Source organism: Patiria miniata, unplaced genomic scaffold (genome assembly GCF_015706575.1).
Source record: "Patiria miniata isolate m_02_andy unplaced genomic scaffold, ASM1570657v1 HiC_scaffold_30, whole genome shotgun sequence".
Classification (NCBI taxonomy): domain Eukaryota; kingdom Metazoa; phylum Echinodermata; class Asteroidea; order Valvatida; family Asterinidae; genus Patiria; species Patiria miniata.
The window spans coordinates 3,447,366-3,585,035 of NW_024037070.1; the positions used below are offsets into that span (position 1 = coordinate 3,447,366).

Genomic DNA, 137,670 nt, shown 5'->3' on the forward strand with positions numbered 1-137,670 from the left:
TGCTGGCACTGGTCGATATCGACTAGGATCAGTGAGCCACACTCAGTGACAAACCTGATTTTTTCGTATCCTGTATTCATTCCGTTGAAAAGGTTTTTTTTTTTATACATAGCCTACTGTTCTTTTTTGGAACAGATCAGGCATAATAATTGAGGCATAAAAAGACCTACCCGCATTAAATCTCTGCGCACTCGCAGTAGTGCGGTCAGGGCTTTGATTGCCTCGCTGAACGACTAAAGACCACTAGAGACGACAGACGGTCTCAGTAAGGAATTCCAATGTTGTTAGGAAAGGAGCAAACTTGAGCTGCAATTTTACCCAACACGTGTACCAGAAATACGTTGGTCGTTGCATGAAGCTTTCCTGAGGTGTGATGACCATGGAGATTGGGGTGCTTTTCCGTTGGATGGTGTGGGTCTTCCTTGCGGTAGTCTGTTTGCCTGCCTCAACGCAAGCCTACAATATCCTATTCATTTCAGGGCTGGGTGGGCCAGGAAGTCATTTCTACACGGGCTCCGTCATTGCTGAGACCCTGGTTAAGAGGGGACACAAAGTCACTTTCGTCATCAGTGATGCCTTCGGCTACCGTGCCAACAGCAGCCTGGCCGAACTCTTCGATTTCGAGGTGTACCCTTCAACGGTCAGCCGGAGCCAAATGCGCGAGGGCCTGGTCGCTTTCGGTGAAACGAGTCTGAGGGGCGAGCAGAGCTCGACCTGGGCCTGGCTCAAGCTGTGGATGTCCGGCGCGCTCAAAGCTGAAGGCACCGGTCGGATTCTGAACACCGCCAAATCATTCGGCATCAATGAGTTCTTTGCCGGTGAGTGTGACTCTGCCCTCTCTGATAATGCCATGATGGAGCGGCTCCGATCTGCAAAATTCGACATCGTCGTCGGCGACATCATGTACCCTTGTTTCATCCTGATCGCGCAGAAGTTAAACCTCCGCTACGTGAACGTCATGAACGGTATCATCATGCCGATGGCACACGGCCGGCTGGCGGGCATTCCCAGCAATCCGGCCTACATACCTGGAGCTCTGACGAAGTTCACGGATGATATGAATGTCTTGCAGCGCTGCCTGAACGTCTTCGCCTATAGCCTAAACGCCTTCCTGTACGACAACTTCTGTCTAGGGCCGTTCGATCGTCTCAAAACTAAGTACGGAATTCGACCGGAGATGAGCACGTACGAGTCACTGGGTCGGTCCGAGCTATGGATGATGAACACCGACTTCGCTGCAGACTATCCACGGTCGCTGACTCCCAATGTCGTACTCATTGGCGGGCTGACAACAGCACCAGCTAAACCACTGGATAAGGTAAGCCTTTAGCCAATCTCTTGGACTTGCTAACCCTAACCCTGCTGAATCCATCAGGATCCAACTATCTCATAAACCCGTTGGAGCCTGTTGGATTGAGCAGTAAACCCCTTGTACAAGCGTACAGGTACATTTTCAGAGTCGGATATTTGTTGGGTACTGATAAATGACGCCAAGTTGGACTCTGTTGGATCTAGCAGACAACTAAAAATTAGGCACAGTTGGATTCTGTTGGATTGTGCCGTTGGACTCTGTTGGATTTAGCAGGGTAGTCCTGAGGAACCCTTAGCAGGAAACTAATCTTATAACCACCGACCATGTTTTAGCAGGATAAAAATACGCCTATTTTATAATGTTTATACAGGCCTTTAGGTGACAGGTTCGCTGTTACTTTTGGGATAAAAGATTCGTGGGAAGTATTCCAAAGTAATTTGAATGGGTAATTACATTTAACATTCAATTTCGATAACAATCTCTTGCTAAGGACTTGGAGGAATTCATGGAGGGATCGGGCGAGCATGGTGTCGTCATCTTCACTCTGAGTTCCTACTTCAGCACCCTGGACGCCAGCCGGTCCGATGACCTGGCGGCAGCCCTGGCCCGGCTGCCTCAGAGGGTGGTGTGGAAATACGAGGGGGAACCTCCCGCTTCCCTGGGCAACAACTCCAAACTGGTCAACTGGTTACCGCTGAATGACTTACTCGGTAAGTCATGCAAGCTTGGAGTTCAAAAGTATGGGAATTAAAAATGGTGCGGGTACGGCGGACGTATGTGCCTATTGGAAAAAGTCGCCTGATAATTTAAATCACCATTTTACGCGGTTATTAATCGGGTGCGTTGTCGGCCGGCATTAGTGTGCATTGGATAGGTGGGGTCTGCTTAATGGTGAAGTAATCGACAACTTTTTCCGAGCCGCATAATTATGCCTATCCCGTACGCGCTTAGTCTGTATATCGCTTCTTTTTCCAGGGTCTGTATTCGAAAATGGTGTTGGTTACGATTACGTGCGCAGTTCGGAAAAGTTGTTTGTGCATATTATAGGCCTACATGCATAACCATTTGCAGTTTGTGCATTTTTCCCCTTTTTCGTTTGAATAAAAATATGTTAGGTACATGAAAACTAACCGGTTGATTTTTTTTTTACCTCACTGGAAATACACAATTTGAGAAAACAGGGCAAACTTGATACACAATGTGTTTTTTTACTCGTAGATTCCGTTGCCAGAACTTCCATTATTCAACAGGTTTGTTATTTAAGACCTAGGGCCTATGTGACGTTGAGGCCCCTGTTGAAGGGAACTCCTCGCATATCGTTATGAAAAAAAATTGCACACCGGCACACGTGACTTTTTAAAACCACCTTCAAGGATTGTTTTCTCCCAAACGACACCATTTCTGGCGGAATGCCTACAGAGTTTTTATTATCAGTCCTACCTTCACTTCCATCAAGGTTTTTCTCATTAAAATCAGTTCCGGGCATGTAGTTATCAATGTTTCTATACATGTATTATTTTGCTGGCTATTTCGCAGGGCACACAATGCAGGCAATGTCAACTCGCGTTAGAACGTCGAGGTGTACATATGCGGGTTTGGTCAAATAACCAGACAAAAAAGCGATAATCACAGCAAGGTTTTTTCCCGACTGTTATACCGTACCCGCACAATTTCTGAGGGTCCCTAATATTATCGTGGGTAAGGGAGATTCATGCGGTCCTTTTAAGTATTTTTTTTGGGAGTGTGGACAGGTAAAATATTTGCACAAGGCCCATCATCTCACAGTGTTTTGAGAAAACATTGCCGACAGTGGCCTTGCACCAAATCACTTACTATTTCGTTCAGTGTTCTGCATGTTGTACCGTCTGGAGGCTTTCAAGGCCGCTCGAGAAAATGACGCGTTTTGAAGGAAACTTGATATGCAAAACTCTTACTAGTATTTCACTAATATTATCTATTTCATGTGTTGAAACCACGGATTCTTAAAAAGCCTGAAGAAATCGTGTTAAGAAAGACCACGAAAAAAACTGAAAATAGGCCTATTGTCAAACCAACTTCAACGCGTTGATCTGGGTGGTATTCGAACTCAGCTCAGAGGCGCAAGGGAAGGAAAACTGTAATATTGTGCCTGATTGACTCTGCATATACAAGAAGAATTGGTTTTAAGGTTTGTTGGTATGATTTTCTAAGGTCATCCTAAGACGAGAGCTCTGATCAGTCACGGGGGTTTGAATGGCGTGTTTGAGGCCATCTACCACGGCGTTCCGATCGTCGGGGTGCCGCTGGTCGGTGACCAGTTCGACATTCTCGCTCGGATCGAGCCTCGAGGATTCGCCAAGAAAGTCGACATCGACACGATGACTGGTCAGATATTCCACGACGCCATTGTCGAAGTCTTACAGGATAAACGGTGAGGCAATCGTAGGCATTTTATTGAACGTGAGGGTGCAGTAGTTTGATTTACGAAGGGTGATTGTCAAAATGTTCTCTCCAAAGTTCGAAACTCTGTATAATTTGAAGGTATGACGCCATTCAGTTGCCAGTACATAGCCACAATTTCAGAAGTAAATTACGGACAGAATTTACTGAGATTTGATAATACCGCGGGTAACAGTCAATATTGTTTCATTGCAATTAATACAGTCGTAGCCGCCGAGCGAGGGGGTGGGGGGGGGGGGCAGGGGGGGGGGGGCTGAAAGACTTAAGTGTTAATACGACATCGGTCGGGGGGCGCTGGGGGGGGGGGGCTGGAACATTTCATGGGGGGCGTCATGTACGTCACGGCGTCAGGTAGATCAATGATAATTTTTTTAGAAACTCAAAATCTCAGTGGGGGGCAACTGGGGGGGGGGGGGCAACAAGGTTTCATGGGGGGGACAGCCCCCCCCCCCCCCCCCCCCGCCCCTGTAAACTCGAGTGGGCCAACTCGGTGACAATTATTCTGGATTTCGTCCATTTTTGATATAAACAGGTACAAAGAGAGCGCCACCAAGTGGTCCCGAATCTTCCGAGACCAGCCGAACACTCCCAGGGACCGAGCAGCCAACTGGGTGGAGCACGTCACCAAATATAGCGGTGGTTATCTTCGCCCCAAGTCGCTGGATTTGAACTTTTTCCAGCTGCACTCTCTCGACGTCTTGCTCTTTCTTGGGGTCGTCGGCTTCTTGTTTGCCTACGCGTTTTATTTCGTCACGAGGATGATATGTCGTTTGATATGTTGTCGTGGCAACGCAAAGAGCGGGAAAGAGAAAAGCGAATAGAAAGCGATTTTTAGAAAAAAAACCAAAAAACGAAACCGAGTCACTGACAAACATGGGCCAGTGGGACGAGCTGGCTGTGTGATCAAGGAGGAGAATCTGTGATTGAATCATAGAGCAAGGACTTGAATACATACACCAACTACAGTGGGATGGAGCGACCCGCAATTCTCCAATATTCCAACCACTTAGGCCCAAAAAAAAGTCTCCGGTTTCTGGTATGGAGCTTGCCCAAAAAGTGGTGCGGCGACGCGGCTTTTTTTTTTTTGTTTACCTGTTTTTTTTTTTTTGGCTTCAAATGTCGGCTGATGACTGCAAATGGTGCCCGACTAAACTTAGTGCAAATATATGGGAGTCCAGAGAGGCCACATAAAGCTTATTCTCGATCATAACCCCATCTAAAAACACGTTAAAATTGTGCAGCAGCAGGATTCCAGTCAAACCAGTGAGTTTGGCGGTTTTGAGACATCATCTTGTATTGAAAAAAAAAACTTTTTCATTTTGCCGACGCGCATGGCTACGGCGACGCGCGCGCATACCAGAAACTGGAGACTTTTTTTTTTTGGCCTTATAAATGTATATTTGGATTTATATCACCGTGTGTCGTCTTCAGTACAGAGGCTTATACTCGAAAACCTTCGCATGCAACTAAGGCCTAACGCCGCCTGTTAATTAAGGGTTACTTTGTGGTATTGCAAATATTTTGGTGCATAAGAGGTCTCTTTGTTTTTCCAGTCTGTAGTTGATAGTTAGGGTGCTAGTCTTATCTTAAGAATTTTCTTAATGAAATATCTGTCTTGTGTCATTGTATCATTCAAGTTCACGGTTCAATTATTGTATTTAATATTTCATAAAATCTGGAGATATATATAATTTAAAAATAAAACTTTTAAAATTGGGTGGAATACACTCATCATTAATGTCCATTCATTACCAATCTATGATGTACTTGCTCTTTAAAATACAAAGGATTTTATCCCAATCAGTCTCTGACATCAGAACCCAGACATCAATAAGTACATGCACAGGGTAAGTAAAAAAAAAAAATCAAATCAAAGGGCGAGTAAAAAATAACGAAACACAAATGTCGGGACCATTGTTTTAGTGAAGTTCTGCATGTAGCACTTTCAAATCTAGGGTATGAAAGCCCAATTCATAAGCTTTCTTTTAGTACAAGAATCATTCAAATCACTCATGTACTTTTCAAGTTACGGAATTTTAAACGCAAACACCATTTTAAAGTTCTGTCGACGGATCACAAAAAAGGTGTGTTCTTTCAGCAAAACGAAAACATTTCACACACATTTGAGCAAGGCAATTTGGAGTAAGGAAGACAAGTTACCAATTTTAAAATCTGAAAACTGCCCAAAATCTCAAATCTGTCACTGTCTTCCCAAAAGAATACACAGAAAACCTCAGTTATTCATGATTTTAGAGCTTGAACCATTGTTTAAATATCTGCAATTTATGACCACAATAATTTAGATCCATCGATCACGTAGACACAAAAACAATTTAACACACAATTATTTGGTTTTACTGTTTTTGCTTTGAAACCTTATCACATTTAAAACCACGCCTCAAAACGATCTTCAATCTGACCACTTTCAGCAAAACGAAAACATTTCACACACATTTGAGCAAGGCAATTTGGAGTAAGGAAGACAAGTTACCAATTTTAAAATCTGAAAACTGCCCAAAATCTCAAATCTGTCACTGTCTTCCCTAAAGAATACACAGAAAACCTCAGTTATTCATGATTTTAGAGCTTGAACCATTGTTTAAATATCTGCAATTTATGACCACAATAATTTAGATCCATCGATCACGTAGACACAAAAACAATTTAACACATAAACAATTATTTGGTTTTACTGTTTTTGCTTTGAAACCTCATTAAGCATCTCCCGAAATGGGCTCTAAAGTTATCACATTTAAAACCACGCCTCAAAACGATCTTCAATCTGACCACTTCCCAAAACATAATCAAAACTGGCATGGGATTACCTGATTTCGCCATGGGAGTTTTTAATTTCGTAATATTGGGCCAAAATCTGGATGCTTCCATTTGATTTAGGAAATTACTGGCCTCGAAATAATTACGAAGCTAGGGATGAAGCCCCAGCTGAAGCTGAAAGCCAAGGTTTCAAAACCGCCTTCATGTATCCCTACACACCAGAGATCCGTGCAGCCTAAGACCGGAAATCGGGTCCTTTGCCTTGCAGCAATTCCTTGAGCCCTTTGAAGTGGTTAATTCTGAAGATGTCCCCATTCTTGGTGTAGTAATCGGAGACGTCTTGGGAGACTTTGTCACTGGCTTCGGCCAGTTCCCTGCCCGTTGCCTCAGCTATCATCTGGAGAAGGAAGCGGTCAAAAAATGTAAAACATCACTCGTCTGAATTGATGCAAATTGCATTTTGCTCTACTGCTCCCTGCCAATTGCACTTTTAAACAGATAAAGAATATGATGGTTGAACATACACAGTCATGTGGTTGCTAAGGCAAAGCGTCTGCCGTTGTTAAGCAAAGCTAATCCGATTACCTACTTGGACGCTAAGCAGAGCAGTGAAATTCATGCACCACAAAAAACATGGCCTTTTGAACGTTGTGTTTCTCAGAAAATATGCACAGTATGATTGAATAGTTAAATTATAAAGGAAGAAGAAATTCTTAGCTTCATGTCAGTGAAAAAAGTGCCGTCATCGATGCCGAAACGTCAATACTGGTTACTGATATAGCTGACCTTCATGTTTGGAAGAAATCGTTCGAAAACTTCCCCAAATCTCTGTATTTATGTCAATTTCTAGGAGTTTCTCAAATTTTTGATTTCACGAGTAGTTGAACACTTATATCATCTAAGTATACTCCGAAGTTCAGCTTAATCTGTTGTTGTAAACGCTAGTGTTACAATTTGAAACATCTCCATGGAAAATTTTGACGATTATTTCTGCTGACCCAAGTCACGTGCATATTAGGCGCTACGGTTGACCGATTTCGGCCAAGCCACACAATATCGTATTGTAGATTAGCATATTCATAAGCGTCACTCGGCGTGTTTTGGCGTGGGTCTCTGTATCGACCAATGGAAGCCGGCAAAAAGGGGGTGATATTTATCAATTAATAACACGTGAAAGAGGCTTTTCTCAAAAATTTTACTGCACACCATAATAGATGGGAACCTTATTAATTTTCGTGAGGCTTGAAAAGATTGACAGCTATTGCAAACGTCAGTGTTACAACTTTCAATGACACACGTAGCCAGGCTGATTTTTCCAATTTCAACGAAAAGTAACGAACGCACCACAACGATTTTTAGCACATACTTGGATCATCATAAGGGAAATAAACCCCGAAAGTTGCATGAAGATACGGTCTTCCAAATGGTAGAAATTAATTTTCAAAGATTTTGTCCGCCAACGTGAACATGTGTGTGCACATGTAGTTTCATTCAAAATGAAGTATTACGTAACCTTTAGAAATCGCCCTTCGCAACCACATGACTGTACACGCAGGTGTTGTCCTATCATTTTGAATAGGGGGGATCAAACTCAAAATTGCAAACAGAAATAATGGGTAGAACTTTGCCAGACAATCTTTCGGGGGTGGGAGAATGATGCTTGTTCTGACAAAAGCGACAATGGCGGGGGGGGGGGGGGGGGGGGGGGGGGGGGGGTACACCCCTACACTCCCCTCTTCCAACGACCATCTGTTCGAACATCAAAAAATGACAGCTTATTTAACGTTAAATATCAGAAACAAGCTTCAATCCCTTTGCTCCTGTAGCATACTTTGAGTAAGAAGCCACAAACTTTAAATAGGAAGATTTCTATAGCGTTCACGGGCTGATTTTCTCGTAGATGTGTTAAGGGACTAAACTGCATGGCTAAGTACATAATTGTTTGAAGCTATTGAGGTAGAACTGCGCTCGTGAACATCATGCGCATGTTCTAAAAATTACGGCATACACGCACATTTGCATCCTATTCCTAATTGCTTGGAGGACAATAAGTACAGGCATAAGTACAATCGTGGCTTATGGTGCAACTTCGGTAATAGCGTATGATTGACGACACTGGATTCTTCGTTAGTGCTCTTTGAGAGTGTAATAAAGCCGAGACGCAATGACAATCACACTGTGCCTGCTCTCATGGGAGCTTGAGCTTGCTGGCTCTCATCCCCATCTATAGCTCCCACAAGAAAGCGCTCATATAAACAAAGCATGATGTTATTTATCCTTCTCACCTGGAACATGGCAGCCCTCTCAAAATAGTAGAGGTTATCGAAGACGACAGCTGCTGATTTGCCAGCCGCGACGAGGCCATGGTTGCCCATGACCATGACTTCCTTGCCGGCCATGTTCTGTGCCAATCTCTCGCTCTCATCTCCCATGTCTCCTGTGCCAGCATAGTCCTCGTCATATCCAATCTTGCCATAAAACCTCATGGAGCTTTGGTGAACCATTTTGAGCCGTGGGTTTTTCAGGCAACCTACGTTTCAACAATGGTAGGTAATGTTTATCCACAGTTCTAAGTTCGTCACAAGTTAGACCACAAGTCCATCACAAGTTGGATCTCAAGTCAATCACAAGTCATATCACAAATCAATCACAAGCTAGGACAGAAGAATGATCAATCACAAAAGAATACTTTTGTCATCTGAATAGCTTGTGTATTGCCTTGAAACCGAAAGACTTGTGACTGACTACAACTCGGTCATAACTTATTAAAAATAATCAAAATGGACCCCCGACTCCAAACAAACCACGAGGGTTATTTAACAGGTAAATACTTTCATAGATAAAAAAAAAATGACAGGAGGATTTGAATCTGTGACCAACTGAAATATGACACCCTTGCTCTTACACGGGCCTGTTTTTTGTGTGAAAAGCATCCTCTCTGAGTATTTCCCACTCACACTGTATCACGATTATGGTGTGTGACCTTGCTACACAACATTAAGATAAATGACTACCTCTACTGCATACTCAAACTTTGAGCTGGATAGCTGTAGTAAGTGAAAATTGAATGTTTCCATTGTCTAATTTTGACGAGGGCGAAGCCATGGATGCTGTACATGTATATGTTGACTTCAACACACCCGACCATTTTTAACAAATCCTGGACGCAACTCAGCCATCCCCTTTCAAAAACCTAAGTATCGACCTCTCTAATCCCGGTACATACCGTTATTTCGTTTTACCGTTTTGGATTTCCTCAAAAACAAAAACAGTAAACAAACCATTGACTGTTTTTCGTTTTACAATTTTGTAAAACGGTCAAATGGTATTAAGTGACACAAAAAAATTACCTTTTTGTTGTTTTTCAAATTGTTAAAAGCAATAAACGGCTAGTTGCTTTAATTTTAGAGTGTTGTTTTACAAAAACATAACAATGACAAAACGGTCAATAGTCTTGTCGACCAATTTTTTTGATCCAGGTTCGGCAATTAAGCAATGCACCTTGGAATGTTAATGTGTCCTGGCCTTGGGATCGAGTCAATGCCTGGGACCCAAATTGCCCTCCTTACATTTATGTCGTTCTCACGACAGAATTTGCAAATAGTGGCTATTGAAGAGCCGCGCCGAACTCCAATTTCCTTAAAAATATATGCAACTTCTTTATACGTCTTACCATTCTGTATCCATTGTGAAATTTCCTCCTTGAAATTTTCCAGCGCCATTTTTGCTTGCAACTCTTTAGCCCCGCCACCAACTGAATCGCAGTAGATGGGGGTCAGGGTCACGCCAGGAATCACACCACGCTATAATTGTGACGAGGTAACACTTCTTCAGGCGCGGCATGGTTCCCCTCCACCCCCGTTTCCCAACGCCACAAAATGCACTACGGACTGTTAGGCCCTAACTATGAAAAAAAAAAATAGTCTGTATTCAATACTGACAGTGCAGTAGAGGTACGTGCTATGCATGAGCTACTCTCAACTTATCACCCAGAAGGGACTCTTAACAGCTTGTTTTCCAAAGAAGAACAACTAGGTCACAGATGTGGTGATCACCACAGATGTAAACTGTTCCTCGATACCCAAACATTGACTTACTTAGTGCTGTCGCGTACGGTGGATGAGCATGCATGACACAGTCTATAGTCTTCTCCATGGCACGGTGGATAGCGGTGTGTATCCAGACCGCACTGTCTTCCGCTATTCCCTCCCCTTCAACCACCTTCTTGCTGTGAATGTCCACTCCTACCAGGCAACTCGCCGTCACCTGCAGGCAACAAAAGGACTTCACTTTTACTGGATGTGAGACAGGTGAATGTAAAGCCTGAGCATTCCCCTCAATACCAGGAAATGTCTTAGAAGGAACACACTATAGCAAGCTCGAGAGGACCAGAGGTGAAGAAACAATTTATATGGGATCTGGTCAGGACCTAGATGGTTGTGGATTGGGTTGTCAAAAAGCCATATTTTTTGGAGCTACTAATAAATAAATGGAAAAGGAAGACACGATGAGTCCCCTGGTCCTGAAAGGATGGGGCTTCTATTTTCCATTGAGGTTTATGGCTTTCTTAGATGTTCCTGCATACCTTCCAAGAGGTAGGGATTGTCACTTTACAATTGTTAAGTCCATACCCCACGTACAAATGAATAAGAATGATTTTTTATTTGCACCTAGAAGAGGACCAAAAATACCACCCTGGGATCTTACGAAATACTGACATAAAGAGAGGCGCTTTTGAGAGTACATTTGATAGGTGCATAACTGGGTAGTTTGTAAGTTGTGGTCGAGTAAATCCGAGTCAAATCAAAGTCAATCATAGACCAAATCACAAGGTCGCAAGTAAGAAGTCATTGAAAAGCTTACAACTTGACTTGAGACTCAATGACTTGTGAGTGACTTGTGGAATTTCAGTGTATATGGTGACGTACTTGACTTCAACTCTGGTTTTTTAGTTATTTCATAATTTCAAAGGTTCATAACCACCTGACTCCAGTGTTTGCCATAGGGGATGAGCAGCATGACCTCTCCCTTGCCATTGCGAGCTGGCCCCCTCAACGTCAGATGGTTGCATACCCCTTCTCCCATCCCATAGTAGTCCAGACCGCGGTAGCAAGCGGCAAGATCCTCCCTAGCCTGCTGGTTGGCTAGCTGGTGGTCGCCTCCTACTGTACACAGTGAGCGACTTGGAGAAAAAAAAACAGAAAAAAATTCTGTCTATCACAATGCACAAGTTTTTAAGGGGGGGGGGGGGGTGGTGGGTTGTTGTTTTAGGATCAGATCTAGCAGGTTCATTCTTAAAGGCAAATTTTGTCTCCCAGAATGAACCTGGTTTAAGATAGGGGTTGGTAAGGTTTGGGGTGGGTAACGTCCGGGGTGGGAAAGTGGATACATGTAGGCCTCAAGGAGATGGGTGGGGGTGCCTACAAGGAACCGGTTCCAGACTCAAGAGATTATGAAATTGGGTACCTGGGGCTGTAACAAATAATCCAGTATTGCCCTTTTCCCAAACAAAACTTCTAATCTAAAAATAAAAGGCAAATTGGGAAAAAAATCCATACTGGATCACCACTTTACCTGCCGCCAAACACATCAATTTTGATTTCACCCAAGAGGAATCCAGGAAGCTGTGTAAATGCGAAAAAAAATTAGGCAAAATGTGTTTTTAGAGCACATTTTGGATGCCCACGTCGTGCAGAACTAAGTTGAAGCAGCCGGTCAAAACTGATTGAAGTGTCTGGAAGACAGCGGTACATCATGATCATACGCATGACATTGACAACCATGACAACGCATGAGCCAGCCAATGATAGTGCAATACGTCATTATGAATATTTATATTCTCATGAATATTTAGTTATTTCAATGGATGCTTCAAATACGTCCAAAGATTGATTATTGCAACAGCGATCGTGCGCGGCCTAGCGGCTAAGAGTCTCATGTATCAAGCAAGAGTCCGAGGTTCGAATCTCGATGAAGTAAGTGACTGATTAATAAATAGGAATAAAGAAAAGGAGAGGGTGAGAGTAGAGGAGGGAATAACCATAAAGGATGCAACTTTTGGCGCTTGAAAATTAATTGAAAAAAAGTGGTGATCCAGTACGAAATTTTTTCCGGCAAATTTTATAACGCATTATTTTAGGCCTACCCGAACCGGCTATATGGGGGTCTTACACTTAGAGGCACTATTATAACATTACTAGTTCGAACATTGCATTTGCACATGAATTAATGGCTCCATATACTTAAGGCGAAGTAAAAAAAAAAACATGTTTAGCGTCCCCGCCCGCTTCCTTTTTAGAGGCCGCCTCCTTTTTTTTTTTTTTTTTTTTTTTTTTTTTAAAGACAAAAATTGATAAATTTTAACGATCTCTGACGAAAGAAATCGTATTTTTAGACATTTATACCGTGTATAAAGCTGTGGAAATAGCCAATTAGCACGTGCGTCTGCACGAGAGTCTATCATACATTCACCCCGTGTGAAATATTAACTGGTTCTCTACGTCTCAGAACTCAGGACTAGCGTGTCGGGCGGCCATTTTGAAAAGAAAAAAAAAAAAAAAAAGGGCCTCCTCCTTCCTTTTTGTCAAAGAGGCAGGACGCTAAACATGTTTTTTTTTTTATTTTGCCTAATGTGCAGCTGTCACGCCCCAACTATCGCATCGGTCCCAACTATAGTTGGGCCTGTCCCAACTGTAGTTCCACAGTTGGGCTGGCCCAACTATAGTTGGGCCTGTCCCAACTATAGTTGGGACGGTCCCAACTGTAAGTTCCACTGTTGGGCTGGCCCATCTATAGTTGGGCCACTCCGATCTTTTTATTTTGCGGTGTCCCAACTATAGTTGACATTGATGTACAACTGTAAAACGTTCCCTACAGCTCTGATACATGTCTGACTTTACTGGGGACCACTGAAATTAGTTATTGATGGGGCGAATCTATAGTTGGGCCACTCCAATCTTTTTATTTTGCGGTCCCAACTATAGTGTACATTGTTGTACGATTATAAAACATTCCCTACAACTCTAATACACATCTGACTTTACTTGGGACCAATGAAATTATCTATGGGTGGGGACCATCTGTAGTTGGGCCACCGCAATATTTTTATTTGGCGGTCCCAACTATAGTTTACATGATGTACGACGACTATAAAACATTCCCTACAGCTCTGTTACATACTGTCCGACTTTACTTGGGACCTTTGACATTAGCTATGGGTGGGGCCCATCTATAGTTGGCCGGCCATGGCAATCTTTGAATTTTGCAAAATGTTGCTGGACAATCAACCCAGCAGCTGGACAACTCATCCAACTAGGCAGTACCACGTGACCGGCCAGCCTTGCGGCATGCATGCACGACCAATACACGGTGCCAGCGCCGCGGAACATTTAATCCAACAAGATCTATCAAGCATGAAGCATCCGGCGCAACTCCAGTCCTAACTATAGTTGGGCCGACCCAACTGCCGCACTATAGTTGGGACAGTCCCAACTATAGTTGGGACCGATGCGATAGTTGGGGCGTGACACAACCACTTGGGTGATTACGCACAACACAGAATACAGTTTACACAGCACTATGACTTAGCTAGACATGGGTGCATGTCTGTGCCGTTCCCTACTACAAATATCGAAGTAGCCTAGCTACGATGTAATTCTACTTTTCTAGAACTAGAATTTAAGTACAATGGGCCTGTATGCATGCATGGTATGGGGCCATGTTGCGCCTATGAATGATCCTATGATAAAATCAAGGACATATTTTAATTGAAGTCGACTCATCACACAGTGCACACTAGGCCTATTACATAACGTTGGAACCTCGAATGGCAATGTTTGAGACTGTGTCGTGATACGAACCGGCAATGACACTTGGCAGTTTTCGTTGTGACTGACTTTCCAGGGACGAGGGAGCTCGAGGCAGCCAACAATCTCCTAGCACTGGAAGAAACGACGGACATCATGTTTGTGTTGTAATTTTACAAGTCAAGCGTCTGGTCTCCAGGTACGCCTCCGAAGATCTAGACATGGAGCTATAAACAGGATGACCGTAAGGTCATGGCCAAATTCTGCTAAATGGACTTCAAAAATGTCAAAAATCTGTCAGATTGATCAAAAATCTGCCAAATTCCCAAGAATTACTCGAAATACGCTATAAACACTTAAAATCACATGTTGTAGTATTGCCTTAATATTAAGGTTCAAATTAAATTATAAACAATCTATAGTCACATAAAGATGTTATGAAATTTTGAAATTTCAGACAAAACACGGTTGCGTCACGACGAAGTCCGGTTAATTATCTCAGTGAACCTCGGCACCTAGACTAGCCCGACTGCGTCTGGCCGTACAGTAGTGTACTATCGCAAGCTCTGTACGCTTGCGATAGTACTGTACGGCCAGACGCAGTCGGGCTAGTCTAGACCAGCCAAACTGTAACATTTATGCAAGGGTTTGTTTGAAAAAGATTGAAGCTATTTTTAAACAAAATATCATTTTTATCAAATTTGCTATGTTTTTCTGTCAGATAACCATTTTTGCAGAATTCTGCCAGAAATCTTCCAAAAAAATCCATTGTCAAATTTTCTGTCAAACTCGTTTTTTTAACAAAAAATCTGTCAAAGTTAGCCGAAAATCGGCTAAAACGGTCACATAACTATAAAAAGATAACGACCACTATGGCGTGTCAAACGTTGCAAAATTCAATGTTACCACATATATGTTAAATGTTCAATAATTGTGTGTTATCTTTTACATTTATGTGTAATATTCAGTATATTGAACATCGCACATATATTGTAAAACATCGCACACATATATTACGTGCGGGCAACTGCAAGAAAACAGCGTTCCGTTTTCCTGCAGCAAAATTTCCGGAAAAGTTTTTTCATTCCGTAAAATAAACAGACCCTTAACATGAGTTTGGACATGTGTACATGGTTGTGGGTGAAATAACAATATGTACTTAGATGTATTATATTATGTGTAGGTGTTTGGGCCGATGTGGTTGATTGTAATCACGCTAATTAGGATAATTAATATTTGCATTTACGGAAAGTCCGTAAAATTACGTACAGAATATTTCACTTTACGGAGTCCGTAAATTTACGGGCATTTTTAAAAGTGTACTTGCAAAAAAAAACAAGATTCGCCAAAACATATACATAAAAAAACCCAAGATTCACCAAACATTTACTTGCAAAAAACAAAACTCGCCAAAATATACATCCAAAAAACAAGATTCACCAAACATATACTTGCAAAAGAGCAATTTATACATTCGATGGCCTTTCGTAGATGACGTCTGGCCTGGCTGGATCATATCCCGGCGCGATTTTTTTTTTGGGGGGGGGGGGGGGGGAGGGGGGGGGCGGTGGGGGGTAATGTTTTAATTAAGTCATACATATGGAAAATAATGTATTTTCATTTTCCTGTCTTTAATAATCACAGTGATTATTAATATATTATATAGCCATTATTTTTTCATGCGTCTAAATTTTATTAGAAAATGTGTCGTTTGGCCGGTAAATTAGGAGGATAATCCTGTCCAGCAGACTGGATTATTTGTTGTATACAACAAAACAATTACAAGGAATATTGATATTGAAATAAGTTGCACTTGTGATTCAAGAAAGTTCAATAATCATGTTTGACTTTTATGGGACCTTTTACCAAAATGTTACTTAGGCGCATATGACTAATAAACAAACCGTCTGCTTTCATCGACTCGCATTTTGGCTTCATGAAGAGATTTTTGACCAGACACTGAAGATTCATCACATCTTTCTGCACCTGTTATGGTTCGGATTCCTATTGCATTGGACATAAAAAGCTTTCATGTGATTCCAGAGTAAGATATTAGGCCGGAGCCGAAACGGAGCCAAGGTTTGGGAAACCCCGAGCCTACCCTTCCTCCAAGCTCCATCAGTGGCCGGCACTGCGTGTGACGACGGCTACCATTTTTGTTCATAACTAAACCTTCTTGGGCCACTCCATATTGTTACACTAAAATAAATGATCCGTATCTAATGATGTGCAGGGATTCCGTGTCTGCACAACGCAAGGGGAAATAATCACCTGTTGGAGAAAGCGAACTAAGTGCGAACAAAATTCGTTCAAAATGCAAACAGTGTTTAATTAAATGTGTTTGGTAAACATTATTAAACACGTTTTATTTAAAAAAAAAAGTCCGCGTTTACTTGTTTTACATCTGTTTTAAAGCTTTCCAATCAATTTTATTTCGTTTCCTTTTTTTCAACACGGCGCCCATAAAGTCTTTCTTCCTTTGTGGCAATAGCCTATCTTGTTTTCGAACAAAATGAACTCAAACCATAATCCCTACACAATTTCAACAAATGAGGCGACAGGACTTGAGACAATTATATTAATTTTATTCATACTAGTAATTACAAGCCATAAGATTTCAGTAGTAATGTAACTTAGGAAATAAAACCTGTTTCCCAATATAGCCGGTGTATTAATTACGTTCTCATCAATACAGTATAGAATGTGATTTGATTTTAAAAGATATAGTTATAAGCAGAATGAAAATAGTTATTATGAATTTTTGATGTGACCAGAGTTAAGGTCGGCGATTTTGAGGATAAGTATAAATATTCTTTTTAAATGATGGCCAAAGCATTCATCGCCACACAAAGCCCTCCATTCTGATCATACCAACAGAATATTAAGGGTGTAAACCTTCACAAAATAATAGGAAACACCTGTCCAAGCATTATTGGTAACCACCATGATCAATGTAGGTACATGCGCACGTGTCGTGTGAAAGTGGACGATTACTTATTGTTAAAAATTTTTGCAAATGTGAACTCGAAGGAATAAGAGTGGTGGGTGGTGAGTAGGAGCGAACTCCTTTGCCCTAGCAGGCCTCTTTTTGAGGTTCTAGGATCTGTAGTCTGGTTGCCTCCGTTCCAGCAGTTTCTTGATGCCCAAAAAGTGTTTGTCCCAGAATTTGGCCCCGTGCGTGTCAAAGTAACGGGCAACCTTCTGCGCCACCTCGTCAGATGCTTCAAATGGCTTCATGCCGGTAGCTGCTGCCATCACCTGAAAGATGAATTGATCAAAGATGAAGCAAAGTTTCGGATTCACTCTCTCCTATTATTATTATCATAGACTCGATTCAAGGTGGACTTCTACCCGCGAGCCCTGGAGGCCAACACAGCATTATAGGACTAAAGCGTATTTTAGGGCTAAAGCGTATTTTACGGCAAAACATCATAGACTTGAGCCACGACCATCCTCAACGCAATAATCACTTTTTGGGTTTCTGAGCGTCGCGGATCGATCGGAGTTATAGCTGACAAATAGCCTTCAGCGAAAATATTGGCTTCATCCTGGCTTAAGCTCCATTTTCTCGCGCACTTAAGAATCATTTACGTATCTTTAATGTTCTTATCAAAATGAATCGCGCTTAACTTATAGGCCGCTAAATGATAATTGAAGCACAACAATGACCTACAACTTTGGAGTCACCCAAGCCAGGTGCCTGATCTCTTGACGCCTAAACCGGAGGTCATGTCAAAATTCTGGAAAGAGCTTCTTACCAATTAGAAACCATTGCATAGGGGGGCCTATATACCTGTAGTTTGGCAGCTTTCTCCAGATAGTACATGCTATCAAACACGTAGGCCACTGAGTGTCCAACTCCCAACACACCGTGGTTGCCCATGATCAGGAAGTCTTTGTCGCCCAGGTTGCGCGCCAGCCTCGTGCTCTCCGCCTCTCCTTCGTGGGCCGTGCCGCCGTATGCCCGGTCGTACGCCACCTTACCGTGGAACCGCATGCAGTGCTGGTGGACGTTTCGTAGTTCTGACTCTTGCAGGCAACCTGTTTTGAAAATGAGGATGATAATATTGGGCAGTTTTGGAAATGAAAATGGCTTAATTGGCGCAGTAAAACTAAGGAAGCTATAGTGATGGAAAGCGACTAGATGTCGCGATATTTCAAAATGTCAGACTCTCAACAATGATCAAATGGCAACTCTACCATACTTCGTTGGCCAAAGTAAACTTTAAGCCAATCACAGCATAGCAGTCAGCCACGGATAGAAAAGCAAAGAGAGAAGCTATTTGCGACCACGTGAGCAGAAAATCGATCGAAGTGGAAAGCCGACTGTTGAGAAACGGTCAAGACTTACTAAGCAGCATTGTGTAGAACTGATGTGTATGCATGATGCAGTTGACGGTGTCGCCTTTGCTCTTGTAGATGGCCGTATGGATGTTAGCTGCGCTGGGTTCTACATCACCATCCCCCTCCATCACTTGTCCGGTCGCGATATTCACGCCTATCAAACAGCTCGCCGTCACCTGCAAAATAAAACGGGGCCTGAAGGGTTACATGGACACTGCGTTTTCTATTTGCGTTTCTGCAGATATAATTAGTACATGTATTAACAGTAAGTAAAGTCTGTCACGAGCCAATATGGCCCATCAGGCCGGCGTTTATTTCCGGTTTCAGCATGAAACGACTAAGAATATTTCTATTCCTCCTGGACGGGATGCTAGTCCATCGCAGGTTGCTTCCAAGTTATAATGCCGGTACACATTTATACTCCATGGGTGGAGAGAGGCAAGTGGGATGAAGTAGCTTGCCCAAGGACACAATATATGGCCAGCGGCTGGATTAGAACCCCTGACCCTCAGATCATGAGTCACGAACCCAACCGCTAGGCCACACTCCTCGACAAATATGAAGGGAGCACTTAAAATCGGTCATCATTAATTTCCAGATGGTTCAATTTAGTTTTTGTTTTTCTTCACCAAAATTTGAGTGCTTGGGAGGGGTACATAGGGTTATATACAGGGGGACTCTATTATAGTGGTCGTACCTCACTCCAATGCAAGCCGTAAGGTATCAGTAGCATCATATCCCCACTGCCGCTCCGGGACGGTGCTCTGGTCGTCAGATGGGTGCATATCCCCTCCCCCATCCCGTAGAAGTCTAGTCCGCGATACGCTGCTGCCAGGTCTTCTCTGGCTTGTTGGTTGGCGGCGGTCGAGTGAGCTGAACTTGTAGCCAGAGACCGGCTTAAATATCAGGACACATTTGGGCAGGACCAAAAAATATATGAAACATTTTTTTTAAAGCTCTGGCAGGAGCTTTTTCATGTCACTTGGTGGTCGGTCGGTCTGTCTGTCCCCAAAAATTGACCAAAAGTATGGTGTTCCATATGTGCCATGGCGTCGCATTTTTCGGCGTCGCGTTTTTAAGCTCTGGCAGGGATCATATTGATCGATTTCATGCAAGACTTCTTGCAACACGGCCAGAGCTTATTGTGCACTCGCACTGGTTACAAATCACATACATTTTTTTAACCAGAATTTGTAACAACATAGCGGCACTTTCTGAATGCCAAATTCTTTTCAATTAGTGATGCAATACGTTAATTCAGGCCAACAGCATAGACAAAATCAGTCTAGACGGAACATTTACTGTTTTCTTGGCAAGGTTCTGAGCATGTTTCTTTGCAGTGAAGAGAATGGAATTATCTTTAGTTTTTAGAGAGAGAAGGCATGATACATGGACATTGTCATAAACAAAATGAAGTTTTAGCAGTATAAATAAAAACAAAGTGAAAATGGTTATTACAATTGAAAAATCAAGTCACTGAATGTCAGTACTCATAAATTACATTTTAAACATGGCAATATAAAATGGTTTGATTTTCACATATAATATTGTCATTCAGTACTGGACCAAAAAACCTGATTTTTTTTTATTGAAAACGTAATTTTTAACAGGAACACAAAACCATACCATGCCAGCAGGTTTTTGCCGTGTAGCCCGGCACAGGGCCGCAAAATCCGGCGCACTGCAGCCAGCGCCATCGTGCCCAAACAAATGTGAACAATTAATTAAGTGATAAAAAAAAAATCAAAATTTTCGGACGAATTGGACTTAATAAACACGGGTTACACAGCACGTGATTTGGGGTCAAGGATGCAAAAAGTTGATCTGGTTGAGTGGATCGGGGTTGATAAACCTTCGTATCAAGCTGTACTGTCATATCACGCGATTTCTGCATTTAATCTAAATATAGGCATACAGTCCCTTGTTGACTATGGTGTCTTTTGTGTAAACACCACCACTGAGCCTTGTCAACAAAATCATACATGCAGGTATACACCGAACGATTGTCAACTAAACAGCCATCAATGCAAGATAGGATTTGTTATCATAAATACTCACAAATTGGGCACAAAGTACAGATATAAATGTTTTTTTTCTTCAGAAAATCTTTATTTCAACCCCCTGCTTGCAGGCCAATGATAAGTTATGTATACCATACACAGACAATAAAATACATGTATAAGAACTAATCAAATTCCATGTGTACATTTGAGGACTGTTTTTGGATAGAACATCATTTTTGTTTGCTCGTTGGTGTATGAGTAGAGAATTTACAAAAAAAATATGTACTCCATCATATTCAGTGAATATGAGCAATATAACAAGTGTTTTCTTCAGTTGAACAAGTGCTCAAATCAATTATCTTACCAGCCTTGATTTATCCAATTCAATACACTTTTTCATGGGAAAAGGGTTAAAAAAGAAAGAAAAGCATGTCAAGAATATATGATTTCGTAAGGGAAACATTGGGCCTTTGAAATGAAATTCATAGACCTTTGTGAAGTTCTTGAAAGAGGTTCGTCACAGTGACTGACACTAAAAATGGAAGTGGTTTTTAAATTAAAATGGAGATTTTAACTCAAGTTTTAGTCTGTAAGCACTGACTGGAATCCCCAAAACTCTACTAGATCATAACCAGTAGTGATTTTGAATTATTATATGTCATGTCGCTCTTTTGCTGAAACCCAATGGCCAGCTTGCTGTCCTGTGACTGACTGAGTCACCGACTGACTGAATGAGTCAACGAGTAAAAATTATGTCTTAAACCGAGTCTTTTGGGTACATCCCAAGTAGGCAGGCCTAGTCTTGTAGTTCTGAATGAGAGCAACAAAAAGTAAGCTCTCAAAAACAACAAAAGAATTCTTAAATTCATTGGATGCATCCCTCTGCTGTCCCTGCCCCTCCCTTGTGCTATAAGTACTGCTTGGCCATTGCTCTCAGGAATTTACAAGCTCTCTTCTGGGCTGCCGCGCTCAGAATATTCTCGGGATTACTGGTATTGAGTTCTGCTGCACTCAGTGCTTGAATCTGTAATAAAAAAAATGTACAAATAATGATTTTCAATAAACTGCAAGGCAGAAATGTATTTAAAATACTCACAAGTCAACCACGAGTCTTCCAATTTCTAGCCAACTGATAAGCTAGTCTTACTAAATGTGACATGGCGATCTGCTGTCAATGTACATCCTTTACCACTTGTGAAATACTCAAATTGATTTGATTTGTGATGGACTTGGCAACAACTCTACAAGGTTTATATTTATAAGATGTATCCTATCAGAGAGATCCCTGCCTGGTGTTGCTACTGTAACTCGTGGACAATCCCTACCCACATGTTATTCATTATTTCAAGGCCTTTGACTAGTGCCTTCAAAACACATAATTGATGAATGGGAGAGAGCCAACATGACATCATTTTTTTCCGACGACAATTGGGCAATGATTCATAGTTTACATTTTTTTTTGAAATTTGAGTCTCCGCTGTATTTTGAATGGGCTAGCCTTCAAGGACATATGCATGCCTCCATGGTTGAGCACACAGTGCCCATATCTGGTGTCAGTGTAAATATTTAAATAAGTCAAACCTGCTTCAGATTAACTCTTTCAGTGCCAAACTCGTACATGTACAAGGTATATTTGTTAGTACAAAAGCGCCAACCTCGTAGATGTACGAGGTAATGTTCGTACTTAAAACTGCCAAACCTCGTACATGTACGAGGTAGAGTAAATATGTTATCAAAAGGGGGCGCTCTCGCTCTTTCTAATGGTACCATTTTCATGCATGTACGACCTGTATTTATTTTTTCATTCGAGTTCTTGCAAGAGGGCGCAGCACTAAATCTCGTATTTTCTGCAAAAAGTGCGGAATTCCCCTGTGTTCAGGCCAGTGTTTCAGGGTGTATCACTATGTTTGTGACTACTTTTGACTTTCCAATATATCAAGGATATACCAGAGAGCAACAACAACAAATTTAGTGAGTAAAACTTATTTACTTTTTTTTTTACAGAATTTCGAACAATTAACAAAAATGCTCGAAGTTGGGAACTTTTAGGGTTAAACTTTTCAAATTTCGCGGGCACTGAAAGAGTTAAATAAGGAAAATGATGTGCTAGTCGGTCTCAGACCATGTCTGAACAAAAGCAGCATTTTGACTTCTGTGTTGTACTTACAATAAATAAGATATTCTTGATAATGTTTCTTCACAAACTTGTTAGGAAACAAACATTTAAAAGGACTACAGATACATACTGCTTTCTGCTTCTTTTCCTGCTCATTCCTCTTGTTGTGGAGGTCTGATCCAGAGACAGTTAAGGAGTTCTTGTACAAGCACAACAGAGGTGGATACAGGATTTTTCAAAGACGTTGGCTTATATGTGTTGAAGTCGGTTCGGATTATTTCAAAGGGGAGGGTGAGTGACTAACGGCTGCTGAAGTACTGTAGGAATTTTTCAAGGGGTACTGTCATGTTAATAATATTGGCTTCTTGTATAGTGCTCATGTCCGTCACAAAGTGACGCTCCTGGTGCTCCAATATTACCCTGGCTTTAGCACGGCTGCATTTACGGCGCTCAAGCATTGAAGGAATTTCTGCCTAATAGGTACCCATTTACTACACCTGGGTGGAGAGAGGCAATTGTAGTAAAGTGCCTTGCCCATGCGCACAAGCACCATGTTCCCTGTCAGGATTCGAACCCATGTACCATGGCACACGAGTCAAACACCATTGGAACACAGCACCCCACATGTTGAAGTGACCAACATAATATTGTATGACATCATTTCACGAAAGGAAATATGAGATTTTTAAGATTATGTTTGAGCCTTCCTACCCAACTTCCTAAGCCCACCTTTATGAAGTGAGGTATTTTTGGACTAATGCTTGTGCACTCTTGATTAATATTGAAAGGCTAGTCTTTAGGAAGTTGGGGTAAATTGTTAGCATGGGACCATAAAACCGGGACCCAATTTCATAAAAACTTTACTCACAAAATGTTTTCCACTAAGTACAGTTCAACTGACAAACAGTCATTTGAAAAAACATCACAAAAAGGATACATATGAGGTATTCTAGTAGCGTCACGTCCCAGATGCAGTCATATAATGCGTCACCAGCATCGTAACTACAGACATTAATAAAATATGACCAAAAAGAAAGAACAGGGTGGATATTTTAGAATGAAATGCCAGAAATATTGAATTTGTATTAATATTTATATATTTAAACATATTATCCCATATGACATTTCACTCAATTTATATGAATTTATATATACATGTAACTTACAAAAACATATTTTCCAAAAGTGCTTTTCACACAATCCACAAAAATAGCCCCCCTCCCTTTTTTAGGGGTAAATATTAGTCCACTTTTTTCTCTGACAAACACGTTAAACAGTTGGAAAATGTCTAATATTTTACCATAAATTTTATCCTCTTGCCAAGGTCACAAAACTATGTCAGTTAAAGGGAAAAACCCAAATCACTCTCATTGAAAATCATTCTGATGCAACTTTCATCGAGAGTCCAACAAAAGTTGGAGTAAACGCATTCCTGCCTACCATGACTTCTCCTGCAGTGCCTTGAATGCCGTGGTATAATCTACTGGCTGCAGCAGTTGGCACAGCAGTGCCACCTGGGTGTAGCACTGCAGGTGATTACAGCATTTGATCAGGCGACGGTAGACCAAGTCAGGCCAGACGTCGCGGGGAACCGGTACCTCAAAGAGACCGGTCAGGATGCTGGCAGACTGCAGGTAGAACTGTAAGGCCGAGGCATACTGGCTGTTGGCTGGGGGAGATGAACCAACAATGAACAAGTTATAAGAATGTTTGGGTTTGAATCCAGCTGGACGTTATACGATGTGTCCCGGAGCAAGTCACTTTATTTTGTATTTTTTTAAAAGAAAACGTTTCATCAGAGTGCATTATTCAGATACAAACAACTCAGGATATGTTTACAATGTTACACTTCAACACCAAGCCAGACTAGAACCCAGACTCACCATAGTGGTAATCCGCCTGTGTCCTGAGCCAAGATGACTGACCGGGATTAATAGCGATCACATGACTGATCAGCTGACCCATGACCATGGCAACAGAGTCTATGTTGATGGAACTCACACTGTAAAAACAAATGGGGGGGGGGGGGGGGAGGGGACAAACACAAACAAGTAAAAGAATGGGTGAGATTTCCAATGCAAGTCTTTACTGTAACAATTTTTTTTATCAATGCTTCAGTTTATTTTGACTTATCTTTCCACACAGTTTTTTGGTCGCAAAAAAAAAATAGGAAAAACATGAATACAAAAGTAAAACATGCCTGCTAACCCAAAGTTAAACCCCCATCCCCCTTTCCTGAGCTAAATCTGGATCCACCCCTGGTACATACACTTCGCCTACCCTAGTCATGCACCTGGGTAACCAGACTAACAAAATTCATCTAATACGAGTTCCAAAAAGTTGACCTGGGCCCTTGGGTGGATGGAATCCCTCCAATGAGAGCCCAAAGAAATTTGAGATCACTGGTTCCCCCAGAAGGGGCGAGGCATGGGAGGAGAGGAGCAAAAACCTACTTGGTGATAGTTGTGGGCCACAGCTGCGCGTGCTCATGGGACAGCTCGTTCATGGAGTCATCTTTCAAGATGTTATGAAGTTTGACAATACATGACAGCATTACGGTCAGACACAGGGAGAATCGCAGCTGCTTCAGGAACTGGAGAAAATCAGACCTGTTACATAAAAAAGTATAAAATTCAGATACTTTTTCAACCTTCTGCATACACTATCGACCTTCTGCATTTTATCAACACATATATAAACTGATGATACATTTTAAGTATTGAGCTCTCAACACAAACTATTATTTCAAACAAACTATTTTAATACTTCCATAAATGTGACCGGCTCCACAAAAAAGGGTATTAAGTCGCGCTGAGCATTATTGTGTAATGGCCCACCCAACAATGATGAGAGGGTGAAAATTTTGTCAAAATGTGATTTTCATTTTTTTATCATGAATGACATCTTTAAAACCTACAGTTTTAGGTTTCTTTCACAGAAATGTTGATTTTGATGAACAAAGTGTAAAAAACAACCATTTTGTGTGCATCGTTCTGTTGTTCTACAACAAAGCCAGCTATTTCAAAGCCTGTTTTCTCAGTTGTGTAATTTGAACTCCAAGGAAGTAATTAATATGCAAATACGTCATATCTCCAGATTGGGAGGGGCTATGGAGCTCTATTATATACCAAATGAAAGCTTACATTGTGGGCTTTCCAACCATGTATATAACTCAATTTCACTTGTTTTGCGACATAACACCCTTTTTTGTGGAGCCGGTCACAAATGTTCCTCGTTTAGGAAGCTGCAATCACTCAAAGGGTAAGAAAAAAAGCAGTTATGCACAAAACCATGGAGAACATGTTGCCTTTAACCAGTTCGCATTGGAGGCCGTGTTAACAAGTTTCAAAATGCTCTTATTTTAACCAGAATTAACTTCCTTGGCTGAAATTCGGATTTAATATCCCTTTTCTAAAACTCTTCCATTTGCGACAGATCAACCCACCTTGGAAATTCCTAGTTTTTGAATAAAATCCATATATCTATTTCGTGAAAACCTTGTGGACACGTATTCATCTATAGAAATTGCCCTGTGGAGGTGATCTTTTGTTCCCTATTGTGTGCACGTCTCCAGAGGGCACGGTATATCAGATCGCTAATCCCTCATGTCTTTTGTACACACACACACACACGTGTAAATGCCGGCAATTGTGGACGCCCCATTGTCCCTAATCCTCTTTCCTTTGTTTGTACTCGTAACTTTATAGCGTCAGCTTTCATTGGTTTTGTACACGATTTGAGATCGTGGACGTTCGGTCAATCGTGGACGTATTGTTTGCGCCCCAATTCTTTTGTCCTAGGTCCACGATTGCCGGTGTTTACATACTCACCCCCGCACACACGTATTCTGTGAAGTCTGTAGGCGGACCGTGTGTTGATCTTGAATTGGCTGCTTTGCACGGCCTATTGTTTTACAATTTAAGCTCCATCGCACACCCCGGAGTGTTGAAAAATATGAGGTTTCGGCAAGAAATATCGTACAAATACTGTTGAAATGACTCTTGCGAATCAGTATTTGTAGCGTGTGGCTGTATATCAGAAGTTGGCTGCTCTATTTTTGCCTTTTTCGAAAATCGAACTTTTCCTCAATTTTCCCGAAGTGGTTATACAAGCAAATACTGAATACTGTTCAGCAGCTGAGAACGACAGTTTGCACAGAAAATGTAAACTCATGCAAGACGTGTCTTCACCCATTAATCCCTGTACCGCCCAACACCACCCTGCCTGTTACTCCCTGAACTGCCCAAAACCAGACCAGCAATACCAGGAAATAAATACAATGTAATACAATGTAATACAATGTAATGTTAATGGTTAACCCACCTGAGCATGATAGCCAGCATAGATTCCCTCTGTACGGTCCCGGCCGGCTTACCAGAGCTGCTTCTCTTGACCTGCTTATTACTGGAGCTGAATATCTGCAAGGTGGCATTCCAGAGACATGCGGAGGACTTGGTGGCATCCTTGCGCATGGAGAGATCATGGCAGGCCGTGGCAATCACCTTACCCAACTGACAAAGAAAGGGGTTGGTAGGAACAAGGGTCAACATGTTAGTACCTGGGACAATATCTTGTAGCGGCTTTATGTTAAATTGTTTTCATGTTTTTGTTCATATTTTTACTGTATCTTGGGCAATATACAAACAACTAAATGCACATAATTACAGAAATTATGGAACATAGAAATCTTTTGTTCTATTGTAATCAACCATCTGTACCCCTGTCGCATTTTTATACACACTCTTTCACACACAAAAATTGACTTCCAAACAGATCCCAAGCAACAATTACTGAAAAGTGTTCTGAGATTCGGTTCCCCTTTTGAAAGGCAAGACAATTCTTGCAGAGAAAGTTGACGTCGCGTTGAAGCATTTGCTATTTATAACGTGAGAACAAGATCTATGGCTTACTATTGAGTACGAAGTACCGATGAAATCTGCACCCATGGCATCCACCCAGTTTCCGGAGTTGAGCAGGTGTATGATGCACTGATCTAGAATCTTATCTCTAGGTGTAATGTCTCGCTCTGCATGACGAAATGTAAAAGATTTGGAATGTTAACTCTTTTAAAGCTAATAGATTAAAAGTAAAACATGCATTTCCCCGGGGTTTTTTTTTGGGGGGGGGGGGGGTAGGGGGTAATTGAACACCAGTTGACCCAAGGGGATGCTGTTCAAACATGTAAATCAATCAATCAATCTTGCACCATGTCCCGAAGGACGTTTGCTCCGCCAATTTTCGCTCTCCACTCCTGCCTATCTTGCGCTCTATGGTGTACCAGGTAGAAGATGCTGTTAAAGCTATAGTCCATCATTTGCAGCTATCCAAAAAGTGGCTGGCGTCATTATTGTTGAAAAACATACTTGGTTGAAAGATAGTAAGGGAACTAAACTCCCTGTGAAATTATTCTTTCTGGCAAGCTGTCATTTTGAAGTAATCAACGAAAGAAGGCCTTTCCAACGGTGCTTCTTAAGACGCACCGTAGGAACATTTAAATTAGTAGTTCGTTTTGTTATTCGGCGAAGCGCGCGCAATCATTGGCACGACGCACACGCGCGCCCTGCTGCTATAATTCGTCGGATCGCTGCGCAACATCGCGTAGCTGCAATCAGCTCAGCGAGAACGTGTCTCGGATGCTGAATTCAGGCGCAATTCAAAACATGATTCAGCAACTTTTGATTTGAAATTGAGATCCTAGAATGCTGTTTTTCCTCGGAATATACAGCTGAAGCTGAGCTGAAACTTCATTAGGTTAGTTGTTCAGTACCCTTCTTTAGATTTTGAGCACTTTTGTTGCTTCAAACGAACAAAATGCACAAATTACAAATGATGGACATTTTAACCATGATGTCATTTTCCCATCTCTTCCTTGGCCTACCCCGTCTATTTTTCCCAGTGGCTGTTTCTAGCAGGATGTGTTTTGGAACTCTGCTGTTTTCCATTCTCACTATGTGGCCAAACCAGGCAAGTCGGGTTTTGTAGATATGTAATTAAAGGTGATTAACTCTGGTGAGTTACCATCAGCTGAAATTCTCCTCCACACCTCGTCATTTAGCACCTTGTCTTGCCAAGAGATGTTCAGGGTTTTGCCATAAGAGTGCATCTGGAAGGCTTCTAATTTCTAATTTGTTTTGAGGTTTACCCCTACTCCCTGCAGTATATACCATTTAATTTACATCAAAAGGTTGGCAAAGAAGCAAAATCCTTAGAGCGATTTTACATGGTTGGAAAAATATTGTGAAGATTTATCCTAGCTTGAAACTTCTGTGAAATTCAGTCACGGTTCTAGTCCACAATTACACACTCCTCACCGCTTTTGGCACTGGCCAGACACGACTGGATCCTTTGTGGCACTGTGGGCTTCCCTGGTTCTACCTGCCGGGTACCAGCTTCCCCGCTCAGCAGCTCAATATACAGGATCTCGTGCAGCAGGGCCTTTTGTAACTTGAAGGAGGTGTCGCGCACCAGGGCGTGGGCCGTCTCCAGCAAGGATTTGGCAGCAGCATAATTCTACATTTTGAAAGGCGGCCAACAAGTAAATGATGAAGTGATGACATGTCAACCCTAAAATGTGGGAAATTTGGCATTTTTTTTTCCATTCTCACACTCTAAGTCTTTCTGAATGGGATTTTGGTTGTTTCAAAGGTAAGTCACGTTTTAGAAAAAAACATCTGTGCTTTTTCAATGCTATTTCTGCTAAATCAAAAAAAACCAAACATTTCTCATGGCACTGCGTACCGATAACAAAACTTCAGTGGGGAATTCGCTCAAAAATAGGGACATGGCAATTAATCTTCATACACAAATACATTACATGTGTCTCCATCATAAATTAGCACAAGTGTTTGCTACAGTAGGTACAACTTTGCATTTGATTGTTTAAGCAGCACCGTGACAGTGGGCAAAGGCGTATTGACAAACACAAAAAGAACCCTAGACGAAGACACATCTTACCTTGATTTCTGTGCAATGTTGAGCTTTGACCAGCAGCAAGAATAGCATATCCTGTGTCTTCTTGTTCCCCATGCCATCTAGGATGAAGGCGTAACTTTTCTCGATCTGCCACTGTTGAAAGACACCAAATTATTTTTACCCAATTATCAGCCACTTAGCAATCGGGGCTAGGAAGAGAACTCAAAGAACAATCATGACATTCTAAGCAGTGGCATTGTACTTTATTGTAACAAATTTCCCCTCATTTTCGTAACAGAGTCCCTGCATGTGTGGAGCCCAGGAACCCAGTTCATAAGAAGTGCCCCAGTCACTGTTAGCTAGCAAGCCTGAAGAGACCCGAAGAGAGAGGACAATGAGAAGAAATTACAGTCTTGGAGGTGGGAGGAAAAACCCAGAATGATGATCTAGGGAAAACCCTCGGAATCAGGCAGGGACTGAAAACCCAATCCACATGTTGGCCCAGGCGGGACATCAAACTCGGGTCACAGCAGTGGACGGTGAGGAAAGTACCGCTATGCCAACCTGACTCCCCCTTTTGATTAATGTTTGGTGACTAGTGATTAACTTGCGACGAGCCCCGATTGACTGGTGATGAACTTGTGATTACTTTCTGTTGATTTCTTATGAGATGGATTTGTGACTTCACTATTTTGAATGATGTGATGCTTATTTGTACTAGTGCAGTCCCCTGTTCAAAAAGTGCCTGTTGGAACTGGCAAATTGCTTGGCCTCCAGTAGACCCACAAACGTGGCGGTATAGACATGATAGAGTGCAGTGCTCGTATAACAGCAAGTCATATCTACATCTCACCGTTGCCTGATCGTGCCCTTCAAAGAATGGTCGAGGCCCACCTCACCGTTGCGCGATCATCCCCTTCAAAGAACGGTCAAGCCCATACAGCCAACCACCATTTGCACATATGTTAACCAATACCCGTGGCGCGGTATAGAGTGCCTGTTCAAAATGTGCAGGCGTGTGTGGCGTGGTCTGTATATACACGTTTATATGGTGATGGCCTCCGAAAATGTTGGGTTTTTTCAGCTTCTTTGAGAACATCCAAACAACTTCAAACTTGACACTGCACATCCTTGGGTGCTGAGCAATACACTAATGATGTGCATCGGGTCGGGTTGACCAGGGCAAACCGGCCCGAAACATTAGAGATATAAACCGAATCCGAACCGAAACCGATCTTAACTCCTCAAACCAACCCGACCCGACCCGACCCGACAAAAAATAAGGTAAAACCAACCTGAACCGACCCGACCCGAAATTTTTTTTTTTTAAATGAATACCTGACTTGGACAAAGTGATCCCTTTTTTTGTGCCTGTCCTTACCCACGTGGCATGAATTCTTTTGCAAAACCATCGTCTCTCTCTCTTTCTGTCATACTCAGTGTAACTCTGCTTATTGAAAAAACGCATGGTCACCATGCGGTATCATGAAAACTGTTACAATCCATCTACTTCACCGTCAGTCCCGATTCGACTGGAGAAATTAATACCGTAGGAACTTGATAGTGCGCTCAGTGGCCACACCACACAATGGGCTGCAGTCACAATGACTGTCAATAATATTGCATCACCTGAATTTCTCAACTGTTTCAGTTTATTTTGGTTCATTTCCGTTTTTTTCCGACCCGAAAATGTAAATGCAAAACCAAAACCGACCCGACCCGACTGAAAAGATGAACAAACCGACCCGACCCGACCCGAAGTCGGTTTCGGGTCGGTTTCGGGTCGGGTTTGCACATCATTACAATACACCTGCCTATTGTCAACTTCATGCAGTGCCCAGTTCTTGAGATAATCAATATACAGACAGACAGACAGACACATAGAGATTCCTGGAATTATAGTAAGATGGTGGAACTTGTGATGACTTGTGGTGGTATCTGACTTATGATGAATTGGGTTTTTTTCACAAACCTTGCTGCAGATGTTGGAGTAACGTTTCCCAGGCCCCAAGCGGTGCAGCTGGGTTAGTATACTCTCCAGCTCTGAGTGACTGTTGGTAAGGAGTAGACGCTGTTCCAGATTGCCTAACTGCAGAGCCATGTTGTCTGAATGACAAAATTGAATATAAAATGAGAAACACCCAAAAAGTATTGCTGCTATTGTGAATTTTCTGCAGACTCAAAGTTGGTTCAATTACCTCTGCTTCGAATATATAATAAGATTGTATGTTCCTTTGCTGTAATAATAACATTTGTTGTGTTGATTATTTTGTGTATCTTGGCAATTTAAAAAAAATATTGCAAACTGAACCAAAAATCATTGCTTTCCCTACCAAAAAGGGTGGGGGGATTCACTCAATTTTGTTTAAAAATCACGAAAGCCCAAATGCATTCTCTAGTAAACTGTACAAATGTCCAAAGCAGAAAAATTGCCATCTTGAAGCAGAAACCAAACCTGTTTGTGAAGATGACCCGATCTCCATGGCAACAATCTCCTCTGTGGTTGCTCTTTGGCACAGTGCCAATAATTCATCATCCGTCAGCGTGTCTTGCAGTGACTTTCCAAGAAACTTGGAGACTCTGTCGTCAGTGCACAAACCCCTGGAATATAATGTTTTAATAAATCTCATTCAGAAATTGCAGGAAGACATCTTTCTTTCGATGAAATACTTATAAGAGGGGAATAAGCACCGCCATCTTTATTACAAAAATAGTTAGAGCAAGAGTCAATCATTTGCAGCTATCCAAAAAGTAACTGGTGTAATTATTGTTGAAAAACATACTTGGTTGAAAGATAGTAAGAGGACTAAACTCCCTGTGAAATTGTTCTTTCTGGCATGCTGTCATTTCAAAGAAATCAACGAAAGAAGGCCTTTCCAACAACGCGTCTTAAGAAGCACTGTTGGATATTTCCGTTTAGTAGTTCGTGTTTTTATTCGGTGAAGCGCGCGCAAGCATTGGCACGACGCACACGCGCGGGTGGTTGCTTTAATTTGTCCGATCGGTGCGCAACATTTGCGTAGCTGCAATCGGCTCAGTGAGAACGTGTCTCGGACGCTGAATTCAGGCCCAATTCAAAACATGATTCAGCAAGTTTTGATTTGAAATCGAGATCATAGAATGCTGTTTTTCTCGGAATATACAGCTGAAGCTGAGCTGAAACTTCATCAGGTTAGTTGTTCAGCACCCTTCTTCAGATATTGAGCACTTTTGTTGCTTCAAACGAACAAAATGCACAAATTACAAATGATGGACTATACCTTTAAGACAACTTTTGTGTTTGAAATGAACTGTCATTCCATTCATCAAGAAACTCAAATACATACATACCTCAGTAATGTTTTGATGTTGGTCTTATTCCGTTCTTTCTGCTGTTGAAATTCTCTTTTAATAAACTGTAATCAAAATGACACATTTAGAAACAACTTGTCAATTTCAGCCACATATTAAAAATTAAATTGTCCATTGAATTGTGCTACTCAGTCATGACTCAAGTCAATGGCAACCTCACCTTTTCATCTCCTTTTCATTCACCTTTTGGACTGATGCTCGTACATTGTATGGTAAAGTATTGCTCGTATTGGTTATACATCATAATCCATTTCATGTATTTCCCCGATTTTTGGCAACACTTCTTGGTTTTTCTCTTACGCATCTGGTGGTATGCTCTTCAGGAGCGTTTGTAAAAATCTCTTCAATGTCCAGTTTGCTTCCAAATTTTAAAATTGGAAATGTTTATGAGCAGGTAAAGATAAGATTAAAAAAGAAAAAGAAAAGAAAAAGGGAACCTATTTAGTTTTTATCAGAATGTTGTCATATTTTTTAATTTTTATTTTTTTGTTTGTGTGTAAATCTCAAAACGATTCAAAAATTTAATTTATCCGTTTTACTGTTTGTATTGGTTATACATCATAATCCATTTCATATATTTCCCGATTTTTGGAAAAACTTCTTGGTTTTTCTCTTACGCATCTGGTGGTATGCTTTTTAGGAGTGTTTGCAAAAATCTCTTTAGGGTCGAGTTTGCCTCCAAATTTAAAAATTGGAAATATTTATGAGCAGGCAAAGATAAAAAAGGGATTAACCTTGATAATTTTTAGCAGTATTTTTATTGCTGTTTTAGCGTGTAACTGTTTATACATATATATATTAAGGTATTTCTTATCCTTGTGTATTTTTATATCCTAGTGTATTATTAATGTTTGTATGTTTAATGTTCGTTTTAATGGATGGGTTCGTTTTTATCGTCTTGGGACTGAATGCCTGTAGGCAATAGTGATTAGGGTCACTTTCTAAGTTCCAGTCATCATGTTTTGTATTGGATTTTTTTGTTGCGATGACAAATAAAAAAATAATAAAAAAGGAAGAAGTAATCGCAAGTCAATCTTATGTTATCCAGTCCCAAGCCAAGCTATTTGAAGGAGCTATGACGACGGCACTCAATTGTCATTGTTTATCCCCTGTTACTGAATAAGGGGGGGGGGGAATTGTGTTTGGTTGGCTTAAACCAAGTATATATAAAACCGGCTAGGGGCCTGGACGCAGATAATAGACCATTATCATGTTGCGGCCATATTGATTTTTTCCCCATTCATATCAACGTAACCAAAGCGAGGCTGGAAGGAAAATTAGTCAAGCACATATTTATTCCCATTCATAAATACATTTCAGTCAAAAATTCACAAATTTCCAAAGATTTTGTTAACAATTTTACTTCATGTTTTGTGAAGCACCCCTCTGGGCATGTCTATGGTATGTGCCTCGCTTGTTTAGTGCTAAAAGTCTTCTTTTATGGAAATTGGCGTGCGTGGAATACATCCTGCGCAATGTGGCGCGGAACCCAGCAGTGCTTTACCAGCGGTTTAAAACCACCCACATGACGGGCTCACAACCAATATGAATTGGTAAACAATCTCAGGTATTTATGAATTGCAACTGACTGGAATATAATACTGCCTTAACCAATAAGCATCAAGTCTAAATGTGATTTCCCAACGCTCGGCTTTGTCTATGGCTACCGCTTAGATGTGTAGGCCTGTGTCTTGGGGAACTCTGGTCCAAAATAGGTCCGTGTTCTGCTCTGGGAAAATGAAATATTGGGCCATAGTTTTTAAAACTGCCCTAAAGAGTACTGCCTATTACTGCCTACACCATCCAGATCGGCCCGAGCACTCCATGGGTTCACGTATTCATCATGGAATTAGTACAATGTAATAGTATTGTGATTCTGTAAGTGAGAGACATTCGCTCGTACCTCCGCCCTGCAAACAGGACGCTGGGATACTCTGATGAATTCACGTTCTGATTGGTTGGCTTTTGCGTGATCAGTGACCTGCGCGTCATCAAGGTCATGACTCAGCAAGGTTTGATACGGCCGTTAAGACTGATTCATTCATTACTTTTTTATTCCAGTTTAGAGATGTTTTTTTTGTTGTTGAAAAGTGTAATAATGTAGGAAATTCTGTAAAACTTATCTGTGTTGTAAATTTACAATTCCCGTCACTTGCTCAGGCTCCGTTTCGAATCACGAACGGTCGGATTGCATCATGTGATGCTCAAAATTTGTCCACATGGTCCGCAATGAAACAGAAATCACATCCGGTACAGAATGTGCGCATTTCTATGGGAAGTTTTCGGATAGCATTTGCGCACATTGTCTAACTGCAGTCTTGAACAGCTGCAGCCAGATGCTTTATACATAGGTCATAGGCCACTTCCTTCACAAGATTCTGTGAAGCTCATCAGAGTATCCCAGCGTCCTGTTTGCAGGGCAGGGGGTACGAGCGAATGAGAGACAAAGCCAAAGCTGGATTTGAACCCAAGGTTTTACAACACCCTTGTCTGAATGACGTGACTACGGCTGCCAATAACACACTTGTCTAAGAGAAGTGGCTTCAGCCGTTAAAGCGTATGTGTAATAGGAAGCCGTAGCCAAGTATTCTGGACGCGGCTTCTCTTACCATTCCTAGGGCCTCCAGATTCTTGTCTGTCGCCCTCCGGAGGATACTGAGGTGCTGTGGGACCAACGTCAGCCCTTCCTTAAACCTCCGGATGACATGGAGTGCCACGACTTGAAAGGCAGTCTGGCTGTCCACGCTGGGCTGAGACGAGAGGACCAGGTTGAGGAGATGGTCCCGGTAAGACATGGGGGTCTCCAATCGACGATTGTCCTCCTCAAGAAGTTCAATGGTGCCCTACAAAAAGATACACAAGGAGATTCACCGAGTTGTAAATATTAATCAATAATTGAATTAATTAGTATTTATCTATCTGTTTCTGGTGCTTGCACTGTTGGATGCGGTTGAAATAAATATGACACTTTCGATCTCAGGCTGTGCTCTGTGGTCATATATGGGTCGATGTGGCCGGCAGCCATAGGCGCCTTTTCGTGCCAGCGGCCCGACCACGTTGTAGCCGCGTCCTTCGCAATTCAGCATACCAGCTGCGAGTAAGGATGATTAGCCTCCCAAGTTATTATTATTATTATTATTACTATTATTATAACAATCAATATAAACAATTTTGATTCCATGTAAGGTTTTAAAGAATTTCCATAAACTGTTGGGGAAAATGTAGTTTGGTTCATGGTGACGGTTCCTTTAGCTTGTAGTCTTTGTGGTTGCCTCCACATTGCCCGCCTGAAATTTGTCTCGTGTGACCCTAACTGATACGTGATGACTTCTTGGGACTAGTGATGACTAGTGCTTTGGATAAGGTAGAGTTTGTAAGAACCACCCCAACCCTTCAAAATCCAACTGCATGTTTTGTTGGAATCTGTTGGAGTACTGCACTAGTAAACTGATTATGCTTTCCATCGGGCCATGCATATACCACCATAATCAGAGTCCACCAGTTTGGGTGTTGAGTTTACCATAATGGTGTTGGATTTTGCAAGATTGAGGATGGTTCCTAGTAAATCACTCAAGGGGGTTAGGGTTAGTCTTGGTTATAAACATGGGCATTTAGTACCTTCATTCCCATCTGTCTGGATCTCTCTATTTGTTGTAGCAGGTGGCCTTGTGGGATCTCTTGGAGCGACGGCCATTCTCGCTGACCCCCGCCGCAAGCCGCTAGGTATCCCTGCAGGGCCGAGGCATCGATATCGCTGAATACTGATCCTGAGAGCTGGGGTTAGATAAAAGCAACAAAGATAATTTGATATTTTATAATCTTATGTCCCAATAGCATTGTCAGTGAGGTGGGTTGCCAATAGTAAACAAGGTACCACACTCGCTCCAGGAACTGCAGATGCGAGAGAGCTAATCGTGAGCATCCTTAGTTGTAAAATGTTCATCCAAACTGCGGTGTCAACTCAATGAATTAAGCCAAACGGTTCTAAATGCCATGCTTCTGCCATACTAAATTTTTAAAAAGTTAAATAAATTGAGTTTGGTTCAGCAGTGGTACAGCGGAACGTCACTATACCGAACACCGCTATACTGAACATTCCACTATACCAAACATCTTTCTTGGCTCCCAATTTGTGTGTACAAAACGTACCAAACATTTTGTTGTAAAATAAAAACTGAAGAGAGACAAGCCACCCATTGCTGTATGTAGTAAGCTCAAAATTGTGCAATTACGTAATTCAATAGTTGGCACGCATTGAAAGTCGTCTTTCAATGCGTGCAGGGTGAAGTTCTGAAGGGCGCTATTTATTGAAAAGTGAGTACCGGAGCACCGGCAGCTTAAAATCGCTTAGCCCCATAAATGTGGCCTATTTACTGGACTACCTCTGTAAATAAAGGCCACACTTCCACCATGTACAAAAACATGTAGAACTTTGTCAAATTATGATTTTCACATTTAGGCTTAGTTTGAAGTTTAATTTTTCTTTAGAAGCATACTCACCCTCTTTATAGGCTAATCAGAATGTGCTGCCTTTTTCAGATGTCTAATTTTTGAGAAATTTCAGGTTGAAATTTTGATACGCAAATGTGTTGAAACGAATCTGTAAATTTCACAAAAAACAGACATCTGAAAAAGGCAGCACTTTCCGATTAGCCTATAAAGAGGGTGAGTATGCTTTTAAGGCAAAAATAAACTACAAACTAAGCCTAAATGTGAAAATCACAATTTGCCAAAGTTCTACATGTTTTTGTACATGGTGGAAGTGTGGCCTTTATTTACGGAGGTAGTCAAGTAAATTGGCACATTTATGGGGCTAAAACGATCACTATTACGAACAATTTCTATGGATCCCGCAATGTTCGTTATAGCGGTGTTCCACTGTATAGCATTTCGTATTGGCTTTAACCTTGTAGCGCCCGAAATCGTCCTGCACATTACTTCCTGTACTGCCAGGAATAAGCACAATGTAATACAATGAAATACAAGGTAGTATGAGGGCTAATGGGTTTAAACATTTCAAAGCCACAGCTTAGAGTTAAATTGTAACTTTCAGGTGCAGCTGTACCGAGACCTAGTCTTGATCTCTTACCGAGGGCAGTAGCAGGGCAACTCTGCTGAACATCTCCACGGCCCTGGGAAGAATCCGCTGGTGAAAATAAAAACTGCCGAGGTCGTAACACAAGAGGCAAAGAAACTGCTCCTTGGTGAGGACAGGCAGGGGATCCTTGGACTGTGAAGCTGCTTCCTGATTGGTTGGGGGAGAAGTGGTCGCTGCGTTGCCATTGGTCGGAGGGGTGTCTGTGGGCGGGGCTTCTTGGACTTTGGGAGGCGGGGCCTCCTGGAAAGTCTGCATGGCCGGTACTGAGATGTCTCGGTTGATTGGTAGGCATCGTTCCAAAAAGCTGACCGATTCTTGTAAGGTGTCTTTGACCTATGGTTGAATCAAAATGCAGATAGTGTTTTAATGGAATACTACAAACAAATTACAACAAAATATTTATAATGATTGCAAAATTATTTATAACACATACATATGAACAAAAATGAATTTACAATGTTTATACAATACAAATGAGTACTGATTTATATATTTATAATTCATTCATTTAACTGCAAATTAATATTTGCAATCTATGATTGCAACTCTGGTTTTGGAATAGATTAAATATAATCTGTGTATCATTTATACTGATAAAGGCTCTGTGTAGAAATGTAGACAGTTTTTTTGAGAAAACAGAAATTAGAAAAGTTTCTTAATCTTACTGTTTTGATGACCATATCATTGATGCCAGCAACATTCAAGTTGGACCTGGAAGACACAAAAACAAAATCATAACAAGAATGATTAACTAGACTTATGTTTGCGGACAAACACAGGGCTGTTTCGGTAATTTTTTTGTGACATGTGACATGCGACATATAAACTTTCAAGTATAAGTTCCATCCAGGAAGGATGTGTAGTTCTGTTCATAATCACTGGTGGCATATAATAATGTGATTACATTCTCATAGGGCTTTGAATTATGATGTCACATGTGACGTGATGACGTCATGATGACGTCACATCAATTTTCATCTATAACTATATTTTTGTTTGTAAATAACAACTTAGCCATAGGACACTAAACAAAAATCTTAAGTAGCATAGAGTGGGATGGGGGGGGGGGGGGGGGGGGGGCTGGGGATTGGGGGGGGGGGCAACAGGACTGCTGAAATATTCACACCCACTAACTTGGTGCACATCCAAGATTGACTATTAAGACTTGTTCCTCTTAACCCCATGCGTACGGGAAGCGGTCATGGTAGCGGCCGCTAATCCTCATTGGAATGCAGTTGCCAGCTGTGGTATGCCGTGGCACACGGCTAGTGGGTAGTTCCCCAGCTGCTGCTTTTGTGCAGTCCCGCTACCACACAAAGGCTGTGCAGTCATGCGGGCCACTTGCTCTATGTGTGGAGGAATGTCCCCATTACACCCCGTCCTTAAGGGGTTAACACAAAGAGATTAATTCACATGGTGCTACCGCAAACTTATCTTGTCTCAGTATCTTTCCACCATGCAAACTTTCAAATCTCATCACACCAGCACCTGTAATACATTGTATTTATGCCCTGAAAAAAATCAATCCATAAAACCATAGAGAGCTCGGGCAGTTTGGGTTGGTACAAGGAGTAACAGGCAGGACAGTTTGGGGCGGGGCAGTTTGGGGTGGTACAAGGAGTAACAGGCAGGACAGTTTGGGGCGGGGCAGTTTGGGGTGGTACAAGGAGTAACAGGCAGGACAGTTTGGGGCGGGGCAGTATGGGGTGGTACAAGGAGTAACAGGCAGGACAGTTTGGGGCGGGGCAGTATGGGGTGGTACAAGGAGTAACAGGCAGGACAGTTTGGGGCGGGGCAGTTTGGGGTGGTACAAGGAGTAACAGGCAGGACAGTTTGGGGCGGTACCGGGCTTGATGGTTTCATAAAAACTGAACTATAACCACTTTGATTTGATGGATTTAATTAAAGGACTCTTGTTGGTTAGGGTCAACTCTTTTGCATTCATCACTAGAATTTTTTCCAACACCAAATAGCACTCTTTTGCTGTATCTACGTTATTTCCCAATACTCACCCGTTTGGGAGAATTGCAACTGCTGACTTAGCAGGCCTGGAGTGTGCACTGTCGAGCAATGTACGAATACACCTGTTGTATATACACATTGAACAAAAAATACAAAAAGGCAATATAGAAATTTTGACACAACAGGCACATGTGTGTAAGTGTTAACCACTTGGCGTTGGGATTATTTTTGCTGAAAATTTCGAATTTTTGAAAAAGAAAAAATATAAGGCCAAAAAAAAAAATTGTCGCTCTCTGGTCAGCGCGCACGTCGATTTTAATCATGCGCGTCAATCCTTTTTTTTCCAAAATGTTCCGCAGTAGCTCTAACAGCGCCCTCTATTGCCACACCTCCTCAAATTGTTTTTACCAAAGAGCACCAAGGAATTGGAAATTGCACCAAGGCAAATGATCGAGGGCACCAAGGCAAATTATGGAGGGTACCAATGTACATGAAAACACCAAAAAAAGCAAAATAGTACCCACCTTGTCTGTACAATCCAAGCTTGAAAAAAAAGCAAAAAAAACAAAAACAAAAAAAGCCGCGTCGCCGTATCTATTCCGGAACTTTGTTCTGACCAGAGACCGAGTATTTTTTTTTTTTGGCCTAACAGCCAACTTTTTGATATACAGCCAAATGCCACAAATACTGATTCGCAAGAGTCATTTCAACAGTATATGTACGATATTTCTTACCGCAACCTCTTGTTTTTCAACACTCCGGGGTGTGCCCACAGAGCGTAAATTGTACCCCAACACGCCGTGCACAGTGGCCTTGTTCAAGTTCAACACATGGTCCGCCTCCACAGACTTCTCGGACTTTGTGTGTGTGTACAAAACAAATGGGGGATAAGTGTGTTTAGACGTCATCTGGAGGCAAGTCGAGGCACGCTGGACGTTTTAACCCGTCAGCCATGCCTGTGTATAAAAACAGCCAGATTGTGTTGACACGTCATCCAACGCGAACTGGTTAACAGCCTTTACAACAAGCCAGTGTTTTAGTTGTTTGCATCGCTAGTTGGTCACAAGTCCCTTCACAAGTAAATCACGAGTCTGTTCATGAGTTCGGTCACAAATGATAGGAGATGATTATGAATGGTAACAAAGGAATCTGTCATAGTCCATGTCATAGTTCATTTGAATAGCTTGCGACTTGACCGAAGACTGAATGACTTGTAATGGCCATTTGTGACAACTAAGGACGAACTTGACCACATGAATCCCGGGACATACCGTTATTTCATTTTACCGTTTTGCATTTCCTCAAAACAAAAACAGTATAAAACAAACCATTGACCGTTTTGTCGTTTTACAGTTTTGTAAAATGGTCAAACGGTATTAAGATAAATACGGTTTCTCTGTTTTATAAGTTTAATAAAATTCATTACAGCATAACGATGGATGATTTTTGTTTTACAGTTTTACACAAATAACTTTGAAAAACAGCAAAACGGTCAGTATAGAATACAGACCTTTTTTTTCAGTGTCATAGTGAACAGTCCGTGGTGCATTTTGTGGTGCTGGGCAAGGGGGATGGAGGGGGACCATGCTTTACATGAAAAAGTGTTACCTCGGCATAATACGTGGTGTGATGATTCCTGGCGTGACCCTGACCCCCTTCTCACGCGATTCAGTTGGTGGGGCTTAAGAGTTGCTTTTTGACATTACTTTTTACAATGGATACAGGATGGTAATACGATTGAAGAAGTTGCAGATATTTGAAGGAAATTGGAGTTCGGCGCGGCTCTTCAATAGCCAGTTCGAAAACTGTGTCGTGAGAACGAAATGTGAGGAGGGTAATTTGGGTCCCAGGCAATGACTCGATCCCATGAGGACGCATTAACATTCCTAGGTGCATTGCTTAATTGCCTAACCTAAATAAAAAAATGGTCGACAGGACTATTGACCGTTTTTCATTGTCATGTTCTTGTAAAACAACACTCTGAAATGAAGCAACTAACCGTTTATCGCTTTCAACAATTAAGAAATTTACAAAACTGTAAAACGAAAAAAACGGTCAACGGTGCGTTTACTGTTTTTGTTTTTGAGGAAATCAAAAACGGTAAAACGAAATAACGGTATGTCCCGGGATTCACATGGCTGTCACAAACCTACCATCTGTTATAGACTGCCAAAGCTACCAGCACCGAATCACTGAGACTGCAGACGTCCGTACCGGGTTGGATGTTCAGATTGGGAGGCGAGACCGACTCCACAAAATCCTTGAGAACCTTGTGCACCATGAAGAGGGGCATGCTGTTACCGGGAAGAGAAAAAAAACCCACAAAAATAGAAGGATGCATCTCAACGATGTGACTCAGTTGGCACTTGCACCATTTTGAAAGACCTTCTTTGGAATCAAGTTAGCACAGTGGTACTTTCTTGACTTCTTCCTCTGAGACCCACTTCTTGCCGTATCTTGTTGGCTTTCCCTAGATAGTTTTATCTTGGGTTTTTCTCCCATCTCTAAAAATCAACAATTCTCAATGTATCTTCTCTCCACGTTTCTTCAAGAATGTTTGACAGAAATTTCATTAAGAAATACTAAGAATAATTATTGTGCAGAGATTTGTTATTATTTCTAAAAACGGGAACAGTCAATTTCTTACTCCTTCTGCAGTCTGGTGATATTCCAGTTGAGATGCGCAGCAACCTGCAATGCCAGGCTCTTCAGCGAGGTGGCCTTGCGTTTCTGCTGCTCCGACTCCTCCTCCCCTTGGGTTTTAATGGACTGGTCCACAAACTGTACCAAGAGCTGTGTGGCGGTTGGTTCTATTAACAAATATAGGTGGGAGAAATAAAAACGCTGCCCAGTGAAGGAGAAGCTAGAACAAATTGTGAAATTCAAGAGAACCTGATGTTTCGAATCCTTGGCAAAATTTTCCCTCAAATCAAGTATCTGGTTTCACTCAATCCAGACACTAACACCTTATTCATACTGGCAATGTAGCGTCGCGCTGAACTGAATCATTCTGGAAATTTAACAGAATAAAGTATGAAGAGTTTGACATTTGAAACAGGTACGAACGTCTATGTTGACAAATTGACATCATTTTACTTTTGTTAAAGATTACAGAGTAAATTTTCACAACTTTCCAAAGAATTTGCACACAACCTCCAAAATGGCATCAGGGAACAACATTCTTGCCCTGGCTGGAAGCACGCCATACCTGGATTCTCCTGGGCTAGGTGTTTCGGGAGCAGACTAGCATCCAAGAGAAACTCGAACCAGAGAGTGGGGACCGGCGTCCTGGGTCGAGCTGTGATCTGCTGCTGGTCCATGGCCATGTTACTCATCTCGGCTCAGACCAGTAATGAAGCCTTGAAGGATCCTTAAAAAAATGTACACTTGAAGTTGAATTTGGAATGGACTGCATAGAGTACAGACCATTCCAAGGTAAGGCCTACTGCCACCCTTGTGATCATGTGCCTAGGATGTGGTAATCTCAGCTCGGGGGGAATTTCAGTGTAATCCATCCAATCATGCCCATCATGAGGACGGATACATTAGCATGACATTAGCACGATGGGGTGTATTTTTAGTGAAAATGGTGAAATGGTCGCAAGGATGGTGATCTATGCACAAGTAACCCCCATAAATAATGTCAAATTCTGTTCCTATGACATTTTGGCATGTTAGAAAGTAGCTCTACTGAGTGGAGCGTTGAACTACGGTACCCTCTGCATCTGCATCAATACTGCTCAACACTCCTTGTTGCATTGCAGTTGGAGTAAACCGAGCAGGGAGGGTACCGTAGTTCAACGCTCCACTCAGTAGAGCTAATTGGTAAGTTGTAGGTACGGTACTGGTACTGTGGTAGGAAGTTCGATTTTTTCTTCTTTTTATTTTCTTTAACCAGCAACAGCATGACCAGGTAGCTTAAGCAGCTTCCATTATTTCCATAGTGGATATCAAGTGGAAAAAAACCCAGTCATAATTTCAAATTCAGGGAATGCAACTTTTCAGGAAATTCAGCAAGCATCAGCGCGAGCGCTGTGTAGCTCTTTGCATTGCCAGTGCCTCCAGGCCAGACGGGTCGCACTAAACAGCGTCAACACAGCGTCAACACAGCGTCAACACATGACAGAAGCGTCAACACACCGTCAACACATCCAAAACACATTCTGAATTGACAAAAAGGGCATATAATTGTGAAACATATAATAAAAGAGAATTTCCATTGGATTGAGTTTCCATTTCGTTGTTAAAAATATCGTATTTTCACGCGAAAAAAATGACCTTAACTTGCACGGCCGTTGTCCGCCATCTTGACTTCGCACAAAGCTTGGACTACACCATTTCAAGTAGGGGTGTGTAGGTAATGACATTATCTTGTCATAAACAACAGAGGGCGCCTTGCTGCAGACTAGACAGAGGGATACCAGATCTGTGTGAGGACTAAGGATCGGAGGAGTGGTAGATCATTATTTTGTGAGTTGTGTTTATGTTTTGGTCTTTGCAGATATTTTTAACACTGGCGACCCCGGCCGCGTCCCTCTCTGTTGGTTTATTGTACAACGCTATCACCCTTTAGAATAATGGTATGGTCCGCGCTGCCACTGAGGCAACATGGCGGGTGTTCGGCAGCCGATTTCGGAGCGGCACGGAGAGCCAATTTTCTTGAACTAAAAATCGCGATTTTCAGACGTTTAACCTATTGATTTTAAGCACAAATCTTGTTTCTGTCCATACTGTATGGGTTACATACTGCTTTTGTCAATTTTAATGCATTTTGGATGTGTTGACGCTGTGTTGACGCTGTGTTGACGCTTTGGAGTGTGTTGACGCTGTGTTGACGCTGTTTAGTATGACCGGGCCAGACGGCTGCAGTCCATGTCAGGCAGTCATGGCACTGGCAGTGTGTTGTCAATCACAACTATTTTGCGCATGTTACTTCAGCACGTTAAATCAGGCCACTGCACTGGTTACATAGTTTCATCAAACGTCAACTTGATAGATTCAGTGACTCTACGATCGAATTCAGGTGAAGGGTCCGATTAATTCATCGACTTAATAAACGAATCGCTATAGAATCTTCCCTTTTTACCCTCTCAAGTCTCATTACAACAAGGCTTACCTTTCGCGAAGATCGCTCGCCGGCGCGGCACCGCGCTCAAGCGTGATAGCGCCCTCAAGAGTTGAACATTTTCGCAGAAATAGTTGATGTCTGTTGCCGGGCGGTTGCTACTCCTTTTTGGAAAAAAAATGTCCGTTTTCAGACATAACCAACAGTTGTCAAACTACCTTGCCTCACACAAGAGTGGCACTCATACCGGAGGACATAACACCAACAATCGGTAGAGCTTGTTTGCGAAGGCTGTTTTGTAGTTTGTACAAGATCATGTTCATCACCGAACTTCACAATTGCCTAATTGCAATTGCGTAATGTCTATTTACTCTGATGAACAAGAAGCAAAGCATGCATTTTATCACAAGCTGGCTATGAGTATGGCCTATACTATAGTATGGGGCAATGAACCAGTCAAAGTATAAATTAGGCCCTACTTTCCAAAATTAAGTACATAGCATATTTTTTATTATTAGAATAGAAATAGTCCGAGTAACTTGGACCCAACTTATCGCCTTTTGACGTTTTGTAACATTTGGACATGGTCTGGCGATAGTCGCCAGACCATGTCCAAATGTTAAAAAAGGCGATAAGTTGGGTCCAACATGTCCAAGTTACTCGGACTAGAATAGAAATATAATTAATTTGGAAATAAAATTCAGATTTTGAAACTGCACGTCTTTAGAAATTAAAGAAGACATAATCTGGAATTTTTTTTCAAGGACGTAGGCCTACCATTATCCGAGTAACTTGGACCCAACTTATCGCCTTTTTAACATTCAGACATGGTCTGGCGATAGTCCATGTCCGAATGTTAAAAAAGGTGATAAGTTGGGTCCAAGTTACTCGGACTAGGCCTACCAGTCGAGTCATCATGACCACAGGAACAATTGTGATTGGTCAGTGTTGGTGGTGTGAGCTTGAAATCCTGATTCTGATTGGCCAATATTGGCAGGGTCATTATGCATTTATTCATGAGTAATGAAATTGGTATCTGAAAAGGGATTCCCCAAACTTTTTTCAGTCTGAGGGATTTATGATTTTTGACATAATCATATTTTTTAATTACAAACACCATGATGTGTGAACAGACGATCATTAAATTCTTGATATGTAATGAAGAGGAATCAAATGACAGTTGTAACTGGTTCACTGCCCATAGGTTTGTACGCAAATTGCCTGGTTTGTTTTTTCGCTTGTACCCCTGCCCTGCAAACAGGGCACTGGGAAGGGCAGATGAGCTTCACAGAATCTTGTGAAGGAAGTGGGGATGGCATTCTGCGTAATTTATCATGACCTGCATGTATGTATAAAGCATCTGGCTGCAGCTGTAGACGGCCGTTAGCCAATGTGCGCAAATACTATCCAAAAAGGATGTGATTTCTTTTCATTGCGGACCATGTGGACAAAATTTTGAGCGTTGAATCATATGCATTTCGTCGGCCCTTCATGAATTCGAAACGGAGCCTGAGCAACTGACGGGAGTTGAAAATTTACAAAACAGATAAGTTTTACAGATTTTCCTACATTATTATGCTTTTCAACCAAAAAAAGGCGCCGCTTTTATGAATGGGAATAAAAGAGTGATGAATGACTCGGTCTTAACGGCCGTTTCAATCCTTGCAGGGTCATGGTCGTGATGACTTGTAGGTCACAGGTCACGCAAAATCTATCCAATCAGAGTTTTAATTCGTCGGCCCTTCCCAGCGTCCAGTTTGCAGGGCGGGGGTACGAGCGAAGGTTTGTTTGTCATTAATACCCAAGATGCATTGTGTATATCAAAAAGGTTTAATGTGGTTGCTGTAAGTGTTTAATAGGCCTACTGCATTTATCTTCCAACAGGTACATGTATATTTTTTAATCCGTGACATTTGCTGTTTTTGTAAGAGAAGTTTTAATATTTGGCATTCAGGTTAAATAATGAAGAATTCTACTCAACAATTTCAACAGGACAATATTCTTCAGATACTGAGATAGGCTATCATCAGTTTTTCTTTATCATTTATTTCTGCATGCAGTCTTGAACCACGCACCACAGATCAGATGAGAACACTTCAATTACATGACAGTAAGAGTCACGCTCAGCAGAGGCACCAGACTGATGCATCTCCAAGGAAGTCATCAGCAGCGAGTGGATCTTCTAAATCCAGAGGGGTGAATGCTGTGAAGGGAAGGAGTGCAATTGGGTCAGGAAGGAGAAGAGCAAATGTTGATGAGTATGTATTGCTGTCTGTAAAAGAACTCCAGCCGTCCATAATAACGATCGTCACATGCAAAGTTAAACCGGCATGCTTTGCAACTTTTGACTGGCGTGTGTAAAACTTTATCAGAGAGTTTCGATTTTTGAATATTTGAAAATTCGGTGAAATGCAGTCTGAATAATCGAATACTAAATTAATCGAAAATTGACATTCCTTGCATGGGTGTGAAATCTCAGCTTTAAAGCCGATCTCAGCTTTTTTTTGTTTTGGATTTCAGCTTTTTTTTTTCATCTTTTTCCCTCACTTGCTGTGTACAAAAGTATAGGAGATTTCCAAAGTTTAGCTTTTTTACACCTTTTTCCAGCTGTTTTCAGCTATTTGTAACAGTGGTCACTCACACCCCTGTCCTTGGTTGTGTAAATTGTCTACTGGGATTCTTACAAAAATTCTTCCTTTTAATTTTCTGATAAAATTGAAAAAGTATCGTAGCCCCAAATTGGCAATTACTAACCCTCAATTAGGTTGTATTGAGAAAAGGTGGCATCAGGACATTTTCCCCCCCCCAACATATTTGCAACTACTAACCCTCAGTTAGGTTGTATTGAGAAAAGGTGGCGTCAGGATAATGCATTCTACCCACCTTTGTGGGTTTGTTTTTTTACAGTCTACCTGATGAAGTTCTGCTGAAGGTGTTTGGCTTCCTGCCAGCTGACAGCCTGGTGACCTGTGACTGTGTCTGCAAGCGGTGGCACCAGTTAGCCAATGACGAGTCAGTATTTTACAAAATTCAAATATGTCATGGGAGAATATCTTGAGGCCCTTCCCAGGGATGATGGTCTGCAGTGCAGCTGAAAGTTTCAACCTTGTTCACGCAGCAGCATTCAATTTGGAGTCAATACCTCTAGGGAATTTGCAAGTCTGTGTCTTTCCAGATTGAAATCTTAGTTCAGAAAATTACTAAGCGTAGAAATGTTTTTGTAGTAAGCACCAATAGTTAGCGGATAGATTTTCATGTGGCATGTACATGTATTATTAATTGTGACTGAATCTCAGCTTATTTGCTCAGCAGTAATATTTGCTGCACAGTATCAGGCTCGATACCTTGACCAAGATTGAAAATGAAAAATTAGAGCTGTATGTCTGTTTGAAAACAGAACACAGGGCTTTTTTGCATTTTATAAATGTTTATGTTTTGTTGGTCCTTTTGCAGACACTTTTTAGAGTGTTTAAAACAGTAAAAGGTTTTTCACAATTCTTTTAATAATTCCAAAAATAAAGCTGACGAAAAATAAAGAAGAAACTAGGGAGAAAAAAAATCAGAACAAAAACAAAGGCTTTTTTGCAAATTTTCGAATTTTTAAAGCTAAAAATTGTGCATGAAGGAGTGTTTTCAGACTGAAATGTTTTGAAAATTCCATAAATTTGGAACACGTACAAATGCATTTTAATGCCATTAGGAATACATACCGGTTCACTCCCAGAAAGCATCAAATTATACATGATGGATATGTAGCTTGATTTTATCAGGATCAAGCCTCTCTTAGTGAACAGTGGAAGATTTCAGTTTTATGGAAAGAACTGTATGCTCATCATACCAGCTATGGAGACCAGATTTACTGTGCTGCCTAAAGCAGTCAATATTTGTATGTTAAGCCTTGCCTTGTCTGTTTGTGTCTTCATGTAGCTCACTATGGGAGAGACTGTATCGTTCCTATGCTGCCAGCAAGAGTGAGCTGGCAGAACGTCGGCTCCAATCTGCTAAATCCTCTGACCCCAAGTCCAGCTGGAAAGCCAAATGCATTCACAAGTAAGTGTTCTTGTCGTCAATCATAGAGGAGACTAGCTGTGATCGAATTTTGCATTGGTGGAATGTTAGACATTTTTTAGAGAATTTCCTCTTTTCACATCTTATTGATGGACAGTTGTTCTTGAATTGTGGGGGAGGACCTTAGATTCTCCCCACCCCTAACGGTGTTCATTGTTGTCTGTTAATGTTTAATTGGTCTTGTTTGGGCAGGTGTATAGAAAGACAGGTGTATTTTTGGAGGGGTGTATGGGTAATAGTGGGGGAGGACCCCAGTTCTTTTCACCACAAATGGTGTTAAGTGATGTCTTTGATGTCTACTTATTAATTGGTCTTGTTTGGACAGGTGTATAGAAAGACGCAATGCGAGGATCAAGACGCTCCTTAGCAAGTCCAGTCCCTATACCCACCTGCCAGCTAACACAGACAAAGCAATACAGTAAGTATGTCATCAATTAATGTCAGCTACATTCAATCAGTGGCGTACTTAAGGGGAACTAGGTGGGTTTTAACAACTATCAAAATGCTTTTTGATAGGCTTGGGAATTTCTCTGTGCCAGAATTAGAGAGAAAAAAAATCAATTTCAAACACAGACCCGAACATAATCCATATTTTTATGCGGGTCAATTCTGTTGAAGTTTATTAAATTTTCTGAAAAAAAAGTGACAGTTGTGAAGATGAGCGATCTCCAAAGATCAGCGCACCAGGAGAGCTGGTAGATCTGTTTTGTCTATGAAAACTGTGACTTCGGAATAAATTCTTCAGCCAAGGGAGACTGGAAGTCAATTCCAAACAGAATCTCGACTTTTTGAGTTAAAACAATTCCCAGAATATTTGAGTTGTGCAAGCCTACTCTCTAAACAGACCCAGTGATCCCTATAAATTCTCTCGCCTTGCAGAAAACTCGGCATTGGCTGGGAGCTGGTTCTGAGAGACAACGACAAGGCTGACCACTCCTTCGCTCAGTCAGACGGTTACCACTTACCCACCTCCAGCACTGTCAGGTGGTACCACCTGCAGTTTCCACCAATCAGGAGCCTGAGATGCCTGTCAATCATCGCCAAGGCACCTGTGTTCTTCAAGAAGGATGGCAGTGCAGCAGATAACAGGTGAGGTGTAGGATATGGACCACGTTCACAAGTACACCCCTCCTCATTTACGAAGAGGAGAGGCCACTGAGTGAGACTCTGGAGTGCATTGCTGATGGTGTCTGATGCACAAGCAAAGATGCTATGTATTTTGCACATTCAAAATAAAATCAGTCCTGCATTCAAACATGCAATCTTCAGAATACACTTAGTTCTGACGCTCTACCTAGTGAGTTATCCATCCCTGTAGTTAGCACCCAAAGTGTCATTTTCTCTGTTAAGAAAACTTCTCCAAAGCTATGTAACCCATGCTGACTCTGTGGTCATTAGCCTATTTGAGATATGGCAAACACAATAGACAAAACAGATCAGCGCATCAGGAGAGGTGGTAGATCTGTTTTGTCTATAAAAACTGTGACTTCGGAACAAATTCTTCAGCCAAGGGAGACTGGAAGTCAATTCCAAACAGAATCTCGACTTTTTGAGTTGAAATAATTCCCAGAATGTTTGAGTTGTGCAAGCCTACTCTCTCCAAAGCTATGTAACCCATGCTGACTCTGTGGCCATTAGCCTACTTGAGATATGGCAAACACAATAGAAGGGCATTGGTTGATTTGGGTCAAGTTTTTTGTATTTACCCAAACTAAACAGCGCCCCCATGTTGTGTCCGCCATACTTCAAATAGGCTAATGGACAAGCCAAACAGTATCATGATGGGAAATAGTAGATTGGAGAAATCTCTCACAAAGTTTTGAATAATCCACTGAACCATCAAATGAATCTTAGTAGGTTTACAATATTTGATAAATAGAAGAAATGACTGAAATTGGACTTGACCCATGACCTCTGAAATATGTTACATTGAGAATTGTTTATTCTTATTAAGGTTTGAAAAACTTAGAATTTCTTTGTGTTTTCTTACAGTCCATGTCAAAGATCTCTCCTTGCTCAACATGACCTACACTTGGGTAAACTGTCCACCAATCATCAACCAGTTGCCCATGATGACCTCATTGACCTCAGGGTCATAGGTCAGAGTATTCTTGTGGCCTCTTGGAAGGTTTGTGTTCCATAATGAATGTTTACAAAGGTGTTGATTTTCATTGAAATGATGATTCTGAACAATGATCTAAGAAAGTGATCCAGTTTATCGTGATGAGTCTGGTTAAAGGAGGCTTCTTGTGAAATCATAGGCCAAGTTCACAGAGCTGTCCAGCTTAGAAATGAGCCATGCACAGAAACAAAGTTTGAAGACAAAATGTTGTTGTTAATAATGCTCCAAGTTGTTTGTGAACTACATTTTCATCCTTTATTTCATTGCATGAAAATTGCAGATAGCAGATTTTGTTGCACCTAGACTTATGTACAAATCGTCAGCAACACCACGAAGTAACACCCACGTACATACCAGTAAAAACTAGCGATCAGAGAAAACGGCATCTAAAGTTGAACGCCTTCTAAAACAACACTTTGCGTGAAAACAGCAGAGTATTTTCAGTTGGGTTTCTTGTTGTGAACACTTGATTAACAATTTATTAAATCTGCTATTTTTCACCCGTTTGTGTATTAAATCAACAAGAAATAAGAGAAAAATGGTGAGTGTTAGTTCCTGAAACCGAAGAAACTGTACAATGAAACACTCTTCAATGTATACAACACGAGGAAAGTGCAACTTCAGGTCAGCGCGCGCGCGCTCATACAAGGAGAGTGTTACTTCGTGAAAACGTTTTTGCTTACATTTGAGCAGAGTGCGCGCCATGCATTGCAATGATAAATGGAACTTGAGTGCTACTTCGTGAAAACGAAAAGCGTCACTTTTGCGCAAAGGTTGCCATGGATAATTAGCGTAAATATTAAAGTAAAGCTCTTGAAGCTTTGAAACTTGATGCAGTGGTAGGCCTTGATGAATAATGTTCAAAAATGTAAAAAAACCTGAAAATCGAAAAAAATATGGTTTAACACGTAGAGTGTTACTTCGTGGTGTCGGTGACGAAATATCTGCTGTATTTATTTCAATGTGAAAAATTGTAAAATGTTTGAATTTCAAAGCTGGCTTATTGTTGATATGATAGGATGGAGGAGAATTGGCATTTATTTCAGCTAGCCTACACAACCATGGCTTGGTACACAGATGCACACAAGGATCCCTTAACAGGTAAACATTGTATTTTAGTTTTCTTTTTGACTTGATGGCCAGCAAAAAAATAAAATGTTGTTGAACAATTGTAGATTCATAAATTTTCCATTCAATAGCAGAGGGTGCAATTAAACACAAAAACCGCCCAGGCAAATTGAACTGTTTATTCTGAACCTTAAAATGAGCTTTCGTTTACAAGTTGTCAAATTCTGTGACAAAGTAATTGGAAGAATATGACAACTCCAAATTTATAGTGCTTATTTATTTTTGTCTGAGTATGTTCCGTGTCAATTTCACATTTTATTAGCAATGTCATAGTGGCTGCAGATATTATTATTATTATTATTTTATTATTAATCATTTCTGGTAATGAAACCAAGGATTCCTCAAAAGCGCCCTAGGCACTGTAGCTCGCAAGCCTGAAGAAACCTGTGGAGAGAAGACAATGAGAAGAAATTACAGTTTTAGAGGTGGGAGGAAAAGCCCAGAAGAATATTCTGAGGAAAACCCACGGAATCAGGTAGGGACTGAAAACCCAATCCACATGTTGGCCCAGGCGGGATTCGAACCCGAGTCACAGCGGTGGAAGGCGGGGAAAGTACCACTACGCCAACCTGACTCCCCCAAGTGTAATCATGTATGTTTTAGCCACGTGACAAACTTTGTATTTCTTTTTTTTAAACAGGCCCTATATAGTACCATCTCACAAGCCCAAACCTGATGACATAGACCCACAATACGGTAAGCATGGTATGCCCCCCTCCCCCCCCCCCCCACCCGAAATGATATTTTTCTAGTAGCATTGATTTTAAAAAGTAAAAGTGCAGTTGGATTGGGAAATTGTTAGTATGCATTAGATGCACGTTGCGTACTATGTACTGTACATGTATAACTATAAATTACTCGCTGTTTCAAAACCAATTTTTCTGTTCAACTTTTAACAATTAAAAAAAAATGGTTTAATTTTACAGTATGATGCAAATTCAGATATGTAAGCAAAGCGAGGCTAAAGATTACGTCACAAATGTGTGTATTGCGCAGATCCTCAAACTAAATGTGATTTTGGACCGTATCACTGTAAATCTGATCTTGACCATAACCGTCTCTGTAACTTTTTGTAAAACATTTGATTCCATGAAATGATGATCATGTACTTTTGTGTGGTTGTTTTCTAGGCCTACATGATTACACTTGTGTAGTAGAACTACGCAACCAGCGCAGTGTGTTGTGGGGACAACAGTTCAAAAATGTCCACTGCGTCAAGCAACAAAAAGGTGGAGAAATACATTTCAATGCAAGATTTTTTGTTGTTAATTTAAATAGTTATACATTTTGGATTTAAACTGCTCAAAAGTTGTTGCTTTTATTTTTGTTATTATAAGATGGAATCTGTTTTATTTGGTTTATTGGTGTTCTTATCTTCACGCCTACGTTTTCAGTAATTCGAAAGAAAAATTGATCTGGGGCACTTTGTGTTAAAAAGCAAAGGATTGTACTAGACCAGAAACACTAAATTAATCTCCCCAAAAAATTAACTTAAGTTAAAAGCTAATAAATTATCTGATGAAAATGGAATGTCAAATCGAATTAAGAAACACGAACACTTGAATTTTTAAATTTAATTTTGCAGTAGTACTGATTATCACAATAATATGTTTTAATTGAGAATAAATGGTTGATCTTTTCTCCATATTTGTCAGAGGAAGGATTTGCCAGGTTAACGCCAGTCCAGCCAGATGTCATCAGCGATCATTCCTATGCGTCGAAAAAGCTGCAGTTGCCATGGAAATCAGATTTATTCAAAGGCATAGTGCAAGTATGTATTGATCTGTCTGAGTGGAAGTTTAGTCCAAACCCTCCCTCTCAGTTTAAAAAAAACCCTCAGTATGAGAAAGAAAACCATGATGGTATACCTGAAAGTTTTGAAAAGCATTTTTAGGTGCGTGGAAAGGGCTTCCCTTTCGTGCTTTTTTCCTGGGGGGGGGAGGGCAGCTCGGCGGAAGTTTATGGGACAGAGAAAACCAAGTTGACTGATTATTTGTGCATCAAACACGCTACTTTCTTTTGGAAAGTCTTGAACAAACAAAAAATATTTTCTCAGCTAGGTGTTTTATGCAGTGCTTACTGTTGTACAGTTGTAATTGTAGATTAGAATTAAACAAAATTTAAAATTCATGTTAGAGATGGATAAAGTTTTTACAAAGATGTCTGTCCTGGAATCATTTTGGAGAAAAAAATATATCAGTTTTGTTTATCTCTGATCATATTTCCAGGATTTCTGTATCCTTGATGTGACTATCCACGATGAATTCTTGAAGCCCTTCTGGTGCCTTAGGTAAGGAAAACCTTTTTATCGTGGTGATATTTTGGCTCCCCTACTGACGAATCCAGGCACATGATCAATGTACCCTCACGAGGCCCCCTTCAATGGAGAAACTATTGTACATACTATTGTACAAAGCAACTGCCCCGTGGCGGATTATCTGAACAATAGCTAGCACCATGCTTTCACCATTGATGGGGGCCTTCGTGATAGAATTGGTAGCTTGCCAGGATTGGCCTATAACGACAACTCATTGCTTCTTTAAAAGGGCCCATACAATGTAATTTTTGGTAATGCAATCCTGGGAAATACACCTTTGTGTCCTATTTAACCTCATTTTCAATGTTTGTTTTGCTATTTCCAAGGGTATTTTGGTGCCCGTTTTTCTGCTTGTGCCAATTTTCATATTCATGAGCAAATGTGTGATGTCATTTCAGGCAGAAACCCCAATGTCCAAGCTATTTCAGCACCAAAAGTTGGCAGAATTTTTAATGTTTTGCTGTTGTAAATTTTCTTTTCTTTGGTGATTGGTTTTTGTTGCAGTACATGGCAGTAGGCCAGTGAGCAAACTTGTCTCACAAATATATTCAATAAGCAATTTCTTTGGTTCAGAAAACAGAAACTAGAAACCCCTAAACTGAACAGTGTCTTCCTGAAATGACATCACAACAAAAGCGCCCTCGGTTTTCTTGAAAAGCATGGACAATTTGTAATGTTTAAAGAAGTGCACTCTTCAATAAAATTCACAAAAAAGGCATGTCAAATTGTTTTCATACATTCAAGAGGAATAGAAAGTTGCACAAAATTATGTTCCTTAAAACATTTACTTCATGGGCCCTTTAACTGTAGTTAGACCATTCAAAACACCTCAAAATCTGGGTGCTGGCAAATTGGAGGAAAAAATGCTGGACCTTTTAAAATCCTCCAGAATTTATTGTTACTGCACTGCCACACCTTTCATTTCCTTTCGAAAGGTATTGAAATGCAACTTACTGAAATTGCCCACAGAGTTGCTTCACCTTTGGAAAAGTCCCAAAGTTCCAGCACTATTTCACCTTTCAAAACCCTTTTAGTCAGGCAAATTTAAAATGTTTTGAAAGGTCTGATAATTCTCTTTGCCAACTGCACTGGGCATAGCAGGGTACTTAAAGGACAAACTGTACAGTTTTGTCCCCTCACTCGTTTAGCTGCCTGGACACTCTTTTTTTACCGAAAGGATTACTTTAAGATCACAATTCTCTTCTTTGAGGTTTTAGTTATTGTAAATGCTGAGAAAAATGTCCAATTTGTTCCAATTGTTTTGTTCACAGTTGCCCAGTTAAGGTTGCGAAAGCAGTAGATTCCATAGGTGAGTTGTGAATGGGGTGTTTTCTTTCTTTTTTTGGAATAGTTTTTTTTTAAGAGTACTTAAATGGCTCTAAATTATTAGATGGTTATAATTTTTGTTGTTGTAAATTCTACAGAATGGAATAAAATCACTTTCGTGTGCAAATACCCTTAACGATGTCTTTTTGACCCAAAAAAGGGAATTTTTTTTGGGGGGGGAGACCTAAAACAACACCTACAGGATTTTTACTCTAATAATACATTATGTGTTTTTGTTTTTAACTTTCTAGTATTACACTATTTTTATGTTAGTTTTGTGTATATTCCCAAGGGGATTTTCCCTTCTGTCTACAAAAAAATCAGTTTATCATTTAGACTAAATAAACAAACAATGAGTTCTGTTCATATTTTTGCAGTGAACTACAGCTATGATGGTGAAGCCTATGTAATAAGTCACAGTGGAGAGAAAGGCAGTGTCAAAATCAACTTAATTTGGGTGGGTCTAAAACAAAGAGTTCAGTGTACATGTATAGCTTTACAATAGAGGACAGACACACAAAGGGAGAACAAAAGATCCTTTCAGTCCTCGAACGTTGGCTCTTTTGTTGAAAACGGTCCTCGATCATACAGCTATGCGCTTAGTCTATGGGAGAGTGTTATTTTAACAGTACAAAGGGAAACACAAAGCATTGTCCTCAGGCGTATAGAAATTCACAACTGTGTGTTTGTGTCAATTGTTATATTTGAGTGTTTCTCTTTGGATGTACGAGTAGCTGCCCAAAGTTACTTGCTCATCCTAACGAAGGCTACGGTGTCTGGTGTTCACACATGCACTGCACTGGCTCTTTTTGTACATCATGAGGCTACACAAAGAAAAAAGAGGAACTTACAAGCAAGCAAAGGGGGTTCAAACACCCCCCCCCCCCCAATGCCCCTACTCCTACCACCAGGGTACAGACCTGACAAGTTACCCTTGTGTGCATTCCTTTTGCAGGATCACAGCAAGGAGCAGTACGCAGTCACTGGAGTCTTCCTGGATATTTCACTGGAAGCAATCAATGCCTGGTTCTCTACTAACTACTGACCAGTAGAAACCAAGAGAGTTGTTGTCTTAGTCAGTCACAAGTCAAATCACAAAACAATCACAAGTCAAACACAATACAAATCAAAAGTCAAAAGACAAGTCAAATCACAAGTCAATCACAAGTTAATCACAAGTCAATCCCCAGTCAATCACAAGTCAAATCACAAGTTAATCACCAGTCAATCACAAGTCAATCACAAGTCCATCACAAGTCAATCACAAGTTAATCACCAGTCAATCACAAGTCAATCACAAGTTAAATCACAAGTCAAATCACAAGTCAAATCACAGGTCAATCACAAGTCCAAACACAAGTCCAATCACGAAACCACAAGTCAATCACAAGTCAAATCACGAGTCACATCACAAGTCAAATCACAAGTCAGTCCCAAGTCAATCATAAGACAATCACAAGTCAAATCACAAGTCAAATCACAAGTAAGGTCACGAATAATGAGGGAAGACCAATCCCAAAGAACTACCATTGTCACAATTCATCTCAGTTGCCTGTCCCTTGACTACAGACTTGATAACTCATGATTGTCTTGTAATGATGGATTGTAAGGACTTGATTACAGATCTGGCTGCTACCCGCTAAAAAGACAAAGAGAAAACTACCTCAGCCGAACTGATTGACTTAGAAATCTTTTCTTATATTTTCCCTTTTACTACCTTTAGAATCTTTTTTTTGGGGGGGGGGGGCTAAGAGGTGCAAGTCAGCTTTTTGTTTTGTATGATTTTTTTAGGCAATATAGACCTGTCTGGCTCCTTGACTAGCAAATTCTATCCCAAGAAAGAATCAGTAGAAACAGACCATTCAGTACAACAAAATCTTGGACAACAAATTGTTTTTATTCAGTTTCTGTTTTTATATTAAAAAAATATTTGTAATGTAAATTTTGCTTTTACTGTTTTCAGAAACATTATTTTTTATTATTTATATTATAAAAAGTATCTGTAGCGAGTGCCTTTCATGTTTTACTATCTACAATAAAATTGGATACATTATCTAGAAAATAATTTCTCACCAAATGTTAAAAGGCTGATTCAGGCAAGATTAAATCACGAGTGCCTTACTGGATGTGAAATTAATCACAAATGTTAGTATTAACTAAAAAACTAATTGTACTCCAAGTCATGGGCGTCGCGGGGGGGGGGGGGGGGCAAGGAGGAAATAAAAAAGAAGGAAAAAAAAGGAAAAAAAAGGAAAAAGAGGTGCGAAGCCATAATTATTGCTGTTAATTTGATGGGGGGGGGGGTAGGGAAAATGCTCCCCTGCTCACGCTCGGAAAAATGATAAATTGAGAATAGAATGAAAAAGTTAAGGAATTTGGGGGACAAATTTACTTTGCCCCCCCCCGGAAAAAAATCCTGGTGACGCCCATGCTCCAAGTATGTAGCTGATATAAGAACAAACTATATCACTTGATTTTGTTGGCAAGTTTTATCGTCATATTCCCCTTTACTATCTACATGTAAATATTCAGTTTCTTTAAGTACAGGACCGGCCTGTCACTACGGAAGGCTAAAAAGTGTACACCTATACCGCTCGCAACAAATTGTCAAAATATGCAACCAAAAACCATCAAATGGTCTGAAAGCTGTGCAATGATATGGGACTTGTAGCAATCACTGATGTAGTCACGACACTTTCCGAGACCTTTCGACCTTTCATACTTTTGATCAATTTATCTTTAAAAAAATATAGAATTCTATATTTTTATTAGTATGAAAGAATACTGATTATTTGAGTCAACACCCGTCAGGTAAACATAAAAAGGTTTTTTTTCGGAGCCAAAATCAGTGTTATCATTTCGAGAACCATGCTTGTTTTTCATAAGAATGATTTTCTTTTTGCGTCGGGTGATGTAAATCCAATTAGGTTTTGCCCTTCACCGACGTATGAACACTGTATACTCGGTGTGTTACCTCCCGAGTGAAAGTTGGGAAAAATCACTCGGGTGGGACTCGAACCCACGACCTCCATGCTTGTTTTTGTTAATTCAATGATACATGTACTTTGAAATCCTACTTTAACATTGACAAAGCCAACTTCAAGCCGATTTGAATATTGAAAAGGAAAGCAGCAAGGCCTTGAACTCGTCAGTTCATGTTTAATACTGAAATGAAAGTTGTGTTTAGTGTCGCAGATAGGTGATGGGATTGTTCATTTGATGATACAAGCATGTAATTTGGTACACATTCAGAGTATGTCATGATAAAGATATTTTGCTACAGGGCCGTCGCAGATTTGTCCTTTGAAAAAAATATATAGAATAACAAGCAATGGTAGCCATACTGAACATTTTGAAAATTGCTTGTTTTTTTACGTATATTTATTCAAAGGACAAATCTGCGATGGCTCTATAGCCAAATATCTTTCTTAAGACATACGCTTTTATCATCAAAGTGAACACCCCTCCCCGAAAAATATTTCCCCTGCCCCACTAGTAAGCGTTTGTGTGGTGTCTCGTAAAATGTCTCAACTACTGTCTAAGTCTTTAGTCTTTATAATCAAACTCATCATTTATGTTAATCGTCCGCAGCATCTATTCTTCGTCTCCTTGTCCTCCTTCTGATCCTTTGCTGGGTCAGTTAAGATCCGCATCCCGCACGTCTTGAACTCCAGGTCTGGCGTCTGCATGAGCTTCCTTGCTAGAGTTTTGCAAATACAGAAAACTCAAATCGCAAAACAATTTTGGATAATGATAATGTAAGCCTACCGGTACGTGGCACGTTCTTGTTTTTCAGCTTAGAGCCTTCACAAGTTGTATCTCCAATTGACCAATACTGATATAAACATATAGGTGTGATGAACATAAATTTAATATGATTTGTATTATTTTGTGGTTGTATTTTGTGCACTTTTGTTTGTTTTATTGAATGAATTTCATGTGGCAATTCTAACATCATAAACGTGAAATAAGATTTTGAATTTGGTTTTGGCTCACCAAGTCCTAATAAGTTACAACTTGGACTACTTAGTTACTAATCATTAAATTCCTGGGTTTAAATTTGTGCAAGTCAGATCATCCTTATCAGTTTTCTGACCCCTAACCAACTTCAGTTAGGTAAGTTGAATCATCAAGACCTGGAGAGAATGCATGCAGCCAATTTAACGTCACTGACTTTTACAGTTAAAATCTTGTGGTACAGTCGATATGTAGCAACTTTATGACTTGGAACTTGCATGAGCTTTCATAATCAACTACATTCATTAGAAACATAAAGTAGGTCTGGTAGCTATATATATCTATTCTACCTTATTACCTCCGTCAAGCGTTGGTTAGTTTGTTGGTTGTTTGGTTGGTTTGTCTGTTAACAAGATAGCTCAAAAAGTTATGGACGGGAAAATGTTCATGAATTTCTTTTTAGGGGTGCTCCTTGGTACAAGTACAAATCGATTAGATTTTGGAAGTGTTCCGAATCTGGGTCTGGATCCTGGATTCTTTTTAAGGATTCTTCACCAATTATGCGGGTACTTCTTTTGGGTGAACCGACAATATGGCGGGGAATTGTTTAGCCTTGGCAGAGGTTTGCGCTCTCTGAGTGCTTTCTACTTAACTGATGCGGCTATTCAAATGATTGGTTTATACGTTTGCGAGTCTGATTTGAGAGATAATCTGCATTTAATTTATTCAAAGTCCTGCTTTGTCAGAGGCAGGTCTACGCAAAACAGAGAATCGCAAATTTAGGACTACCCCGACACGGGACGGGTTCATTATCATACTCGGCGCAAAAGTGGACGCTTTTTTCATGCATGACGTCACAGCAAGTAGAAAGCTTCTTATTAGTCAAAGCTTGAGCACACTTTTTGAACTCCGGTTAATTTCGCTGCAAAAGTTTTGCAACGGCAACTTATTCACCTTCACGTGTGTAGTATTTTAATCAACCTTGTCATCGAATTGCCAAAGTAATTACCTGTCTGTAATTTAGACATCAAATTTACGAGCGACTCCATAAAATACAGAGCGAGTTTTAGTGAGTCAAAGTACCCGAGTTGGAGTCATGTTATCACTGACCCCAGTGTTACAAATTGAATTAATCATAAATTGAAATAAAAGGGAAAGTATTTATCTGTCTGTATATTAATTTTGACCTTTGATTATTGACGTACAGACAGATATTAATGCCTTGTTATCGAATGAAAAGATAACAACTGTCATAAGTATCGTGAATCATTTTCACTGGTACTTTTAGACTTCCCATTGCAATCCTTTTTTTAACGGGAAGAGTAAAAAAAAATACAGGGTGTGCGTTCTTTCAGCAAAACGAAAACAATATTCATACACATCCCTATGTGATTTGTTTTCCTTTTGCTGAAAGAACACTTACCTTTTTGTGATCCGTGGACTGAAAGTTGTAAACGATGGTTAGTGTTTAAAATTCCGTAACTTGAAAATTACATAAGTGATTTGAATGATTCTTGTATTAACAGAAAGCTTATGAATTGGGCTTTCATATCCTAGATTTTGAAACTGCCACATGCAGAACTTCACTAAAACAATGGTCCAGACATTTGGATTTCGCTTTTTTTTTTTTAATCACCCTGTACAACAAAGTCGTGTTGTGTTTAAATTGTCCTCAATTTACTGAACTATAAGTTGACTTGAATTTCGTTTCTGATTTGATTTTATTGTTTTTGATCGTTTTTGGTTTTTCTTTTTAGGCTGTTTGTTGTTACTGAACTTGATTTTCTCTTACGGTTTATTTTGTTTATGTTCAGTCCTATTTCCCCTGATAATTTCGGATCCGTAAAGAACGTACACTGTAAAAAAATTTGCCCGTAATTTTACGGTAAAAACACTGTCAAACGGGTTGCCAACAAAAGACCGTAAAATTACGGTCAGTTACGGGTTTCCAAAAATGACGGTGACCGTAATTTTAACGCGAATTTCCCGTAAATTTAACGGCAATTTGCCGTTAAGTAATGGAATACAAAGTGGGTGGCGTCAGAGCTGAGTGTAGGGGTAGGGAGGGGGGTAGGTTCCAGTTGCAGCAGCTGGGAGTGGGGTATGCATACGTCTTGCAGCTTGTCTTTTACACGCATAGTGGTTTTCAAATCACTTAAGGTGAAATTATCTTTAAGTTGTAATTTTCATTTACAACTTTTTACCGATCCCACAGAAAGGGGTCAACCTATTGCTGGTCATCACCGCAGGATTAGCTGCTTGACTCTTCAAATTTCGCAATACCAAAGCTTTGACGTCCCAATGATCAGCACGTAGCGAACGTTGCGTGAGTGCACACGAATCACAGCTTTAAAAACTAGGCGGTTGTGAGGGTTTGAAAGGGGAGGGGTTTTGAAAAGTTACGAATACAAACCATTGTGAATCCCAGCCTGCGTCAGGGCACCAAGTTTTACTGGAAATGCACGTAGCACGTTCTTTCTTGTGACGGTTCGAGCAATAACGGTTCTAAACCGTAAACAATACGGGAAATGGACAGTGTTTTTACGGGTTTTGTTTACAGTGTATAGAAAACGGCTTTCACGTGCTGCGTTTCTTTCGTTTTGAAAAAAAAGGTTGTCCTCACATAGTTCCTTGAAGAATTCGAAGACATTGCTTCCGGTCTTGGCGCTGACCTCCATAAAGATGGCATCGTGTTTCTGCGCAAACTCCATGCCCTCCTGCGCAGTGACCTGTCGTTGGTCGTCGCCTATGTCGCTCTTGTTCCCGAGCACAGCCAGGGCGACGTTCTCTGGCGCGCCACGCTGGGCCGACCGCACCCAGTACTTGTCCAAAACTTGGAAAGAATGCTGGACGGGGATAAGAAACGGTATTAAGCACTTATATGACCTGTTTACTAATAAATTCATAATTATGCACACATGCGCATAAATGGGCCTGGCAGCAAGAGGCGAAAGTGGTCCATTAAAAACGTACAGGGCTACTAACATTCGGGTCATTTTCTCTCAATTTGTCCAAGATTTGTCGCTTCTTTTTCTTTAGCAACGCCCCTTAAATCGCCATAGGCATTACTTCCTGCATGGCCTAAAAGCTAAGTGTTTTTTGGGGGGCACAGAATAAAAACTTCAAAAGTTGCTATAAAAGAAGGAAATCAGCGGGGCTCCTTTCCGTGTGCTTCGAGGTACCCATCCACCAAATCTCGGGCCGAATGGCGGTGCTGGATGTGGATGAGTCATAAGAAAATAATAAGTTATTCAAATGAATTGAGATTCAAAAGGCTTTCCATGGTCATTGTTTATTGACTCTGACCATTATACTTGTGACTTGAGCTGTGTAAATAATGCTCCAGACTGCAAGTTACAAACCTGCCGCTACCTTTGTGTGTGAAAAAAAGTCACAGAAACTGCTTTGATTCGAAACCTGAACACTTACCGAGTTAGTGATGTCGTACACTAAGACCATAGCACTTGCTCGCCTAAAGAATCCCCGTGCTAGCGAGCGATACTGTAGTGGAAAACAAAGCAAACATCTGGTAATGTGAGTGGTGGTGTGTGGACGGCGGAGGGATATCGAGTGAAACGAAGAAAGCCGGTCCACAGTGTTTGCGCACACCTGCCCACAGTGTTCGTGCACACCGCTGGTGACCTCATATCTTTGAGTTCTCTTTGGATTTATTTTGTTTAAGCAATGATCCGGGGTCAAACACTTCCACGTAAATGTAAGTGCATTTGCAAAGGTGGTAAGCTACCCACAGTTCTTTGCGTTTCCGGTACTCAGGGTTTTTTGGGTGTTTTTTTTTAGAGACGTTTGCAGTACGTAGGGCGATGGGTATAATGAGCTATCTCACACTCGGCGTGGGGTACTTTTGTCCTTTCTGTAACTTCCCCATTCAAATCCGTAACATGCGTTGGAATCCTAAGGAAACATACCCGTTCCTGCCCGGCTGTGTCCCACAAGTTGAATACGTGCTCGACGTCATCCACAAGTAAAGACTTTTCCATGAATGCATATCTGAAAAGATGAAAATAATAATAAACCACAACCCCCCGCGTATGACTGAATCACCGGTCTGTTCTCCATTTCGTGTTTTGTAAATGTTCGTCTGTGAAGAAATAATTTGGATATAAATACTAATACGAAATATGTACCTGTAGACTGAACATACATACATACGTAGTAAGACTTACATACATACATACATAGCATCATTTTTGCGAACATCAGTTTACAACCGCTCTAAAGAAAATGCACAAACCGTTTTTTTTTTAAGAGGGGAAAGGTGTCTTCGTTTTCTTTTTGAACACCCAGTTTTGGCGAAGGCACATAAAAGTCGCGTTTGCGCATGCATGGGACTTATAGTTTGTTTTTAAATATAGTTACCGTTAGTATAAGATTGCATTGTGGCTATTCTACTGTGCGTCCGCGCTTGGATTAATTTCGACCCTCAATCATTCGCTAAGTAAAACTGACAATGTAATTCTTCCGTGAACCAGTTATCCCTGTAAAACTTACAATCGACCATAAAAAAACTTGCAGTCGAACGTCGACAATTCAGGAGGTTTACCGGCTGTTCACACTGGAGTTAATTTGACTAAATTGACAACAGTTTCCGTTAGTTTTATTTAAAGGGCCATGCGATGAATTTTTCTTCGGAACAAATTTTGTGCAACTCTCTACTCCTCTTTAATGCACGAAGGGATGCTCATTGGCTCACTGCCGTGTACGAACCACCGAGGAAAAGAATATTTATTACAGCAAAATATTAACAATTCTGGCAACTTTTTGTGCTGAAATAGCTGTAACATTTAGGTTTCTGCCCGGAATGACATCATAGGTTTGCACATGAATATGGAAATTCGCATAAGCATCAAAACCAAAAAGGCACCAAAATACCCTTCAAAATGGCAAAACGAAAATTGAAAACAAGGTTAAAGGGAATGTACATCATTTGCTTTTGCTGCAATTTTCAGAAATAAATGGATTTGGAGGATTAGTATGTTATAGCAAGTATTGTTACACTGACTTGTTTCACGTTTTGGGTTCGTAGATGATGGAAAACTAAGAAAACCAATCATATTCTTGTAGTCTGGTTCCCTGACGCCACTTAAGATGAACGGGAGCAATTTATAGAATTTGTGGAATTGTAAGATCATGAGAATCAGTCTAGCAGGCTTGTAGTCTTCACAGGTGTGTAATCAATTGCATTTAAACTCAATTGAACTTACCCTATTGTTGGTATGGTTCCAGTAAATCTATCTTGGTGAAATCTGAAGGCAACGCACGACTTCCCCACGCCAGTATCCTGTCATAATGTATTCGGTTACTCTTATCACAAACCGGCCAGTAAGTTTTGTTTCTGAAACTTTATTTTAAAATAAACACTCATCAAATAATTATAACTAATAATTAATGGGTCAGGGATGACTATTATTCACCTTAAATACCAAACGGGGAAAAAAGGAATAATATTCAACCTATATACAGTTTTGGTGTGCTTCTGGGCGAAATATTGTGTGTACAAAAAATGACCCATCGGGATATTTAAATTTAACCGTTCTTTGTTTTTTCTTCTTGGAACTAATTATGTTACCGATGCGTTTTTATGCTAATTATGCAGCCAATGCGTGCTTCTTTGTGGGGCATTAACAAAAGCTAGTTGGGTACACTTTATTAATATGAACTGAAAGTTTGAACCATCGCTTGTGGTGTTGTGTTGTCAGTCGTTATAATCACAATCGACCTTCAAGTTATGCGCAGGTACTGTATACATGAACGCGGAAATTAATAATCCCACATTGGGAATGCTGAAACAATAATGTGCACATTATGCGAAAGCCTCACGTGAAAGTACAAGTACCACAGCTTACGATATACAGTTACTATAAAGTGGATAGACGGAATGAGATTCAGGGAATTCACCGAATCATATATCATTCAGTGTAAAAAAGAAGAAAAGAAGAAGAGGAAAAGAATACTCACCCCTACAAAGCAGACCTTCCATGTGCATCTGGTCGCCATGATGTGTGCTCAGACTAGACCGAACTATACCCGGACAGCGAGCTGACAGACTTTTTTCCCTGCTGTTGAAACTAGAAACTACTCCTCTCGGCATAGTAATTTATTAAAACATGAAGTTGTCATAGTTCATTCAAAGCCTCTTCAAACAGTCCAGAATACTTTAATAAGTTTTGTTTGGCTTTTCACTGTGGTTTTGCGCAAAAGGTTTTACGCATAATGCAGTGGAGTGATCAGCCACTATACGGCTATTATGTACCATGTATTATATGCTTTTGATGTACGCTTGAAACAATACAACAACTGGCTGATGCAAAAAAAACAGGAAATTTACCAGGGGAGAAAAAATAGGATCATCAGACAAGGAAGTAAAAATGCTGTCGCATGGTATCAAGAGGACAACGTAATACAGGAAGTTGACCGCATTTAAATACCGGTAAGAGAAGTGAGGTAGGCTACATAATATCTTCTGTTGTGCATGTATACGGGTCAAGTTTGCCAGGCTGGTCTTTTGTCACCGAAAATACTTTCATTTGCGTTTCAAACTAATGAAATGAGTCACCCTGCGTGGCTGGCGTGTCGTGCCATTGATGTTTGTTTGAGGAAATGCTTGTGCACATTGTTCCTTTGGATAAAAACTAGCGGAGTTCAGCTTTTTTAGGGAACCGAATGATATGAGGTATTATACGGTATCTCAACTCGTGCTGAGACTATCAGAGTTTCGCACCATAATTAAGCCACGATTTATGTGTCTCGCATAGTTCAAAATGAAAAGTTTATTTAATCGATCAGTTATATGGGGCTTGAAGACAAATTCTTTTTTTGGGGGGGGGTGCTTGTTTTTCCTTCACTCGAAGAAATTTGGTTGTCATTCCTGAGAAGGCTTTAACATTGACCGTCAAAATTCAGGATACATTACTTGCAATTAAATCTTTACTTTTTAATTCAAAATACTTTGGTTAGAGTAGGGGCGTGGCTTACTTAAAATTTTTGGGAGGGGGTTTCCTGCAATCCCACTGTTATTGTACTTTTGTCTTTGGTACATGGGGTTCAAAATTCATCTTTTTTGGGTCTCCATTTTTGGGGCAGGGTATGGGATGTAGTTATTTTAGGTGGAATGAATGTTTATGTTGGGCACCTTTTGTATTTTTTTATAGCCCAGTACGATTATTTTTGTATGTTAATGTATTGAAGATGTGTCGAGAAACCTTTTATAACGAAGCTAAGTTTTGCATATTAGCATTATATGTTACACTTACGACCCAGCAAGCTGCTCGGTCCAGTAGTTAACAGTAAACAGGAGGTCGTGGGTTTGAGTCCCATCCGACTATCATTTTAATATTGTTGACAGTGGAGGGGCAAACATTTGCATGGAGCGACGTCATGTCGAATAGAAACTTTGCTCAATCGCTAAAAAAAGTCCATTTGCACAGGTGACTTATACTCACGTTACCCGTCTATCACAGGTTGGACTTTCCACCTGTAATTGTTCAGAAATTGTTTTCCGCCGGAATAAGGACAAGATCAAAGTTTGCACGTCCACCATTGCGCCGTGTGCAAAGATCTCTGCACACTGCTAGACAGGTGGATAGTACCTATGCATGCGCTGCCGTTTCTTTGTTGCCAGTTAAAAAAAACAAATATTACGGTTTTGTTGCAGCATGTAACGTTAGTTCCCTGCAATCATTGCCTGCAACAGGAATTGTTCGCAGGCTTTCAACCAAAAACATACTGAGTGAAAGGAGTACGTGTACCTAAATATGACTGTCTCAAGTTCATAGCTCTGATTGTTGTTCCAAACTTGACGAAGAAGTTGAAGCTGCAAAGTGCAGCGGGTATTTCCAGACGGTGGAAGTGATCAGGTTTAGGAGACACCAGCTGTGGATTTGGTCGGAAAGGCGGGAAAATGCCGATCGGTCCGGGGAATGCCATCAAAATCTGCCTGGTTGGGGTGAGTACGTTTTATACACACAATAGACTGACGATGCAGTATGTGGGACGTGGTTCATAGTTCATACATCATGCATGGAACTGACTGACACGCTTGTCACGAAATATATTTGTTCACGGTAATATGTCCATGCATCTACAATGTACCGTCATGTACATACACCAGCCGTGTAGTCAGTAACGTTCATCATAATGCTCCAAACTGGTTTTCAATCACTGAAGATTCACAATAGTAGAGAACAGAAAATTGTTCAGTATCCACTTTCAATAAATCTTGGAAACTATACAACTTCTCAATGATGATGTTGGTGTTTTGCCAGTTCACTGTCTAAAAGGCGCTTTACGTAATCGTGCTGCCCAATGTTCAGCTCAATCGTACTTTTCAGTGTCTTCTGCGGGTTTGTCCATGACAACTTTTCATGAACTGGTATAGAAACAAATTGCAAAACTCTTACAGAAAAATGCGGATTTTGCGTGACCCGAAGTTATGAACCGTCCGGCGTTACAGTCAATCACGAGTCAATAACAGGCCCGTCGAAATTCAAACACAAGACAGTCACAAGTATAAGTCAGTCGCAAGTACTAATTCAATCACAAGTTAATCACAAGTCATGCAGCAAGTCTATCACATTTGATCATTTTTCTTCAAATAAACCACAAAGGCAAACTGACTAGTTGCAGTATAATCCTTTTTTTTTTTCAAAGTTGAACAGAGAAATTGACTGGAGCAGGGTTTGAACCTTCGACCTACGGATTGCCGTTCCGGTGCCCTACTAACTGAGCTTTCCAGCCCCATGCAGTTTGTCAATGTCTTTGTTCAAGGGGCGCTGTAGCCAGGGATCACACCCAAAGTCATGATGCTGGCAACATTATCAAAGATGGATATAAGGACTCGGCTACTATACTCCAGTGTAGTTTTTTTCTTGAGTCATCTTGATCTTTTCTTTATCTTCCATGATCCAGAGTTCTACAGTGGGGAAGTCATGTATCGCTGAGAGGCTAGTTCACGATGAATTCCTCGAACAAACCAAATCGACCATTGGGTGAGTCTTGTGAAATGTTCAGTCTGGATATAGTTTAACTTCCCGAGAAAGAGTTAGAAGATCTACTCGATCTACGACAGTTTGACTCAGTCTATGTAAACAGAGAAGTGTCAGTTTTGTCAGGAAACAGAACGTTGTTATGTGCCGTTACAAATTGAAAGTGTGTGGTTACAAGTTTTGTATATAAACACACATTGAAACCACTATGATTTTTTTCATTGCCCTTGAAAAAACCCGGAAATGTACAATACACATAATTGTCACAATATTTGAACTGAATATAATATATGAACTTCTCTGTGCTTGCTTCGTTGTCATGCACGCATCCTAGATTAATATCCTAATTTCTTCTTTTACTGTTTTTCCGTTTTTGCTGGTTTCATTTGCACAGGAGTGCTTATTCAAAAACAGACTTGACTGTGAACGGAGAAACCGTCAAATTGAATCTATGGGACACAGCCGGACAAGAAAGGGTGGGTACATAATATCAGTGGCGCACCCAAGGGGAGGGAGCCCGGGGGGGGGGGGGCTTGAGCCCCACCCAAAAGTCGTTATTTTAAAAAAAAGAAAATTGGGGGGGGGGGTGTTTCACTTTAGTCCCACGGTTTGACAGTGGTGATATGTATGTGGCCTATTTTCGAGTAGTATAATAGGGGTGTAAATGGCGCGACCAACGTCAAAAAATAGTCCGCCCCTCACCACACCCCCACACCCACCTCCCCCTCTCGCCCCCATACAAAAACATTTTTCTGCGGCCAAACATTTTGGACATTATTTTTTTGAAAAAATATTAAACTTCTACACAAAAATTGAAACATATATATATATGGGAGCCCCCAAACCTAATCCTGGGCCGGTGCGTTCCTTCAAAAGTAAAAGATGTGAAATAAACAATCGAAACGAAATTAACTAATTAACTTCAACACTTTATAATTTTATTGTTATTATTCAATTCAAACTCACATTTATTTCCATACCAGATAAAAAATATCAGCAGAGAAAACATGAATAAGTAAACGGAATTGTCGAAAAGTTCTAAGAAGCATGCCAAACTATAGGTATGGAGGCATCTTAAGCCTAGGCTTGTGACGAGATGCCTTGGACGGACTAACACATTTTTTTCCATACCAAATAAAAATATTAGCAGAGAAAACATAAATAAGTAAACGGAATTGTCGAACTGAAGTTTTAAGAAGCATGCAAAACTATATGTATGGAGGCATCTTCTATAGAAGCCTAGGCTTCTGACGAGATGCCTTGGACGGACTAACACATTTTTTTTCCATACCAAATAAAAGTATTAGCAGAGAAAACATGAATAAGAAAACAGAATTGTCGAACTGAAGTTTTAAGAAGCATGCAAAACTATATAGAAGCCTAGGCTTGTGACGAGATGCCTTGGACGGACTAACAGATTTTTTTCAATACCAAATGGTATGGAAAATGGTATAAATTTCTTTTATAGGCATGTTTGAATCGACCACGGATGAGAGCGATTTAATAGATTCGTCAACTTTTAAATGGAACTAAGACTTATTGGAACTCTTTTATTGTGCTTATGGATACGTAATCTCTGTCATAACGTAAATTTCTTTGTGACACAGTTTCGAGCCTTGGCACCACTTTACTACAGAGATGCATCCGCCATTGTCCTAGTCTATGACATCACTAACGAAGTAAGTGTGACTTGAAATAGAAGTATAAGGCTAAATCTGGTTGGTTTTAGTCATCTTTTAATTCTTTTCAATTTGGGGTGTAATTATCCAATAACTTCTCACTGACATTTCCCTCCAAAGATGATCACCCACAAAATAATGGTGATTAAATGCAGGGTGAGTCAAAAAGAAAGACACCGAATTAGAAACAAATATTTAAAAAAATATGTGACTCGCTCCATTTCATAAAAACAACACAGGGATAAAGTGCACGGTATTGACAGTAACTGCAACAATTCACGTCATTTGTATACTCTATTCCCAAGATATGTATATTTTAATTTAGAAAAATATCACCAAATTAAGCTGTCCACCACTGATTATTTTCCGTTCTAAGAGCTAATGAGTACTCATAATAAATACAACGAAACATTGACGTTTTCCCACTTCCACAAACGAACGAAAACTTGCGAAGGAAACCAGACAATAATTGCCATCCTTATTTCAGAAAGAAAGTTGACTTGTTCCTTATAATCAAAACACAACATCTGACCGTAAAAATAATGTTTCAGTCTGGACTCAAATGATTAAAATCTCATAAGTATGCCATATAATTGAGCAAAGTTTTCTCACAAATTTTTCATTGAGCAAATTTTGGTTCACAATTTGAACAGAAAACCATAGACTTAACAGTGAATTTGGAACAAACTATGTTCCCAAGTAAAATTCCCTCGTTTTTGTTACTTCAGAGTTGCAAGCCTGTAATTTGGTAAAATATTATCTGCGGTTTACCTTGGACATGGGATTCTGTGGCCCATGCTTTTAAGGGTTTGTGAAAAACGAAATAAAAGGACCAACTCCTGCAATGACCTGGCTCTGAACCGGACTTTGAACTTTTCTAAAAAATGTGGATGCAATTGGAGCCGAAATTCGCTCTACAGGGTGAGTCACAAACAAAATGACCTGGATCAATGTTTTTTGTTTCTTCAACAGCAAAAGAGCATGTTCTTCCACTCATCTGGAAAAAAAAGATTACTGAAATCGATCCATGCTATCAGAAGATATGCGTGCTTTACAAAAAAAACCCCGTTTCTATAGCTGTCCATGGAATCATGAATGAAATATTTAAAGCTATTGAGCTAAGTGAGAACTGAGAATTACAGCTGACACACAGACATTCAAATACTGTCATGCACAGAAGCAATAACGAGTCACCAAATAAAAGAAAAAAATATCGAAATTTCTGGCAAATTTTGAAGTTGTTATAGTGGTATACAATTAGGCCTACAGTTTCTGCCTGAAATGACATTTTTGCTCCTGAATATGCGAATTTGAATTAGCATCAAGCATGGGGGTGCTGTGGTCCAATATTACGGTGGTCGATTTGTGTGCCGTGATACATGAGTTTGTATCCTGACCGTGGGAACATGGTGCTTGTGCTCTTGAGCAAGGCACTTTACCATTATTGCTTCGTCCTTTGGATGGGACGTAAAGCTGTAGGCCCCGTGTGTTGTGAAATCCACGTTAAAGAACGCAGTGTTTCTGGCAGTGGCTGCAATATGCGCCGCAGCACCTTGTCAACCCTTATAAGGTGCTACATAATGGGTCTCATATTTTCTCATTTATCAATTTACCTTTCTTTGATAATAGACATAATTTCCAGCGCCTTGAATACCTAATTGTTGGTAGATACGTGCGCTATATAAGACTCCGTTATTGTTATTATCAAAACCAAAATGAAAATAGAAAAAAAGGTTAAATGGTATTTAACAAGGAATGCATTGAAACAATCACTTGACATACCCTTTAAGAAGACTGCATGTATAACAAGAGGCAAGTTTCATTCCTGATATTACTAGCCTGTAACCGTCTATCTTCATTTTCGTCCCCTATAACTGAAAATCCCCACTTTTGTCCAACACCAGCAATCCTTCCACAGTCTTCGGACGGTCTGGTTGCCTTCTATACGAGCGTGTACCAAGCCAGACGTGGCGCTTGCCGTAGTAGGCAACAAACTGGACCTTGAAGAGACAGACCGAGTCATCTCGGCCGAGCTGGCGCGAGGTTACGCTGATATACTGGAAGCCGTCTTCTTAGAAACGAGCGCCAAGACGGGGCACAACGTGGAGAGAATATTCACTGAACTAGGTAAGTGAAATTTGGCCAAAGAATACCATTTTTTTTTTTAGAGGAGGGACTCTACAACTGAGCATATACTTCACGCATGCTACCTCTAAACCTAGCGCGACTGAGGTGTGCTCCTCTGCAAGATCCTCCTTGTCATATTCACGTCCATTGTTTCATTTTGCAACAGTTATGAAGATCAGAGCATCCAAACAGACATCAAGCCACCAGGCGACCAAGGTGGAGGAGGAACAAACGAACATCATCAAGCTACCGGGGAGCACAGAGCACAACAGCCTGACCGACCGGGGCCCAGAACCGAATGGCCACGGTGTCACCTCGGACGGTCAACATGCTGAGAAACACAAGTCAACCTGTAAATGCAACTGACATCAGCCTTTGTTCGATTCAGTTTTCAATTAAAATCATTTTACTCATTTCGACGTCCTCATAAGTCCTCGCAAGCCATCACGAGTCCCTCACAGGTCCCCACAAGTCTTCCCAAGTCCATCATAAGTCCTCACAAGTCGTCACAGGTCTTCTCAAGTCATCACAAGTCCTCATAAAAGTCCTCATAAGTCTTCCCAAGTCCCCCACAACGATCCTCACAAGTCGTCACATGTCCGCACAGGTCCCTCACAAGTCGTCACAGGTCTTCTCAAGTCCATCACAAGTCCTCAAGAAAGTCCTCACAAGTCCCCCCCACAAGGCCTTACAAGTCCTCACAAGTTCTCACAAGTCCTTACAGCTTCACAAGTCCTCACAAGTTCTCACATGTCCCTCACAAGTCTTCACAAGTCTTCCAAGTCCTTACAAGTCCTCACAAGTCCTCACCTCACAAGTCCTCAAAACAGTTTTCAAGTGACATGTGACAAAGGCATTCCACTGTTACTTGTGACTGGAATTGTTGGACTCGACTGCAAAGCTGTTAATGGAAATGCACCGTTTCCACTGACCGTCTTTTTGTAAAAAGTTCGTGCTAGTGATCCACCGTTCCATTGCGGTACAATTCTTCCGCGCTTCCGCATACGATACAACTGTACAGATATGATTAATTAAGGAGTGCAGATATTGAGAGGGAACGTGAAAAGAGAATTCATTGTTTTTGTATAAAAGTCTAAAATAAGTGTGAATTTCTCTACGAGGCCATTCCGGCGTGCAATTCGTTTTTATGCAACTCAGTATAGACCATAATGCGCATGCCTGAAACATCACCTGATACGGAATAAGTTCTTATGGCTAATATTCCACGACAGTCAGCGTGGTCTCGCTGTGCTTTAAATAGCTGATCTGAATGCTGGAGGACCCAGGTCCAACTCCTGGAGGGATTTTACATTTTAATTTTATTCCCTATAGTGTGTTTAAACAACTTGTGATGATCTTCAGCCTTTTCTTCTCATTCTGGACTCCAGGGGATTTTTGTTTAAAGGAAAGTTAAGTCCGAGACATATTCCGTTACCAACTGACGCATGCGCATTATGGTCATTAACTATACTTGGCTGCATAAAAAAGAATTGCTTCCGGTGTAGGATGACATTTGGACTGTATTAATTAACACGGACTCCTTGGTTGTATTTTGCATGCCTTAGTGAAGATAATTAGGCCTACAACAGTGCCAGATCGCGTGTGAGGGGAGACCAGATTACACGGGAGTCCAAATTTAACAAGACATTGGATATTCCATACAATGCCCGAGTTTGATGGGCCTTATTCACGAGTAGGCCATTTTGTCGAATTCCCTGAATGTATTTCTTTAATTGTTAACTGTGTAATGGGATGGGCACCTTATTTTACTGTCTTTTTTTGTGTTAATATGGCTTTAAACATTAGAGAATGGTTAATTACAAATGTTCAATTATTCATTGAAGCAGACTGGAATTTATAATAAAGGAACTTGCTTTCATTTCTCTTCACAAGTTCCACAAATTAACATTTTACCTAACTTTCAATTCAATATGGCCGACTCGTGTATAAGGCCCATTGATGGTAGAGCCTGATGCTCATGGCAGCATATATGAGGTGTGTACGTTTGCTCCAAACGGATACGCATGCGTAGACCTCTTGGGCAGGCATTACATTCACTGTGTGGACTTCCGAACAAAAGAGGTCCACATAAACCAGGTAGAGGCGACGTTGTGTGGACTTGGTCGAGTCCACACAGTGTTTCCCCATTTCTGGAAAACAGGTTAAGAGGCATTTTTGGGAAAGGTTTATCCGTGGCAAAATGAAGAGAAACACTAAAGGGAATCATAGAAAAAAATTGGGTTGAAAGTCTTTTCACAGTGAAAGTAAAATGAGGTTTTTTTCAGAGCTTTTTCTTAACTACACGAAAGCAAGGGAATGTCCACACTAGGTATGTATTACGTAAACATGCATGTGTGTGCATTCAATGTTACTGAATTTGAATTTTTAGGGCTGCTCAATTGTCTGAGGGCCTTCTTGTGTATAATCTTAGACACTTTCACCCCTGAATTCCACGATGACTGTGAAGTTCTTTTAAGATTGTGTTTGTAATTGTCGGCCAGTCAGTTGGTATAGATTGACTGGTTTGTTGCGTTGTTTTGTGCAAGTTTGGTTGTTTCTGAATTGGTGATTTGCTGTATAGTAAAAAAGGTAATAATTTATGAAAACTCAAAGTTGACAAACATTCTGTCAGTAGCCTACATCGGCGAATATGTACTGCAGCTCTGTATCTCAATATAAATTAAATATAATTTTTAAAATAATTTTTGTATTGCTGTACAAACGCATTATTAGGATTCTGAAATAATTTTTTGTAAAGTCCGTGCAGAGTGTTACAAAAATGCAATATAAATAATGTTCATTGTGCCAAGCTGTATATCTTGCAGCCACCACGCCGTTGTTTTTATAGTTGAGTGTCACTGATTATACCGCTAGGCATTTCTTGTAAAAGTTTTTGCTTATACACGGTAATATTAAGATAATGAACATGTAAATTTAGAGCTAAATATGTGACTGTTATATATTGACTCTATTGTGACTGTATGTAATGAAGATGACAACTGTAGATTATGTATTGCAATTGGGTTTTTTGGGTCGAGTAAAAGTAGAAAAAAATAAAGTAAACATTGGCGGGTTATTACATTTTATGTCAGCTGAGCATATTTTTTTAACGTCTTGCCACTATCCGCTCCGTTTACAAGTACCCCCTCACCGGCAAAGAAAGTACAGTTGGGGATGACCGACCGACGCCATCTTTAACCTGACTGCAATTTGGCTGCGGAGCGCGGCCACTGCGTGTACATAGTACAAATCCCCTGGTGTACGTGCGTGACACACAAGGAACGATGGCGCGTCAACCAGCTGAATGTCCCGCCTATGGGCCGTCGTTCAGGTAAAAGGGCGCCCTTTAGTTGACGCACGGAGCCTATAAGGCAACACATCCTTCCTCATGCCGTACAAGTGTTTTGGGAATGTTTTCAAACCTCGCTTCTTTGTTATTTCAAAATGGCGTCATTCATCGGTTCGTTGTCAAAATAGCGGTGTGCATGCGCTTCATATTCTGTGACAGTGTTTTTTTCGGGGGGGGGCGTGACGGGGGTGGGGGGTGGGCAACGTTTCAAAGGGGTTTCCAATGGCGGTTCCGCAACAAATGCGCCCAAATCTGCAAGGGCCGATAGACCGTCATCCGATTTCAGAAATATGGACCGAAGGGGGGGGGGGGGGGGTGATTTTGGGGTGGAAAGGAGCTGGAATCCATTTAAGTCCCGTTGGGGGCGCCCTACAGCAAGGCAGCCACAAACGGAGGTGTTGTTTTCAGGCCAGATATCGAACTCAGAGACATTTTTTCTCCCAATTTTTAAAATGAAATATGAATTATCCATCCTTCCTCATGCCGTACAAGTGGTTTTGGGAAAATTTTGTGGGCCATGAACTAGAGGGTTTGTAAAAAAAATGGGTGGAAGCCGTGCACAGGACGGTGATCGAGCTCGTAGTTCCGTTCAATTTGGATGAAATTGGGGCCCTACAAGCGCTCTATTTTGCAATGGAGTGCAATTGAATTCGTCAATGTTCAATCGATTTCATGAATGTTTCGACCAAATTCAGGCATTGGAAGATCTGGCTGTAAAGAGCTTTGTGAACAAGCTTCTATCGTCCTACTCTAAGTTTTCTGAAAGATATGAAAATAATTATGACTACATATTGCTTTTCATAAGTATTGGCCTACTTTTTTTGCATGAAATTAATTGAGAGAATACATTGTGCGATGCATGCATGAACCATGTCTAACTAATATACAAGCTCACCCCAACAAGTTAGATCATTTGATGGCATTTTTAAAACCGTTCGACATTTTCATCCCCAACCAAATCTACCGCAAGGTGCTCCAGCACACGTCCACCTTTATACAATGTCCGCAGGAAATTGCAGCTTCAACTTCTAATTAGGCTAAGCGAACCATGCATGCAGCATAGACCTGTCATACTTGCACGTATCGTGTTTGGGGGTTGAAAGTCCACTGGCAATTCTGGTTTTCCCCTTCTATGTAATGATTGAATCAGGAACTAACGTATACATTCAACAAACTTGACACTTTTGTATACTGACAACAAAGAAACCACAGGTCACACACAGCTGGTGAACCAGGATCGCAGTGTGATTAAATGAATTATTTGCAGACGTGACAATGGCGTCCATTTAAACGCGGCTATTTTCCTGGTTCCGGCGTCGAGCCCTATAGCTCACCGAATTGGATACTAGTAAAATTCACTCCAAAGTAATCACTTCCTCTTATAACTTGCTACCGCTGCGTGTATCCTCCCGGCAAGGGTATCACGCAGCAAAACCGAAATGTCATGCCGTGAAGTTCCCACTCCAGAATTCTGCGAATCAAAACAGAATGATTTCAGCCAGCATAATGTAGGCCTATAAAACAGGTAGAGTTAAATGTTCATTATGTATCCAACACTTGTCAGAAACCATTTTCTCCTTGTGTCACATGTTCTCATGCAGGAGCAGCCGTCGGTCGAGTTGGCTGGAAAGGAGGTATGGCAGTCGGATCAGGAAATGCTATCAAAATCTGCCTGGTTGGGGTGAGTTGCATATTTACACAATTAGACAAATAACTCACATCTGGTCCTCAGTCACGGGAGATTACATGAAATAGAGACTGGGTCATAACATAACATGAAGTAGTGCACTTTCTGTAAAAAGGGGATGACGTAATCGGGCTGCTCACAATGTGTTCTTTTGGGGTTTCTCTTTGACAACTTCATATATCACGGGAAAAACAATTACCAAAGTGGCGCAAAAAGGGCCCATCATGTAATTTAATTTGTTTTAATGCCATCCTTGAAAATACAGCTTTGTGTCCCATTTATCCTTATTTTCAATTTTCATTTTGCCATTTTTAAGCGCATTTTGGTGCCTTCTTGGTTTTTAGGCTAATGCAAATTTCCATATTCATGAGCAAAAGTGTGATGTCATTTCAGGCAGAAACCTCAATGATACAGGTATTTTAGCACCGAAATATGCCGGAATGTCGGATATTTCGCTGTCGTAAATTGTCTTTTCTTTGGCGATTTGTTGTTGTTTCGGTACATGATAGTAAGCTAATGAGCAAATTTTTCTCACGAATGTTTTTCAATGAGCAAATTTTGGGTTCACAATTTTCAACGGAAAATCTATAAAGTTAACAGTGTCTTCCTGAAATGACATCATAGCAACAGCCCCCTCACTTGTCAGGTGTTAAAGATGCATACATTTAAAAGAAGCTGTAAGTAAAGTTCATGGACCCTAAATTTAAGCTTCATTTGATTCGTGCTCCGTACAGAGTTGTAATCGTGAGTCAAAAGTTGATGACATGTCAAATGACAAGTCGCAACAGTCAATATCAGCCACAAGTCGATCAAACCAATCAAAAGTGAAATCACGTGGTGGTTGTATATGTCAATCTCAAGTCAATCGCAATAATTCAATCTAACACAAATCAATCTCACCTCAGCCCCAAGTCAAATCAAAAACCAAATCACAAATCATACAGTGACACAAATCAATCACAACTTCAGTCAGTTACAAGTCCAATGACAAGTTAGTGACAACTTCTCTAGCTCTATCTGAACCTCTGACAAATCCATCACATTCACAGCAGGTCAATCACAAGGCAAATCCCAAGTAACACAGTGACAAACTCGAGTCACAAGGAGAAATGCGTTTGTCATAGATCACAGAATAGCTTGTGACTTGACTTGAGATGAAATGACTTGTGATTGACCAGTGACTTACTGGCTAGGACTCCTACAAGGCTTGTGATCACCTCTGAGTATTTGAGATATCTCTTGCTCACCGCAATGGAACATGTCACCTCATTGTTGTTTTCTTTCAGAACTCTCGAGTGGGCAAGTCATGTATCGCGGAGAGGCTAGTTCATGATATTTTCCATGAAAAGACACAATCCACCATGATTGGGTGAGCGTTGAGCAATTTCCAATTTTTAACGATTAAAAGGAATTATTACAAAAGGTAAACGATATTAATGTGTAGTTGTTGTAATAATTATGGAATTAATATGAATGGATTAAGTATGCAGTGACGTCGCTACGTGGGGCGTGCCTAACATCCCCCCAGCGGATGTCCGTCTCTCCCCCACAGGTGGACTCCGTTTAAAATCGTAAATAGGACAGAAACATATATCATTTGGCTCCAGTTTCTCCCCTTCCCACTTGAAAAATATGTGCACCCCAGGTGCCCTCCAGAAGTTTAACCCTAGCTACGCCACTAATTATAAGGACTATATTTTGAAATGATATAGCCATGTCAGTAGAAAAGTTACATTATAAAACCCACTTGGTGGGGAAAAATAAGCTCCTTTACATACAAGGCATGATCAAGTATAACGAAGCATAAAATTTCATAATCAAGTACAGTAGACCTATATTCTTCCAATATTGAAACATTATCGCTATCATCCCATGATTCAAGGACCAATACTCCTCAGAGAGGAGACGAGAAAAGATAGGACATCCCATTTCAAAAAAATGAGGAAGAAACTGGGAGGCTTTTTTTTATTCCGAGGAAAACAAAGGAACCATTTATGGGCAAATATTTCCCCATATATTACGAGAATTCTGTACACCCTCCAGAGGGACATTTTCGGGGGGATATCCTGTATACCTCAGCGTATGTGAACAGAGAAATGCAAAGTGATTTTGGAGACGTGAAGTTTTTGTGTTAAGTGAACAGAATATCGAAGAATGATCATGAATGCACTGCCAAGTTTTGTATATGATACATTTTATAGAATGTAGTACATTGTACTGTGAGTTTTTTTTTTTTTTTTTTTCTTACACTTAAGCGTTTGCAGAGCACCGTAATTTTACAATTTGCATACTTTTACAGCGCTCTTAAAAATATTAATTTTACTGAATTTGCTTTGAAATCATAGTCTTTAGACCAAGATAATCGTCTCTATTTCACCCATTTTTAATTGCATTGCGACAGGAGGGCCTTTCTACACAAAGCGCTTACGGTGGAGGGGGAAACCGTCAAAGTGAATATATGGGACACTGCCGGGGAAGAAAAGGTGAACACAACAAAATATTCAAATTTAAGAAATTTGTGAATGCAATAAATTGAGGCGACATTTATGAACAATTAACACAAACCTTTAGGTCGTTACCTAGTGGGGAGTGTGGCCTAGTCGTTAGGGCTGGTGACTCATGATCAGAGGGTCAGGGTTTCGAATCCAGCTGCTGGTCATAAATTGTGTCCTTGGGCAAGCCACTTCACCCCTACTCCACCCAGGGGCATGGCTACCGGCATTAGCTGGGGAGTAAACCTGCGATGGACTAGCATCCCAAACTGGGGGAGTAGAAATATTCTTAGTCGTTTCATGCTACTGAATCCGGAGATAAACACCTGATTACATTGGCTCGTTGTGACAGACTGTACTTACTTGCTTACTTTTTGGTCGTTACAGTGTCTTTAGAACACTGATTTCTTTCTGTTAATTATCCAAAAGTCAAGATTGTTTATTGGGTGCATCGATCCCTTTTCTCTGTGACAGTTTCACTCATTGGCACCAATGTACTATCGGTATGCATCCGCCATGGTTCTCGTATACGACATCACTGACACGGTAAGTTTCAATCTGAAGAAACAATTTGTCTCTTACATTTAATCAAAAATTAGAAATTAGTCAGACAAAAACAGATACAAAAGAACGAAATGCAGCGTCGCCAAGACGCTAACAATTTAACCTTGGCAGTGAACCAACTTGAGAGACCCTACACTGACCAGTCTTCTTCTACCAGCTAAGTCACAAAAGCTGTCGAAAGACCAAGCAAGCAACAACCATAAGATCAATTTTTGGAAAAGTTACCTCGGATACATTGAGTTGACAGCCTGTCAATTAAAGAGAAGTGGTTTTTAAAAGATTCAGAACCAGGAGATTCTTTGAGACAATTCATAAGATGGAAATTTGCGTCGGGGTGATGTAAATCAATATAAGTTTTGTCCTTCACCGACGTATAAACTCTATACTCGGTGTGTTACCACCCCCCCCCCCCCCCCCGAGTGAAAGAGAGAAAAAACAATCAATCGGGTGGGACTCGAACCCATGACCTCCTGCTTGATCTAGTCCAAACGTCTTACCACTTGACAACCGAGCTTGTGGGATCGGTTGGCTGGTTCGAGTTTGATACAGTCATTAATTTTGTGGAAACATTTCTCAAGTTGCACTCTCCAACACGCCCCAGCTTGCGTTAGATTTGTCCAAATTTCTCAGAAATGCAATTTTGCAGTCATGTTTAGAGCTGGGTCATTTCTGTGTTGCAAAGCTTTTTGAGAGCATTGGGAACAAGACTTGGTCAGCGTAGCAATCTATCCTAGGCCAAGAGGCCATATTAGGAGTGAATATGAGGGGGCGTTCCAACGGCGTCTACCCGATGTTCCCCAATACCTATTTTCCCCAAAAATCCTTAGGGTAAGGGTTAAGGTTGTGGTTAGGTGGTTAGGGTTAGGGTTAGTTTTGGGGAACATAGGTATTAGGGAATGTAGGTATGCACCCGTTCCAACGACACCATTTTGTTGGTATCTGGACGGTAGGAATATTGTATTTATTGGAGTAAGTTTGTATTTTTACAACAATCTTAAAACAAGGACTGTCCAAATCTAATGGTTTGATTATAATAACCTTGAACTCACGTCTATTTTTACTCTCAAAATTGCGTCGTTATGTTCAAAAATATGGCCTGTTAAACTGGCCTTATGCAATCCTTATCCCACAAAATTGCAACGGACAATCTTCATCTTTTGACTAACATCAGGAATCCTTCCTCAATCTACGGAAGTTCTGGGTTCCTTCGATAAAGTCCTGCAACGACCCAAGCATTCCTCTAGCCATAGTGGGCAACAAATTGGACCTTGAAGAGACAGATCGGGCCATCTCGACCGAGGAGGGGCAAGGTTACGCTGATATACTGGAAGCCGTCTTCTTAGAAACGAGCGCCAAGACGGCGCACAACGTGGAGAGAATATTTACTGAACTCAGTAAGTGAATTGAAATTAGGCCAAAAAAATAACTGTGGATCTGGTCGCCCGTCTGTCCGATTTAGAAGGGATCGAACTTCGAACCTAGCCTTAATTCAAGACTGGATTGGTATATTTGTGTTCCCAAATGCAGAAGGTCCCAGACAAGCGCCTGCAGTCAAGCATAGTTTGAGTATAGTGCGATTGAGATATGCTCGGAATTTCTCTGGGCCGACTGCCAAGGTTTCCAATATTATTGGATTTGATTCTTGTTAATAGCGTCTTAGACTGTTTTAGTGGATTGACCGGGATTGAAAGGGACCGTTTTTTAAGAGAATTAAATCCAAGTCCTGTCGGACCGAAACTAGTTCGAACTCTGCCAGATGAAAAGATATTATACTGGTTTATTATGTGAAATGCGAGTGGATTCTGAGGTGGACGTCGTTTCTTGTCACAAAGGTTTAGGAGGCTGAAGCCCCCTGCCTAAATGTGCTTGATATGCCCCTCTAACCCTCCTCCTCTCCCACAGGTCTGCTGGCTGTCTCGTTATGAGCAGTGGTGATATCCCAGCTCTTATCTAAATTCTGGAATCGCCCCTAATGTTCACATCTCCCCCTCCTCCCCCGCCTCTTTGTTTGCCTTCACAGAAAACACAAAGTGAGTAATTAGACTTATTATCGTAAAAAATGAGTAATGTTGTCCGTATAGTGACACACCTTGGCTCAAAGTGTGTCACTACACGGACAAATGACTCAATTATTACGATATTGAGTCAAATTACTCACTTTGTGGTTTCTGTGATTTCGTTTATTGTAACAGTTTTGAAGATCAGGGATTCCCAACGGAGGAGGCAGATGAACCAAGCCGAGGAAATGGAACCAAGGAATGTGATTGTCCCGCACAGTACACCTGCGAAGGAGAACCCCTTATCCTGCATCTGCCACTGACAGTATAGTCCTCTCTGTCTATTTCGGTATCCCGTTATTTTCAGAAAGTTAAGAAGCAACTATTCTTGCACGTGTTTTATAGTTTAGCTAAATTCACGGCTAAAGTGATTCCGCGGGGATTGACCCAAGCTAAATTTGCGACTGAGTCTTTAAAGAGAAGAGTTTTCCGAAACTCACGAATTTTGGGTATTCCTGCCGTCCAGGATGGCTGTAAATTTATCGCTTGTGTTTGTTGGTAAATTTGTCGGTCGGTTGGTTCGTCGCTTTTTTGTGTGTGAAGTTTCCTTGTTTTTGTTGCTGTAAAGCGTATAAATTATTAAAGCTGCAGGTGTGTTGGTGTGTCGAGTTGACGGACATTCAGTTTTGATTTAAGTTATTATTATTGAAGTGTACAGGTGTCACATGAAAATCCGACTCCTATGAAAATCGGACCCCTATTTCCCTATTATTGGTTGATCCCTCGCACGTGACAGGTCACTCTCCCGAAACGATCCTAAAAATAGCATTGTATCGTACTCACGCGTGCGCAGTACTACCAATGAGTCCACATTTCATGGAGTCGGATATTCACGCTGCACCGATTGTGATTATATTATATACTACACGTAACACACGCACGCAGACGAGCCTTTTTGGGGGTTGTTTGAATGTCCGCTTTAATCGGCGATAATCGGCGACGACAACATATATGTTTCTGTAATTGCAGGAGAACTGTAAATAAAATGTTTACAGTACGATTAACTGTTATGTTTCAAACATGTATAAAAATGTATGGCTTTGTCTAGCTTTGTATAAATTTTATTAAGTAATATAAAGAGTAAGATCATGCATCGATTTTTTGTATCAAAATGTTTGAATAAAATACAGTAATTTTTAGATTTGATACTGAGATTTAGTTTGGTGTAAGTTAAACGTTAATGCTACTATAAGAACTGATATACAGTTAACTTATAGGTTTCCCCGACTATTTTACAGGAATTTTCATTCAAATTCACCAACTCTATCATTCATTTTCACGAAAAAATTCACACGCTTTTCACAAAAAGGATTTAGTCATTTACCATTCAATTATTAAGTTTGGTCACCCTCTTTAGACACCGCGGGTCGAGAATATTAGTCATTACAGATCAAATTCGTCGAAGCTTTTGCCGAATGGTAGCATTCAGAGAACGAATTCTTCTTATATCAATCAATTAAGGCCGAGTAAAAAAAAATAGTTTCTCGTCCGGGGTTTTTGAAAAAAGGGAGGAAGCGGGGCTTTTTTTTTTTTTTTTGTATTTTTTTCAAGATGACCGCCTTTTCAAAATTTCCTGCAGCCGTTGGTGTTCCACTGTTCAAAGACACTTTTAAAGATGAAAGACAAGTTGGACAAGAGAACTGAACATATTTACAGTGTCATTTAGAGTTGTATTGGTATTGGTATTTATTTTCCGATGAATTTGTAGACTTTTTCGGTGTGTTTCTACTACATTTTTCAAAAATAAAAAATAATAAAAAAATCCAGGCGGCCTCCAAAAAGGAAGCGGGCGGGGACGAGAAACTTGTGTTTTTTTTACTTCGCCTAAATGAATTTGATTTCTGAATAACACGATTCGGCGTGGACGAGACGAAATCGAATACTCCTGATCGTAATCATTGTGCTCATTGTTTAAATTTGTTTGGACTAAACTTGAAATTGTCTAAAAAATGGCGAAATAAAACATTGGAAGTGCACTAAATCAATGTTGCTAGACGAATTTGAATATAAGAATCGATGAATTCGAAGGAAAATGTTTTAAAATAGCCGGGAAAACCTATAGATACCGCTATTTTTGGAAATGAAAGATACACTGTAAGGGTGCAGTAAATAGGCCCAGAATTGCCTACGCCGGCCCGATCAGTTATTGTTCTTTTAATAGAGTTTCCTGGCCGATGCACTTAAGGGTTGGTAGAAGTGATGGGTCCAATGTCTGAACTGGTATTTGAACTTGTATTCATTCATTCCTTCATTCATTCGTTTCATTTCATTTATCTCAAATTGTGGCCCGGTGTCATTTTGCATGAAATAACAGGTCCTAACTTTGCTATATTTTGCAGTGGAGTAGAGAGATCACTTTTAAAATGGCAATGGGCTTCAGGACTGCATTTTCGGGGTGGTGATCTTTGGAGACAGAAAAATCACCCAAAACCATTGGGAAACCCCACAAAAATTGAGTGTGACAAACGAATTGAATATGGGAATATATGTACTGGCTGCACTCTATTGGGCGAATGGTAAAACATAGGCGTAGCCAGCGGGGGGGGGGGGGGGGATAAGGGGGGTATTTACCCCCAATATTTTGTAAAGACTGCCTTTTTCCATTCAAATGCCCTTTTTTGTGGCATCTGCCGTTTTTGGTGCCTTTCTCTGAATTTGGCACATGTATCGCCCTGATAAGCACCATATACTGGCCCTCTGTGTGCATAATTGTCGGTTTTGAACAGCGCCCCCATCGACAATGGTACCAGCCCCGCCCCCCCCCCCCCCCGGCTTTTTGAGTTAACGGAGACAAGTGTCCAGAGAAACAAAAACCTGTCTACATTTCACAACGGATGTGCAAGTGCCCTTTTCAAAAAAAATTACCCTTCCCCCAAATAAAAATGACCGTGCTACGCCCCTGTAAAACGAAGCTTGAGTAGATCAGGCGATGGTGATCAGTGTAGATTATTCTGAACATCACACGGCTTAGGTGAAAAGTACATGTCATCTTTTCAGAGAGGATGCATGCAGCTGTGGCGTGAATTAAACAAGTCTGCGGGGAAAGTGTTTCTTTTTTAAAATGAAATATTATAACAGGATCACATTCGGGGAGGGTTATTACGGCGGAGCCAGGAAATGCTCCAAGTTTACATGAAAGCCACTGCGCCATGTGCAAATGATAACATTTTCCACACTGCATGCAAACGTGATTCACTCGTGTGTGCCCCTGTGGAGTCTTTGTTGTCAGTTTAGAAGAAAAAAAAAACTAGTTTGTTGTACCATATAGGTTAGTTCCTGAATCACTCATAAACGGCAGGGGGAAACATGGCTTTCATCCAAAACAAAAATTCTGCGTCTAAGGCCTATGTGCAGGTCATGGTTGCTGTTGCAAACTTGTAGAAGTTGAAGCTGCAAGGTCCAGCGGACACTGCCTGAAGGTGTTCAGGTAGTTCAAGAGCAACCTGCGCGGGAAGATTTGGAACGGAGGAAAAAATGCCGATGAAAATCTGCCTCGTTGGGGTGAGTTTTATGTACACAATAGAATAACAATAATGTTGAAAAGGGTTCGTGAATGGTAGTACCGACTGACACACTAAATCGTGTGTACCGTGATGTTTGAAGTGCACGTATAGACCAGCAATGTAATTCGCCATTCTATTGTCCACGCGGAATTTCTGCCCGTCGTCAGTTTCCTGATGACGGGCAAAGTACACTTTCCGAAACGTTGAGTTTTCCGTGGTCCTCTTCAGAACCTCACAAACTCACAAATTGGATTTGTTACATGGTGGACTTGATTCGTACACTTATAAACGACGATCGTAAACTCCTATTGCTCTCTTCACCATTCAAATTCAACCTTCAAATCTGAACTAAATACGCTTTGCCACTTTCACTGTTTTGTAGTAGTAGGCGATTTCATAATCGTGCAGCTTACAGTGTGTTGTTCTCATGTCCGTCACAAATGAATCACATATCAAATCGCAAAATCTATGTCATTCACAAGCCAAATCACAGTGACATGTCAGTGACAAGTCACGTCACACGTTGGTCACAAGTCCATCTCAAGTCAGTCAAAAGTCAGTCACAAGCCAAATCACAAGACACGCAGTGACATGTCAATGACAAGTCACATTACATGCTGGTCACAAGTCCATCTCAAGTCAGTCACAAGTCAGCCACAAGCAACAAGACACGCAGTGACATGTCAATGACAAGTCACATCACAAGTCGGTCACAAGTCCATCTCAAGTCAGTCACAAGCCATATCACAAGTCACGCAGTGACATATCATTATACAAGTCACATCACAAGCTGGTCACAAGTCAATCTCAAACCAGTCTCGAGTCAATCACAAGCCCGGCAAATAACAAATCACACAGTGACAAGTCAATCCCAATTAGCCTGGTCAAGTACATGTCATGCAGATCACAAGTTGGTCACAATCAAGTCAATCACAAGCCAAATCACAAATCATGCGACGGGTCTGTGACAACCAAGGCAGCAATGATGAACAAAGACAAAGGAATGCCTTCGTCACAGGTTATTTGAATACCAGCTTGTGACTTGATTTTAGATTTGCGATTGACTCGTAAGGACTTGTGAAGACCAAGATTGACTTTCAGGATTTGACATGAATCTTTCTTGTTTCTTTCAGGATAAAGGAGTTGGGAAGTCCTGTATCGCTCAGCGACTGATTCATGATGAGTTCAACAAACAAGTGAAATCGACTATAGGGTTAATGTTGTTCTAGGTCTGGGGAAAAAAACTCAGTGAAATGATTACAACATATTTACCCTTGTAATATAATTATTATAATCATGGTAGTGATTAGGATTTTTTCTACATTATACCGCTATGTCAGTACGAAATTGATACGAAAACCAACTTCGGATCAAAACGAGGGCGCAAATAGGCCTGAAGGTATTGAATCGCACAATGAAAGTGAAGTATAAAATTTAATAACGACAAAATATTTTTTTAATTCAAAATTCATGGTATTGTCCCTAGATATGACAGAATCTAACATATAGCACGACTATGATCTGACTAGTTCTGCATATTTACAAAACAACCACGAATAGCATACATTGTACTGTGCAATATATTATTGTACAGTATCCTTTGAAGAATTCGATTTTCACTGAATGTGATCATGTATACTTTTTGAAACTCAATTTCTAAATAATCCGGTGTGTCCCTTTTTTCGGATTTTATTTTTACACAGGAGGGTATTTTTTCACAAAGAACTGACCATGAAGGAAGGAACCTTCACCGTGTACATATGGGACACAGCCGGAGAAGAAAGGGTGAGCACTCATGAAACTATAATATTTGGAAAGATCGTTAAAAGTATAGTATAAATGTTCTTATACAAGTATATCTTGAAAACTCACAGATTATACGTGAAACCATAGGGCAAATGAATTTCGGTTCAGCATATTTTGGTCCTCACAAATTGAGCCGTTGGAGCGCTAGCTATTTCAGTCGCACATTCCAGTCACACATCTGGGACCTGAAAGCACATAGTGAATGGCCACGTACGTGGTATGCATTTTATGCGGCGCCAGTCTTGTGTCATGCAGTTTAAACAAAAAAACTGCTGGAAATACGTATTGGCAAGAGCAGTCCGCGACAGATATTAACAAACGGACGTTTTCAACATTGTCATCGTATATGTTAGACATTGTGTGGATTTCTGTTACCAAGACATTAATTTTTAGTTAACAATATGAAACATTAATGTAATTGCCGAAGTCCATACGAGTGTACATTTTACTAGTGCCGTGCGTAAAGGCCTGCTTGATGCAGCACTGCACTTAACAAAATGCTGACGATCGATAGAACACAATTGTCTTTTTCTTTAAAATTGTCATGCTTTAAATAATGAGTTTTTTTTATTGTGCGACAGTATCTAGCCTTGGCACCACTGTACTACAGAAATGCATCCGCCATCGTGCTTGTTTACGACATCACCGACGAAGTAAGTCTGAATCTCAAGAAACAACTTGTCCTCTTCAGTCTTCAGTCTTTGATCAGTCAAAATCTAAATCGGGGAAAAGAATTAAAAGAATTAAAGTAATGGTGAATCGTCTACCATCCATCCAATGTTAGAATGCAAATTGAATAACCTGACAGCCATTTTGTTTTACTACCATAATTCAGTAAAGCTGTCAAATGAACTAACAAAGACACAAATTATTGTTCGTATATAAATAGATAATTGATTTTGAGAAGAACCAGAACTTTCCTCTTTTAGAGACAGCCGCTTGACGTGCTCGGTGTACAGCCTACTGAAAACTACTTCGAAGCTGTACTCGTCATCAGAAATACTCAGAAGCCCGAGCTTCAAAGTCGTGTGCAGAGCTCCGTCCATTGCACGACCGATGGGTACGAAATGGCACGTGACCTATACCCAACATGCTTTGCTTCCTTCGCAAGTATTATACGAAAGAGTACGTAAAGGTCACAAGCGCGCTCTTCGAGAGATGCGATTTTGGTGAGCAACCTCTGTCTCGATTTTCCCACCACTGTGTTACTGACATCCACATTTGTTGTCAAACATCAGGAATCATTCAGTAATCTACAAAAGGTCTGGGTTCCTGCGGTTCAGTCCTGTAGCGACCCCAACATAGCTCTAGCCGTAGTGGGAAACAAATTGGACCTTGAAGAGACGGGTCGAGGCGTATCGACGGAGGAAGCACGAGGTTACGCTGATATACTGGAAGCCGTCTTCTTAGAAACGAGCGCCAAGACGGGTCACAACGTGGAGAGAGTATTCACTGAATTAGGTAAGTCATACTACGCAAAATTTACCTGTGGTTCCGGTCACGCAACCGATCGTGTTTGTTAGTTTGTTTGTTTGTTGGGGGGTGTTGGGGTGTTTGTTTGTTGGGGTGTTGGGGTGTTTGTTTGTTTGTTGGGGTGTGGGGTGTTGGGGTGTTTGTTTGTTTGTTTGTTTGTTTGTTGGGTATTGGTTTGTTTGTTTGTTTGTTTTTCTGTTGGGCGGGTTGTTGGGGTTGTTGGGGTGTTTGTTTGTTTGTTTAGTTTACAGAGAAAAAAAAACACACAACTCTTTTACCACCCCTTCCCTCCCTTAGATCTGCCAAACTTGTTGTTTGAGAATGCTTGCTCGGTTTATATAGCTGTCTCGTGATAAGTATAAGATTGGTAGAGTGAGTCCCAATCAACTCCCACTGATTTCTGGATGCGCCCTTGTTTCTCACAATCTCCCTCCCCGGCCCGCCAATGTATGCCTTCTTTCCCAGGCGTATAACCCCTTGACATCTTGATGGATTTCGATTATTTAACAGTTCTGAGGATCTCGTCTTCCCAATTGAAAGATGAGGAAGAGAAACTGAAGACTTCGATCAAGGTCTCGGACTGGGACAGTAAACCTGTAAAGAAACACAAGTCATCCTGTAATTGCCACCGATGAAGTCTTCTTTAATTCGGCCTTTCCTCAATGAAATACCCCAAAACATACCAAATATGAAATGAGGTCTTCCATGGGTAGATCTAGAGAGGAAACGTGATGTAGAGGAGGGACATGTATGCATCCCCTTCTTTTACAACCAACCCCTTCAAAAGATGAATAAACAAACAAAAGTACAGATATACCTGCTTTCCGCTATCTCCCTGATTCTAAATGTTCTTGGGTCTGTGTTGGGTCTTGTACTATTTCTCTTCATTTGTGTTGAGGGATCTTGACAGACTCTATACACATGGATACTAAATGCATTTTGGTTCCATATGTAACTTTGAGGATCTAATTTATGCATAGCCACTTTAAATGAGTAAAGTTTATTCTCAAAATGTCACAAAGAGCTCTATTTTTAAGCCATAACTTCGTACAGGCAATCCCCAAGTGAGTGCTTAAAATTATATCACAACAACAGCGCCCTCAGTGTCAGGAAAAAAACATGGTTATTGTATAAAATTCACTTTAAAATGTTTTAATTCAGAAATGGAATCCCATTGTTTTCAGACACCTATATGCAGGTCAGAAGGATTGTGTTTTGTTTGAGAGGTTAAAGGGCAAAAATCTCTTGGAGGCCACTTTATACTGGATATAGGCAGGCCTACCTTATGGTTGTTTTCCAAAGATGAAAATATTGTGGTGGAGACAGACCCTTTCCAGTGCAGCCATCTTTGAAGTCACAGTGTTTTTCTTCATACGCGCATGCGTAGACCTCTTGTGCATCCAGGGTTCCGTTGCTTTGCTTTTATATCAGGTAAACATAAGTATAGAGATCTTGATTTTTTTTTCAACTATGGATATTTTCAACAGATTGATCTTTGAATTAAGAATAACATTTCAGTAATTTAAAAATTACTTGTAGGCTTGTAATTTCATTTTAGTTTCAGGTTTGTATAATTTTTACGCACTAAATGTAAGTATGCACCACTGAACTGTTAATATTAGATAAATTTACCATAACCAGTGACGATGGTTTGTGTGCAGTGTTCGTTGAACAGGTTATGTTGGGGCCTACGTCATTCTTGAGTGCACGAGTCGTATATATATACATGTACTTGCAACTTTAAACCTCTCGTATGTTTACCAAAGCGGGCGCTGTTCTAAAAAGGTGGCCTCAGTTGTTCGCTCGTACCCCCCGCCCTGCAAACAGGACGCTGGGATACTCAGATGAATTCACGCTCTGATTGATTGGATTTTGCGTGACTAGTGACCTGCGCGTCATCAAGGTCATAACTCTGCATTCGCTCGTACCCCCCCCCCCCCCCGCCCTACTGTTTTCAGGGCGGGGGGTACGAGCGAAGACTCTGTAAGGTTCGAAACGGCCGTTGAGACTGTTCATTACTCTTTTATTCCAGTTTAGAGATTTTTTTCTAGTTGAAAAGCGTAATAATGTAGGAAATTCTGTAAAACTTATCTGTGTTGTAAATTTACAATTCCCGTCACTTGCTCAGGCTCCGTTACGAATCACGAACGGTCGGATTGCATTATGCGACGCTCAAAATTGTGTCCACATGGTGCGCAATGAAACAGAAATCACATCCGGTATGGAATGTGCGCATTTCTATGGGAAGTTTTCAGATAGTATTTGCGCACATTGTCTAACTGCGGTCTTGAACAGCTGCAGCCAGATGCTTTATACATAGGTCATAGGCCACTTCCTTCACAAGATTTTGTGAAGCTCATCAGATTCAACCTCGTCCCCAGTGCTTACTTTATTTCCAACCGCGTTTCCAATAGTAAACCCTGGATAGGAAACTTTCTTCCTGTATCCTGATTGGATACCGCAATTGGCTAGTAATGGATTTTTATCGTGTACTTGGTGCTATATATTCACAACGTGCAGTACGTGTTTTCGCGATCATTCGTCCACGCTTTCTCGAAAATACTTATTTCCTTTCCAATTTGCTCATATTAATATGAAATATGATACTGCATGTTGTCTTGATAAGATCGTAACAGTTTGATTTCAAAAATCGTGTTTTCGTAACTCACGCCGTGCTCGCGCTGCTACGAATTGACTCTGTTTTTACCCCAGACACCGCATACAAAAACAAACGCTAATGTGTAACGCGTATCCAGGCACCAGACTGTTCCTCATTTGCATACGTGTGCAAAAATCTTGCACATGCAAATGATCCAATACCAGGGTGAGAGAGCAGGTAGTGGTGGGCGCGTACTGCTCGACACCCTGGGGACGAGGTTGCATCAGATTATCCCAGCGTCCTGTTTGCAGGGCGGGGGGGGGGGGGGGGGGGGGGTACGAGCGAACCTCAGTTGAAGTTCACCCTGCACGACTACCTTTGTGTCTTGGACCTGTGTCACCTGGATTCACAGTTATATGTATCACGACTTATATTTATAGCTAAGACTTGAACCAAGCCTAACCTATATCCCACTGCCAAGCCGATGCCGCGTGAGTGTACAGAAACTCATAAAGTCGGCTCATCGAAAAGTACAAACGTTGTGTGTTCGTTACTGCACAGTTGTTGAATATGAATTTGGACTTTCACCCATGCCCTATCCCTGTCCAACATTGTTCGTTTTTGGCGATGATTATGGCCTTGTCTGTTTTATTACAAAAGAAACAACACCCCACGTACTAAATATATATCGTGGGGAATACCTTAATCCATTCCGTGTTGCAAAGAGGGACCATGTTTAACAGTATTGTCGCTTTGGGTTTCCTTGTTATATACATTCTCGACTGTCAAGAGATCGAGAGTACGCAGGACTGAAACTAGCTAAAGATTATAATTTCACAGCAAATCCGGCATAAATGTTTGTGTAATCGAGTGCTTCTCTTGGGTTTGAGAAACCAACAAGGATGTCTGTCAAACGTGGACATAAAGTATGCTTGGTTGGGGTAAGTATACATCAACAGAAACTACTTATAATGAATGTACCTTAATTCAATACATTGATCAAAGGTCGTGTTCCCCGCAGCCATTGATTGATCGTACACTCTTGAATGGGAAGGGATCGGGCTAATTCTGATTGGCTGTGTTTGCCTCGTTTTCCAAAGTATTTTGAAAAAGTTTCGGAAATCTCAGTTGACTTTTCATCCATTTTATCTCGGAACACAAGGTTAATCTGTAATTTCCTCTTCATATTAGGTCTACATTCCTTTCTTTACTCAAGTTTACTGGGTTCGCCTCGCTTTCAATTTAAGATGGTTGACTCATGAATAAGGCGATTTCAGCAGTGTAGTTGGCATCATTGGGGAAACTGTTTACTTGGGCATAGGGCCATAGGACTTAGCAAGACATAGGGTCTTGCTAAGTCATCCACATCTTACAGTGGCCAATCTTACTGATTTTTTTTTTATCATAATGTCAGCATGTGCTTTTTAATGCTTAATTATTATGAGGAAGTTCCCTTAACTAGTAAATGTTTGACATACGTCATTGCAATTCCATCTTCCTTCCAAAGAATACTGTTTCAGGAAGGAAATAACTGCACAAAGCCTGCTCCAACTTCACAAAAGGTCTGATGTATTAAAGTTATACATGCACTGAACTTAGGATATGTCGAATGCATGCAAAACCAATTAAACCAAAGTTACAGGATTGTCCAGGTACGTGCAAAACTCTGACACACGTGTATTGCACCGTGTTCTACAGCTTTTTAACTTGAAGAGAAGTTTCAACTTTTGTTGAAATAAATTTGGAGAGAGCAGATTCGTTGCCGTAGTTCTCCTTTGTTTACACCAAAGTTTAAAAAGCGAGTGCAGTAATACTAGGAATAACCATGGGCGTCGCCAGGATTTTTTCGGGGGGGGGGGGGGACAAAGCACATTTTCTGCCCCAACATCCTTGTACTTTCTCCAGAATTATTATCAATTTATCATTATTTTCGAGGGTGGGCGGGGGACATTTACCCACCCCACCCCCATTGACAAACCTGCAGACGCCCATTTTGTTAAATGTGTATTAAATTAATACCAAATATGACTTCACATATCTTTTTTTCTCTCTCCCTCTACCTTTTTTGGGTTGCTTCCCCTCCCCCCTCGCCCCATCCTGGTGACGCCCATGGGAATAACGACAAATTCCCTTTTCCTATATGCTTTAAATTTCAGTGATGTACTCTCAGGCACACAGACAATGACATACAATCGTACAAAGAATGTAAACTTTATTCAAAGTTATTCAAGCGAAGGCGACCCAAAGTTCATGAGTGTGTTGTCATTTGGTTCATTTCGATTCGCAGAATTCTGGCGTGGGAAAGTCCAGCATTTTTCATCGTTTGGTGCGTGATACCTTCACCGAGAAGGTGACTTTAACCATAGCGTGAGTATGTCAAGTTATATACGAGGAAATGAAGTGATCATTGTAACGGGGTTCAATTCAGAGAGAATGGGGGATGCCACGGCCCCGAAAGGAATTTTCAAAAGATTTTTGTTCAGACGGTAGGAAAAGATAGTGATATGGCTTTTGGTATTTTTTTTCGCATGCACGCACCGTCCAATACCATGGCGGCTATAATCCCGGCCAAAATGGTTGGGACAGTTCCTGAGCCTGCCACGGTCACCCACTCCCCCGCTCCCCCGGTCAATGTTGTTCTTTCCAGCTGATGGAGCACACACCGCGCAATGAGAGACAACATTGAACGGGGGCCGGCGGGTTGGGGCCCCAGCGAGATTTGGCCAGGATTGTAGCTTCTGTGAGTTTTACATAGAAACATTTAGTGAACAGCGGTGGAACTTGGGTTAAATCTCTAGGGGCACCTGGGGTGCACACTTTTTCAAGGGGGCACTGAAGGCACATGCTTTATATTTGTTTAGTTCAAGATTTCCTAAGGGGGGGGGGGCACTTCGTCACGCCAATGCTAGTGAACCACGGGGTTCAACACCTCCATGTGCGAAAGACACGCACTCACGGATTATGTGAACAATAAAGATGGCTGTAAGTTTCCCACAATGCTCTGCACTTCCTTCACAATATGTTGTGAAATCTATAGGGGTCAGCTTCCAACCAGCGGCTCTTGATAGAACTGCAATGTATAGGCGTATGTGTAATAAAGCCGTGTCCGCACTGGACTTTTTTTTTTGAAGGTTTTACCGAGACGATGGTAAAATGAAAAATGGTCAAATGTGACCACTGTCCGCACTTGGACTTTCGACACGGGAAATTTTACCCCGACCGCGTGGGAGAAGTAACCGAGCTGTCACAGTGTCAGTATAATGACTCACCGTACGCAGAAAACAAATTGCCGATTACATTTTCAGCCACCGATACGCTCAGTAATATTACACACGCCATTTGCATGCATAACATAATCGTTTACACGATATTATTTCATCTTGACACGCTAAACCTTGACGAAAGGGCCTATAATTCTGACGCATTTGTGATGCACGTCGTCGAAGCCATGCCGCTGTACGATGTTCCGTGCGGCAGCAGTGCCATCAGTATTCGTTGGTTCCCATCGCATGCTTACAGAATCGAAGCTATGATGTGGGCCAGGAACCAGTGACTACGGCCTACGTACGGTACCGGACCATGATGTTCCGTGCATGACTACAGTAGCGTATCAGGACGAATTTGGATCGTAGAAAATAACAATACATCGGTGGAGAAAGAGAATTTCCGCAAATTAATTCTCAGAATGTGATCTCTCTTCTCTGTGTATGTATTTGTCCGTTGAAATATATATTTTAACGAGATTTTACCGCTCGGACTTGATAATACACCGCAGCGTGTTTCTACAAAATGTTCGGCCACTGCACGTGCAGGTTCGTGCGGTCTCTGTATGCATAACAGGGCGCTTGGGCCGGATGTACGCTTTCCTGAGCCGCTTTTACTGACTCGCACTGTCCGCACTGGACTAATCGTCTCGGGAAAAGCGACTCGGTCAGTTTTCCTGGGCGCGTGGGAAGTTTTCCTGGGCAGCAGTTGGCCAGTAAAAGTAACCGCTGGACTCAGGAAAAGTAACTGAGAGGAAAACGTCCTAGGCTGTCCGCACTGGACTTAAAATGGGAAAAGTACCCATAGTCTCGGTTAGTTTGACCAAAAAAAGTCCAGTGCGGACAGGGCTAAGAAGACTGACATCATGTTTAAGATAATGCTATAATTTGCCTGGATATAATATTGCCGATGTTTGAATCTCAACAGAGCCGCCTATTTTGAAAAGGAGCTGAGCGTGAACGGGGAGACGGTTAGAATGTGTATATGGGACACGGCTGGAGCTGAAAGGGTGCGTATACCTATAACCCTCCCCCCCCCCTCAAAAAAAAAATGAAAATGGCATTATGGATATTCGAGAAATGTTTTTCTCATAAGTCCTAACCAAAATAGTAGGCCTAAGGCCAAAAAAAAAAGTCTCCGGTTTCTGGTATGCGCGCACGTCGCCGTAGCCATGCGCGTCGGCAAAATGATTTTTTTTTTTCAATGAAAGATGAAAAAACCGCCAAACTCACTGGTTTGACTGGAATCCTGCTGCTGCACAATTTTAACGTGTTTTGAGATGGGGTTATGATCGAGAATAAGCTTTATGTGGCCTCTCTGGTCTCCCATATATTTGCACTAAGTTTAGTCGGGCACCATTTGCAGTCATCAGCCGACATTTGAAGCAAAAAAGTCAGGTAAAAAAAAAAAAAAGCCGCGTCGCCGCACCACTTTTTGGGCAAGCTCCATACCAGAAACCGGAGACTTTTTTTGGCCTAAAGGGCCTCGTCATATGTGATTCCTTTTTTTAACTGACAACACGCCTGTGTTTTTGTTTCGTTTTTTCTTAAATGTTGCCCATCAAAAAACTGCCCACTTTCAGTCCCTCCATAAAGACTTGTTTAAAGACACATCATTTGCATTTATCTCAAAGGAATTATCAAAAACTTGACAAAAAGCAATACCTGGATTTAAAGATCGTACTGGTACTTAACACCTTATGAAATTATTCCGTCTGTCTTGATGTCATTTAGACAAAATCTAGAAATGTAGGTGATTTCCAAAGATCAGTCAATTGACCGATTTTGGAAATAAAAGATATCGACGCAATGCACCGATCGCGGTAGAATCGCGTCAACGCACCTTGTGAAATATTGTCCAATTACATGATATACAAATGGACGCGGAACGAGCAAATTCTGAGACAAACAAAATTCCATAAGGGGCGTTGCTAACTCGCAAACGGCGATAGGTCAATTGTTTCTCTTCGTCAAAAACGTCGTGCTTTCTTTTTTCACACTCGCTTTCTCGACAGTATATCCACTGAGCTGAAACTTCAATAGGTTAGGTTTTGAACATTCTTCTTTGGATTTAGAGTGGTGTTATTATTGGAAACCAACAAAAATGCATGCAAAACACATTATAATGTGCCTTTTACTAAAACATTGTGACTTCAACCCATTTTTGCACTGTTTAAATTCCGCAGTTTCGATCCTTGACGCCATTGTTCTACAGAGGCACCGACGGGATCGTTCTGGTCTACGACATCACAGACGAAGTAAGTTTGAACAGTCGGTATATCTTAGCTCCTGGTTATTATTTTTTTAAAGCTGTTTCGGAGTACATGCTTCGAAACAGCTCTTGTTTTCGTTAAAATTTTAGTCGCCACAATTGAAAATGTGTTAGTCCTAGCTCTTCGGTCCTATAAGTGACCATTGTTAATGGGTTTAACAGAAAATGGGCGCTCCCAACCCCTCCCCCAACTGTGACATCTAGCCCCCCCCCCCCCCAAGTGGCAACCCTGGCTATACGCCGCTTCATGCCTTTGTTTTCCTGGGATATGCATGAGGACAAGCCTTTTTGCTCCACTGTGACACGCATGAGCGGACACTGTTTGTGTGCCTACTTTCGCTATAACTGAATGTAAAGAACAAAACTTGGCACCAGTGAGGGCGCTTTCTACAAAGTTGTCGCACTAATGAATTTTTGCAGAGAAGTTTCCACAATCTGCGCACCGAATGGATCCCATCAATACGAGCAAGTGCGGACACAAACATGGCGCTGGTCGTGGTGGGCAACAAGTTGGATCTTGAAGAGACGGGTCGAGTTGTCCCAGCCGTCGAGGCAAGGGGGTATGCTGATCTCTTAAACGCCATCTTCTTTGAAACGAGTGCCAAGACGGGAGAAAACGTGGAGAGAATATTTACTGAACTTGGTAAGAAATAATGAGACAGTTAGTCAGTAACGAGGGCAGGCGCGGTTCTAGAATCAATTATTGGGGGGGGGGGGCTAGCACGGTGGATCCAGAATTTTTTCAGGGAGGCGTGCTGAAATGTTGACCGGTTATTTTTTCCAGACACTTAGGCCTCCGAAAATCAATAGGGGGGGGGGGGGGAGGGGGGGGGGGGGCCTCATGCCATATTTTCAATGGGGAGCGCCAATAAAATCCTAAAATCATTCACACTATATTAACTAATACACCCTTGTCACGACTATTTCTTCTTTAGGGGGAGACAGTTCGCATGTACATCACAATCCTTTTTGCTAATGCAATTTTTTTTTTACGGAATTTATTTTTGGGGGGCTAGACAAAATTGGGTATAGCCCCCCCCCTAGCCCCCCCCCCTAGCCCCCCCCCCCCCCCCCCCCCCCCCCCCCCCCCGTAGAACCGCGCCTGACGAGGGGTTGCTGGAGGCCGGAGCCCCTTTCTCAGGAATTGATACGTATAATTAAAAATCGATTAGGAAAACAGAGTTTCATCTCAAAAATTTTGCTCTATCCATAAATTTGATCACTCTGCAACGGCCGATCTAGGAGGGGGGGGGGGGGGCGCGAAGGGGGCTATGCTATTTTTTTCAAAATGACGTCGCAATAAAGGCAGGCAATGAGTACACCACCATCTTTTCCTTAAAAAAGAATTGGTCAGAAAACACGTGGTCAGAAATTGCCTCAGATCGCACAACAGAGCATCTAGAATCTAGAATCCAGAATTACTTAAGCGGAATTGTGTTCTGGATCCGCCCTTGTCAGTCTGTGCCCCCACTCTCAGAATATAGTTATTACGACACACAATTTTGTTTGGAAAACAAATTTAGAACTGCGGCTGAACGGGAACATTTCGCGCTAGCGCGCGTACATTGCTTGTTTTGAGAGCACGATCATATAATATCTAACTTCAAGTCCGGTTCCTCGACAATGGTTCTAAAGCTCTTCCTTATTTCGTTATAACAGCCCTGAAGATCAGAGAAACAAAGCCGACATACGAGGAATACGAGAGACGTGTGGTCCAAATACCGGGCCCATCGTTGAACAGTGACGAGAACATACCTGATCCATCGAACCATCGCCACGACCGCAGCAAGTGCACGTGCTAAATTACAACTGACGAAGGAGTCATCTTTGTTTTCCAAATTGCTTCTGCCAAAACCTGAAGGGTTTTTCAAAAGTGGATCTCCAACCCCGCCCCATTTTGGGCTGGGTTAACAGCTAGACTTCAATTTTAATCAACAACCTTACTGACATTAACATTACGTCAGTGATTTTAGGTTATATGCTGTACTAGAAAACAGCTACCAAACTTTCCGGAGGCTCCGAAATGTTGCTAATAGTGCTGTTTATGACCACCATATCTTACAGGAGTAAATTTCGACCCATGGGTTCGTGGCGGTGAAATTATGGTAGGCAAAGTTAGGCCAAGATGATAACTGTCAACTTTCTTCACACAAAATAAAACATAGAATTAACAACGTATCTGATTCGCATCACTATTTTTTTTTAAATAAGAAATGCATGATTCATAGCAATTTTCATTTTTACTAAATCTGTGTACGTCGGAGCGAGAATTGGCGAACAAGAAAATGACCATTTGCGGCTCGCGTGTAGCAAAGACAAGTTTTGACTTGAGCTTGGCGAATGTGTAGGCACATGATAGTATTCTACACTTGTGGGTGTCCATACTAAATGCAAATGTTATAAGAATTATTTTAATATTTTCATCCGTAAAAGAATGTCATTTTAATTACTTATTGTGAAAAATGGTTTTAAAATCCCGACCCCTCACCCCTGTTTCAAAGTATTTTCCTAACAATATTATCGTGTACACCTTTGGATTTTGTTATAAGATCTTTTTTTTTACACGTTCTTGAACCGCACCCGACAATGTTCAATCCACCCTATTTGTGATTTACTAGTTTTTGAAGACAAAGATTGTGCATCTCTGAGGTTTGACTGTTGCTGATCTAAAACAAAATTCTTTTGTAGGGAAAGTGGCAAAGAAATCCTATTTAACCAAACATTAACGTAATGGAATACCTTGATATATAAATGAGTACTGAAATAAAGATAATATAAAGTCAGACTTTGTGGCCCAGTTATTTTAAACTTGTGTCCACATCAACTTCCAAGCTTCTATTATGAAGAACCACAATTGTTGAGAAGTCCATAAGTGTAGGATAAATTTGTGAGAGAAATTGCAGCATTTTTTTTCTAGCTTTTGCCAATTTTTATCGCTCAACGTTTTCAGTATTATGGGAAGGTTACTACTCAGTCTCCCGGCGAGTGCACAGCAACTCGCATCTGGCATCGAAATGACGAAAAGTGCACAAGTTGTCTGTTCGTTTACCCAATTGTTGAAACATGAATTGGACTTTCGTCCACTTCTACTTGTCCAACATTGTTTGCTTTTGGCGATGATTAATCTTATTATAAAGGAAACACATACTAAATGTATATCGAGGGGAATACCAAAATCTATTCCTAGTTTCAAAGTGCAAACAGTGATCACGTTCAACAATGCATATCGTCGCGTTGGGTTTCCTGGTTTATACAGTCTCTCGAACAGATTGATAGTAAGCAGTATTGAACACTAGCCACAGATATAATTCCAACTGGAAATTCCGGCACTGCAATGTTTGTACATGTATAGTCAAGTGCTTCTCTTGAGTTCGAGAAACCAACAAGGATGTCGGTCAAACGTGGATATAAAATATGCCTGGTTGGGGTAAGTACATATCAACAGAAACTGCTTGTTGTAAATTCCAAACAAATGGGCCTTAGTACATAACAACGATCACAGGTCGTGTTCCCCGCAGCCATTTATTCATCGTGCACTCTTGAATGGGGAGGTATCGGGCTAATTCTGATTGGTTGTGATTGCCTCGCTTTCAAAATTATTTTGCAAATGGTTCCGAAATTTGAGTGGACTTTCCATCCATTACATAATTTATCGAAGCACAGTGAGGTTAACCTGTAATTTGTTGTTTTTGAGTTGTCTTCATTCCTTCCATTCGTAAGTTTGGGGGTTTGCCTCGCTTTCGATTCAAGATGGCCGACTCTTAGACAAAAACACCATTTCTGTGAGAATAATGCAATTGGTGAGGAGTACTCTCATAAAAACAGAAGTGCAGTTGGCATCACTGAGAAAACTGTACGTGGGTCCAAGCCTGCTATGGTTTAATGCACAACCAAAATCCACACGTTACTTGCCAATCTAACTGGCTGGGTTTTCTTATCACAGTATCAACATGCATGTTTAATAATTAATAACTATGCAGATGTTCCCTAAGCCAGCCCTCGCTGTCATGTTTGACGTACGTCATTGCAATTCCATCCTCCTTCCAAAGAATACGTTTTCAGGAAGGAAATAACTGCACGCAGCCTGCCCCAACTTCAGTAATGGTCTGATGTAATTTAAAGGTCAACGCTATACACTGAAATAAGGATCCTTTAACCAATTATAAAACCCAAGTTACAGATTAGTTCAGTTGAGTACAACTTGGGTGCTGTGGTCCAATGGTTACGGTGCTCGACTCGTGTGCCGTGGTACATGTGTTCGAATCCTGACCGTGGGAACATGGTGCTTGTGCTCTTGAGCAAGGCACTTTAGCATTATTGCTTTGTCCTTCGGACGGGACGTGAAGCCTTTGGTCCCGTGTGTTGTGTAATGCACGTTAAAGGGAAGATACAACATTTGCAAACATCAAGGAACAACATGCAAACATCAAGAAACGAAATGATCAAATTATAACAAAATATCTTACTGGACAGTTAGTGAATGACCGTTTAAAGCAAACTGTAAAATTGTGCCTCCTTGTGTGCTGCCATTTTCAAGAAAACTTTTTTTTTTTGAAAACTATATTTCCAACGCTGGTCGTTGGAGAAAATTTGTTTATATTTCAAAAACTGCCCCCCCCCCAATATTTGTCATCTTTGACATCTTTGACAAAATTTGTTTATTTTTCAAAAACTGCTCCTTATTTGTCATCTTTAGTCATTCTGCATTAACTTTGCAATTGATTACACATCTGTGAAGGGGTACAAGCCTGCTAGACTGATTTTCTCACCTTACAATTCCCAATGTCTATAAATTACAACGTCTCATCTTAAGTGGGGTCAGAGAACCAGACTGTAAGAATATGGTTGGTTTTCTTGGATTTTCCAGCATCTCCGAACTCAAAACGTGAAACAAACTAGTTTAACAATATTTTCTATAGCACACTAATCCTCCAAATTCATTTATTTTTGAAAAATTGCAGCAAAATAAAATGTTGTATATTCCCTTTAAAGAACCCAGTAACACTTATCGCTAAGAAAAGGGTTTGCCCCGGTGTTTCTGGCAGTGGCTGCAATGTGTGCCCCAGCACCTTGTAAACTCTTATAAGGTGCTACATAATTGGTCTCATATTTCTCATAAACTTTATTTACCTTTCTTTAATAATATACACGATTTCCAGCGCCTTGAGTACCTAATTGTTGGTAGATACGTGCGCTATATAAGACTCTGAAAACTTAGATTGCACCATTTTATATATTTTGTTACAACTACATGTTACAACTTATTTTAAGGAGTTATTCCATCTTTTGCGGAAAATTAACTTGAGAGAGAGCAAATTCGATTGTTGTAGTCCAGTTAGAGTATTGTTCAACCATCTGAGATCCTCTTCACCGAATTTACATTGATACTTTGGGAATTGTTCAAAATCGGGCTGCTGCAGATTTGTGAAGAGATTTCAGTCGAAGGAGCAGTGTTTCTCCAGTGGTTCGAGACCTTGCATGGAAACGACTCGAAGATAGAGAGAAGGCTTATAGTGCCCGACTCGGATCTTCTTGTACAAAGCACACCATCAACTTGCCTCCATCAATGTGAACAGGTTCTTCGTCAATGATGCCATCCAAAGAAAATGTACTTGTCATTAAATCGTCCTCAAAAAAATTAGGATTGCTACAAGTTTTCCTTCTTGCCAAGAAGTGTAGCCCAATGGAACACTCTACCGGTAAATATTAGGGACTCATCAAGTCTGACTGTCTTTAAATCCAAACTCAACGACGAAAATCTCCTCACACTCACAAAGGGGGGCTCTTAATTAATATGCTGCTAAGTATAGTGTCTGTGCCCTGTGTGGGATATCTTATAGTTTGCACGTGCAGAAATCTACAGATGCAGATACCACAGTAAAAATCTTGCACATGCTCACGTGTGAAATTGGATTACGAAACTGTGGCCTGTCGTCTTCTTATGGCGAGTGCAGTGATTCCATACAAACACGTCGAAAGCTATCCCTTCCCTTGAAACTCCATAAAGCTTCAAATTTGCTGAAGTACTGCGATGCACTACATGGCACTCAATCGTACAAACATGATTCAAGCGGGAAGCCCAAAGTAAATGTTCATTCTGAAAACAACTAGAGGTATAGTCCCTTGTTCATTTCGATTCGCAGGATATGAATGTGGGAAAGTCCAGCATTGTCCATCGTTTTGTGCGTAATAGCTTTTCCGAGGAGAAGACATCAACCTTAGCGTGAGTATGCCAAATGTAGTATACGAGGAAACGATTATTTCGAACTACAATCATTCTGACTGGGTCCAATCCAGAGAGAGGAGGGATATGCCACCGTACGGCTGCGGCAAAAAAAAATTAAACGAAAAATGTTTTTTTCACCCAGTTGTTTCGTAGGAAAAGTGATAGCTTTATGGTTATTTTTTCCCCATTTGGTTTGATCAATTGCGCCCGATATAGCAGACGCAGTTTAGTTGCATAATTAATCGCCGAATCATTCTGGTCGCATTATAGACCCTTGCTGTGCAAGGGGATATTCCACAGACTAATTGAATTGCCGCCATGTTTTATTTGAATCTCAACAGAGCCGCCTTTTTTGAAAAGGAGCTGAGCGTAAATGGGGAGACGGTTAAAATGTGTATATGGGACACGGCAGGATCTGAAAAGGTGGGTAGCCCATCAACAGTACCCCCCAAAAAAGTTGAACACGGAACACATAAATAGAGGCAAAACAGCAAGTTGGGTTTTAAAATCACTGAGAAGGCTTGGTTTTGGTATATAGTCCTAAACCAACTCCTTACTTGGTGATGGATGTGTACATTGAAATAATGGTACACTGTATTGTTGGGCAAAGTTTTTGTTACACTAATTTCGACCAAAAAGGGGTCTCGGCTCATATATATTTAACCTCATACGGACAATTAAAAACCACCTAAAGTTTGTTTTCCAGAATTTGCACACGAAAAACCCCATTCAACAATGCAGTACAACTATGAACATTTCCTAAAGTGCTAGGATGGAGTAACTTCCCATTTTCAGCACTGGTGTCATCCTGAATTATGCATGTATGGGCAATGACGTCACTGTGTTGTCCATTTGCAGTATCGATCCTTGACGCCATTGTACTTCAGAGGCGCCGACGGGATCGTTCTGGTCTACGACATCACAGACGAAGTAAGTTTGAACCATCGCCATCTCAAGTTCTCGTTTAATCAATTGGAGTTTTTTGTGTGTACATTTTAACAAAATTATAATTGTTTTCACAGGATTTGTTAAATCGCGTTTTACGATTCAGCACATCGACTGTCTCGAATGTGCAATCTACATCTATAGACCTCTTGCACAGAGCCCCCTCAGTGAGGAAAGGTCTTTGTTCCTCCATCCATAATACGCACGAGTAGATAATTATTTTGTGATTTCATTGTCATTGCATTTTAATGAAATACCTCCGCACCTTCCAGAAGAGTTTCCTAAATCTGCGCACCGAATGGATTCCATCTATACGGATGCGCACCGACACAAACATGGCGCTGGTCGTGGTGGGCAACAAGTTGGATCTTGAAAAGACGGGTCGAGTTGTCCCATCCGATGAAGCAAGGGGGTATGCTGATCTCTTAAACGCCATCTTCTTTGAAACGAGTGCCAAGACGGGAGAAAACGTGGAGAGAATATTTACCCAACTCGGTAAGAAAAAATTTGCTCCTTCCATAAAGTAAATCGATGGCATAAGGGAGGGCACACCCCCATCACCAGCTGGAGGCCTGGGAATGCCTCCTTTCTCACTTTTGTATCATAAGAACGGAAAGAAGTTTTGGAAAACACGTTTTATACTACTGATTGTATAAGAGTATTTTGCTCCCATTTGATTGTAATAGGTAAACGTGTATGTTATAACAGCAATATCAATTGAGTTTACAACATACTGACAGTGGTTTTCTCGCCCAGCAGGTCTTTGATGCGCCACTTTCTACAACTTTTGCTCCTGCTATAATTTTCAGAAATGGATGGATTCGGGGGTTACAATTTTATAGCAGATATTGTTACATTGGCCTGTTTAAAATTTTGTGTTCATCAATGCTGGAAAACCAAGAAACAAAATGCTGTTCGTGTAGTCTGGTTCCCTGACCCTACTTCAGACGAAACGGAGCAATTTATAGACGTCGGGAATTGTCAGGTTAAGGAACCAGACCAGCTGGCTTGCAGCCGGTCACGGACGTGTACAGTAACCGATTGTAAACAAAATGTGCACTAATTTTGGTGAATTGAGGGGCATTATTTGAAGAAAAAAAAGTAATTTTCTTTCCAACCATCGTTTGTACAAATTTTGTACAAATTCATACAAAAATGCACTTTTCTTGAAAATGACAGCACACCAAGTGCCATGATTTCACAGGATACTTCAGACTATTATTCACTTACAGTCAGGTAAGGTAATTTATAATAATTTGGTAATTTTGTGTTTTTATGTTTGCAAATGTTGTATGTGTTACCTTTTTGTGACGGTTACCTCACCTATAAACTACCAAGAAACGTCAGGGTTTTTTTTCAGGTCAGGGAACCAGACTAGCCCATGGTTTTAATTTCTTCGTTATTTCCTTGCAAACTTTCATGACAGCGCTGAAGATCAGGGAAACTAAGCCTACATCAAACGAGGAAAACGAATTCGAGAGGAGTGTGATCCAAATACCGCCCTCATCGTTGAACAGTGACAAGGACATACCTGATCCATCGAAACGTCGCCGCGCACACAGCAAGTGCACGTGCTAAATTACTACTGACGAAGGAACCATCTTTGTTTTCCAAATTGCTTTCTGCCAAAACCTGAAGGTTATTCAAAAGTGGATCTCCAACCACGCCCAATTTTGGGTTCGGAACAGTCCTCTTTGCACCGAACCTCCACATTTGCAAAATTCAACTGAGTAGAGCCGTAGTAAGATTTTTTTATTTACAAATATCTGCAGCTGTACGCTTGCATAAATGATTTGTTTTGTGTTGCGCCATCTATAGTCCACATGAAGCCAATTGGTTGCTTTTTCTTTTCTTGTGTTTGCGAGAAGAAACTTTGAATTGAATTATGTTTAAAAAGTCAACTACAGTATAGAGAAAGCAAATCCCTCGATATATCTTTGTTTCAGGATAAAAGTTTATTCTTTAATTTTAATCAACAATTACCTTACTGACATTAACATTACGTCAGTGATTTTAGGTTATACTATAGAAAACATCTACCAAACTTTCCGGAGGCTCCAAAATGTTTCTAATAGTGCTGTTAATGGTCACCATCATATAGGAGTAAATTTCGACCCATGGGTTCGCGGCGGTGAAATTATGGTAGGCATAATTAGGCCGATGACTGGCAACTTTCTTCACAAACAAAAATTAAGTATAGAATCAACAACGTTAATTAACGTATCTGATTTGCATCATTATCTTTTTTAAAATACGAAATGCATGATTCATAGCAATTTTTACTAAATATGTGTGCATCGGAGCGAGAACTGATTAGCGAATAACAATGGTCATGGCAAAGACAATCTGTGAGCTTGGCGAATGTGTGGGAACGGGATTGTATTCTACACTTGTGGTTCTGTCCTAAATGCAATTGTTATAAGAATTATTTTAATATATTAACTAAACGTTAAATCGTCGGTAAAAGAATGTCATTTCAATCACTTATTGTATAAAATGGTTTTAAAATCCCGACCCCTCGAAACATGTTTTAAAGTATTTTCCACACAATATTGTCTTGCACAAGTTTGGGTTTTGTTAAGATCTTTCTACACGTTCTTGAAAAGCGACCGCCCATTTCCGATTTGTGATTTACTAGTTTTTGAAGACGCAGATTGTGCATCTCCGAGGTTTGACTGTTGCTGATCTAAAACAAAATGGTTTGTAGGAAAAGTGGAAACAAAATCCTATTTAACCAAATATTAATATGATTTAATCCTTTGATATGTAAATAAGTACTAAAATATAGATAATATCAAGTCAGGCCGAGTTATTTTAAATTCGTGTCCACATGAACTTCCAAGCTTCTAGTAGGAAGAACCACAATTGTTGGGTAGTCCACAAGTGTAGGATAAATTTGTGAGGGAAATTGCAGCATTTTCTAGCTTTTGCCAATTTCCACTGTTAAACCTTTTCAGTATTACGGGAAGGCTATTGTTCAGTACCCCCCCCCCCCCCCCCAGTGAGATCACAACAACATCCTTGTGGAGTCATGTTTTTGTTTGAAAGTGTAGTTTCAAAATGCTCCTACTTTACCCAGAATTAATTTCCTGGGCTCAAATTCGGACTTAATATCCCTTAAACAAAATACTTCAATTTGCGACAAATCAAACCACCTTGAGTAAAATCCATATAACTATTTTGTGATAACCTTGTAGAGGCGTATTCCTCTATAGAAATTGCCCTGTGAAGACCGTTATGTAGCGCGATATGAGACAGAGGGAACCCCCGCCTTTGTGTTGGTCATTGTGCTACCAGAATCTCAGGAATTCTTTTGAGATATCTAGGGATGTGTTAGTCTATGGTTCGCATAGTGGATTAGGGGAGACCCCTTCGTCTCAAATCGTGCTGGGTAAAGTGGAGACGTAGGCCTATACAGTATTTTGTTCCCTATTATGCACATGTCTCTAGGGTACCGTATACCAGATCCCCATGTGATTTTGTCTGTGTGTGTCTTACAGTCACTATGTGGACATGTAAACAAATTGTGTTGACGTTATGTTGACTAAGCCGTGTCCACATAACGTTTCGTCCTCTCTGGAAATCAGGTTTAGAGGCATTTTCGGGTAATCGCAGAATGAAGAGAAACATTCAAGGAAATCAAAAAAATTGGGGTTCAAAGAGTTTTCACAGTTTAAGTAAAGTAATTTTTTGTACCGAGTTTTCTTAACTACACGAAAACAAAGGAATGTCCACATAGCGTATAACATGTGTGTGTGTTGGTGTTTGATGGTGTGTGAGGTGTAATGTACTATTAGGCAACACATACTTATTAGGCCACACAAAACAAACCTGTACAACGCATTGAACGCGAACCATGAATCCCGGAAGTATTACACGTTCATTTCAATTCATTTCGCATTTATAACATGTGGAATTTTCTTTTTCGGGCCATCCATGTATTTGTTCTGAATGACATTTTGTCAATGTGTTATATTTTTGTTCTATATTTATAATTTACTGGTGAATGAATATTTTTCTTGATATGTTTATAGTTTTTGTGCGTTGTCTTTTTTTGCCCGAATGGCCGCCCATACTAGTCTCGTTTCACGCATGTTCTCATTACGCGCATACATAAATCCTGATGGCGGTCCCGCTGTCCCAGTCTAGCCTGCACAACAACTCACAACTGACATCGAAAAGTACACAACTTGATTGTTCGTTCACCCAATTGTTGAAACATGAATTGGACTTTCTTCCGCTTCTGTCCAACATTGTTCGCTGTTGGCGATGATTGATCTGTCTCATTACAAAGGAAACACCATGCTAAATATATATCGTGGGGAATACCTAAATCTATCCCTAGATGCAAACAGGGACCATGTTCAACAGTATTGGTCTATCGTCACTCTCGGTTTCCGGGTTATACGGCCCAATATGCATTCTCGATCGACTGTCAAGAGATAGGCAGAAAAAGATAGAAAACTAGCTAAAGATATCTAACAGCAAACCCGGCATTGTAATGTCTTGTCAAGTGCTTCTCAAGTGAGTTCGAGAACCGACAAGGATGTCGATCAAACGTGAGGGATATAAAATATGCCTGCTTGGGGTAAGTATATATCAACAGAAAGTACTTCTCGTAAATTCAAAACGAATGCATGGGCCTTTAATATTCAATACAATGATCACAGGTCGTGTTCCCCGCAGCCATTAATTCACCGTACACTCTTGAATGGGGAGGTACCAGGCTAATTCTGATTGGCATTATTTGCCTCACTTTCGAAAGTATTTTGAAAGTGGTCCGGGCATTTTAGTGGATGGGCTTTCCATCCGTTATCTTCAGTGCATTATCTATATTCCCTCTGGTTTAAGTTTCCACAGTTTACCTCACTTTCGATTAACGATGGCTAACTCGCGAATGAGGCAATTTTTAGTATTATACCGGGAGCTAGGTTGAGTTTAATTAACAATTTCAGCACAAAAGGTTTGATTGTACCAATCGATTGCCCGTCGGGGGGGGGGGGGGGATAGTTCCGAAATGGCCATTCTTAAGTTGCCCTAGGTCGGATGGGGGTCAGGGGACCATGGTCAAGTGTCCAAAAATTTCGAGTTTTTTAAATTAACATGTCTCGCACAAACGCCGTTTTTTGGACTCAAGTGTTGCGATTGACCCCCTGATACCAAATATGCCACTTAAGAACGGAAAAACGTTGGACAAAGTTACTTAGGAATGAGTTAAAGATTGTATCTATATATGTTTCTATGTATACTGTATAATGTACACGTATATGTCCTGGTCAATAGGCCCATTATTTTTGCCCAAACCGTGCCCAAATTTGTGATAAGAGCATGAAATATGGCGTACAGATTCAAAACAGTCTAAGAATCATTTTAAGAGGTGGACCCACCTTGAAACCTGCCGGTTTGGGGGCAGAGCTTGATTATTTTAAAAAGTGGGTAAAAGGAATAAAAACTCAGAAGAAGTGCGTTTTATTCATTTTCTTTCTTTTTCCATGCCTTGAAATAAATTTGGACATGACATTAAACATTCTAGCATTAGAATAGTTTGTCACTTGACATAAGAATGTAGATGACTTGTGATTGACACGTGAGGACTTGAGAAGACATGTGGTTGACTCTCAGGATCTGACGTCAACCTGGAACAGCAATGTTAGTGGTTCATACTTCATACGAATGCGATACGAATTTGACGTCATGAAGCATTCGCTGCGAAGTTCGCCCGAGTTGAAATGTGTTCAGGATTTGCGAACTCGCAGCCCGAAAACTTGCCCTGACGTCACAAATTTGCGTTCGCGTTCGCTTTCGCGCCGAGTGTGAACCGGCCTTGCACCTTATGCACGAGGAAGTCCATTTTTGGTCGAGTTCCCTGAATGTATTTTATAAATTGTGAATTGTTGAATGGGATGTTGCCAGACTATTGTAGCCTCTCTTTCGTTTTTTTTTAATGTGGCTAAATATATAAGGGTATGTTTAATCACAGTTAGTTTACATTATCCATCAGAGCAGACTGATACATAACTTTATGTCACTGCTTTCATTTCTATTCGCAAGTTTCAAAAATGAAGAATTTACCTCGCTTTCAATTTAACATGGCGGACTCGTGATTAAAGCCCATGAGCTAGAACAAAATCTCCTAGTCATTTTTTCAACTTTCAGAACACTGGAGTTGGGAAGTCATGTATTGCTCATTGGCTAAAACATGATGAGTTCGACGAAAAATTGGATAATACCATTGGGTAAGTGTTGTGCAATTTCCACCCGGAATAAATAGTTATAACGTTAATAACATGGCAGTTTTAAAGGATTTCATTTCGAAATGGAATCACCATGTCAGTACAATGTTGTTTGTATATTGCAAAAGACAGGCGCGAAAGACATCTTTGCACGGAATATAATAGACAAATCCGGCGGCAGCCATTTTTTGCGGTGACACCAGGCTCGCGCGAGTCGCGCTCAGGTAGTACACACGCTCTCCGGGCTCCTTCCACCAATAGGAATACCAAAATGCGCGTGCGCCTCGTCTTTAAGAACGCGTGCAGCATGCACGTGAGCGTGACACCACCGCAGTAAAAGCTTCTAATTCTGGCCACCGGATTCCACTGAACAATAAAGCTTCCCACAAGGCTCGGCACTATAGCTTTAAAATTTCTGTGAATCTAAAAAGCAGTAAGCCGCCACTGGCGCCTCTTGATAGAGCGACCACAGCCTCGACTCCATGGGCGCGTGCGCGTTCCTTACACTAACCCCTGGCTGTGATGATGACGTAAATGACGCTGATTGGCTATTCACAGCGTACTGCGCGCGCATTTCGAAGATTGCACGCAGGGCGCGCCATAATGCGCTCGCGTGCTTTGTACGTAACGTCACCTACGTCTCCTAAACAAAAATTGTTATTCAAAATTCGCGATGCCTGTACGATATGGATTATGGCAGCCTCGTTTTTTCGCTAAAAAAACCCCTGTATCTTCGGTTGTAAAGGGACGAAAGGGGCACGTACATTAATACAAATCTTTGCTAGATAACGCAACGTCCAAACGTTTTGTTTGAAAGGATTGATTCTTCAGAGTCACACCTTTTAACGTTTTAAAGATGGCGTCGGCACGTAAAACGGATAGACTGCAGCCTAATTATAATGTGCCATATTTTGACACATTTAATTTACACAATCCCCAGCCTCGACTCCAGGGGCGCGTGCGCGTCCCTTACACTAATCCCTGGTCGTGATGATGACGTAAATGACGCTGATTGGCTATTCAGAGTGTACTGCGCGTGCATTTAGAAGGCTGCACGCCGGGCGTGCCCATAATGCACGGAAACATCACGTACGAATAAATAAAATGTTATTCGAAAGTCGCGATGCATGTACGATATGGATTATGTCAGCCTCGTTTTTTGCTAAAAAAAACCCCTGTATCTTCAGTTGTAAAGGGACAAATCTTTGCTAAATAACGCATCGTCCAAACGTTTTGTTTGAAAGGATTGATTCTTCAAAATCACAACTTTTAGCATTTTAAAGATGGCGTCGGCACGTAAAACGGATAAACTGTAGCCTTTAGTCAAGGCCCACGCGTCTTGATCCGGACACGTGACGTGCCCCGAATGCTGGCACGTAAAAATACTATCCAGCGAGCGGCAAAGCCGCGAGGGCCTTTACCATCTCGTTGAGCTAATCACTTATTCATGTATTCAAGTATGCATAATGCAGATATATTTGAACCAATCACGACAAAGAACTCTTTAAAATCTTCTATTTTTGTGGAAGAACTACTAATTTAAATTTTCCTACGGTGCTTAAGACGCACCGTTGGAAATGCCTTCTTTCGTTGATTTCTTCAAAATGAGAGCTTGCCAGAATGAATAATTTCACAGGGAGTTTAGTCCCCTTACTATCTTTCAACCAGTATGTTTTTCAACAATAATTACGCCAGTTACCTACTTTGGCAAATGATGGACTCTGGCTTTAAGAAGCACCGTAGGAACTTTTAATTTAGTAGTTCGTTTTATTATTCGGCGCAGCTGGCGCAAGCATTGGCACGACGCACAGGCGCGCGGTGTTGCCATACTTCGTCGGATCAGTGCGCGACATCGCGTAAGCTGCAATTCAAAACAATTCAAAACATGATTTAGCAAATTTTGATTTGAAATTGAGATCCTAGAATGCTGTTTTTCTCGGAATATACAGCTGAAGCTGAGCTGAAACTTCATCAGGTTTGTTGTTCAGTATCCTTCATTAGATTTTGAACACTTTTGTTGCTTCAAACGAACAAAATGCACAAATTACAAATGATGGACTATGTCTTTAACTGTTTTTACGTTGTAATGATTCTGTGAGCAAAACAGGCTGCGTCACGCGGCTTGGCGCGATGCGCGAATTATCATGTGGCTTCGATTTACACGCATACTTCATACGTATACCACGAGTGTTCAGGCCAGCGCCAATGCACTTGTGCACCACTTAGGGTTTTTCTTCCCCACACGCGTACGTACAGAACCAAAAGATTCCAAATAATGCGCGTAGTGAGACCATAGATATAAAATTCTATACATGTATGTATGAGTGAGACCAGTGAGACCGCCCTCTTGCGCGACGCGACGCGTTCGCATAATACGCGTAACATTTTGCTCACAGGCGCAATAGCAAATGTCGTGTCTAGGTTTTTATTATACGTCTATGAGAGCGTGCGATCTGCGTATTTCAGTGACGTCATGCATGTTCAAGATTATGTTTTGCACGGATATTGAATTGACGCCATGTTTTATTTGAATCTCAACAGAGCCGCCTATCTTGAAAAGGAACTGAGCGTGAACGGGGAGACGGTTAAAATGTGTATATGGGACACGGCTGGAGCTGAAAGGGTGGGTAGCCCACCAACAGTACCAATTTACAAAAAAGTTGAAAACAGAATGCATGTCAAGGCGAAACAACACGTTTAATTTAACGAGAAAGCTTTGTTTTGGTATATTCTATCCTATACCAACCCCTTACTTGATGATGGATGTGTACATAGAAATAATTATATACACTGTATTGTGGTACAATGGGTTTTTTTTATATTTTGACCAACAAAGGATCTCAGCCTTTTATTCAACCCCGTCTGAGCTCGTTTTCAGAATTTGCACCCAAAAACCCCACCTATGCCACAATGAAGTACAATGTATACACAGTGCACATTTTCTAAAATGTGATGAAGTCACTTCAACCCATTTCGGCACTGGTGTGGCATCATGAATTATGCATGTGTCGGCAATGACGTCACTGTGCAGTTCTCTTTGGCAGTTTCGAGCCTTGACGCCATTGTACTACAGAGGCGCCGACGGGATCGTTCTGGTCTACGACATCACAGACGAAGTAAGTTTGAACCATTGTCATCTCAGCTTCTCGTTTAAGCAATAATTGGGTTTTTTATTATTAACAAATGATTTTTTTCACAGTTTTCATAATCGCGTTTTTACGATTACGCACATCGACTGTCTCGATTGTGCATGAAATCGACAGGTATAGACCTCTTGCATAGAGCGCCCTCACTAAGGATAGGTCTTTGTTCCTCCATCCGTAAAACGCACGAGTCGATATTTTGTATTACTATACCTCATTATTCATGATCGAGAGCCGAATTTTCACTCCATTAACCTTCATGTGTCAGCTATTTTTGCTGTTTATACCAAGCGCGCATGCAAGCATTCACGAACAGGATAAATAGGCATGCGTAGTATACTATCTATTACCCATGCGATTAGTCTGGTTCCCAGAACTGACATTTATTCCCGACGCTCACGTTTAAACTGTAGGTCAGGCAGCCCCGTGGCTAAAAATAAACATGACGACATTGACGGCCCTCTATCAAAGCTCGGCTTCGTTTCATCGCTTGTAGCTTTTAATGTTCCGATCAAATTTTTAAATAAATCACTTGCTTCAACATACCATACAGTTATAATAATACAGTTTGATATTTCTGTGAGAAAACATTGACTAATGTTGACCTGGAATCTTCAGTTCGACACCCAAATAGCACTGTTAGCAGGCGAAGCCGAATGGAGACCACGCCGAGTTTTGGAAAATCTCGGTATATAACATTCGTCAAATTCAAAATAGTTCATGACGCAGCAAAAAAATCGCCCCTCGTATACGATCCGAGTATACTTGATGTACAAAATCGCCGTTGAATTTCAAGTTTTCTAAATGAAACAATGAATATTAATTATCAACTATTTTTAAAAACAGTTTTTAATAAGAAATTATTATAAATAAAACCTATATTGACTCCGCGGAAATACTAGGGCGCTATCCGATTGTCAACGAAACGAATTCAGCAAACTTCTGACATTTTGGTAAATGGAGGAATGCCTCCCATTTTAGTAACATGACGTAAATTGTTATACAATGTATTACCGAAGGCTACCTGACCTAAGATTCATCAGGAATAGTCAAAATCGTTTGGTCTGGGAACCAGACTACCATGCGATAGTCCACTACACGTGCGTGTTACGAAGCAATCGTTGGACTGCCGCATCGGTTTAGTGTGCATGCGCACTATACACATGAAAAGATGACGGCACACGTAAAAAATGTTAATCAGGGTTTTCCCGAGCTCAATGATGCCGAACTGGAGAAAAATGCCTCTCCTTCAAAAAAAGTTGTCCACAATGCGGTATAGTGTATTGCAAAAGAACTGAACTTTCCTGAAGTTGAGCAATAATCTTTTGGTGAGTAGTATTGCAATGGGACTATTCGGCAACTGAATATGTATGAGGTAGAGTAAAACAAATATAATATGTATTACTTCGGATGGATTCGCCTCGGGAACTATAGTGTGTCAACGTTCAGTACCTCGGGGAGCTAATATCGACTATCCATCCTCAAACCATGTTTATGCATACTTTCATCGCCACTGCTTTAAATGAAATACCTCCACACCTTCCAGACAAGTTTCCAAAGTCTCCGCACCGAATGGATTCCAACTATACGGATGCGCACCGACACAAACATGGCGTTGGTCGTGGTGGGCAACAAGTTGGATCTTGAAGAGACGGGTCGAGTTGTCCCATCCGATGAGGCAAGGGGGTATGCTGATCTCTTAAACGCCATCTTCTTAGAAACGAGTGCCAAGACGGGAGAAAACGTGGAGAGAATAATTGCTCAACTTGGTAAGAAATAATTAGCTCCTTCCATGAAGTCATTCGATGGCATAAGATCTAGGGGCACACCCCACCCCCACCCCAGCCCCCATCACAAGCTGGAGCCCAGTTCTCCCTTTCATTTTGATTACCATGGGAAAGAATTAGTTTTGGAAAACACGCTTTTATCTAAACCTATACAACTGAATCGGGAGTATTCCTCCTGTTTCAATGATAAATGTAAGCACGTCTATGCATCACAGTAAGACCAATCTTAAATGCTTAACTAGGTCAGGGAACCAGACTAGCCCACGGTTAAAGCTCTTCGTTATTTTCTTGCCAACTTTCATGACAGCGACGAAGATCCGGGAAACTAAGCAGGCATCAAACGAGGATGTGATTCATAATCCGACCCGACCGAAGAACAGCGATAACCAGGAAACATCTGGTCAGAATCGTCGCCGCTCCCACAGCAAGTGCACGTGCTAATAAGAAAATAGACGAAGGACCCATCTTTGTTTTCCAAATTGCTTCTGCCAAAAACCTGAAAAGTTATCCCAAAGTGGATCTCCAAGACTCCAACTCCGCACAATTTTGGGATGGGTAGTGGGTAACAGTCCTATTTGCAACGAACCTCCATATAGGTGACATTTGCAAATCAAAATGTGTTTCAAATTCATTTGAGTATAGCCTGAGCTTGAAATAAAGTGCTCATCTTTACTTAAAATTTTAAATACAACTATCTGCAGCTGTATTCCTAGTTCCTACATTTGGAAATATTATTGATTTATTTATCTAGCGCCCTCTATAGTCAACATGAAGCCAAGTGGTCGTTCGCTCGTACCAACCCGCCCTGCAAACAGGACGCTGGGAAGGGCTGATCTCTTCGAGCTCTCATTGGATAGATTTTGCGGACCTGTGACGTAGCATGCAGCACTGTTGCTGTTTATCATGCGTAACGCGCTAGATAGTACAAGCGAGGGTCATGATATGTTTCCCATAATGCCATCCGTACTTCCTTCACAAGATTCTGTGAAGCTGCAACCTCGTCCCCAGTGCTCACTTTATTTCCAACCTCGTTTCCAATAATAAGCCCTGGATAGGAAACTTTCTTTCTGATCCTGATTCGCGTCCTCGAAAATACTAATTTTCTTTCCAATTTGCGCACATTAATATGAGATATGATACTGCATGTTGTCTCGATAAGATCATCATTATCATCATCAGTCTCCAAATTCAGCTATGTTGAGCCACCCATGCCAACCGATCAGTCGAGATGGGCCACAGGGCAGGGGCTGACAGAGCATGGTCAGCATCAAGCTGTCACACCCAGGTATTTCGAGGTCGGCCGCGTAGTCGTGACCAACCAGGATCATAACATTCGTTTTGATAGGAAGGTAATATCAGTAAATTTACTGATAAAATTAAATGAACAATGAAAATCAGACTTTTAATGTTAATTATTCGGAATTCGCTTTCTCTAGTTGAATGATTTAATATAAGGTTTTTTTTTACAGTTTCTCTCACAGTTTTTACCCCAGACACCGCATACAAAAACAACCGCTAATGTAACGCACATGCAGGCACCAGACTATTTCTCATTTGCATACGTGTTCAAAAATCTTGCACATGCAAATGATCCAATACCAGGGTGAGAGAGCAGGTAGTGGTGGGTGCGTACTGCTCGACACCCTGGGGACGAGGTTGGTGGAGCGGCATCAGCTATTCCGAGCGTCCGTGTTTGCAGGGCGGGGGTACGAGCGAAAAGGGGTCGCTCCCACCAGGTGCAGCGCACAGACTGTTCCAAGTTGCATTTTGTTTTGTTTCTTTGTTTGTGAAACTGTGACAAACTTACTTCAAATCATTCAACTAGAGAAAGCGAATTCCGAGTAATTAAAAGTCTGATTTTCATTGTTCATTTAATTTTTATCAATAAATGTACTATTACCTTCCTATCAAAACGAATGTTATGATCTTGAATAGTGATCTGTATCAAAAATGGGATTCTGAGATAGATTTCAATTGTAATGGTGAGTGTATCAATGTTGTTGATATATTGGACATTATATTTCAAACATCCGGATCTTTTAAATTGTCAATTTAAAATCTGTAATGGTTGAACCAAAAAAATGACCAATTAATTGTTTTAATGTCGTCTACAGATAAACGAACTATTACATATAGCTAAATAATCCCATGTACTAAACTTAAGGAGAGGCAAAACATGATGTAATCTCAAAGGATACTCTTTGTAAACCCGGCTGCCTAATAATTGAATGTTCAATTTCACTATTGTAACCCTTCCCAGGGTTTGGAGTTTGTACCTATTAGTGGAATAAAACATAACATAATATTCAAACTGTCAGGTAAACCTTTTATCTATTTTTTTACACTTTCTCGAAAAGAACTCGGGATCTAGCTCAAAATCGTTTGCCACATTCTGCTTTGGGAAAATCGAATTCATATAAAATGAGGACAAAGTTTGTATTTTCATCTGGATTGTTAAAAGCCTATAATTATAAGCTAGAGACGAATACAATGTTTAAAATGGGCTATAAACCTTCATTGACATTATACTCTGCATTGCATCGTGGGTATGGACGACAAACAAGCAGTTTATGCAGTTTATGCACAAACCTATGGGACAGGAAAATGACATTACACAATTTTCTGGGAATCCAGTTTTTGCCAACTTCCATTTCCCAACCTGTTCAGCATAGGAAGGATATCATTGCTCAGTCATGGTATACTACTACTAGTCACAGTTTACAACAAATGGGCGTGATTTCCTGGTACGTAGGCCAACAATACCTGGGCTGTACAACGCAAACAGTCGCGGCAGTATGTTGGTAGTTGGACACGAGTCATGCATACACATAGCACAGTAGCTTTCACAAAGGAGATTTGCATGTACAATAACAAGAAAGCTAATTCTTTCCACTGAGTGCCACCAATTGTGTAGGACCTCTTAAATGACCTTTCGACCATTTATGAGGACTAAGAAGGTACCGTATGTATTTCACTGATAGTTATGTCATGATTTCAGTATGATGTTTTAGTGGAACCGTTGAAAAATGCTACCACGATATCATGGAGACTGACTGACATGTTTATATTGTATTGTACATCATACATGTAGCATAAAACCAGGAAGTATACATGTAGCTGCAGCGATATGTTTCCTGACCTTCACTGCGTTGGAGCCCCTGAACCGGACTCGACCCTTCAGATGGACGTGCAACGTACGTATAACCATAATGAACTCTGATCCCAGTGCGAAGGACAGACTCCGATGGCAGTGCTAGCAGGCTACATAATATAGTGCCAGTTAGTTCGCTGACCATGAAGCAAGGATGAACTTCGTGTTTACATGTGCACAATAGCCAGTGTGTTCACGAACCATCATACGCACTAGTGCTAGAGTTCAGTGGAGTTGACGTTTGTAAATATACAAGTTTCGTAAATATACGAAATATGCAAGTCATGTCAGCGTCATCACTGTGAAACGAAGTGTGACCACTCGTAGTTATAGCAGTCAGCCAAAATAATTATATTTATGCATTCCGCATTAACACGAATAGGTCAGTACAGACATACAGACTATGCTAGCCGACTGTGATGACGTGCGGCTAGACCGGCCGCCACAACTTGACCCAAACGGTCTGATGACGTAGCCGGTCAATGCCTATGTGCAGTTCAGCACGTAGACTACAGACTATTATATAGGCGGACACTGTGACGTGTGGACGTACACAGCGCATGAGAAAATAGAGTACCACAACAACACTGATATCGCCGTGTGTTCACGAACATGCTGGCAGGATCTGGAGGGTCGCCGGACCATGTAGATAGCGGAGAATTTGCGCTTATAAACATTTCGCCGCTCGCAAGACCCAATATGACCGCCAACACCCTGACGAACGGAGGAGCTGATACGGACCTAAATGGAACAGAGACTACATTGGAGATGGCAAATACACCGGTGAAGTCGAGTAGGATGAAAAATATGCCGAGACCGCCGCCGATCGACATTGAACTTGCCCGCTGTGTGGATCAAGATGTCCTGGATTGCGAGTTTGACGATTGCAGTTCGGCTTCCTCGGAGGACAGGCCTCGTTATGCTGAAAATGAGGACATGACAGAGGAGGACTCGGGGTCCTCACTTTGTGTGGCCTCCCCCCAGAGTATCAGCTCGCCAACTGTGACCTCACCGGCAAGTGTGGCCTCTTCCTCTGACACAACGGATACTGGTATTCTCAGGCGGAAATCTTCCATCAAAGACAGCAGTAAGACACCGGAGACCCCGGGCGGAAAGTCGGTGCGGTTTGCTGATGCCCTGGGCCTGGACCTGGAGACAGTTCGGGATATTTTGGAGTCCGAGTCGCCCCCAGATTACCCATCGATGGCTGCCGCTGCTTGTGCGGCTGCAGCGGGCCTCGATGCGTCAGGCCGGACGGTCGCTCTGTCGATCCAGCCCCGCTACCTCTCCATGTCATTCATACAACCCGGAGGTCAACCGGATTTCATAACGCGCGTGAACCAACAAGGGGTCTGCTTGGAGAACGCCATACTTTCGGATTTCACCGTGTTGGGGACGATCAAGGTGCAGAACTTAAGCTACCACAAGAGAGTTAAGGTGAGGTACTCCTCAGACGGATGGAAAAGCTTCGGGGACATCCCGGCGTCGTACGTTCAGAACTCCTGCGACGGCCCCACCGATCGATTTTCCTTCGGCCTGACGGCACCTCGCGACATGGCAGTTGGGGATCGCCTGGAATTCTGTCTATGCTACACGGCAGGCAGCAAGGAATATTGGGACAACAACTTCGGTAAAAATTATGCTCTGGTTTGCCATACACAGGGTGAAGTTATCGACGCCGAAAACTCTCTCCTGTGGACGCATTTCTTGTAAGTCTCAAGTTTTTTGGTTGAATCTTAGCCTCTGAGGGCTCCCTTCAATTAAAAAACTTGACTCTTTAACTTGACCAGAAAATTAAACATTGTATACAAAGTGTAATTGTGTAAATGCTACATAACTTATGCTTAACTTGGTCGAATTTGCAAATCTAACCAAATGTTTGAAATACTTTTGAAATACTCTTCCAGCTTGTAGATTTTGTTCCTCCAGATTTAGTTTATTACAATTTTTATCTTTCTTTTAAGTGATATTTTTTAAGTTGACGTTAATAAATTAAGAACAATGCGATTGTATCTATTACATCCAAATACTCCTCAAAGTATATTCAAAGAGGTAAACCTATTTTATAATTCTTGATGTCGATTTAACAAGTACTGATATGTTGAACAGTTGGAAATCAATTTAGATTTAGAATAGGTTAGGTTAGAATAGTTTGCTTTTAAAACAAAATGAAATTAAATATATTAGACTGTCTTGTGAAGCCATTGAAATAACCACGGTGCAGAAAATTAGCGGGTATTGACACGATTTGTTTGAATACAATGTAAAGAAAAGAGCAATGTTTTTGATAACATAAAAGACTGATTGGAGGCTGAATGCATTTGGAATTTTACTATATTTTAAAACCAACGCTTGTTGGCATTCTTGGCAACCCATTAAACTTAAAATGAAATTAAAATGCATAGTGGATAAAAGTCGAAGATTAAAGCTGGGAGCTTTTTCTTCAAATACTGAAAGAAATTATGAAAATAGCACTTTGGGTTCCTGAGAAAATGCCAATTATGTAAAAGTAGTCATTTTTCATCCTGTACACTAGTACTTCTAACAGTGAAACATTTTACTGTAAGCCTACAGTGTAATTATCCTTCATTTGTGCAATTGCTTTAGTATTTTGACATATTTATGATGCTGAAAGGGTTTAAAACAGGACTAAAAAGGATGAGATACCTGTTCAGATGGAAAATAAAAGGTATTTCCATTTAATCATTTGTCAAATTATGTGCCATGTTGTTTGTAAGCATTAGGACATGCACAAAATAGGTACAGTGAAAATCCCTTACTGTTGTAATGTTTTGTGTACAGGATGAAAAATGACTACTTTTTACATAATTGGCATTTTCTCAGCAACCCAAAGTGCTATTTTCATAATTTTTTTCAGTATTTGAAAGAAAAGAAAAGCTCTTAGCTTTAATCTGATACCCATGACGTAAAATTCCACAGATCTCCTTTTTTTTTATAAAACGCAAATGTTTTAGGGTTGCATTTTTTGGGTGGTCACCCTGTACAGTGAAAATCACTCTATTTTTACCTTGAAATACACAGACAAAAAAGACCCAATTCAGTTGAAACTCGAGTGACAACTTGATCTTTTCGGCTGAATGAATTTCACGCCACAGGATGAGCCCCCCAAAAAAACTGACCGAATTAGAAAAAAAAATATTTAAAATATGTGGCTCGCTCAAAAAACAGGTATAAAGTAAGTTTTATTGGCAAGTAAATTTGAATATGTCACGTAATTTGCGTACTATATTCCCAGGTTAAGTCTAGTTTAATGTGAAGATCACAAAATTAAGCTGTCCACCACTCATCATTTACCGTTCTACGAACTGTTGAATACCAATTAAATACAATGAAACATGGACGTTTTCCCACTTGGATGAAAGGAAGAGAACTGGCAAAGGAAAACATACCAACATCGCCATTAATATTTCAGAAAAGTATGGACGGCTCGTTCCTCATATTCAAAACACCAAATCTGACACTTAATTGTTTTCAGTCAAATCTCATAAATGTTTGAATGCTTGTGTGTAATCTGTAATAGTCACTCGGCTCAGTAGCTTCCAATGTCATTCCATGGACAGCTATAAAAATGGGTCCTTTTAGTAAAACTGCATAATTTCTGATGGCATGGATCAATTTTAGTAATTTTTTTTTAGATGAGTGGGAGAACATGCTCTTTTTAGATGTACTTCATTGATGTATCAAATGTGATTGCTTTAAAAAAAATCCTTAATTGGGTCAATTTCTTTTTGACTTACGCTGTAAAACGTCAGGTCCCTATAGTTTCAGTCAGTGGGAGTAAATAATTGTCACTCGAATGGAGTGCATTTTCACTGTTTAAAAACAAGAGATATATTTCACTGCCTTGTTTTGTTTCAGGAAATCATACACTGCGATTCTCAATAATTTCACTTGTTGCTATAGATACTATGCAAATATGAAATAATAGCTGATTGAATACCCACGGTAACGCAATAAAAGTGGATTCATATTTAGAGAGCTCGATTATCGAGGTATAGACCTTGATCATGATGCTGCCGTATTTGTCTTGTTCCCTGTAGACTCATTGACAATAGTGATACAACTTCACATATTGATAAAAGGAACATACTATTTTCCAGCCTCATTTGGTTACATTGCTTTGAATGGCAGAAAAACAAGATGGCGCTACCCTATGATAAAGGTTTATTGCTCTCACCCACCAGGCGGTGGTCTGTAGTGTCTTAGAATTAGCTCAAAATTTTACTAGACCATAGACTGAATAGAGTGTCGAAATATGAAACGCACACATTGAATTAAAGGTGTAATTATTAGCTGAACAATGTTAAACCAGTTAACGGACATGAGTATTATTGTTTATTTTTTTTTATAAAACGAAATGGAGAATATTTCTCCATAAAAAAATAATTGACACTGACGTGGTAAAATATCAAATTCAGGATCATTTCGTCACCGGTTTTACGAAGGGACGGGCATGTGGATTTTGAAGAAAAACCGTTTTCGAGATATTCGCAAAGAGAAGTTTCTCCGTTTTTAAAACAGCAAAAACTACTACTTTGCAACAACTTAATGCAATAAGGAAACCTTGACGTAATTCTTTGATAGGTAAACTTTAATTTGAATCCAAAATTATAATTAATACAGTGGTTAATTAGCCAAAGTTAATTAGTAAAGACTTCCGTCCCTTCGTGAGAACAAAAATCCAAGTGTTTTACATACTTCTTGTTTTATGTGCTCTTGCATAGGGAAGGGCGCGCGTGTTCGATTACGCGGGCGCAGCTGAGAATGTAACAAAGATGCCCGTCCGGTCCCCTCGTGGAAACGAAAATGTTCGTTGACCTACTTTTACCGCCTTTCCGTGCAAAACGTTTTGTACGTGTTCACGGGGCGGGGGCAGGCATGTTCGCGTCTCTTCGTGAAATCGCAAAATGCTATTACCGAGATGCCTGCCCCTGACGTCATTAATGTTATTCAGAAATTAATGATGTTTTGCTTACGGAAACATGTCAGAATGCTTAAGTACCATGTTTTAAAGCAAAAAGTGAAAAAAAACTCGAAATCGAACAAAATTGTCCATTTTGAAATGCCCGTCCCTTCGTCAAAACGGTGACGATTTGACCTTGTCAAAACCTCGAGACCATCCGTCTAGTTTTGTCACAGCGAGTGATGAGGTAATGTACAACTGGTCTCGGTCTAGTCCACTAAATTTGCGAGCCCAGATAGTTTTGTAAACACAAAGCAACTCAATATTGTTATTTACAATCGAATGTATACAGTAAGCCTAAATTTATTGTCTGCCATATACCGCTAGCGCTGTACATACAAACATGTACGTGCGTAACGTGTGCTGAGTGCATGCATGTGTTCTATCAGATAATAAACGGTTGAGAGCCGTGCGCAAACTATGTGACCTCACAGCGCAGTGTACCCGAAATAGACCACGATAATAATTTGCTCAGGTCAGCCGAATTAATGAAGGGGTTTTTGAAACGTCGGTGTCGTCTATGCTGTGGATTCAGGTTCAGGAGGATTTGGGGGCGGGACCCGGCTCAAAATAGATATGCCAAACTCCGCTTCAGGAAAATCAAATCCTGTGATATGTGGGCAATGTTTGATGCGGTTCCATCAGTTTTGTGTATAGTAAACGGCTGAAATTATTTTCGGAGCCCGAGTTGATTAATAGGTACAGACGAAGCCTAAGTTTCGAATCTCAAAATACATGTAGGTGAATTAAACAAGTTGATGATATTAAAATGGTTTATGTGAAAGACGTCTATCGTAATAGTTTTATTTAGAAGCCTCGCAAAGAGACTAACTTGTTATTTCCTGTGACTTACGTCCGTTAGCTAGGTTCGCGGAGGAGAAATTATCTTGTGAGAACTTGTGTTGTCTCTTATTCGGAAATATCAAGGGGAATATAGATTCTAGTTCCAAAGATCAAGGGTCAAAGTCGGTATGTAAGCCAGACATTTTTCGGTACGGTATGCATTCAAAGCATATTCCCGTTTCTGAGCTGCACGTATACGTACATAATGCACATGTACATGTACTTAGTGCATTTATATGTACGTACTTTCCAACGTTCATGCATAGGGTACCAGACTTCATCTGGCGCATACAATAATTACATGGCGGTCACGTTTTTTGTGTTTATTCAATTTCAGAAGATTGGCTCGTTATTGAAACCATGGTGTAACCGAGATTGCACGATTTTTTCCCATCAAAATGTAATTGTAAACAAGTCTGTGGTGACATGATGGCATTTACGTTCTTGAATTTTTCATGGAATAAAACATAAGATGGAAAACATTGGAGCAGGAAAACGTGACAGTGCCATCTAAAGTTGTCGGATATTTTGTATAGGCCTACTCCTGGGGAAAAAAAGCATTCTTCCGTTTCTTGGTATACTCTTTGATTTGCCTCGCAAACGACTTGTGTAGCTTGAAAAAAAAATTGTCAAATTTGGATGTGCACACTCGCAGATGGAATGTCGAAGTGGTCCAATCTGCGAGTGTGCGCATAAAAAAATTACGATTTTTCCCCCGGGATAAACAAGTCGTTTGTGTGGTAAATCAAAGAGTACCAAGAAACTGAATAAACTGTTTCCGAGCCCCACATGCTACTTATCCTTTTAACAACTGTATACAGTTTAATGGACATGCAGCATGAGGTATTTGGAAACAGTCCTGTCCTTATAAAAATAAAAAAAACTTTCCTCATACGTTATTTAGTTTAAGGCAATTGTTCATAACCCTACAAACCCAGACATGGTTACTTTGGATAGCATGAAGGGTTGCCCGCAATTGCAGACGGGTTCAACTTTGGGTCAAACATTTTATGAGCTTAGCCTGCTCCAGCAGTCCACATGCAGCCTTTGTATAAAATTGGAATTTGATATTTTGCAATTGGTGATCAAACGTAAACTTAGCTGACTAGTGTGAAGCGGAAACTCTCATAAAAAGGAGGAAACACACTGGAACTCCGGGGTTTAGAGCAACTCTGTATGATGGCCCGGAAAGGACGTCACAGACAGCTTGAATGCTTATACAACATAGTTATTCTTTTTGGTTGACACCTGGAGCTTCACAGTCGTGAACACAAACTGACAAAAAAATCGCATTCAAATCACGACAGCACAAAATATGCCCACAATTTAATTTCGTATATTAAGAAATGTGAGATGTCGGAAACGAAATTCAGAACTGTGACGGTCCTTCAGGGCCACCATAGATATTCATCACAGGAAGCCGGTGTTGAAAGAAATTCGCTTCTTTCATGTTGTGAAAACAATTCGCTGATTAAAAAGAGAAGAAAAATAGAGCATTGGCGTCAACTTAGGCGAATTCATACTCAACAGGGACTTGTTCTCGACGCCTTGAAGGTGTGCAAATTACGAAGATTCCAATCGGAACATCCGTGATTGTTGGACCAGTGTAGACCGGCGTTACCTTTCCACCTCCGTCGGCTAACCTGCCGCAACCCCGCAGATCCTGTGTCAGTTTGGCTTCCCAAGAATGAAATGTCAGGTTCATATTGCAAATGCGAAAGGGTTCAACACTAATGGACTTCCAGCATGCAATGCAACGTGTGTATTATCTATGGGTGCAGGCCACAATAGAAATAGGCCTGAAATTGCCTTTATACGCCGGTCATATCCCGATTTGCATGCCCTCAAATTCTCTGGTTTTAGAGCATTTTGTGGACCATGAACTTGAACGTTTGTTAAAAATCAGGGTGGAAGCCGTGAAAAGGACTGCGAGCTCGTATTTTTGTAAAATTCGGATGAAATTGGACCCTACAATTGCTCAATGGCAATGGGCTTCGGTATCCTTTTTCAAAATGGACTACTTTTAGGGGTGATCATCTTTGGATGGAATTTTCTCCCAAAATTCATGGCTTTACCCCAACAAATCTGAACAAAAAGTGAAAGATGATGAAAGAAGCTTTAGTTTAATGCGTGTCTTAATAAATACCTTGGAGAGTTGCGAGTAGTTTCCGTAATTTTGGTAGTGGGCTTCATTATCACTTAGGAATGGCAGTTATACTGGTCTGCAATCCTATGGGATGCAGTGGATATACACATGTGCAGAATTAATGCATCAATAAAAGATCAACAAAAATGCAACCGCCATTTTGAGAAATAGTTTGCAATTAGTCACAGAGATTTTACAATCAAAACCTTTTTGGTGTGCTTGGAAGTTGCACCTTTCACCCATTAGGGCGAACTTCCTTAACATTATTCTATGCAATCTGCAAAGTTCTGTACATTATTTTTTCGGCGTCTTGAACAAACCCTGTTCCTTTAAAGTTTTTATAATCGTCAATTTGTTCTTGAATTGTCTGAACTCGACGACTTTCCACTCAGTCCTGGCCAATTTAAAAAATATTTAAGCGTATTGTTCAACAGACCGTTAAAACGTCAACTCAAAAACGGTCAACGTTGGTTTGGTCGCTTTTTCCGGTCCGGTAGGCTACATGAAGGTCGGCATTATTGACCTTTCATTCACCTTGCCTTTGTATTGCTCCCAAATTATAGAGTTCCTGTTTTTTTATCCTGAGAATTTTTGGCACAAATATGTTTAAACGAAACTCATTGTTTGGTGACCCTGGACACTTTCTGTACTTTTTTTTATCTTATGCGCTTTGATAGAGCTGAAAAGGACTGACTGGTTTTTCACACATAAAAAATTAAGTACGTTTAGTGGTAAACTGTGGGAATTGTACATACCAAAGGTCTGCAGATATAATATGAAGTGTTATAAGCTGCTAGAATTTAAAGAGTGAAATTTCCTTTTGACATATGTCAAACAGCATTGTATTGAAATGCGGTAAACAGTTGTTTATACATAATTCTTTTTTCGTTTGTAAAATTAATATAATTACAGGTTGGTATTTTCAAATTAGGTTTCACTCAATAGTAACTTCCCTTGCTGCAGTTTTTAGTCTAGGATGGAATATTCAGTTGGGAAATGCTTCAAACGAAAACAATTTAGGCTGTGTTACAAATTGTACTGATGAAGTGAGTTTAAAAAAAACGTTCCATGGAGCCCTTTGGCGTCTCGGATGGTCCTGCAGGGTATAATACGCCATGACTTGCAAAAAAACACCCATTTGTGTGTCGAGTCACTGCCTGCTGATTGCATGATGGACCAGTTTGAGATGCGACTGACTCATTATAGGATTACTCTATTTGGTTTGGGTCAAGTCTTTTGTATTTACTAAAATTTTCCAAAACTAGATATAGCCTCCTATAATTGTGTCAGCTTTATCTAATGATGGCTAAAATTCTCATAGTTTCTGAGAATTGCTTCAATTGAGAATGTCCTTGTTTCTGTTCCTTGAATCAAAAGTTTGAAACGGTCAAAGTTGATTTAACGAGATAAGATAGGCCTATGGCCTAATGGGCCTACTGTCATTTTTAGAACTTTGAAAATGATAACTAAGCAGTATACTATCAAAAGTCGTTGGTGTCACTAAACTTCTCCTACCGTACTGTCATGATGCGGGGGTTCAGGTCTATTGAATTTTGGATTCAGTCATTTTAAAACTGTGTTAAATTCGATGTTTCGATTCAATGTTTCCGATGGCGGAACCACTTGATTTTAAGTTCAATTAGGTCCTCCATATGATTTTAGAACTAAACAATTAGCATTAACCCTAACCATCAAGGGTTCATTTGAATTATGCAGGATCTTGTTGAATTTAGCATGGTATGGTGTTAAAGCCAAATTTAAGCTCCCGTGAACCTTTGTTTTAAGTTTTTCTTTTAATTCGAACTGATTTTTTATTTTATTTTAGCATTTTACGAAAGAGTGAAAAAATGAGGAATAATCTAAGTGCGTATAACTGGCGTGTTTTAACTATAATGGGACCTTTACTATAACATACATGTTAGGATATGCATTCATACAATTAAACACAGATAAAAGAAATGTTCCAAACAAAATGTCAGTATTATTAGAGCCTGTATTATTATAGCATGGTTGTAGGCTATTTCCATAAGTGCACCGTAGCTGAAAGTTCAATAGGGTTCGAAACGAAATGTACTATGTATTTAGTGTATAAGTGTGAGCTTGTATCGCGTTTCGTGTATCATGGCTCTGCATGCACTCTGCAGCCATCTTAGTTGAATTCGAACCAACGCTCAATGTTTGGCATGACCGTGCCATGGCAAACGCTAGTAAACTGGTGCTGATGTGTACCAGTATATACATGTACTTGCTGTATAAATAACCGTGTATAAATCCCCGGGCTGCTAGTACCTAGACCCTTGTTCAGTATTAACCAGTTGTCAGCCTACTAACTCCATCAAATCGCTTAAGCCCCCATCTCACTTTTGAAATGCATGTATGGCCTATATACCTTTGTACGGTACGAGGTGTATAGGAAAATGGGTTGGCATGTCAAAGTTATGTACGTGAACACTGCCATTGTGGTTGCAACATGTAAATTGTGGTCTGTCAGCCCTGCAGACATGGATAACTGAGCACCATTGATTTCAAACAAAAGGTAATGCTAACTTCTGCCTACACTGGAATGCAGGCACTGTCGGTACTGTGTTGATGTAAAAAAAAAACAAAAAAAAACAGAAGGCATATTATAGGCCTTCCAACACCTTCATCTTTGTACAGTACTTTCAACATGCCGGTGGCAGCCATTTTGAAAATGGCCGCCATGGCTCGTTATTTTACCAATATTTTGTTACAGGACAAATCTGCAATGACCCTATAGCCAAACATCTTTCTTAAAACGTACTCTGACTGTGTCCATGCTTGTATGCATCATCAAAGGCACAATTTCTGCACCTATATCTGCCTTACTGTAAATGGCACAAAGTCAAACCTGCTAAGGTTAACCTCAGATGTGACCCCCTGCCTTTAGGTCATGTCTTTTGCTTCTATAGTTCTTAGTATGGGTGCATTTAATGCGTAATTAACATTATTGTCAGAACATTAATGACATTAATAATGGTTAGTTTGTTTGTTACGTTAAAAACGTACCAGGCACATTGCGTGCAGGAGTAAACCAGATATTTTTTTATACTATTCGTGACGAGAATTAATATGTCGAGAACGCAGGAATATATTTTAAGGAGTGCAAAATGATTGACGTCGGTAAAGTGTAATGTAGAGAAAAGAGTTGTGACGTACATTCAATGGAATTTGTTTTTTTCTTGCAATAAGGTACAGGTTGAGTATAGGGCTTACATGCACGTCATGACAGCTAGAGTGGTCTAGGCAGTCACACGTAGACCTACTAGTCTATAGGTCTACTCGAAACTTCATGCCATGACATGGAAAGAGTGGGGGAATGTTTTTATCATAACTGTTGACTTCATTTTCAGCTTCATCAAATTGTATGCATGGAATGCATATAGGCCTCTGTGATGTAATACCAGACCATGCTGATGCATTAACATTACCATAAATTTTACCATCAAATTATACAGTTTTTTCGGGTTTGTCCCCAGTTTTTCGGTACCTTTTGTCCAACATGATCCCCCGCAAGCGTATTATAGATACCAATCCGAGCACGCTAACAATTCTATCACGAAGGCCCCCTTCAATGGCGAAAGCATTGTGCCAGCTATTGCTCTGATAATTCATCACGCAGGGCAGTTGCTCAGTAACATAGGTTTCCCCACTGAAGGGGCCTCGTGGGTGTACTATGCCCGGACTCGTCGTGGACTGTATCGTACATCAGCAACACACTGTTATTCGCTTTTCATGATCGGCAGTATCAAATGTACTGTTATAAGAGCCGAATCAGCTATTCAAGTTTATAACTAAATCAGCCGGATATTTTCTTCACGAGTATAGGCCCTACTAAGTACTATACTGTGTCAAAATGTGAACCCACTGAACTTAAAACGGTTCAGTTTCGTTACATAAAGTAATGTGTACAACTGACGTTATCCCTGGCCCTGTGCGCATGCATATTTTTTATGGCAACAATAGTCCCTGGATATTATAATTCTAGCACGTACTAGAGCTCTGACCTGACCGTGCTGTGCGCGTCCTTGCCCCTCGACAAGCCATGTACGATCCGTCAGGCGACGCCAGCCGGCCTAGGGGAAGCGTATAGAATTGGGTCAGGAAATCCCGTCTGCAGCTGACTTTGCACTGCTAACACATCGCGCTGATCGCCGGGCTGGGTCACGATCGGTAATATTACCCGGTGATATTAAAATATATAGTTCACTGGACTAATTTGCCATTATGCTAATCTCTGCGCGCGGGCACATATCGAGCCCTCTGGATTATATCTGTGAAGGAAACATTCCTGTCATGATACCCTCCAAAAATACTGTCATCGTGTTTTGCATATTCAAGAATTTGTTGCAAGACTGTTCATATCACAAGAGTTTCATTTAAAGCCCGGTTCATACTTCACGCGAAAACGAAAGCGAAGCGAAATTTGTGACGTCAACAATACGTTCGAAGCGCGTCCACCATTGTTGACGACATGAATTTCGCTTCGCACTTGCTTTCGCGTGAAGTATGAACCGGGCTTTAGTGTATAATTATGGTAAACAACCTTTCAGTATTTTTTTTTTATCATGGCGGTCATATAGCAATATCAAATATGGTCAGATAATAAAGAAATGGGTTCGTTATGGATCTGTAATGTTTAGGCACGGTTTTGGATTTAATGTGTTTGGCCTTATGCGGCGTTTAATGGCGATTGTCAATAAACAGTATTACATTGGATTAACACGTGTACAGTGTGCCAAAAAAGTGCGACATTAAGAAAAAACAATGATTAAAACCGTTTAATGATTTTTTTCTTCAATGAAGTTATATATTATAAAGCCTGACTAATTCTCAATCCACTTCTTTTTACCCCATTCCATGTGGATCCCTATAGATCCAGAAATACAATCAATTAAAATGATAGGGTGTACATTTTACTTGGGCCACTCTCCCCTGTGATGTCATCAACTTTGCCAATTCAATGCCTATCCAATGCTTAACCCAGATTCAGCATGTTCAGTTGAGAGTGGCTCAAGTAAAATTTACAGTGTCTTTCGGACTTCGATGTTGTTGTTGTTATTGTTGTTGTTGTTGATGATGGTGGTTTTTTTTTGGGGGGGGGGCGGGGGAAACAGTCTAGAATACATGGCTGGTTGCAAATTGCTGCGCGCATCATCATAATTATTATAACGCACAGCAGGGAGCCAGTTTCAAATAGTTTTTTTGATGACATGTTCGCACCTTGCTACCTCGCAAGCGTAAGTTACGTCACTCACGAATCAAACCCTAGTCGGCTAATGGTCCTCGCCAGAAACTTGCTCATATTTGCCCCTGATTTCCAGTGTGGATTTGAACATGTATATATATGCTTGAGGGACTTCTTGAAGTATATTGTTTGTTGTAAGAAAGAGTTGTTAAAACAAGATGTACAAATACTAGCCCTTCTTCCTAAAGTCGCAATTTTTTAATAAGGCAATATAGAGTGCAGATTAATAGTATGATTTTATTTTAATAATTCTAACGCTGTATAGAATGAATTATGCAAACCCAAAGCATTTCCATCTGTTCCGATCCCTCTCCAATGATGTATAATGCTTGTATGTAAATTGTGAGGATTGTGCATTGTACATCGTTGCATATACCATGCATTCTGGTGTAATGATAGTGAATGTAATAAAGTATTTGCGTTTACAGACAATCTTGAGTGCGATAATGAAGTCTCTGTGTGCATTCACATTTATTAATGGTCATTGTCCAGTTTAATAACAGGCCGGCATTTGGCCTTTTTGCGGGGTGAGTGCTGGGTCAAGGATAGTCTCCCTTCAAGCACGTTTGTGGCTGAGACTGATAATTAATAACCAGGGTGACCGTAAGGTCATGGCCAAATTCTGCTAAATGCAATTCAAAATTCTGTCAGATTCATCAAAAAATTGCCAAATTTCCCAGAATCATTACCCGAACACTGTAACACACTATGAACACTTAAAATCACATACACAGATGTTGTACTATTTGCCTTAATTAAGTTTCAAATTACGTTATAAACAATCTCAAGTCTCATAAAGATGTTATGAAATTCCGTAAATTTCAGGCAAAATGCAGTTGCGTCACGACAAAGTCCGGTTCCCCCTGTGAACCTCAGCACTAGACCAGCTAACCGTCCCATTATGCAAGGGTTGTTTGAAAAGGTTGAAGATTTTTTAAACAAATGAACCTGTTTCTTTTAAATTTTCTGTTTTTCTGTCAAATATCCATTTTTGCAGAATTCTGCCAGACATGTGCCCAAAAAATGCATTCTGTCAAATTTTCTGTCAAACTGGGTTTATTTTAACAGAAATCTGTCGAAGTTAGCCGAAAATCGGCTAAAACGGTCACCCTGTTAATAACCGTCACATGAAGGCGCTATGGAAGACGAATTAATGCTGTCGCAAGAGGGCGCTGTGCAAACAAAACGCTGGCGAGATGGCATTTTAAGAATGATCAACATTACACTATTTATTGTTCCGTCGTCAAATAGAGCTTTATTAACTAATAATCTCAACTACCCACTTCTGAATTCCCATTGACTCGGAGGGTCTCGACAAGCAGAGTATTACGTCGGTGATGAAATATAATGGCAAATCCCGATATTAAAATTAACCACTATGCAAATAAGGCTTATAGGTCACTGGAACGGCAACGCAGTGACGACAGCCCACTGACGGATCCGGGGGGGGGGGGGCAAAGGGGCCACTCCGTCCGATAACAGTGAAGCCAAGACGACGACTGATTTGAAACAGAACCTGTGGTCTACCCGCGCCCTTTCCACGAATTCGTGGAAAAACAATAGACAGGGAGACAAAAGGGGGGAGGGCGAGATGGGGGGGGGGGGGGGGGGCTCGTACCATACTTTCAATTGGGGCGCTGTTTAAACACGACGATTATTAATACTGCATCACAGCGAATAGTGTACATATACCCCCCCCCCCCCTATAACCAAGGTGGCCCTGTCCGTGTTTTGTGCAAAGACAGACATTATTGGGACAAAAAATGGGTGTCAGAGCAGGGGGGGGGGGATTCGCATTTTTTGTCATCAATTTCTATGGGAAAAAAAAGTTGACACAGCTGGGGTTTTTAAAAAAAAATTTTTATCTCTCCTGGATCCGCGCCTGTAAAGTGTATGTAGACACCGGCAATCGTGGACCTAGGACAAAATTGTTGGGGCACAAACAAAACGTCCATGATTGACCCAACGAAAACCAATGAGAGCTGTTGCTAAAAAAAGAGTACAAACAAAGGAATGAGGATTTGGGACAATAGGGGGTCCACGATTGCCGGTGTATACGAAAATGTGTGAGTCTACGCTGCGCAAGTACAAGTGAGTGCTACCAATGACGGTGTAGCACAACTACGTACCGGTACGCGATATTTTTTTTTACACAACTATCTGGGGTACTTTGTGCGCTTTCCTATGGAGCATGGTTAATACAAACCAGGCTTGAGTGGAGGCTACTATTTTTCAAATTGGTACGGATTTCGGACTTAATTTCCATTAAAAACAAAAAATCCTCCAGAGTCTCGGATCAGAAAAGAAAAAGCAAATTGCTCCTATACAAGTAGGATCCGACTGAAAAATAACGTTTCTAAGATAAAACTTATAAATTGTTGAAAAAAAAGAGCAAAATCTGAAAGGAGCAGAGAAAGGAATCGAACTCGGTACCTCTGATAATTGGCCAGCATGCCTAACCACTAGGCAACAGCGGTGCTCGACCAATCCCTGCAATTCAATAATTATATACTTTTACACATTGTGGAGAGAGTATACGCGCGCGCGCGCGTAGTTACAGCGTGGGCCAAGTTCGGGCAAGGACCATTAGTCGACAAGTGGTTGATTTGTGACGTACCTTACGCCTGCGCACTAATAGCAACATGCGAACGTCTCTAGTCGAACGCTGGTCAAAATGTCATCGCAAAACTTCTGGATCCTGGCTCTCTGCTAGCGTTATGAATGCGCACGGCTATTGGTTACCAGCGAAGCAACCAACCCCAGTAGGCTGGTTCCAAATAGTCGACTAGCGTAGTCAACCACCGTCGACTAGACAGAGTTCGGGCAAACGTTAGTTAAAGGGAATATACAACATTTGCAAACATCGAAAAATAAAACTACCACGTTTTTATGAAATACTATACTAGGATGTTGGTAAGGGACAGTCTAAAGCATCCTGTAAAATTATGGCACCTGGTGTGAAGTCGTTTTCAAGAAAATGGTATTTTTGTATATACATTTCCAACGGTGGTCGGCCGACCACCGTTGGAAAAACCTAACTATTTTTCAACTACTGCTCCAAATTTACCATTTTTTTCAGTCCCAATTTTTTTTGCTATTGGTTACATGTTCATGAACGGGTTCAGGCCAGCTAGACTGGTTCCCTTACCTTACAATTTTCCGGCATCTATAAATTGGTCCATTTTATCTTTAGTGGAGTCGGGGAACCAGACTACTTGAACATTTTTGTTTCTCTTTGTTTTTTCCAACATTTTCGAACACAAAACTTCAAACATGTCAGTGTAACAATATTTAATCTATCATACTAACCCCTCAAATAGTTCATTTCTGAAAATTACAGCAAAATCCAATGATGTACATTCCCTTTAACCATTGGTCAACTATAGTCCTTGCGCGAACTTGGCCCTTGTTACAGGATTGTTTCGCTCGTACCCCCCGCCCTGCAAACAGGACGCTGGGATACTCTGATGAATTCACGCTCTGATTGGTTGGATTTTGCGTGACCAGTGACCTGCGCGTAATTAAGGTCATGACTCTGCAAGTTTTGAAACTTAAGACTGATTCATTACTCTTTTATTCCAGTTTAGAGATGTTTTTTCTTCGTTGAAAAGTGTAATAATGTAGAAAATTCTGTAAAACTTACATATGTTTTAAATTTACAATCCCTGTCACTCGCTCAGGCTCCGTTTTGAATCACGAACGGTTTGATTGCATTATGCGACGCTCAAAATTGTGTCCACATGGTCCGCAATGAAACAGAAATCACATCCGGTATGGAATGCGCGCAATTCTAAGGCAAGTTTTCGGATAGCAATTACGCACATTGTCTAACTGCGGATGCGGTCTTGAACAGCTGCAGCCAGATGCTTTATACATAGGTCATAGGCCACTTCCTTAACAAGATTCTGTGAAGCTCATCAGAGTATCCCAGCGTCCTGTTTGCAGGGCGGGGGGTACGAGCGAACAGGATTGTATGATTGTAGGGCGCCGCTACGCGGCGCTCTACAATCCTATAACCTTGATCCAAGTCGCCTGAAAAATGGTACCCTGTACTATTGTGTAAATAAAAAATTCGCTACCGGTACAACCATAGACATAAAGAACCTAGCAGTGGAGCCAAAGCATTGGGTGAGCGCCCTCCGTTGTTCGAAAACGGCCAGTCAATATCAATTACGAAATTGAAAAGCTGGGAACTTTGCTAGCCATTGTAGCCGCCTCGCCGACTCGCGCCGAGGTACGAAAATAAAAATGATCGCTAAGGCCAAAAAAAAAAGTCTCCGGTTTCTGGTATGCGTGCGCGTCGCCGTAGCCATGCGCGTCTGCAAAATGAAAAAGTCTTTTTTTTTCAATGAAAGATGATGTCTCAAAACCGCCAAACTCACTGGTTTGACTGGAATCCTGCTGCTGCACAATTTTTAACGTGTTTTTAGATTGGGTTATGGTCGAGAATAAGCTTTATGTGGCCTCTCTGGACTCCCATATATTTGCACTAAGTTTAGTCGGGCACCATTTGCAGTCATCAGCCGACATTTGAAGCAAAAAAATCAGGTAAAAAAAAAAAAAAAGCCGCGTCGCCGCACCACTTTTTGGGCAAGCTCCATACCAGAAACCGGAGACTTTTTTTTTGGCCTAAAGAAATGCTGCTTCCAGAACCATGTACTTGTCCTAGTCTGGTTCCCAGACCAAAAGATTCCGACTATTCCTGATGAATCTTAGGTCAGGTAGCCTCCGGGAATACAATGTATTACAATTTACGTCACGTGACTAAAACGGGACGAATTCCTGTCGTTTCGTCGACAATCGGATAGCGCCCGAGTATTTCCGAGTATATAATATAGGTTTAATTAACTGCTAATTGCTTATTAATTTTATTTTAAATGAGTTGATAATTAATATTCACTGTTTTCATTTAGAAAACTTGAAATTCAACGACGATTTTGTGCATCAAATATACTCAGATCGTACGGGCGAAC

General features: G+C 40.8%; 13 protein-coding genes across 14 annotated transcripts; 9 read left to right on the top strand and 4 right to left on the bottom strand.

Annotated features, from left to right (window-relative positions):
* The first annotated feature begins 216 nt into the window (after nucleotides 1-216).
* On the top strand, nucleotides 217-5,640 carry LOC119739306 (UDP-glucuronosyltransferase 2C1-like). The gene is made up of 5 exons (XM_038214190.1): nucleotides 217-1,318; nucleotides 1,803-2,022; nucleotides 3,503-3,722; nucleotides 4,284-4,756; nucleotides 5,137-5,640. Exons 1-4 carry the CDS (start codon nucleotides 374-376, stop codon nucleotides 4,570-4,572), a joined length of 1,674 nt encoding a protein of 557 aa, XP_038070118.1. The 5' UTR covers nucleotides 217-373; the 3' UTR covers nucleotides 4,573-4,756; nucleotides 5,137-5,640.
* Nucleotides 5,641-6,605: 965 nt separating this feature from the next.
* LOC119739307 (adducin-related protein C1289.14-like) lies at nucleotides 6,606-14,558 on the bottom strand. The gene is made up of 5 exons (XM_038214191.1): nucleotides 14,386-14,558; nucleotides 11,510-11,708; nucleotides 10,624-10,792; nucleotides 8,812-9,056; nucleotides 6,606-6,923 (listed from the first exon to the last, which is right to left on the bottom strand). Exons 1-5 carry the CDS (start codon nucleotides 14,487-14,489, stop codon nucleotides 6,762-6,764), a joined length of 879 nt encoding a protein of 292 aa, XP_038070119.1. The 5' UTR covers nucleotides 14,490-14,558; the 3' UTR covers nucleotides 6,606-6,761.
* Nucleotides 14,559-16,637: 2,079 nt separating this feature from the next.
* Nucleotides 16,638-20,412, bottom strand: LOC119739177 (putative aldolase class 2 protein PA3430). The gene is made up of 5 exons (XM_038214006.1): nucleotides 20,302-20,412; nucleotides 19,373-19,571; nucleotides 18,683-18,851; nucleotides 18,125-18,372; nucleotides 16,638-17,589 (listed from the first exon to the last, which is right to left on the bottom strand). The coding sequence occupies exons 1-5, from the start codon at nucleotides 20,370-20,372 to the stop codon at nucleotides 17,428-17,430; spliced, it is 849 nt and encodes a 282-aa protein (XP_038069934.1). The 5' UTR covers nucleotides 20,373-20,412; the 3' UTR covers nucleotides 16,638-17,427.
* Nucleotides 20,413-20,758: 346 nt separating this feature from the next.
* On the bottom strand, nucleotides 20,759-43,487 carry LOC119739160 (integrator complex subunit 8-like). Its single transcript, XM_038213991.1, has 21 exons — nucleotides 43,326-43,487; nucleotides 42,765-42,927; nucleotides 42,271-42,411; nucleotides 40,168-40,239; nucleotides 38,821-38,866; nucleotides 38,147-38,488; nucleotides 36,676-36,831; nucleotides 35,667-35,900; nucleotides 33,037-33,101; nucleotides 32,162-32,307; nucleotides 31,679-31,812; nucleotides 29,749-29,859; nucleotides 29,106-29,304; nucleotides 27,705-27,820; nucleotides 27,118-27,305; nucleotides 25,248-25,403; nucleotides 24,678-24,796; nucleotides 24,235-24,463; nucleotides 23,732-23,796; nucleotides 22,925-22,968; nucleotides 20,759-21,702 (listed from the first exon to the last, which is right to left on the bottom strand). The coding sequence occupies exons 1-21, from the start codon at nucleotides 43,450-43,452 to the stop codon at nucleotides 21,586-21,588; spliced, it is 2,970 nt and encodes a 989-aa protein (XP_038069919.1). The 5' UTR covers nucleotides 43,453-43,487; the 3' UTR covers nucleotides 20,759-21,585.
* Nucleotides 43,488-45,278: 1,791 nt separating this feature from the next.
* LOC119739161 (F-box only protein 15-like) lies at nucleotides 45,279-57,337 on the top strand. 2 transcript variants are annotated; one of them, XM_038213992.1, is made up of 15 exons: nucleotides 45,279-45,453; nucleotides 47,240-47,440; nucleotides 48,090-48,194; nucleotides 49,110-49,232; nucleotides 49,576-49,668; nucleotides 50,130-50,339; nucleotides 51,243-51,378; nucleotides 52,391-52,473; nucleotides 53,141-53,196; nucleotides 53,631-53,729; nucleotides 54,156-54,271; nucleotides 54,729-54,790; nucleotides 56,089-56,126; nucleotides 56,521-56,600; nucleotides 57,099-57,337. In XM_038213992.1, exons 1-15 carry the CDS (start codon nucleotides 45,320-45,322, stop codon nucleotides 57,186-57,188), a joined length of 1,626 nt encoding a protein of 541 aa, XP_038069920.1. In that variant the 5' UTR covers nucleotides 45,279-45,319; the 3' UTR covers nucleotides 57,189-57,337. The 2 variants fall into 2 exon arrangements, with proteins under 2 accessions (XP_038069920.1, XP_038069921.1); XM_038213993.1 differs by having other exon boundaries at nucleotides 47,243-47,440.
* A 1,632-nt stretch (nucleotides 57,338-58,969) lies between these two features.
* Nucleotides 58,970-66,507, bottom strand: LOC119739163 (ras-related protein Rab-22A-like). Its single transcript, XM_038213995.1, has 6 exons — nucleotides 66,077-66,507; nucleotides 65,323-65,399; nucleotides 64,027-64,108; nucleotides 63,530-63,601; nucleotides 62,724-62,946; nucleotides 58,970-59,843 (listed from the first exon to the last, which is right to left on the bottom strand). The coding sequence occupies exons 1-6, from the start codon at nucleotides 66,113-66,115 to the stop codon at nucleotides 59,716-59,718; spliced, it is 621 nt and encodes a 206-aa protein (XP_038069923.1). The 5' UTR covers nucleotides 66,116-66,507; the 3' UTR covers nucleotides 58,970-59,715.
* Nucleotides 66,508-67,119: 612 nt separating this feature from the next.
* On the top strand, nucleotides 67,120-73,612 carry LOC119739162 (ras-related protein Rab-22A-like). The gene is made up of 6 exons (XM_038213994.1): nucleotides 67,120-68,063; nucleotides 69,026-69,105; nucleotides 69,497-69,578; nucleotides 70,710-70,781; nucleotides 72,686-72,908; nucleotides 73,075-73,612. The coding sequence occupies exons 1-6, from the start codon at nucleotides 68,019-68,021 to the stop codon at nucleotides 73,272-73,274; spliced, it is 702 nt and encodes a 233-aa protein (XP_038069922.1). The 5' UTR covers nucleotides 67,120-68,018; the 3' UTR covers nucleotides 73,275-73,612.
* A 4,009-nt stretch (nucleotides 73,613-77,621) lies between these two features.
* On the top strand, nucleotides 77,622-83,728 carry LOC119739164 (ras-related protein RHN1-like). Its single transcript, XM_038213996.1, has 6 exons — nucleotides 77,622-77,938; nucleotides 79,231-79,313; nucleotides 80,346-80,427; nucleotides 80,911-80,982; nucleotides 82,172-82,394; nucleotides 83,193-83,728. Exons 1-6 carry the CDS (start codon nucleotides 77,894-77,896, stop codon nucleotides 83,318-83,320), a joined length of 633 nt encoding a protein of 210 aa, XP_038069924.1. The 5' UTR covers nucleotides 77,622-77,893; the 3' UTR covers nucleotides 83,321-83,728.
* A 2,803-nt stretch (nucleotides 83,729-86,531) lies between these two features.
* On the top strand, nucleotides 86,532-90,474 carry LOC119739076 (ras-related protein Rab-22A-like). The gene is made up of 6 exons (XM_038213912.1): nucleotides 86,532-86,558; nucleotides 87,694-87,773; nucleotides 88,264-88,345; nucleotides 88,948-89,019; nucleotides 89,605-89,827; nucleotides 90,350-90,474. Exons 1-6 carry the CDS (start codon nucleotides 86,532-86,534, stop codon nucleotides 90,472-90,474), a joined length of 609 nt encoding a protein of 202 aa, XP_038069840.1.
* Nucleotides 90,475-93,220: 2,746 nt separating this feature from the next.
* LOC119739460 (ras-related protein Rab-22A-like) lies at nucleotides 93,221-100,758 on the top strand. The gene is made up of 6 exons (XM_038214423.1): nucleotides 93,221-93,379; nucleotides 94,726-94,805; nucleotides 96,630-96,711; nucleotides 97,888-97,959; nucleotides 98,394-98,616; nucleotides 99,633-100,758. Exons 1-6 carry the CDS (start codon nucleotides 93,341-93,343, stop codon nucleotides 99,773-99,775), a joined length of 639 nt encoding a protein of 212 aa, XP_038070351.1. The 5' UTR covers nucleotides 93,221-93,340; the 3' UTR covers nucleotides 99,776-100,758.
* Nucleotides 100,759-101,240: 482 nt separating this feature from the next.
* Nucleotides 101,241-108,104, top strand: LOC119739178 (ras-related protein RHN1-like). The gene is made up of 6 exons (XM_038214007.1): nucleotides 101,241-101,400; nucleotides 104,117-104,196; nucleotides 104,541-104,622; nucleotides 105,058-105,129; nucleotides 105,417-105,639; nucleotides 106,571-108,104. The coding sequence occupies exons 1-6, from the start codon at nucleotides 101,362-101,364 to the stop codon at nucleotides 106,720-106,722; spliced, it is 648 nt and encodes a 215-aa protein (XP_038069935.1). The 5' UTR covers nucleotides 101,241-101,361; the 3' UTR covers nucleotides 106,723-108,104.
* Nucleotides 108,105-109,421: 1,317 nt separating this feature from the next.
* Nucleotides 109,422-117,018, top strand: LOC119739492 (ras-related protein Rab-22A-like). The gene is made up of 6 exons (XM_038214468.1): nucleotides 109,422-109,732; nucleotides 111,301-111,380; nucleotides 113,919-114,000; nucleotides 114,422-114,493; nucleotides 116,067-116,289; nucleotides 116,615-117,018. Exons 1-6 carry the CDS (start codon nucleotides 109,691-109,693, stop codon nucleotides 116,746-116,748), a joined length of 633 nt encoding a protein of 210 aa, XP_038070396.1. The 5' UTR covers nucleotides 109,422-109,690; the 3' UTR covers nucleotides 116,749-117,018.
* A 1,716-nt stretch (nucleotides 117,019-118,734) lies between these two features.
* LOC119739417 (glycogen-binding subunit 76A-like) lies at nucleotides 118,735-121,644 on the top strand. The gene has a single exon (XM_038214364.1). It carries the CDS (start codon nucleotides 120,071-120,073, stop codon nucleotides 121,169-121,171), a length of 1,101 nt encoding a protein of 366 aa, XP_038070292.1. The 5' UTR covers nucleotides 118,735-120,070; the 3' UTR covers nucleotides 121,172-121,644.
* Nucleotides 121,645-137,670: the final 16,026 nt, after the last annotated feature.

Bases quoted from the DNA above. Each gene is read 5' to 3' on its own strand.
- LOC119739160 (XM_038213991.1), bottom strand. From the start codon at position 43,452: ATGAGTAACATGGCCATGGACCAGCAGCAGATCACAGCTCGACCCAGG. The intron at 31,813-32,161 runs GTTTGGTTTCTG...TTTGTCATTCAG, and splicing joins CGGGTCATCTTCACAAACAG to ACAACATGGCTCTGCAGTTA. The intron at 22,969-23,731 runs GTATCCTTTTTG...TCTCTGGATCAG, and splicing joins GCTACTAGAATACCTCATAT to ACCTCCACAACAAGAGGAAT.
- LOC119739307 (XM_038214191.1), bottom strand. From the start codon at position 14,489: ATGATGTCCGTCGTTTCTTCCAGTGCTAGGAGATTGTTGGCTGCCTCG. The intron at 11,709-14,385 runs GTTCGTATCACG...TTTTTCTCCAAG, and splicing joins ACTGCCAAGTGTCATTGCCG to TCGCTCACTGTGTACAGTAG. The intron at 6,924-8,811 runs GTGAGAAGGATA...TTCCTTCTCCAG, and splicing joins AGAGGGCTGCCATGTTCCAG to ATGATAGCTGAGGCAACGGG.
- LOC119739161 (XM_038213992.1), top strand. From the start codon at position 45,320: ATGTCTGTTGCCGGGCGGTTGCTACTCCTTTTTGGAAAAAAAATGTCC. The intron at 54,272-54,728 runs GTATGTATTGAT...TCATATTTCCAG, and splicing joins TATTCAAAGGCATAGTGCAA to GATTTCTGTATCCTTGATGT. The intron at 56,127-56,520 runs GTGAGTTGTGAA...ATATTTTTGCAG, and splicing joins GAAAGCAGTAGATTCCATAG to TGAACTACAGCTATGATGGT.
- LOC119739162 (XM_038213994.1), top strand. From the start codon at position 68,019: ATGCCGATCGGTCCGGGGAATGCCATCAAAATCTGCCTGGTTGGG. The intron at 68,064-69,025 runs GTGAGTACGTTT...TCCATGATCCAG, and splicing joins TCAAAATCTGCCTGGTTGGG to AGTTCTACAGTGGGGAAGTC. The intron at 69,579-70,709 runs GTGGGTACATAA...TTTGTGACACAG, and splicing joins ACACAGCCGGACAAGAAAGG to TTTCGAGCCTTGGCACCACT.
- LOC119739178 (XM_038214007.1), top strand. From the start codon at position 101,362: ATGTCGGTCAAACGTGGATATAAAATATGCCTGGTTGGG. The intron at 104,197-104,540 runs GTGAGTATGCCA...GAATCTCAACAG, and splicing joins GAGAAGACATCAACCTTAGC to AGCCGCCTTTTTTGAAAAGG. The intron at 105,640-106,570 runs GTAAGAAAAAAT...CTTTCATGACAG, and splicing joins GAGAATATTTACCCAACTCG to CGCTGAAGATCAGGGAAACT.
- LOC119739076 (XM_038213912.1), top strand. From the start codon at position 86,532: ATGCCGATGAAAATCTGCCTCGTTGGG. The intron at 86,559-87,693 runs GTGAGTTTTATG...TGTTTCTTTCAG, and splicing joins TGAAAATCTGCCTCGTTGGG to GATAAAGGAGTTGGGAAGTC. The intron at 89,828-90,349 runs GTAAGTCATACT...ATTATTTAACAG, and splicing joins GAGAGTATTCACTGAATTAG to TTCTGAGGATCTCGTCTTCC.
- LOC119739417 (XM_038214364.1), top strand. From the start codon at position 120,071: ATGCTGGCAGGATCTGGAGGGTCGCCGGACCATGTAGATAGCGGAGAA.
- LOC119739163 (XM_038213995.1), bottom strand. From the start codon at position 66,115: ATGGCGACCAGATGCACATGGAAGGTCTGCTTTGTAGGG. The intron at 64,109-65,322 runs GTAAGTTCAATT...TCATCTTTTCAG, and splicing joins GGAACCATACCAACAATAGG to ATATGCATTCATGGAAAAGT. The intron at 59,844-62,723 runs GTGAGGACAACC...GCAAAACTCTAG, and splicing joins CGAATTCTTCAAGGAACTAT to CAAGGAAGCTCATGCAGACG.
- LOC119739164 (XM_038213996.1), top strand. From the start codon at position 77,894: ATGGCAGTCGGATCAGGAAATGCTATCAAAATCTGCCTGGTTGGG. The intron at 80,428-80,910 runs GTGAACACAACA...TCTCTGTGACAG, and splicing joins ACACTGCCGGGGAAGAAAAG to TTTCACTCATTGGCACCAAT. The intron at 80,983-82,171 runs GTAAGTTTCAAT...GACTAACATCAG, and splicing joins TATACGACATCACTGACACG to GAATCCTTCCTCAATCTACG.
- LOC119739492 (XM_038214468.1), top strand. From the start codon at position 109,691: ATGTCGATCAAACGTGAGGGATATAAAATATGCCTGCTTGGG. The intron at 109,733-111,300 runs GTAAGTATATAT...TTCAACTTTCAG, and splicing joins ATAAAATATGCCTGCTTGGG to AACACTGGAGTTGGGAAGTC. The intron at 114,001-114,421 runs GTGGGTAGCCCA...TCTCTTTGGCAG, and splicing joins ACACGGCTGGAGCTGAAAGG to TTTCGAGCCTTGACGCCATT.
- LOC119739460 (XM_038214423.1), top strand. From the start codon at position 93,341: ATGTCTGTCAAACGTGGACATAAAGTATGCTTGGTTGGG. The intron at 93,380-94,725 runs GTAAGTATACAT...TTCGATTCGCAG, and splicing joins ATAAAGTATGCTTGGTTGGG to AATTCTGGCGTGGGAAAGTC. The intron at 97,960-98,393 runs GTAAGTTTGAAC...GAATTTTTGCAG, and splicing joins TCTACGACATCACAGACGAA to AGAAGTTTCCACAATCTGCG.
- LOC119739177 (XM_038214006.1), bottom strand. From the start codon at position 20,372: ATGGCGCTGGCTGCAGTGCGCCGGATTTTGCGGCCCTGTGCCGGGCTA. The intron at 19,572-20,301 runs GTATGGTTTTGT...CTGATATTTAAG, and splicing joins GGCAAAAACCTGCTGGCATG to CCGGTCTCTGGCTACAAGTT. The intron at 17,590-18,124 runs GTATATAGGCCC...TTCATCTTTCAG, and splicing joins AGAAAGCTGCCAAACTACAG to GTGATGGCAGCAGCTACCGG.
- LOC119739306 (XM_038214190.1), top strand. From the start codon at position 374: ATGACCATGGAGATTGGGGTGCTTTTCCGTTGGATGGTGTGGGTCTTC. The intron at 1,319-1,802 runs GTAAGCCTTTAG...TCTCTTGCTAAG, and splicing joins CAGCTAAACCACTGGATAAG to GACTTGGAGGAATTCATGGA. The intron at 3,723-4,283 runs GTGAGGCAATCG...TGATATAAACAG, and splicing joins GAAGTCTTACAGGATAAACG to GTACAAAGAGAGCGCCACCA.